This window comes from Schistocerca cancellata, chromosome 7 (genome assembly GCF_023864275.1).
Source record: "Schistocerca cancellata isolate TAMUIC-IGC-003103 chromosome 7, iqSchCanc2.1, whole genome shotgun sequence".
Classification (NCBI taxonomy): Eukaryota; Metazoa; Arthropoda; class Insecta; order Orthoptera; family Acrididae; genus Schistocerca; species Schistocerca cancellata.
In genome coordinates this window covers 75073801-75217979 of record NC_064632.1, presented here as the reverse complement: position 1 = coordinate 75217979, position 144179 = coordinate 75073801, and the positions used below count along the sequence as shown (strand labels likewise).

The following is a 144179-nucleotide window of genomic DNA, read 5'->3' as shown; positions in this document are numbered from 1 at the left end:
GCAGGATGAAGCGTTGGATGCAATCACACTGTGCCTTTTGCGTGTCTTCATTTTGGCTCAGTCTGTGGGGAAATGTATCACGAACAGCTCATTGCCACCTGTAACAATGCACTCTTTGCGTGACCCATAATCATGCTCTGACACGCAGTATTAGCCGGATCAGATTCTCTGTCGTCTGCACCATGTATTAACGTCAAATGTATTATGTTCACACAGGAACTGAAGTTTCTGTGCTCCCCCTTCTTCAATAAAGTCATCTCAAATTTTACTTTGTCATGATAATAACAACTGCAATTTACACAGTTTAATTTGATATGACACTCCTGGAAATGGAAAACAGAACACATTGACACCGGTGTGTCAGACCCACCATACTTGCTCCGGACACTGCGAGAGGGCTGTACAAGCAATGATCACACGCACGGCACAGCGGACACACCAGGAACCGCGGTGTTGGCCGTCGAATGGCGCTAGCTGCGCAGCATTTGTGCACCGCCGCCGTCAGTGTCAGCCAGTTTGCCGTGGCATACGGAGCTCCATCGCAGTCTTTAACACTGGTAGCATGCCGCGACAGCGTGGACGTGAACCGTATGTGCAGTTGACGGACTTTGAGCGAGGGCGTATAGTGGGCATGCGGGAGGCCGGGTGGACGTACCACCGAATTGCTCAACACGTGGGGCGTGAGGTCTCCACAGTACATCGATGTTGTCGCCAGTGGTCGGCGGAAGGTGCACGTGCCCGTCGACCTGGGACCGGAGCGCAGCGACGCACGGATGCACGCCAAGACCGTAGGATCCTACGCAGTGCCGTAGGGGACCGCACCGCCACTTCCCAGCAAATTAGGGACACTGTTGCTCCTGGGGTATCGGCGAGGACCATTCGCAACCGTCTCCATGAAGCTGGGCTACGGTCCCGCACACCGTTAGGCCGTCTTCCCTACATCGTGCAGCCCGCCTCCAGTGGTGTCGCGACAGGCGTGAATGGAGGGACGAATGGAGACGTGTCGTCTTCAGCGATGAGAGTCGCTTCTGCCTTGGTGCCAATGATGGTCGTATGCGTGTTTGGCGCCGTGCAGGTGAGCGCCACAATCAGGACTGCATACGACCGAGGCACACACGACCAACACCCGGCATCATGGTGTGGGGAGCGATCTCCTACACTGGCCGTACACCATTGGTGATCGTCGAGGGGACACTGAATAGTGCACGGTACATCCAAACCGTCATCGAACCCATCGTTCTACCATTCGTAGACCGGCAAGGGAACTTGCTGTTCCAACAGGACAATGAACGTACGCATGTATCCCGTGCCACCCAACGTGCTCTAGAAGGTGTAAGTCAACTACCCTGGCCAGCAAGAACTCCGGATCTGTCCCCCATTGAGCATGTTTGGGACTGGATGAAGCGTCGTCTCACGCGGTCTGCACGTCCAGCACGAACGCTGGTCTAACTGAGGCGCCAGGTGGAAATGGCATGGCAAGCCGTTCCACAGGACTACATCTAGCATCTCTACGATCGTCTCCATGGGAGAATAGCAGCCTGCATTGCTGCGAAAGGTGGATATACACTGTACTAGTGCCGACATTGTGCATGCTCTGTTGCCTGTGTCTATGTGCCTGTGGTTCTGTCAGTGTGATCATGTGATGTATCTGACCCCAGGAATGTGTCAATAAAGTTTCCCCTTCCTGGGACAATGAATTCACGGTGTCCTTATTTCAATTTCCAGGAGTGTAGTTTATACAATCCCAGTTAATATCTCCCTAGGGTGAGTTACCTCACTTGTTCTCTCTTAAATCTAAGTTTAACTCTCTAATACGGTCGAGAGCTTTCTCTTTATACTTGTTATAATTTAATTACAGGTGTAGTTACATTTGGTTCCAGTTTGTACTTCTTAGTTATGGTGTCAAGGCATTTTACGGGAATGTAGTACAAAGGCAGGATCGGCACAGGTAGAGTATACAAGTTACTCTAAGTAGCACCGCTATGCCAGTAGTGGGACCACTTATAGTGATAAGCGTCTGATGCTGTTTCTGCCAGAAATGTCAGATATATACGAGCACCTGTTCTCTGGTAATACGCCCATTTTCTGATGCAGCTGTGTCGTCTATTGAGTGCAGGAAATCCGAATTGAAAGTGTCGTTAAGAGAGGTTAGATTTTGGATTGGTAGGACATTCAAATGCTTTTCTGGCCAGTGCAGCCTTGGTGTCGATATCCTGATCATGATCGTACTGGTGACGGATGTGTGTGATGAATAGTTGGCACCAGCCCTATCACAAGTCGTACCATTGCTTGAGATACGACTGCTCTGAAGTTCCATCCTTTCCATGACACTTGGTTTCTCATTTTTGTAACAGTTTACGGTTATGATCTGTCTCTTAAAGATTGAGTAAATCTAATGTGTATTGACTTTCTGAAAATCTGGTTGAAGTTCCAGCACTTCCCCTTGGCACTTGTATAACGTCAAATTCTTCTCTTAATACCTGAGCTTCGCACGTCCTTTTCTACATCATCTCAATTCCTCTAATGTCGTAGGAGCATATGCATCCCGTCGTGCGTCACCAACAATTCCTTGTGTCCACTGGTGGTCTGTCAACGGGATGTCCGATTGCTTGGAAAACAACAATCCGGAATTCGATGGCTGGTTCAGGACTGTAGCTCCTACACCTCCATTAATGTTGGGCAGTCGCCCTAGGAATACAACTATTCTTTGAGGTGTCTATGGCGTTATGGCGTTATGCCAGCTGAGAGAGAGAGAGAGAAAAAAAAATTCCAAAATTCCATCAACACTCTCCCTTCTACAAAAAAAAAAAAAAAGAGTGCTACGTCCTACGCAGTAACGCGAATGAGTGAATGACTTTCATGAATGACATGCTAACCCCTAACACAAAGTGTACATGTAGTAGTATGCAAGAAAGGGAAGAAAAATTAATACAGTATGGAAAATAGACTGCAGTAAAGTGTTAATTGAGACTGCTAGCGTTTAATATTACTCTGTTGCTAATATGTAGGGGTAGGATGGGATATTACAACGTTGTCTAGTCGTTTTTTCCCGAAGCTGCCGTGCATTCAGTTGTTGGTAGCCACTTCAACGAAATGTGGACTGGTGCTATTACCATGTCTTTCGTGCTAGCGGTCTCCGAGACCACCCCCGGGACTTTGCGCTATGGATTCAGTAACCATGTCTTCGTCTACAGTTAGAGTCACAGAGTCTCACTTCGAATATTATGTTTTAAAATGGTTTGAGAAAAATTTAGTAAGCGATGTTTGATTATATACAGACAACCAAATTCAAAGTTAACGCGATTTAGAATCAGAACAGTGTGATAGTGAAGACGAATTTGTTTTGCCACCTACGATTTTCTTGAATGAAACAGGTCACCAAAGTGATGAGGACAGAAGTGTGGAGACTGAATTCTTAGCTAAATGTTTTGCTAGAAATATACACTCCTGGACATTGAAATAAGAACACCGTGAATTCATTGTCCCAGGAAGGGGAAACTTTATTGACACATTCCTGGGGTCAGATACATCACATGATCACACTGACAGAACCACAGGCACATAGACACAGGCAACAGAGCATGCACAATGTCGGCACTAGTAAAGTGTATATCCACCTTTCGCAGCAATGCAGGCTGCTATTCTCCCATGGAGACGATCGTAGAGATGCTGGATGTAGTCCTGTGGAACGGCTTGCCATTCCATTTCCACCTGGCGCCTCAGTTGGACCAGCGTTCGTGCTGGACGTGCAGACCGCGTGAGACGACGCTTCATCCAGTCCCAAACATGCTCAATGGGGGACAGATCCGGAGATCTTGCTGGCCAGGGTAGTTGACGTACACCTTCTAGAGCACGTTGGGTGGCACGGGATACATGCGGACGTGCATTGTCCTGTTGGAACAGCAAGTTCCCTTGCCGGTCTAGGAATGGTAGAACGATGGGTTCGATGACGGTTTGGATGTACCGTGCACTATTCAGTGTCCCCTCGACGATCACCAGTGGTGTACGGCCAGTGTAGGAGATCGCTCCCCACACCATGATGCCGGGTGTTGGTCCTGTGTGCCTCGGTCGTATGCAGTCCTGATTGTGGCGCTCACCTGCACGGCGCCAGACACGCATACGACCATCATTGGCACCAAGGCAGAAGCGGCTCTCACCGCTGAAGACGACACGTCTCCATTCGTCCCTCCATTCACACCTGTCGCGACACCACTGGAGGCGGGCTGCACGATGTTGGGGCGTGAGCGGAAGACGGCCTAACGGTGTGCGGGCCCGTAGCCCAGCTTCATGGGGACGGTTGCGAATGGTCCTTGCCGATACCCCAGGAGCAACAGAGTCCCAAATTTGCTGGGAAGTGGCGGTGCGGTCCCCTACGGCACTGCGTAGGATCCTACGGTCTTGGCGTGCATCCGTGCGTCGCTGCGGTCCGGTCCCAGGTCGACGGGCACGTGCACCTTCCGCCGACCACTGGCGACAACATCAATATACTGTGGAGACCTCACGCCCCACGTGTTGAGCAATTCGGCGGTACGTCCACCCGGCCTCCCGCATGCCCACTATACGCCCTCGCTCAAAGTCCGTCAACTGCACATACGGTTCACGTCCACGCTGTCGCGGTATGCTACCAGTGTTAAAGACTGCGATGGAGCTCCGTATGCCACGGCAAACTGGCTGACACTGACGGCGGCAAGTATGGTGGGTCTGACACACCGGTGTCAATGTGTTCTTTTTTCCTTTTCCAGGAGTGTATTTGATTGAAACGCATATCGCGTCTCTTCTAAGCCTCTTCTCAAGGGATCTCATCTTCTACAGCATAACATAATTCGCTTGCCAACAGTGCCGGTTTTGTTACCGGCCGTTGTGGCCGAGTGGTTCTAGGCGCTTCAGTCTGTAACCGCGCGACCGCTACGGTCGCAGGTTCTAATCCTGTCTCGGGCATGGATATGTGTGTGATGTGCTCAGGTTAGTTAGGTTTAAGTAGTTCTAAGTTCTAAGGGACTGATGACCTCCTTTGTTAAGTCCCATAGTACTCAGAGCAATTTGAACCATTTTGCACCTGTTTTGAAGAAAAGCGAATCTTTAGCTCCAGTGTCAGAAATTTTTACAAAGTTTGTAGACAACTGTCAAATGTTATACAGTATTGGAGAATGTGTGCGTATCGATGAAACGTTGGTATCACTTGGTGGTAAACGGAGATTCAAAATGCACATCCCACATAAAACTCTAAGAATGGCTTAAAAATCATTTGCTTTACTGATGCTCGCACTGGTTATTTGTTTAATGCACATATTTACACAGCAAGGGATTTAGATGGACAAATTCTAAGTTCATTAGAAAGAAAGCAAAAACCAACGTAGGCTGTGATTAGACTAGCTAAATGAACAGACTAACCGCTGTATCACAGCAGATAACTGGTTCAGCTCAGTCAAGTTAGCAACATGCCTCAGATTAGGAGGAATAACTTGAGTGAGAATGATGGAAGAAAAAGAGAAATACCAGGATAATTCTCCCTGTGAGATGCAAGCAAGTTGGTACTGCAATGTATGCATTCACACATGGACTAAGTCTAGTTTCATTTGTGCCAAAAAAGGGGAGCGTCGAAATTCTAATTTTGTTTACGTACGATTACTGGAAGCATACTGATACAGGTGAATCAGTAATAAATTCACACTATAATCGCACTGAACGTGGTGTTCATGCTCTAGATGAGTAGTGTGCCAAGTACTCAACAGAGCAAAGTACGCAACACATCGATAGACAATGACAATGTTTTCCCATGTTGGACATAAGTAGAGTGAATTCCTTTGTCTTTCACAACTCCAAGAAAGACAATACTCAAGTCAGCCACTTTAATTTTTTAATGAATCTTGCTGTCTGATTAGTGAGACCGCAAATGGAAAGACGAGTCAACAACCTCTTGCATATCTCCTGAACTTCGTGCATCTATTCTCCGTTTTTTGGTTGTAGAGGAACGAAGAGCGGAATTCATTATAAAACAATTGGAAAAACGCACAATGTGCTCCACCTGTGATCAAAAACTTAAGATGAAGGCGGTCTATGTTTGCCATTGTTGCCAAAAGCCAATCTGCTTTAATGCTATACAAAAATTTGTAGCAAATTGCAAAGAAAACTTCTCAGAAGAAAACTACAAGACTAAAAACTACGAGTGCAATTTTTACTTTTTGAATGTTTTATGGTACTTTTCTTACAGATTTATTGCTACATGTGCAATGAACAATAAAAATGCAACAAAAACAAAATTTAAAGGCCACGGTATTTGAATTTTTATAGCATTAATTTTAATATGGAATTTTATGTTCTCTTTGTGCAATTTCCTGTTTTAATTCGTTGTTTTATAAAACCTAAAAAATTTATTTCAATATATATTTTTGTGGTGTATTAATGCAACATTATGCACAAAAAACTGAAATGCTCCACTGAAATTTTTATGGCGATTGAAATATACCAGTCTGTCAGATCGCACCTGGGACAGAGTGCGACAAAAAAATGACCAGGGAAGCTAAGGGGTGGAAAACCTTCTTTTGTCTCGATCTGTATGTTGGCTGCTAACATAATGACTCATCATCTTAGAGACTGTTGTATGATCATCTTCCGTTTGCCCATTTACTTGTGGATAAAAAGATCTGTTCATAACTTGCGAACGCAACGTATGCGACAGAGCAGTTATATCAAATCAGAGAAGAGCTTCGTTCAGTGATCAAAGAGTAAATAGTTGTTCCAGTTATTCACTATAGCTAAAGCAACTGTAGCAGCCAGCTCGTCAGGACTTGCTGTCATAGATATAAACCACGAAAAAACATCAGTAATCTTATAAATGTACTGATAGCCAGCTGGGATTCTGTTAAATGGACCCAGACTAGCATGTCCTATTATTTAAATTGATTTGATGTATCCGCCAGCCTCTGAAGAAGAATTTTTGTATAGCTAGGAACGTCCCGTTGTGCACATGGTTTACAGTTTCTTATACACTGATCCACGTCACTTCGCTCATCCACCACCAAAATTTGTCGGCCACTCTTCTGCCCATCGCTCTCCAACCACCATGATCTGACAATACAATGACTTGGGCCTACTGCAATACTTCTTTCCTCAGCAGCTGTGGAATTACTATGAAAAGTCTGCATTTTGTTAATGTGCATAGATAGCCCTTGGGTGTTGTGAACTGAAGCTGCGACCTAAATTCCTGACAGTCTGCGTCATCTGCCTCTGCTCTCTGCCTGTCACTCTAGCGGCTGTATGTATCAATGTATGTGTGTTTCCTCACAGGTTTATGAATGGCTCACTCAGCTTAAGAGCCCGCCTTGTAAATCTGCTAGAGGTATGTTTCAACCCCAACAGCCATTTCAGTTAAGCATGATCCTGTCGCAGCTTTGACTTTCTGCCCACACAGGTAACATGAAAAGTAACTTCGCCGAGAGATCACTGTCAACTTTTTCTTCTCTGTGGTAGGGTAACTGCATACTGCTCAGTTCATCTCTTGAGATTCGTACACTACAGGATTCTCTTTACCATCTATATTCTGACTGAGAATGCAATCAAGAGAACTTTGCTCGCAGTGCAGGGAATAATGAACGTTTTGTCAAAATCAGGAAAAACTTGTAACTGGTCTTCGGTTAATACTTTTTTCAGTGCCTAAAATGCTGACTCACAGTCCAGCGACTGTTCAAATTTAAGACGTTTCTTCGGCAAATTATTTGATCGTTGAGAAATTTGTGCGAAGTTTTTGACAAATTTTCAGCAGACAAACTTCCAGTAACGTTTACAGAGGCCCAGAAGACACTACAACCATTTAGTTGTTTGAGGTGTTTGAAATCCAGATGCTGCTGACACTAAACGTGAATCGGTTTCTGCACCTTCTCACTAACTACTTGAGTCTGAACAAGATTACAATTTCAATTCGTAGTGTAAGATGCACTGTCCGTAGGCTACTTAATACTTCCTCCTTCCGAAGAAAACTACAATATCACAGAGATTCCTAGGTTTTATGGCACGAAAACTCAATCTACCATTCTTTCGAATGTGGCTGCTGCATTTTTAGGCCCCTGTGACATTGCAAATGCTCCCAACAGATCATGAAAACTGTCATAGCTTTGTCCTCCTGCATTAGTTCCATTTGGTGGTAACCATCACACAAATCGTTTACGAAGTAGTATTTTCATCTCCCTAACTAATTAAGCGTTTCCAAGATACTAAGTAGCAGGTGGGTGTCGGCTGCGTTTCTAGAATTCAAGTATCTATAGCCGCAAAAAAAGCGATATTTCGTGATGCCATCCTTAAATTTTTACAGGACGAGGTTGCCTCCAGGTACGATCCCTGTGGTCTATGATGCCTTCTAACAGCTGTCGGTCGATGAAATCTACCATGAGTGCCAGCAATTATTTTGGTACGCGGTATAGTTTCCTACAAACCTAAAGAGTATTCTCTGTCTGTATGTGGTACTCAGTAACAAGGATCATGGCTAATAGACACTGTGCATAAATTGTGACAGTAGTGCTTTTATAGTTCACTGGTCACTGCACAGCAGAGGACCCACTTTGTGTTGTAATGTAGAGTCATTGACGGTATGTTCGTTGCTATGGTCAGCACACAATCCATCTATATCCTCTTTATCCAAAATAGAGAACTTAGTAATCATTAAGCACCTTCCTAGACCCGCATTAACCATACCAAAATTGTCCAGGCTAACCGGAACCATACATTCACAATCGACTTTGGAACTTTGTAATGATTCCTCCTGCTGATTTCATGTGAGTCTTCCACCTCCAACCTGTCCATTAGTACATGGGTCTTTACCGTCCTCTTTTATGTGAAGTGGTTTCTTCATGTTTCCACATCGCCAACAGCTGACTTGGGCAGCATTAGAAGTGTTGAAATGTCTATGATGAATTGACTACTCAGGTGACAGCCAACAACTAGTCCATGTTCGAAGTCAATGAGATCCACTAACGTAGCCATTGCAGTTACTGCTTCTCTCCTGGCAAAAAAAAAAAAAAAAAAAAAAAAAACATCTCCCCAAATATTTTACTCTAAGGCTCACCTCCTTTGACATGCAGTTATCAGTTCCAGATTACATACGAATGTGTCGATACTTCAGGTCAACAAACATCTGTCCACATTAAACGAAATCTGTAATAAATTAGCATGCGGTACAGCAAAATTCCAACAATTTCCCTCCATGTTACAGCAGATTGTAATTAATTGCCCCCTGCTACAGAGAAACTATAACGACTTGCCCTCTGTGTTAAGGCAAAACTATAACAAGTTCGTCCATATTTCAGCAGTATGGTTACTCTTTATCCTCCACACTGAGTAAAATGTAAGAAGTTGCCCTATGTTATAGCAAAAGGGTAACATGTTGCTCTGCACATTGCAGAAAGATATTAAAAAATAGCCTTTTATGTAATAGTTAAACAGTAACAAACCGACCTTCACTGACGTATAAAATTCTGGAAAATACTCCATTCGAAGGCAGATGATTTCATCCTGTACACTGGGAAAAGAATCTGGCATTTTGTTAGATAATGGATCTTGTAGAATACAGATATTTCGACTAATAGCTTTTTCACTATACTACTATGTACTAATGATTAAAGGGCATTAGGATAAGCCCTTATTTGTACTGCATAGTTGTAAACTAACCGTTAATGGAACAACGTTAACCATTTTCGTATATTCTTTATCTTTCATCGTTAGAAAATATATAAGGAAAACAAATAAAGACAAATGGACTGAGAAGTTTTGCAAAAAGGAAATAAGCTGTTGGTGACGATTTTTCCATCAGAAAGGCTGCTGAAAATTTTGAAATATCTTTTAGCACATTGCAAATCAGATTAAATAGTGGGAATGGTTTCGACCTGAGCTTGGGAAAGAACCGTGGTTTTCCTCCTGTACAAAAAGTAGCTTTAGCTGATTATATTAACTCACCTAAAACTACAGTGTGTTGGGAAATGCGTTCACGAAAGAAATGCAGTCCAGTATCAGTTTTATTTGATGACGGCAGACATATGTTACAACTTGAATAGCTACTGGAGATGTTATAACTATCTAGTGTTTACAATAGATGATACTCTGAAAAGTGTAGAAGAGGAACAAGAATATATAGTATATTTATACGTTTCCATATTGTGACAAGCGATTTACGTTGCAAGACAAAGTTAAGTGCGTTGTATTTGAACAGTTTAACAAACGATTTTTGTATGAAGACAAAGATAACTGTGATTTTAGTGTATCTGTGAAAATGTAAAAGAATAAATAAATTTAATGAAGAAAAACTTTAAATTTAACTAGTAAGTTATTTATTATTGGAAATTTAAAAGAGCAATAAATTCAGTTTTATAGTATTTTGGTTGGTTATTATCCATCTGAAATACATTATTTTGTTGGTGTTTCATTCAAGTAATCGTTACAGAGAAAGAGTTTTAATTTGACATAATGTTAGATTAGTTGTCAAGCACCACCTGTCAACAGACATCTGGACGTGCTAATAAACATCAAGCAACTTATGTAACGAATTCTATCTCCCTCCTTCTCTTTCCCTCCCGCCCACTCTCTACCCCTCCCTCCCCCCTCTCTCCCTCTCTCCACCTCTCTTTCCCTCTCTCTCTCTTTCCCTCTCTCTTCAGCATTCCAATTACATTATGCATAATATGTTTATCAGAGGTATGTGTGTGTGTGTGTGTGTGTGTGTGTGTGTGTGTGTGTGTGTGTACATCCGGCCGCTGTGGCGTAGCGGTTCTAGGCGCTTCACCTATTTCGTTTGTACAAAATAGATGAAAATAAAGGCTATCGACAAATACCTTTGAACATGACGCCATTTTATTCAGTTCACTTGGAAATATCTTTGCATATGGTACAATTTTCGTGCAATTCAAGCAAACATTACATAGTTTCTTATCGGTAATACACTAGAGTCCCCTTAATCCGGCCATTCCTGGCACATATGGGTGCCGGATTAGCGGAAGTACCGGGTTATTGAGTGCCTGAAATTTATTTTATTCATTTATTTTCTTTTCTATTTACTTTGAAAACAGAGGGGAATAGTGTACTGTACTTTATTAAACCCAAGAATATAACTTTTGAAACACAGAGGACATACTTTATTAATTTCAAACATACAGTAATTTTAACAGAAAACTTAGTCATTGGTTGTACAATATACTGTACATAATTATCAGTCGTATCACTCACTATGAAACATGTTCCTAATTTTTAACGGTCACATTGACGGTATGCAACGGTGACATGGTTTATCACGCAACCGAGTAACAAGCATTAAATCGGTACTGCATGTATCTGGTCGTTGCATGATGCACTCCAGGAAGACCTCGGCTGCTTCAGCACTAGCAGTGTGAGATATCTTCATGCTCTCTCCTCCTGTGTCCTCTTCTTCATCACTTTCATCATTACTTTTCTTGCACGCTTTTGACCATTACTCCGTCTGTTAAAGTTTGGTCCGTATCACGGTTTTCATCATTCAGTCACATAGTACCATCTTCATAATCAATTTCTTCACCCTCTGGAAGGTTGTGGAACATGTGAAAGTAATTGATAATCCCGAAATGACTGGCTCATCGCTGTCACTCACTACTAGATCCAGCTCGGCATCAATAGATGACCACAATTTTTTCCAGCTCTCCACTTTATCCCATGCTTCGGCTGCTTGGAAAACAATATCACGCATGCTAATTACTCTCCATGCCTTCCGCATAGACTAGACATAGTCGTTTTCACTTTCGTTCAGCAAGGAGACGAGAACTTAACGTCGATAATGACGTTTAATTGATTCCAAAATTCTCTGGTAAATGGGCTGAATTAGGGCTGTCACATTGTGTGGGAGAAAGAGAGAATGTATACCATCGGACTTTAGAGAAACATCTAAAGGATGTCTGGGAGCATTTCAATTATAGGGATACCTTCAGTGGAAACTTTTTCTTCTTTAACTCTTTTCTTACTGCTGGTATAAACGTTTCATGCAACCACCGAGAGAATATTTGTCTGTCCAGCCACGCTTTCTTCTGAGCGCAATACTGCACTGGTAGAGTATTTATGTCGGTGTGGTGGAAACAACGTGGATGCTGGGATTGTCCAATCACCATAGGTGGTAGTTTATGACTCCCATTTGCATTACAACGTGCCATTGATGTTAAGCGCTGTTTCTGTTGCCTGTAACCACAAGCTTCCTTCTCGTTATTGGCAGCCTATGGTTTTGAAGGAAGCATATTGTGAAAGAGTCCTGTTTAGTAAGCATTACACAAGGCATCAGCAGTTAAATCTGCTTCCGTTTCTTGCTTACAAACTCAGCAGCATCCTTATCGTTAGCTGAGTGACTTTCGCCGGTGATCGTCAGCTGGCGAATGCCATGTCGTTTTTTCCAGTTTGATAGCCAACCTTCGCTCACTGAAAACAATTTACTACCGCTAAGTTGTTTGTTAAATGCAGCTGCTTTTTCCTTTATGATCGGGCCACTAAAGGGAATTCCTTCACGGCGTTGTTGTGCGAACCATCTATAAACAGCTACGTTCAGTTCTTAATTCTCACTCTTCCGCATAACCTTTCGTTGTCCCAACTCACTATCCATTTGTGGTGAGTACTATCGAATAACATCTTCTTTCTTTTTGATGTCATAAATAGTTTCTGGTCCAACACTGAACTCAGCAGCAATGGCTTTCTGCGAAGAACATCGATTTAACTTATATAAAATTTTGAGTTTCTGCTTCAGGTCTAGCGTAACGTGTTTCCTCTTAGAAGACATGATTCCGAACTGTAAACAAAGCTACAGTTTCAAATACAGTATATAGAGCATTGTTTAACTAAGCATTGTTGCGCACAATAATTCATTGTGAACGTGTTTTTGGATGTGCGTCGGAATACCGAGAGGCCAGACTACTGAGGCTGGATCAGCGACAGTCTATTGTCCTACGGATTTTCGAACTTGAGATCAATATACTCAATTCATTTGAATATTTGTGATCTGATCTTTATAGTATGTTGTCTGCTTCAGTTTAATGTCCACTAAAATACTGTACTGTGATCATATGCTTCATTTTAATGACTGCTGGTGATTAGCTTTAGTGGGAGGGTGGGAAGGGGGAGGGCGAGCGGCATGATGACATCATTCAAAGAGTGCAGAGCGTGTCACGTGATTCTGAAGACAATGAGAAGGATCCTTGTTATGATAATGAATTCGTTGATAAGATGGTATGGCATGTGACGTCGTATTCGCAAACAAAACTTTTTGACACTGTGCGCTGGAGTTGGCACACTGATACTACTCTTTTTCGATATGTTCGATGTATACTTCTTCATTGTATACATTGTTCACAGGAATCAGTAGAGAACTATTATCTCTAATATCCTTCTACAAATTTCCGTCTTTGATACTCGTCTTAACGTCTGTAAATATTATTCCTTTGCAGAAAAGGGACGTTGAGTAGAACGTTTTCATTGCAATTTTACATAATTTTACTTTTATTTGTTCACATATCTAGACTGATACAGCTTAAGTACACAGTTGAGAGTCAAGAAAAAATCATGACCTAATACGTCAGAGAGCACAGAGCTTATGTTGTATGAACAGTATTGGCATCGTACATTTTGAGAGGCAATAGAAAGTAATTGGTTCAAATGGCTCTGAGCACTATGGGACTCAACATCTGTGGTCATTAGTCCCCTGGAACTTAGAACTACTTAGACCTAACTAACCTAAGGAGATCACACACATCCATGCCCGAGGCAGGATTCGAACCTGCGACCGTAGCGGGCGCACGGTTCCGGACTGAGCGCGTAGAACCGCTAGACCACCGCGGCCGGCAGAAAGTAATTTCAAAAGCCTGTAATTGGAAGATGGTTGTCAATATAAAATATGAATAATAAAGTATTGGCTTTACACAGGAACAGAAAACTGTTTCATAAGGTCTTTTCCAACCTCTCAAATCACAGCGACAAAACGGCAAAAGTAATAGAAAGAAAACGGTTCGAGATGAACTTCTCTGCTTGCGGAAGATGTTAGGTAATACAAGCTCTCCACACACCATGACATGATTCATCTGGCGCCTTCAACGCGGGTCTTAAATATTCATCAGTTTGCACGTTCGCTGACAGGTAACCGGAATGAGCCCCCCACAATGATCAAAGAGAAATGCCGGGACCACCTCGTATGTCATTGTGAAGTGCCTATGGCATGACGATGATTGTCTGGCGGCATGCTGAAACGCAGCTTATCTCCCTTTACAGGTTGACTGCCTTGATGTGGGTCGAAAATTACTTTTACCTGGAGTTTAGAAAGTGATTTAAAATTATCTGCTTATTCGTAGCTAGATAATTTGATGAAAACTGTCCAGTAACAGCTGTGTCCAAAAATCTCTGCACAGAATCTTTTTACTAGTCATGTTTGTCAGGAAAATCACTGCAGTAGGCACTACTTCAAAAATACCTCAATACGTCAGTTACTGACCATATAATGCTTCACTTAATACACATTTCTCCTTTATTAATAGGAAACGTTTTATTTCCACATGTAGGTCTGACTGTATTACCCATATTTTCTGTCCCAATTAAATGTAAAATCTAACCAGTATCTTCCAACAGTGTCGCACGAAAAATTACCGTCCTAGCCGTTGACATCACACTGGAGCACTTTAAAAGCTTCTACACAGAACTGTGTGGGAGGCACTTGCAAAAGATTCGGATGCATTTCGATTACACTGGTCGGCAGTCATTGTGTTAACAGCACATGCGATTAACGTCCGACACTCTACTCCCATTGACTGGAACTACCCGTGGGATCAATACCGTATTACCTTACAAGCTGAGAACGTTAAGCTCTATCCATTCATTAACATCGGGAAAGAGCCCTTATATTTTACCACACCCTCTGTATTTGTGAGTTCTCACAATACCTGAGGTGCCTAGTATCAAAATGTCACTAAATGAATGAAAATGAGTTGAAGTTATCAATGTGAATCAGAAGTACATCACTATCACGTGAAAAAAGAATCTGCAACCAAAGCAGCTTCGTGATACAGTGCATTGAATTCTTGGTCGTGCAACAGAGTGAGCGAAGTCATGCCGGAAGTGAATTAATAACTGGCCATGAGAACGAACGAGCAACAATCTTCTGTCGCTGCGTTTTTGTCAGGAGTCTTCTGTTGCTAGATTCCACAACAATGTGATACTAGTAGGCAAGATAGTTCCTTATAATTTACATTCTTTGAATTCATATTATTTCATTTGTACGATGGTAACACTACGTTATTGCACTGATTTCCAAAATCGCGGGCTTCTAACCGTATTTAATACTAAAGCAGTCCTGTTTCCTGTATGCTAGTATTTTGTCCATATTGTGTAGTGTAACGTATATATTGTTCCTCACACAGTAATGATAGGCATTATTCTTTCTGTATCTAAAATGATAGACACAAAAAACCTCCTGCCGAAATAATTTGATCCGAAGTGGGAAGAAAATGGCTCTGAGCACTATTTGACTTAATATCTGTGGTCATCAGTCACCTAGAACTTCGAACTACTTAAACCTAACTAACCTAAGGACATCAAATTCACCCATACCCGAGGCAGGATTCGAACCTGCGACCATAGCGGTCACGCGGTTCCAGACAGAAGCGCCTAGAACCGCACGCCCACACCAGCCGGAGAAGTGGTAAGATCTTCCGTCATTGCAGTTATACAAAACATTAACACTATGACCAGTGAAACAGCTTGCACTGGTGATGAGGGTTCCAACACAATCCCCGAAGCCTGCATTAGTGGTTTACATGAAATTCCTGATATTGTAATAAAAATGAGAGCAGACTGAAAACTTAAAACAACAGTGTTGAACAGTATGTGTGAATAGTGTCTATCATAATAACGATTCTATTAACATCCTTGACAGCTTGAAGATAATTTCCTTTATATTGTCTTCAAGATCTAAGCGAAATACAAAGATTTAGTGACAGGAATCCTGTTTTGTGTTCTCCTAAGTATTCTGATGTTCTTCTTGATTGGTTATTATTCTATTAAAGTTGAATGCGTTTGTTATTGCTGTAAAGAAAGGTAATTACAGTGTCACTGCTTTCCATTCAATTGCAATTTTCACAAGATTTTGTACTTTGTAAGGGATCATGTTCTATAACAAATCGTAAATTTATACAAAATTGAAATAGAAATGGCCCAGTTAAAACTTAATTTAACAAAAAGCGGGATAGTTGTGAATCCGATTTCATAAAACTTTAGAACCATTAAGGACGTAATTTTGAAAGAAAAATGTTTGTGGCCATCATTGTTTTGTCTCTAGAGGTTTTTTATAGATATAAAAAAAAATTCGCTCAGTGACTTGGTCAGTTTTGATGCTAGACGCCTCATATCTAACGTTGCTAATTCCCCTTTTATACAATGAAATAATATCTAGCGATTTTGAGACGAGTATTAAGGATGGATATTCCTAGGATTATAAAGATACCAGTTCCTCAATTATTTGCTTGCACAACATATCTTTCAATGCGGTCAGTTTTGTGACAGACTGAAATACTCGTTAGTGGAACTACGTCGCAAAATAGGTCAAAGAGATGATATAGACACTTTCCGACTAATACCTGCATTACCAGCGCTTTCAAAAGATTCTCAAAAATTCGCAGAAGAGTACTCGCTTATTTCACTACATCTCTTGACGCCATGTTCCATACACTAGGACAATCCCTCTTCTGCCATTCTGCAAAATAGTTTCTCTGGGCGTTACTATGGATCAGCTGGGGCAGATCATGTTCTTTGTCTAGCCAATCAGATTATTTTGCAACTATTCTCTTATTACATGACACCCACAATCCCCAGCGTAGACCATTCACACCTGGAACGGACGTGTTTCCTAGATATCATTCCTTTGCTTGGAAAATCGCACATTCTCCGTTAAGTATTACCGTCCTGTATTTTGTGGACTGTATTTTTGGTCATAACCGTTTTCGAAGAACGCCATTACATCAGTAGGTATTTGCTCTTACTCCAGCCTAATATTGTGCCTTAAGACCACGATTGATCCAGTTTCAGTTCGGACGTACCATAGAGCGTGGGGTAGAGCTCAGTGGCGTCCACTGGGCTCTGGTTCCAAGGTGTACAAGGGCCATAGCTATGGTGTCTGGCGGTTGTTGTATCTGGGTGACTGGCTGAGTGTTGACTCTGGCAGACTTACTAGAAGTCACCTTAAGATTTCAATTCGCAGAAACAGTACAGAATTTCAGAGTTCACTCACACACACACACACACACACACACACACACACATATATATATATATATATATATATATATATATATATATATATATATATATATATATATATATATATATATATATGGTATATGAAGAAAAAATAAAAATACACAATAAACACCTAGTAAGTTCTGCAGCACCCTTTGGAGACAACTGAACAAGAAACAATTAAACAATTGTAGTGGACCAAAGAGGTTTGTGGTGCAATTTGTTACTGCAGGTTGCCTACATCAGAGACATGTATGCACCTAGAGGCAAATATATTGTTCCCCTTTGTTTGATGTGTACTTTTGTTCTTCTTTGTTTGAATGGTACTTAACCTATTGTTCTCCTTTGACTGACAGGTACTTAACCTATCGTTCAGCTAAAAGGATCATTCCTTTAGATTGACCTGTTTACCATCCCCTCCCACACCCCTCCCACCTCAGGAAACCTCCAACCCTCCTGCTCTCTCTCGCTGCTACAGGTGCACATTCAGGTCTGAGTTATTGGAATAGCCCCTCTCACCCTTATGAGTTTGATTGACTACTTAATTCAATTGATCAATTAATTAGTCTCTCCCCCTCTGGTCAACCCGCTCCCCTCCCACCTCTCTCCCAGAAATTGGCGGTACGAAGTCTCAGTTGACAATGTATAGAATACTGTTTAGTTATTTATGGCAGTATGTAGAATAGAGTATATTTATTTAGTAAAGGAATTTGTCTGGAAATCGATTCTGTGAATGGAATATTGTTTTTTAAAACAATTTATGGAATTCGTGTTTGGAGTTGGGTCCACCAGTGGAAGGACCTGGTCCTGGCAGACGTGCATCACACATGCACACACACAGACATACAGAAAACGGAGCAGATGCTCTGCAAATGTGGAATATTTGGGGTGGAGGTGACTGGAAATACAGTGCTATACTATGCCTCTTGATCAGTGCATCTGCGCTAAGTGTTGGCAGCTGTACTAAATTTACAAGAAATTTTAGAAAACGGAAAGAGAGGTTATTTGAAGTTTGCATGGTTAAAACTGACATAAAGAAATCAATTGAATTGTCAAAAATATGTATAAATTGAGGGAATATACACCGAAATGTGGGGAAATTGAGGAAGTACTAGCATATCTTCTGGTTGGCGCAGAACAGTTTGTACATGGGAATACATATGTGACAGTAATATGAATCCGAGGAAATGTCGACATGGAAGAAAGGGAATCAGTCTCTTTATTTCCGTCAAGGCAGCATTCTACTATATGTCTATTGAGGTAACGGTGATACATGTGGGTTGACTACTGTATTTGACACTTTTCAGGAAGACAGAGAGCCATCTGTCTCTAAACTTACTTGCAACATTAAAGGATGATGTAGAGTGGATGGAGTGGTCAGCGGAAACTGGTGATGCATTCTAGAGAGAGAGAGAGGGAGAAGCTGCTGCAGGTCATGTATTCATTTTTTCCTGATGTTCTGTCAGGATGCATCAGTTGTGTGAAATAGCCAGTGTTAGACTTGTATATAACCGTGTTTTCTGTGTGGCTCCTAGAGCAGTGTCTGCTTGCGGTCGTTAACAGTAAACATCTTGGCATCAGAGGAGTTCCATCTCAAGTGTGGTGAACTGTGACACATTCCTCTAAACAAACGAAGAGTTATTCGATGTACTCCATTCCCCTGTCGTATCTTGGGTGTAAAATCGATACTTCAGTTTCATGACTGAGTTAGCGATAGGTGCTTGTGAGACACTGCAGTCCCCATGTATTCATCTGCTTCACAGATGTGCTGTGTACACAGTTAGTGGTAACATGACTTGTTGTTTCACATGTCAAACACTGCTGCTATGCGTTTGTCTGTTTCCTTGTAACAGTTATTCTTCATTACTAACGATCATTTTATATAGGACTGATGTGGGCATAGTATAATTTCTGAAAGCCATATTGCGCATGTATTACACAGAGGCACTGTTCTAAGGAAGTAGTTCTTTCTCATTTCACAGTTTGTTACCGTAGTTTATCATAGAGAAACCTGCAAGAAAGATGAATGTCATGCGCTGGAAATATATTTCTCACATTGGAATATTGATAGCGCTGCATTCCTCATAACTGATAGGTCGGAAACTCAAGTGGTCTAACATTAAAGCCATTTTTAAGTGCAGATCCGTGTAGCCATACGAGTATATGTGTTTATGCTCTCTCTTACCAATACCCTCCCAGTACTGGTCCCAGACACTAGAACATACTTTAAAATTGTTATCGTAGTTGATTTATGTAAAATGCATCATACTCCATCTGTTGGAGCTCCATCATGCATAAAAATCAGCGGTTTCTTGTTCTCCTTAACCGTTTGCTATTACATCACATCACTTTCAAATCTGTTACTATACACCCATAAGGAGTACTAACCTCCTGGAAATGGGCACATCTGGAGAAATCTTGTGCACTTGGATGGGCGAGGAGTCGGCAAGTTCCATTCATTCAAGAGATGTGGAATGGAGCGCTGTACTTCTGGTCGGCTGCAGATTTGATAGGTAATGGTGCTGCTGGGTGAGTTGGTCAAAGACAGTGCGAGGGGGTCTTTTAGTCTCTAATTTTATCCTAATACTGCGAGAATCCTCTGTGACTCCCATCCACTTAGAGATAGATAGTAAATTAAACACTATGCTCGAGGTGCCAGAAATATGTAGAGCTGTGTGGTATACTTTGATTATGTATGTGTTCGAGAGTTAACAATGAATGGGCGTACTGCACAGTCATGTATCTACTTTGGCAGTGATACTACCAAACGAGAGAAGGGACGGTTTAGCTATGATACTGAAATTGGGAAACATGCTGTCGTGTCATTGGTCAGTGTTGAAATTACTGCAAAGTTGCTAAAATTGTTCACACTATCAACTGTGATGCTAATTACTTCAGTACATCGACAGTGTCTTTTTCATCCCATCCGTCCACTGGTAAGCTGTTGGTTACTACATAATGACTGACTGACATCGATTGTTTGAGTTGGAGAAAGAGTTTTGGTGGAGAGGCAACACATTCTGGGGATGGCTAGCACTAAAACAGTGATTGCGTACGTGACTGCAATATGAGGAATCAGTTGAAATGGAACACAGAGCGATCAGCTATTCAGTCACTATGACAGATGAGTTTAAATGCAGTGGTCGTCAGCCTTTTATTTAAAATCATAGAGTAGGTGTGTAGTGTTATGGTAGCAGCAGTGACAACATGACTTACACCGTGTGACGTCTAGTTTTCTGTGAGAAACAATGGATCAGAAAGCGTTAATGTCAGTTTAGAACCTGACACAGACCTTGAAGTCATGGCAGAAAAAAACTAAATGTATGACAGTGCACAAAGCGTGTTACAGCAGGATAAAACAATGTTTCAAACAAATTACACAGGGGTCACCGGGAGAGTCTCTTTGACTTATAGTACAATTTGTGGGATATGGCGTTTTCTTACAGTACAAGCGAGGCACCTTTACACTAGTCCAATGCAATGGATCAACAGCTTTATATTTAATAGGATCGCCACATGTGCTCTATGCTGACAAGCAGATGATATTTATTTTAGATATATGGGTAGAGAGGGATTCAATAAAAATCTTATCAACTTCTCCACCGAATGAAGTTTAGTGGAGCTATTATAGTTCGTAAGTTTTCTCTGTTGGATGGTCCGTTATAACGGAGATAGCCTGTTGGGGTGATAGACAAGAATGGGCCATGAGGGATGTGGATCGCTTCAGACAGCAGTAGTTGTATGTATTTTGGGGACACGCACCACAATGCAGTAGTAAAATCTTCCTCCTTCTCCCAGTTCCCGTACTGTCTTTTATACTACTTCGTGTTGCAGGAGCGTGCTTCATTTGGCAGACCTTACACATCGTGCATAGTTGACTGAGCTATGACAGTATGTTCCCGTTATCATCTAATGGTCAAAACACAGTCCTACAACACTAACTCAGCTTAGCCCGTTTCTACATGGGATGCAGAAGGTGACAGATATAGCTTTCTCCGATTTCTACTCAGTTCCGACTTAAATTGGAATGATAACGTGCATAAAGCTGCAGAAATTGCAGCAGTTCCAAGATGCTGAGGGACTACTTAAAACGATGTTGGAATTTTACTATAGCAGATAGGTTTGAGAAAGGTGACTCATTTCGAGATATGAGAGTTCCAGAAATATGATTTACTAGTGGTTGTAATCATTAAAGGACTTCTCCATAGGATCCAATACAGGTATGTGGCTGACTGGAGAGACTTGTTTCCAAATCCCAGACAGCATTTCTAGCGGACAGCGTTACACTAGAGATATGAGAAACTAGTGTACATTTCTTACGACATCAATCAGCACACCATCCACTGTTTGTGATCCTTCTTAATCAACTATCGCCTATAACCCAGTCGATATATCAATAAACCTCTGACATGGCATCGAGACGGAATGCGTTACAAATACTGGATAAATATCGAGCAGCGATGGCGTGAGGGAGTTCTTTAGCCGAATCACTTTCAAAATTCGGTAATTTTATTACGAGGTTGTACCATCAGCGACGGCTAACCACCCTGTTGATCCGATACTATACACTCCGGCGATCACCATCTATAGTCAGTGTCACGGTATTTGTCTGGAAAATCCACTTCATTCAAAGGTCATGCTGTGCCTTGATTTATATAGCCAGTATGACTTTTCACATGGATACATGTGTGCGCCTGTAGAACCTGGACCATTTCTGACAATAACACACAGTAGTTGTTGAGATCGGATTTTTTAACATGTGGTGGTTTGTAATACGATTACACTTCTCTTTTGAAGACAAAGTGGGACCACTCGCAGGAAAACTTATGAGGCATCGTTGTTTTACGGTCAGTATTATGCCATATCGCCAGCAATCAGCTATTGACGAAGTATTATACTTAGTAGTAGGGTATGGGTGGGTCCTAGGACGATTCTGTTTAGGAGTGCGCGGCTCGCCGGTGGTGGACTTTGGCTGGAATGCTTCACATTTCCCATTAACGGCAAGAGCCGTCTGAATGGAAAGGCTTGTTGGAATGCAGGAATGTAGCTGACTTGACCGTGTCGTCCTCTAGACGGCTGAATAGCGAACTATTACTTAGTGTATGTTAAACAGCTTTCGTAATCATGTGGAAATCTGAGAACATTCAATATTGACATGTGTTTGCTCTGGACCATTATTCCCTCCCATATAAATTGTCTAATTGATTGCTTCTTCACATTTCCCATCTTTATTTGGTTGAGAGAACATCAAAATGGTTCAAATGGCTCTGAGCACTATGGGACTCAACATCTTAGGTCATAAGTCCCCTAGAACTTAGAACTACTTAACCCTAACTAACCTAAGGACATCACACACACCCATGCCCGAGGCAGGATTCGAACCTGCGACCGTAGCAGTCCCGCGGTTCCGGACTGCAGCGCCAGAACCGCTAGACCACCGCGGCGGGCTGAGAGAACATCGATTGTAGTGGGTGTTGAGTGCATCTAGCAGGTGAAAGACAGATGGAAGTCACCTTTTCTGGTTCTCGAGACATGAGATACATCTTTCTTGACTCTGTAAATTATAAGGATGGTATGGAATCTGTTATATCACTAACATCGCTATTCGCGAGTGGAAATATCGGTTTCCTCTATTATTATTATTTTTTTTTTTTAGTTTCCATGTAAAGGCCTTAGATGGCAGCGTAAGTTTCTAATTACTCAATGGCATATAGCTACTCCGCCTCGTTAAAGCTTTAGGTTTGTAGAGAAATAATTTCCAGTATATATCTTCAGAATTATGTTGTGCATGCGATCGGTGCTAGATATCGAGAAGCATCGCGCAAATGGTACACTGTTCTGGCAAACCATGTAAAAATACATGTGTTCTTGTAATTCCAGAGTGTGGAGGTGTGCGTAGAAAGCAAGCAAATAGGTCGGGGCCAGAAGCAGTGAGGCCTTTGTGCCGTGGGGAACTGACTCAGCCTTTGTACAACGTCTTCGTAATATATGTACTAGTGTCTGGTGGTCGCTACTGCGTGTCCTATCGTGAGGGATTTATAGGTTAAGCACATCGATAGCCGTAAGGGGAATGAAAAAAAATTTTTTTACATGGATAATTATGGGCGGTGTACATACAGAGATTCGTTCCAGAATTATGGTCGTAAAGAGGAGACGTATCCTGTACGTTGCTCCTTGTCAGACTATGGCAGCAATCCTAATATATGATTGCAGTTACACTCTGAGTCTGGGGATGGCTGTAGAAATTGTAGCAGCAAGCAAGCATGCCATCCTTTGTACACCAGATCAGAGAGTCTGAGGAAGCTTTCGACTTATGCTGATTTGGCTTGCGGTTCCCCCTGGACGGGTAAATAGTGAAATAATTTCCAGTTTGCACTCAGTAGCCTTCAGAACCACGTGTGTTGCATGTATACTCTGTGGAAATTTGAGATGAGTCAATACGATGAGTGTTCGAGCTGGGATTATTGACAGCACTCAAACTCCTACTACTCAGATCCTCCATGGCTAAGGGGTCATCCACAGCCAGCTGGCCTCTCTCTGACTGACATGTACTTTTTGTGGCTGCGGTCATGGACCATGTTTACGTCAGCACTTTCCTCCGTCTATATTGCACTGCAACACGGTGATTATGTGGGATGTATTTGATGATGTGTAGGCCACTTTTCAGGGTTATCTGTCAGTACAATATGGCGATATGTACAAAATAGTTTTGGTGCTGAAAGACTCTTGTGCAGAAAGAAAAAGGCAGGCAGTGCTTCCACATCGGCAGCATTAGCAATTTGGCGGGTAAATTCAGTAAGAGCAAATCAAAATGCTCCATTCATTCACAAGACATCCTTTGTGTCGGCGTGCAGTGGCCTCTATATAGTGGGAAGAACGTTTGCATTTCAGGGATGTCCATTGAAAGCAGGACTTAACGATTTCTAGGAAGGGTAACACATGATGGACAGGGAGTGCTACATTTGGATCATCAGGAAGAAAGCATTTGGTGCTATTCGAGGTTATTTTCGTAAACAGGTCCTGTTAGTACAGGAATTTCCATGCGGACCAGCTGGTACATCACGAAAGCTCCTACAAAAGAGGCCGTTAAAAATTTCTGAGACACTTATGGAGTTCTGAGATGAGACTGATAAGTAATGGGCGTGCTGTCTCGTTAGGATCGCTACGGAGGATGCACCCTGTATTATTCTGGGAAGCATTGCATCAGATTCCTATAGTGCATTAAGAGGGCCACTTGGCTGTTATTTACATAGCCATGTGATGTCAGTATAACATTGAGAACATTTCGCAGCAATGTGTCAGCTGTGCTTTGGAGGTAAGAGTGTGCACAGCTAGATGCAGCTCGCATGTCCTGTTAGGATCGCTACGAACAGTGCACCCTGTGCTATTCTGGGAAGCATTGGAACAGATTTCTATAGTGTGACCTGTTACATCATTATTCACAGGTAGAGATGTATGGTGCCAGCAACGGTGTCTAGGTGAACACGTATTTCGACAGGTATTTCGCAGGTGTCATGAAGAAAGCGATGCCGCCGTCTCATCCCTGCAGGACCCAAAGTGACACAAAGACGTGGTTCAGCAGCTGAACGGCACATCGTCACTTTGCAGGTGTCCAGTGGTGCATCCTGACTTTTGGGAGCATGTGTGGTAGCGTCCTGTGCGGTCCAGTGGACAAGGGATGGCAGGTGGTGCGTTCTTCGAGATCGAAAGATTTTGAACTGTGTAATTATGTGTGATGTGTGTTTAATGGTATTCCATGCGCAATAGGAATAAAAAAAGAAATGTGATCGATGTAGTTACTTCTCACAAGGCCTGCATCTTTCCAAATGGTAGAGAATGATGAGCAAGAGAAATCCAAGCCCAGAAAAACTTATTATTTTGTATAAAAGGAATATTCCCAGAATTTCCCCTTTGAGAGATTTTTCTTCTCCACCTCAGAGCCCCCTAATTTTCAGGTAAAGGTGGGGTGGCGAAGGGGGAGGGGGGTAGGATGGGGTGGCGGTGGTAGTGATAGATTTGCTGAAAAATTCTTTGAATAAATAAATAAACGATATTTCATACACAGCCTTGAATCCCACAAATTGTTTCAATAAACTATATTCCAAATACTGTCTAAATTGTTTTAACAATATTCCATACATAGCAATCGATTTCCAGATAAATTGTCTAACTACATAAATAAACTATATTTGATACAGTGCCATAAATAACTAAACAATATGCTAAACATTTTATAAATTGTTTTAACAATAATCCATACACTGCAATCGAATTCCCTTCAAATAACCAATCAACTAGTCTTTTTCCTGTCAATTTCTGGGAGGGGGAGTGCGAGGTGAGGATTGTTCACCAGAGGGGAGAGATTAATTAATTAATCAATTTAATTAAGCAGTCAATCAAACTGATAAGAGTGAGAGAGGCTATTCCAATAACTCAGACCTGATAGCGCTCCTGTAGCGAAGAGGGGAGAGGGTGGGTTGGTGATTTCCTGAGGGGGAACTGGAGTGGGAGGAGGTGGGGAACAACAGGTTAAGGACCTGTCAATGAAATGGAAGGATCCTTTTAGCAGAACAATATGTTAAGTACCTGTCAATCAAAGAGGAACAATCGGTTTACCCCTGAGTGTATACCTGCCCCTGATGTAGAAAACCAAAACTAACGAATTGCACCACAAATGGCTTTGGTCCACTACTGACAATATTATATACCTTTGCATCATGGACATTTCTGAACAATTTTCGTTCGTTTTGCAGTAACCACTGAAGTATTGAAGTGGAATTATGATCGGCAGCGCTAAATAAGCTATTTACTGCTCATATGCAAGATATTTTACTATCTTCCTTATTCTTTAAAAAAGAAAAAAATTAGTTAAGCAACATTCCATACAGAAAAATGATACTGCTCATACACTTGGCGCTGCCAATAGCATACACAGTTTAAAGACACCAACATTTTAACTTACTGTTATTGTTGTGATCTTCAGTTTTGAGATTGGTTTAAAACAGCTCTCCATGCAAATCTATTGTGTGAAAACCTGCTCTTCTTTGCACAACTACTGCAAGTTACATCCGTTTGATCTTGCTTAAGGCAGTGAAAATGAATTGCAGCGTCTGCTGCATGAAATTAATAATTTTAATAAGTAGAGAATGCGGACTGGAAGTAACACGAAGGAAGACGAAAGTAATGAGCAGTAGCAGAAATCAGAAGAGCGGCATCAAAACTGGTGCATTTGGCAGCAAGTAGTGGCCCAAGGTACTGGTCTACATGTTTACTGCTAATTGCCTCTCATGGTCACATATAACTTAATGTGCGTGTGTCTTTATCCGGCTGGACATATGAGTTATAATGACTGCCGAATCCTTCCCAACTAAATTCAGTCTCGTCCGTAAACAGTGCACCGTCAAGAAATTCTGGGTCTTTTCCTGTCCTTTGCACAATATAGCATATAAAGCAGAGTCTGCGACCGAACCGCCGAATCATTCCATCAGTAAATGGGGTATGTTCTCAACTGACTCGGTTGTTTTAACCCCCTCCACTGACGGAATGACCTGCTTCCTAATTCTGTACGTATAAATCAATTACGGACTTGTAGCTGTCACACCTTTGCGCATACTGCTACGTATTTTAACTGTAAATAGCTCAGTCCTAATGGTAAGAGGTAGTAGTGAATTCAAGTTGTTAATATTTGAATACAGCACAGCTGCCACAAGCTCAGCTCACTTTTACTCCACTCCTACCCTCGCCATTGCACCACATTAACTAGGTGCTATGTGGACCTTGCTAAATTCACTTGCGTATACATTTTTGACCGTTACTCGCCAGTATTTACCTAATGATTAGTACACTCCTAACCGGACTATTTCCCTAAGAGCTGTGATGATTGAACGGGTTCGATCCACGGCCTACAGTGCCCTACAGTTCACACGGTAACACTGCCTACCTGACCCACTTAACTTGGTAGTGAACTTATGTATCCAATCACCACTGCTAGCAGCAGTGGATAAACCTATCAGCACGACGAGAGCAGCAGACTTACCGTCGAATCCTCCTGAAAATACTTGTAACTATGGTCGCCAGCTCTGAAGGATCAATAGAATAAATCAATTTTCGGCTCGTTTCAAAGTGAAATGGCTAGAGTGGAATTTAAACTTAATTCTGAATATTACTATTTCTGATCATTCTAGATGATTCTACAAGCAAATACTCTCTCAATTTCTGTGAGTTCGCTTGGTAATTACTACCAAGACAGTTTATGAAACTTGGGTTAACAAAATTCTATCCGTCAACTTATTTAATGATTTTGGATATTACTCTTTGGACAATTGATACAGAATTAGTTAAGTGACTTTACTTGAAAGGTTACTCAGAAAAATTTCAGTAACTGTAAATAGGCGACTCATTCGGGTGTGACCATTGCTCTTTTCAAGATTCTTATACGCTAAAGTATTCTACAACCAAAAGAATTGTAAATGAAAGAGGCGATGGTGGCCTCAGTCTGATTTCACTATACTATGTTTGAGGTTACTACACTTTACAATGAACAACATGCGTCGTAATTTTACTCATTACTATATTCTGTCCTCTGCACTTGCATAAAAGAAAACTGGTATTCTCCTTTTACATGTATACAAAGTTCGACTTAACAATTGCAAGCAGTCTTGCCTTGGGTAGACGTGTCGGTGCTGGTGGTGAGATGCACGTGGCTAACGCAGCTCTTCACGCCTCATGCCCTTAATGGCGGCTGGAACTACGAGCTGTAGCACTCGTATAAGCTACTGCACGTCCGCCATAAATTCTGGGCGCAGGAACTCTTACAATCAGCCCCAGTGGCATAGAGGCGGCTTCGACAACCATTCGTCGCGTTCTACTCCACAAACGGCGACGATATTCGCCTCTTCGCTGTTGCACAATCACTTTTGCGTGAGCACAGTTAAGCACGTCCGATCACGTCAACACTCCCCAGGCCATTTCATTGTTCAGTCCCTGTGTCTCCAGCTACCCCTAGCTACACTCGTATCACCAAGAGTGGGGGCGTTCCCCTACCACCTTTTTACCGAAATCATTTAGTATTTAAGAACATTTATATTTATTACCCTGGAGTTCATACCAGTCATAATGATTTACTACTAGCGCTTTACAACATTAAATTATACAGTAATAACTTATAATTACCAAGAAAAAGAATACATTTGACTCCGAGAGCTTAGTGCATTGTCTGACAGTTAGCGCTAATTCCCAGTTTCGCCAATAGATGGCATCAGGGTGCACTCCCTGGCAGTCTCACACAAGCGCGCCCGTTTCCGACGCGTGGGCTCCGTATTACTGTCAGCTTACCATCATTTCAGTTCCGTTACACATACCCCACTTCTTATTGAAGTATCTTACAGTGATAATTCAATAATAAGTCTCTCCTATAATAAATCTGAAATGTTCGTTTTTTACCAAGGGTTTTCCCTTTCTTACTGATACACCTCGATACTTATATTACATATTTAAAATTAAACACCAATTCTTTCTCTCTTTCCTGCTAAACATTACATAAATGATTTAGAAATATTCTTTCCAATTTTCTTACTTCTAAACACAGTACACTTTAAACATCTTTTTTACAAAGTTTTAAATACACTTCTTTTATCCCAGGCAAGTAAAACACACGTTATGCGATTATTACTTTGTAGCCCGTCCTTTTCACTTTACCTCCTCACTTTTCTACCTCTTCCACAACACTTATTTTCACATCTATTAAGGCTTTCTTAGAAGCTCAGTCTTTCCCAGTCTGTTTAATCTCTACTTAAACTAGAATTTTCATTAGAATACTGCAATATATTTTAGTGAGCATTTACCTTTCACATAGAACAAAAGAAACAAAACTATTTACATATTGGTTTACTTTAATATTTATTTATATATTTATTTTCAATCTGGTAGAATTCGTGGTTCATACCTTTTGAGATCCACTATGTTTCTTACTCCCAGGCGTTTGCCTGTTAATGGGTACTCTAAATAATAAGCATTCACATTGGGTATGGACACTATTTTAAATGGTCCATTATATATATATTTAAATTTGCTGATCTCGTTATTAATTTCACTTGACTTTTCATGTGTTTTTACAAGAACGAGATCACCTATTTTGAATTTAGGATTCCTTACTTTTTCGTCGTGACGACGAACTCTCGCATCTGCTTGTTTTCTCATCTTGTCTTTTACTAAGTTCTTTTTACTATCATAATCTAATTCAACTCTATCTGGAAATTCTAGTAGGTCTTCTACTAGACGTTTACTTCTTGTCTTTTTCAGGATTTCTTCTGGAGTAAATCCAGTGCTCTCGTTTGTTAATGAATTCATGATTTCTTCGAATTCACTCACATACATGCCCCACTTCTTGTGGTTTCTATGGCAGTACGTCCTAAATAACCGACCTATCTCACGCATATATCTTTCTGCCGGATTGCTTGATGGGTGATAAGCTGAGATATGTACCACTTCTACCTGTTTCTCAGTTATCCCATCCTTCCACATTTTTGAGCAAAACTGAACACCATTATCTGATAGTGTTCTCTTTGGCTTCCCTACTTTCACAAAATAATCACACACCATTTTATCATACACAACTCTGGCAGTAGCTTTTCTCAAGGGATAAAGCTTTATATACTTTGAGAAAAGTTCAACTGCTACAAATATGTACACAAAACCCCCATGGTTTTCGGTAATGGTCCAAAGATATCCACTGCTTCTATTTCTAATACTTCATCAGGTTTTATTGATTGCATGGGCCCTTGATTAGTTGCATTTGTTACTTTCGCCTTTTGGCATAGATCACAAGATCTTATCCTCTGTGCTACCCTTTGTGCCATGTTGTTAAAGGTAATGCATTCATCTAACTTATCGGTACACTTCTGTGCACCACAAAGGCCATATGCCAAGTGAACATAATCTATCAGCACTTCAGTGTGTTGTTCCGGCCAACATACTCTCCACTTCCCTGGATTATTTAATCTTTGAAGACACAGTACACCTTTATGTATTTTATATGAAGCCCTTATGTTAGTTGCGTCTGGATTGTCAAACTTGACATTGCGGCTTGAGTGCATCATCATCACTCTGATATCTTCGCATATTCCGACATATTTCCCTAATTTTTTCTCTTCCTTCCGCCTTTTTGAAGTAATTCACCTCAAAAACATCTTCCCTATTCTTTACACTTCCTAGTGTCTCACATCCTTCCGGTAATCTCGACAAAGCATCCGGTACTGCATGTTCTTTCCCTTTAACATACTTGATCTCTATATCAAATTGTTGTAAAAACAGCGCCCATCTGGTCAACCTGTTATGTAACAATCTGCAGTCCTTCAAAAATATTAAAGCTTTGTGGTCTGTATGGACCACAGTCTTATGTCCCCATAAGAAAAGTTGAAATTTCCTAAAACCCCATACTATAGCTAAAGCCTCCTTCTCTGAAACTGTATAGTTTCTTTCATACTTAGACATTGTTCTACTCGCAAATGCTATTTGTCTATGAGTTTTTTCCCCATCTATCATTACCTCCTGAAATATGGATACTCCCAATCCATAATCTGAACTATCTGTTGCCATGTGGAATGGTTCACACAGATCAGGGTGCCATAACTTTATGTTTTTAGCCAAATTGTCTTTTAGCCGGTTGAATGCTGTTTCACATTCCTCAGTCCATATATACACACTGTTCTTCTTAAGTAGGTTGTTCAGATGTGGGCTATTGAACACCTGATCATCCACATACTTACGATAAAAGGAACAAAGTCCTATAAACGACTAGTTGTTTTTTATTCTTTTCAGCCGGACTATTTCTTATTGCTTTGACTTTATTGGGATCCTTTTCAAGTCCCTCTGGTGTTACTATGTGACCTAAAAACTTTATTTCTTTCTTCACAAACTCGCATTTTTTCAGGTTCAGGGTCATTCCTCCTTTAATTAAAGCTTTGAACACCCTGTCGCATAACTCCATGTGCTCTTCCCATGTCCTTGTAGCAATTAACAGATCATCTACATAAACCGTGATTAGCGAACTAAGTTCACTCCCTAAAATTTTGTCTAAAGCCCGAATGAACACTGAAACAGAAGTATTTAGGCCAAATGGTACCACTGTGTAATGGTAGCATTTGCCATTGAATAAAAATGCCGTGTACTTCCTAGACTCCTCACTTAATGGGATTTGCCAGTATCCTGCAGTTAGGTCTAAACTAGTCATGTACTTTACACCATTAAACTTCTGCAATAAATCATCTATGTTCTCCGGACGATCCAACTCCCTTTCACTACTTTATTCAGAGTACGAGCATCTATCACTATCTGTACACTTCCATCCTTCTTACCTACTATCACCAATGGGTTATTACATGGGCTAGAACTCCGTTCAATGACCCCACATGAAACCATTTTATCTATTTCTTTTTGAACTGCTTCTTTCTTAGACAAGGGTACATTATATGGTTGTTTAAAGAAAGGTTCATGCTCCTCTACCTCCATGCAGTACTCATAACTTATCACTCATCCCGGTTTGTCCGAAAATACCTCCTGATTTTCTTTTATAATTTGCCATAGATCCTCCCTTTGGGCATCAGATAGTCCTTCCGTTTTATCCACTACATTTCGAAGGAGTGTCTCCTTATTTCCATCTTCAACTATCTGCCTCACCAGAAACCAATCGAATTTTTGACCTATTCCTGAATCATGATCATCTCTAAATTCTACCCATCTCAGCTGGTTCTCTTCCATTACTCTAGATGATTCAAATGGTATTTCTAATACCGCACTATCAACTTTACAAACTATTATCCCTTTGTCACAATCTATAATTACTTTCTGTTTTATTAACCAGTCAATGCCTAAAATGATCTCGGCACTGAGCTCTGGAACTACTAAAAATGCACTCGAAAATAGCTTGTTTTTTATCTTAAATTCCATCATCACTTGATGTTTAACAGGTTTACTACATTTCCCTGTCGCCCCTATCACTTTAACACCGGTTACTGGCATCATGACTACTCCTCGTTGCTCTTTGATCATCTCAAAAATTGCGTGCGAAATAGCACTTATTTGAGCACCCGTATCCAACAATACATATAAATCGTACCCACATACATTAATGGGTAGGACTGTTTGCATCCTATTGTCCTCCTTCATACTTTCTTTATCTTCCCATAATAAATCCTTTTCCACCGCCAAGTCTTGCCATATTATTTTTCCGGTTTTTATACTGATCATTCCATCTGGAGGTTTCTTTCTCCTTTTCATCCTAAATTCTTTCACCACTTTTTCCAATAGTCCTTCGTCTCGGCTCTTTAATGCCATCTCGTTCTCATTCGAATCTGTCATGCCTGAACTCTCGGTTGCGGAATCGGAAACTTCCTCTACTTCTTTTTCTCCCTGGATGCTTTCTGATTATTCTGATGGTAATTCCTCCTCCTTAGAAATATGACCTTCTTCGGGTTCAAATAATTCTCGCAAATAATAATCCATTTCTCTACTATCCCTTTGTTGGATAGTGCATTCGCCACTCTTACTTTCATTATTTTCCCCAACTAATGGAATTCCAGTCTCACTCAACTCATTTGCTTCAGTACTACAGGGATCACAACACTCTTTCTCTTGGTTAGATACACTTTCTCTAATTTCTTTAAAAGAATCTTCATCACAGTCATGTACTCTTGCTATCACTAGGTACACATCATAATCGGTATGGCTCTCTAACACTGTCATATTCGGGTCCAAATTAATCACTTGAGTGGAAGATCTTTCTAATTGTGCTGGCTGGCTTTTGAGCTGATGTACATATTCTGCATACAAGGTAATTTCTGAATCGGCATGCGTCTCTGCACTATGCCCCTTTTTCTTATCCACCCTTTCCTCTTTAATTACTTCTCGATGCGATTCGTCGACTATTCGTACGAACCTTTTACCATAAGTCACATCACTCCTCCCTTGCCCCTGCCTCTCTGCACAGTTTCCATCCCTACCGACAAACAACGCCTTCTCTGACTCTTCCTTCATCAGTTCGTCACTCTGACCTCGAATTTCATTCACGTGAGCCTTCACATCCGACCGATATTCTTTTCCTACTTCATTTCCCTTAATAATTCCTCCCTGCTCTCTCTCCTCTGTTTGTATCCCTGCATTATACTTCGCAAAGTTTCGTTTATGTAACTGCTCTTCAGGCGAACGACGCACTATCCTACTATAGTACTGACTACTCCGATCTTCCCTATATTTGGGCCATTTCTTTCTTTCCGCGCGCGTTAGGCCCTTGACCTGCGCGGTATTTAGTTTTCCTGATTTTGATCATGCTTCCTGTTTCCCTGATAGTGTCCTCTCCCTCGCTGAGAGTTACCTCCTTGACCTCTTCCTCTCATCATGTTAATTTGTGGTTCATTCCTACCACCTTTTACTATTCCATTCTGATTTCTGAAACCTCGAAACTCTCTAGTTTCACGCCACCTATCTTCATTCTCGATTTTTTCTAAAAATTCATCGAATGTTCGATGAGTGCCTCCTACATAACGTTTTGAATCGTCAGGTAGCTTTTTCCACAACTCCCACACTATCTACAATTCTGATCTACGATCTTTAAGATACTCCAAACGCTTGAACCATCCTTCACAGTGTTCTTTCATGAGCCCACACCCATGTTCTGGCATTCTGGCGACAACGAATTCTCTCCACAACCTATCTCTCTGTTGTGTGCTCCAGAATTCCTCAAGGAACTTTTCTTTGAAGTCCGTAAACTTCAAATTGTCGATATCAAAATTCAATCCCCAACGTTTAGCATGACCTGCTAAAGCGTCTATTACTAAATTAATTTTTTCTTTATCCGACATGTCTGTTGGTAAGACACGTTCACAATTTTTTATAAAATCCATTGGATGGCATCCACCTTGTTTCTTTTGAGGATCGTATTTTTCCTCCCTACTCAGTATTTCAGATTTTTGCATTACCAATTGGATACCACTACAGTTAAGAAACGTCTGATTCAGAACTTGCTGACTTAACAAGTTTATCTCATTACGCAGTGTATTTTCCTGCTCCTGCACACATGCATCAAAACTCAACATGGTATTGCGCAGTGTTTCAATATCAGCTGCCGTTTCTTTAACAATCTCTTTCTTTACAACTGGTACTAACACCTGTAATTTACTTTCAATTATCGGTTCTAATTTTTCACTAACCAAAGGTTCCACTGATTTCTCTATTCTCTGAATTTCGGTATCAAATCTTTTCTCTATTTCTGTGACTTTTCTCTGAACATTTGTTATTTCAGCCCTAATGCTATTTACTGATTTGTTTACCTCTGTGATACGTTGGCTTTGCATATTCAAAATATCTAAACTGGCTTTTATTTTAGCAGATATGTTTCCATCCAATTGGGATATATGACTAGCCATTTCTGCTTTCAAACTAGCATTCCCTTCTCGAATTTGCGTCATCATCCTATTTAACAAACTTGTTAATTCCATATCCTCTCCCTTGTGACTTGTATCCACAGATACATTGGGTTCACTTTTCACTACCTTTGGTTTCACTTCCCGTTCCTCCTGTCTTATGGGTGTGGATTCATCTATAAGATTTTCCAACCCTACAACAGTATCTATGGTCCCTAATTCTGGGTCTGACCTTGTAATGTTTTCGTCTTGCTTGTTACTATTCGACTCCATCTTATGCTGCTGTATTTTGTGCCTAATAGAAATGTTTACTAAAACAAGTATTACTTGTTTAACTCCTACTATTGGACTTTTTTTGCTGCTTTGCAGGTTGTCGTCTTGAACTTACCAATTGTGGTATATTTGTCTACAACAGAATTTTAAATTTAAAATTTTCTTGAAACTACAAGTTTATATAAAACACTTTTATTGCAGCCATTATTCTACAAACTTGGTAAGTCCTGTCATGGTCGCCACATGCGACCGAACCGCCGAATCTTTCCATCAGTAAATGGGGTATGTTCTCAACTGACTCGGTTGTTTTAACCCCCTCCACTGACGGAATGACCCGCTTCCTAATTCCGTATGTATAAAACCAATACGGAATTGTAGCTGTCACGCCTTTGCGCTTACTGCTACGTATTTTAACTGTAAATAGCTCAGTCCTAATGGTAAGAGGTAGTAGTGAATTCACGTTGTTAATATTTGAATACAGCACAGCTGCCACAAGCTCAGCTCACTTTTACTCCACTCCTACCCTCGCCATTGCACCACATTAACTAGGTGCTACGTGGACCTTGCTAAATTCACTTGCGTATACATTTTTGACCGTTACTCGCCAGTATTTACCTAATGATTAGTACACTCCTAACCGGACTATTTCCCTAAGAGCTGTGATGATTGAACGGGTTCGATCCACAGCCTACAGTGCCCTACAGTTCACACGGTAACACTGCCTACCTGACCCACTTAACTTGGTAGTGAGCTTATGTATCCATTCACCACTGCTAGCAGCAGTGGATAAACCTATCAGCACGACGAGAGCAGCAGACTTACCGTCGAATCCTCCTGAAAATACTTGTAACTACGGTCGCCAGCTCTGAAGGATCAATAGAATAAATCAATTTTCGGCTCGTTTCAAAGTGAAATGGCTAGAGTGGAATTTAAACTTAATTCTGAATATTACTATTTCTGATCATTCTAGATGATTCTACAAAGCAAATACTCTCTCAATTTCTGTGAGTTCGCTTGGTAATTACTAACAAGACAGTTTATGAAACTTGGGTTAACAAAATTCTATCCGTCAACTTATTTAATGATTTTGGATATTACTCTTTGGACAATTGATACAGAATTAGTTAAGTGACTTTACTTGAAAGGTTACTCAGAAAAATTTAAGTAACTGTAAATAGGCGACTCATTCGGGTGTGACCATTGCTCTTTTCAAGATTCTTATACGCTAAAGTATTCTACAACCAAAAGAATTGTAAATGAAAGAGGCGATGGTGGCTTCAGTCTGATTTCACTATACTATGTTTGAGGTTACTACACTTTACAATGAACAACATGCGTCGTAATTTTACTCATTACTATATTCTGTCCTCTGCACTTGCATAAAAGAAAACTGGTATTCTCCTTTTACATGTATACAAAGTTCGACTTAACAATTGCAAGCAGTCTTGCCTTGGGTAGACGTGTCGGTGCTGGTGGTGAGATGCACGTGGCTAACGCAGCTCTTCACGCCTCATGCCCTTAATGGCGGCTGGAACTACGAGCTGTAGCACTCGTATAAGCTACTGCACGTCCGCCATAAATTCTGGGCGCAGGAACTCTTACAATCAGCCCCAGTGGCATAGAGGCGACTTCGACAACCATTCGTCGCGTTCTACTCCACAAACGGCGACGATATTCGCCTCTTCGCTGTTGCACAATCACTTTTGCGTGAGCGCAGTTACGCACGTCCGATCACATCAACACTCCCCAGGCCATTTCATTGTTCAGTCCCTGTGTCTCCAGCTACCCCTAGCTACACTCGTATCACCAAGAGTGGGGGCGTTCCCCTACCACCTTTTTACCGAAATCATTTAGTATTTAAGAATATTTATATTTATTACCCTGGAGTTCATACCAGTCATAATGATTTACTACTAGCGCTTTACAACATTAAATTATACAGTAATAACTTATAATTACCAGGAAAAAGAATACATTTGACTCCGAGAGCTTAGTGCATTGTCTGACAGTTAGCGCTAATTCCCAGTTTCGCCAATAGATGGCATCAGGATGCAGTCCCTGGCAGTCTCACACAAGCGCGCCCGTTTCCGACGCGCGGGCTCCAAATTACTGTCAGCCCACCATCATTTCAGTTCCGTTACAAGTCTCTGAATCAGATGGTCCCAAGGCCTGTACTCAGGACGAACGGTACGAAGCATCTCGTCACGCAATATGTGGTGAACGCTAAATTAAGACCCAAATGCTTCTGTATTTGGTTCAGGTAGGTTTTCAAGTGGAAACAGCACAGCTACTGCGTAGGTGGCTGGCTGTACACACCGTCCGTGGTCTGCCGCCATTAAATCTCCATTGAACCGCCTTACCAAAAAATGGAGCAGTATTGTCTTCTCGATCGTAGACTGTACTTCTTCGTTGGTAATAGGGGATCAGTATGTAGCCGGACTCATCACCGAAGACAATTGTACTCCATTTAATCAGATTCTGGGTCCTAATAACCAGGAGATGCTGTGCACAGCGGTGGGATACCAACCTGATTGTCTCCCGCCATATGACCAGACAATCAGGAGTGATTGTTTGGGGTGCCATTTCATCTCACATCGGGACCTCTTTGATTGTTATTCGCGCTGCCTTCCAGCACAGTGTACGACGGCGATATTATACTCTCCATTTGGCGGCCTTTACGGAAAGACACCCTTTGCCTACATTTCAGCAAGATAATGGCCGCCTGCACACTGCGAGAGTTTCTACTGCTTGTCTTCGTACTTGGCCATCCCCATCTTGGACAGCAAGTACACAAAATCTCTCCCTAATTGAGAATTTTTGGAACACTATGGGTGGGACCGTCCAACCAGCTCCGGATTTTTACGATCTAAAGCGCCAATTGGACAGGATTTGGCACGATGTCTTCAGGAGGACATCCAACAAGTCTATCAGTCAATGCCAACGCAAGTAACTGCTTGCATAGGATTAGAAGTCAACCAGGGCGTTATTGATTTGCTCCATTTTTGAAGGTTTTACTCTCGAATAAATCACCCAATTTATTATGAAATTGCAATCATTTGTTTGTTTGTACATAAGTTATACATCAAATCTGATGATTTCCATTACATTTGGTTAATTATTTTTTTGTATTAAAGTGTTTACAGGCTGAAGATTAATATAACTGACAAACTGCAGGGACGGATTTCTAACTGGAAATGAGGAGAGAAGGTCCTTGGAACATGTGTCCAGAAATGGATGGCGTGCGTGCAACGACAGCAAATTGTCCCAGAACTCAGTACAGAGCTTCATCGCATCCCACTTACGACAGTCGTTCAAAGTGGCCTACATGGGAAGCAATGCATGCGTTCACACGTCGCATTATGGCTTTCCTCACTCTTTCGCTCGTTCCGGCCTCTCCCTGAATAGTTACAGGAGTCGTGAGCACACTGTTGAAGATTCTGCTCATTAGGAACTGTTTCAGCGTACACAACGTTTTTCTGCGTTGTATTCAACGTCCGGGGATAATGTTATTATGGTGTCGATGCATTGTAATGAAGAAGTGAGGTGGTGCTCCGTCATATATAATCCACATTGCCTGTCGTACTGCCAAAGGCACGTTGTCCAGCAGGGCAGGCAGGGTATTCCACAGGAAGTGCAGGTGAATTCTCCCGTCGAGACGTTCTCGAATAATAACCGGTTCAAGTATGTGGTCACCAAGAATCGCTGATGCTGGACCAGTGCTGATGAGACTCCTCAACCATTGCGCAAAGATTGTAGCCCACAGATGAAAATTACACAGACTGTAAATGGTAGTTCTGGTAAGGGTTGCTTCGTCAGTAAAGAGCACTGATGACAGTAATCTAATAATTGTGATAGTCAGGCGCAAAAACTATCGACAACAACCTTCCAGTAAAGGGATATCCACTGTTAATAATCCTTGCATTCGTTGCAGGTGATAGAGATAGTGACGTCGGCCGGCTACTTGCCTGGAACTTGTCCTAAGGTTCGTCTCAGTATCCTGCAGAGCCCAGTCCTCGAAGTGTGGCGTACGCACAGCGTGCCGCCTCCCCGCACATTCACCTGTGCCAAAGGACCGATGATCACACAAACGCCCCAAAAAGGGGCTTCAAATGTTTTGTGATTTGGTTGGTGTCTGTGATGGTACTGTAGTGGTACTGCGTCTTGGCTACTTTCATCACATTCGCAGCACACAAACACCATCTCTGCTTGTTCTCGACATGAATTCCGGACCATTCTGCTGCATACAGTACGCTGCTTCAACGCACAACCTGCAACACACGAGGAGTACGCGGAACATGGTCAGAGGAAATTTCATTCGGCAGCACCATCTACCATGGCAACGAGTCATTTCCGGACACATGTTGCTAGGACCTTTTGTCCTCAATTTCCAGTAAGGACACCGTCCCTGCAGTTTGTCGTACATAATAAAGAGGGACTTAAAGGTCTCAGGGAAACATTTAATTATAAGATCTATTACATCACCAAATGGTACAAGGACGTCCCATTACGTCCAATGCTGGGGTGCTTGCCAATATCGGAGAGCCCTTGCAGTAGTGACAATATGTAAGAGAAAAATGCAGTTTGTGTTGGGTAGAGCACTCAGCTTAGATACTTCGTGCAATAATGTTAACCATCGTCCTATGGTGGTGTAATGGTTAGCATTTCTGTCTAACGCGCCGCACTAGCTTCGGTGGTACATATATTACAATTGGAACGATACAGAAAAGATTAGCATGGCCCCTGCGCAAGGATGACACGCAAAATCGTGAAGCATTCCACATTTTTGTTCAGCTGGCAGTGTAACGGTAAGGGTGTGCACTGTCGACAAAACGTAGCGAGTTCAAATACATTCATTGCTACATTTTTAAAACAAATAGTAGGTTTTGTTTCCATGCGTTAGCACGAGGACTTTGTGGTGTGACATTGTATGACGAGCGTTACGTACGTAGAGAGGATAATGCAAGAGTGAAAAAAAAGACGTAGAAAATAAATACACAATGGTACGAATGGAATATGTGCAAACTTTACTTGGTAATCAAGGACGGGTATGGAATGTTAGCTAGCATCCCCAAGGATCATTTCTGGCAAGTTCTGGAGAAGATAAAACAGTTCTAATCAGGGGTAGATAAGGCGAAAAATGGATTACTAAAGTAGTTTTACTGACAGTCTTCAAAGGACTATCCGTCAAGTAGCATGGTCTCCTTGCGGAAACTACCTAGCGTCAGCAAATTTCGACGCTACTGTGGCTATATAAAAAATCAGGAGAGTTTGAATGTACTGCAACGTTAGAAGGTCATGAAAACGAAGTAAAAAGTGTTTCCTCGTCAAAATCGGGACAGTTGCTTGTAACGTGCAGCAGAGATAAAAGCGTTTGGGTGTGGTAAGTTGCACAAGATGATGAGTATGAATGCGCAGCTGTCTTGAATGCACGTACGCAAGCTGTTAAGAAAGTGTTATGGCATCCACATCTTGATATATTGGCTTCCCCGAGTTACAGTAACACTGTGAAAATTTTTAGGGAAGACCCCTATGACAATGCTTGGATTTGTGCAGCTACTTTGAGTTCTCATGAGTCAACTGTTTGGAGTTTGGCTTTTAATCACACAGGCTCACGACTTGCAACATGTAGTGCTGATGTAACGGTAAAAATTTGGAATTAATACCTCTCAGGTAATTCTGAGGGAATTGTGACACCAGGAACGGATGCTGTGTGGAAATGCGTGTGCACATTGTCAGGTTATCGTACAATTTATGATATTGTCTGGTCTGGGGCGACAGACCTCATTGTAACAGCATGTGGTGACTGCAGCATCAGAATTTGTTAAGTATCTCCTGGTTCTGATAGAAATGTCCCGACCTTCTCTTTATTGCACACATGATATGGAGCCCACACACAAGATGTCAACAGTGTTTCATGGAATCCTACGGTCTCTGGTTTATTAGCAATTGCAAATGATGATGGAGAAAAAAAAATTTGGAACTGCAGTGATTATTAAACAGATGAACAGTTCTGGTAACTCTTGACCTAGACATTCCGTTGCTGCTAATGCACAGTGAGAGACAGATAAAACAGTTTCAAGCCCATGCATAAGTTTCATCATTTCTGTGAAGACAGTGAAACGTCCCCTTTGAACAATTACACACGACTGTGCTTAAACTGACACACAATATTTTTTTTTAGCGCAACGCAATCTGACTTTCAAAAATCCCTACAAAAGAATGGCCCTGACTAACATTAACCTATACCTTTCACAAATCACTTACCTCACCAAAAATCTTCGTTACTCGAATTACTGCAATACAGCGAGCGCCACTACTGCCAGCTAAATAAAAGATTCAAACTACTGAAGGCACTAACTACTGATAGGCATAGTTAGCAAATGAAAGATTTTAATAGAGATCAAACAATGTATTTACCTTAATAGTCATCAAAAGTCATATATACAGCAGCTCATGACACCCATTTTTACAAATTTCAAAACTCTGCCAATTCTCTCCCCACATCCACCACTGCTGGCGGCTCACCTCCAACTGCGCAACGCTACGCGCTGTTCACATCCAGCTGCCGCTGCCCAACACTACAATGGCAGACAACAATGCAAACTAGCCACAGACTGCACACAGCACAGCCAGTGATTTTCATATAGAGCGCTACGTAACGTTGCCAATAAGAAAACATAAACAGCCTACTTACATAAAGAAAACATAAACAGCCTACTTACAACAGTAACTGCTAGTACACATGTTGTCTCTGTTTCCTTTTTTATGTATACATAATAAAGATTTTAATTTCTGTTTAGAGTACAAAAAAAAAAAAAAAAACGCGCCAGCAGACCCAGATTCGAGTCCTGGCCGCCGCCTAAATTTTAATTCATTTCGTCTGCTTCGATCATTATCGTAGGTTCTATTAACGCCCACCCCGCGTTTGTCCTCACTGAACTTTTTGCGTCAACAATTTTTCACAACAACGGGAACGTTTCCAACGTTAAATGGTGTTTATCTGAAACGTTTGCCCCGAGGACGTGCTGACAGCTGTGACACGTAGACGGGGAGGTGACGCCCGTCGGCGGCGCCGTGGCGCGCTGCCCTGCGCGGTATCGGTGGCGGCGTGTGGACTCGGCTCGGTCAGCAGTCTCAGCGCGGCGGCCAGCAATCAATCAGCTGGCGGCGCCGGCCCCGCCCGACACACAAGACTATCTCGGCCGCCAGCCACGGTCACAGCCGCAGATAAGCCCCGCGCGTAATCCGTCATTAGCTGGTCCGGCGTCCCCGCTGCGCTGCGCGGGGTTTGCCTCCCTATCTGCCACCTGCGCTTCCCAGCCTACGCCCCGGTCACAAAGGCAATACTCGCCGCCCTGCCCCGAGGTCGGGCCGGCGGCGATCGCTAAACAGGGCGGATCACCTGAATCTGCCACAGTGAGTAATTCCGAAATGAGATGTGCAACTGCCGTTTTGCAAACCGTGGAACGGAAACACATGTGAGGTTTGTGTCTGGTTTTACGAAAGGTAAAGGCACCAGAGAGGCAATTCTGACGTTGCGGTTGATAATGGAAGCAAGACCTGTACTTGAGTATTGCTCACCAGTGTGGGATCCGTACCAGGTCGGGTAGACGGAGGAGATAGAGAAGATCCAAAGAAGAGCGGCACGTTTCGTCTCAGGGTTATTTGGCAAGAGTGATAACGTTACTGAGATGTTTAGCAAACTCTAGTGGCAGACTCTGCAAGAGAGGCGCTCTGCATCGCGGTGTAACATGCTGTCCAGGATTCGAGAGGCTGCGTTTCTGGATGGGGTATCGAATATATTGCTTCCCAGTACTTATACCTTCCGAGGAGATCACGAATGTAAAATTAGAGAGATTCGAGCGCGCATGGAAGTTTTCCGGCAGCCGTTCTTCCCGCAAACCATACGCGACTGGAACAGGGAGGGAGGTAATGACAGTGGCACGTAAAGTGCCCTCCGCCACACACCGTTCGGTGGCTTGCGGAGTATACATGTACTGTAGAATGTAGATGTAGAAGAGTGAAGAGAAATAAAAACATGTTCACAGCTTATTGCCTGCGGAACAGGAAAGGGAGGTAATGACAGTGGCACGTAAAGTGCCCTCCGCCACACACCGTTCGGTGGCTTGCGGAGTATAGATGTACTGTAGAATGTAGATGTAGAAGAGTGAAGAGAAATCAAAACATGTTCACAGCTTATTGTCTGCACACTATGTTGCTAATAAGGTCAGTACTAAGGTAATACATCAAACCTGTGAAATTAATAGCAAGGTGGTTAACATTAAAAACGCATTAGGAAGTCCATTGTTCACAAGAAAGAGCGGATAGGTGGAAATAGTACAGCTAAGACCTCTGTGAGGAGGGGTCCGATCTCACGTCTATATTGACTCGGATTCGTTGGTCTGAGGCCAACAATGACTTAGTGCCGGCAGTGCTGGTTCTCTTGCCTTGCTGGGTTGGAATACCCTGTCTGTATTAATCAAGTCGTTATTTATACACTACTGGACATTAAAATTGTTACACCAAGAAGAAATGCAGGTGATAAACGGGTAATCCTTGGACAAATATGTTATACTAGAACTGACATGTGATTACATATTCACGCAATTTGGGTGCATAGATCCTGAGAAATCAGTACCCAGAACAACCACCTTTGGCTGTAATAACGGCCTTGATGCGCCTGGGCATTGAGTCAAACAGAGATTGGATGGCGTGTACAGGTACAGCTGCCCATGCAGCTTCAACACGATACCACAGTTCATCAACAGTAGTGACTGGCGTATTGTGACGAGCCACTTGCTCGGCCACCATTGACCAGACGTTATCACTTGCTAAGATCTGGAGATTGTGATGGCCAGGGCAGCAGTCGAACATTTTCTGTATCCAGAAAACCCCGTACAGGACCTCCAACAGGCTGTCGAGCATTATCCTGCTGAAATGTGGGGCTTCGCAGGGATCGAATGAAGGGTAGTGCCACGAGTCGTAACACATCTGAAATGTAACGTCCACTGTTCAATGTGGCGTCAATGCGAACAAAAAGTGATCGAGACGTGTAACCAATGGCACCCCATACAATCACGCCGGTTGATTCGCCAGTATGGCGATGAAGAATACACGATTCCAATGTGCGTTCACCGCGATGTCGCCAAACACGGATGCGACCATCATGATGCTGTAAACAGAACCTGGATTCATCCGAAAAAATGACGATTTGCCACTCGTGCACCCAGGTTAGTCGTTGAGTACACCATCGCAGGCGCTCCTGTCTGTGATGCAGCGTTAAGGGTAACCGCAGCCATGGTCTCCGAGCTGATAGTCCATGCTGCTGCAAACGTCGTCGAACTGTTTGTGCAGATGGTTGCTGTCTTGTAAACGTCTCCATCTGTTGACTGAGGGATCGAGACATGGCTGCACGATCCGTTACAGCCATGCGGATAACTTGTCTGTCTTCTCGACTGCTAGTGATACGAGGCCGTTGGGATCCAGCACGGCGATCCGTATTACCCACCTGAACCCACCGATTCCACATTCTGCTAACAGTCATTGGTTCTCGACCATCGCGAGCAGCAATGTCGCGATACGATAAACCTCAACCTCGAAGGGCCACAATCCAACCTTTATCAAAGTCGGAAACGTGATGGTACGCATTTGTCCTCCTTACACGAGGCATCACAACAACGTTTCACCAGGCAACGCCGGTCAACTGCTGGTTGTGTATGAAACATCGCAGTACGTTGTAGGTATCGCCACCGGCACCAACCTTGTGTGAATACTCTGAAAAGCTAATCATTAGCATATCACAGCATCTTCTTCCTGTCGGTTAAATTTCCCGTCTGTAGCACGTCATCTTCGTGGTGTATCAACTTTGATGGCCAGTAGTGTACGTATTTCGCCCGCTTCTTAGTGATGGACTCACAGCAATTGGGGTTCGACGAAAAGACCTTTGTGTCTGCATCTACATCTACATGGTTACTCTGCAATTCACACATAAGTGCCTGGCAGAGGGTTCGACGAACCATTTTCATACTACTTCTCTACCATTCCATTCTCAAATGTCGCGTTGGGAAAAAGAACACCTAAATCTTTCCGTTCGAGCTCTGATTTCTCTTATTTTATTATGATGACCATTTCTCCCTACGTGGATTGGTGTCAACAAAATATTTTCGCATTCGGGAGAGAAAGTTGGTGATTGAAATTTCGTAAATAGATCTCGCCGCAAAGAAAACCGCCTTTGTTTCAGAGACTGCCACGCCTACTAGCGTATCATATCAGTGACACTCTCACCCCTATCGCACGATGACACGATGCGAGCTGCCATTCTTTGAACATTTTCGATGTCCTCCGTCAATCATATTTGGTAAGGATCTCATACCGCGCAGCAATATTCCAGCAGAGGACGGACAAGTGTAATGTAGGCTGTCTCTTTAGTGGGTTTGTCGCATGTTCTAAGTGTTCTCCCAACAAAGCGCAGTCTCTGTTTCGCCTTCCCCACAATATTTTCTATGTGGTCTTTCCAATTTAAGTTGCTCGTATTTGTAATTCCTAGGTATTTAGTCGAACTGACAGCCCTTAGATTTGTGCGATTTATTGTATACCCAAAATTTATTGGATTTCTTTTAGTACCCATGTGGATGACCCCGCACTTTTCTTTGTTTAGTGCCAGTTGCCACTTTTCGCACTATACAGAAATTCTGTTTAGATCATTTTGTAATTAGAATTAATCGTCTGATGATTTTACCAGACGGTAAATTACAGCGTCATCTGCAAACAATCTGAGGGGGCTACTCCGATTATCACCTAGATCATTTATATAAATCAGGAACAGCAGAGGGCCTTGCGGTACGCTAGATAGAACATCTGTTCTATTCGATGATTTACCGGCTACCACTACGAACTGTGACCTCTCAGAGAGGAAACCACGAATCCAGTCACACAACTGAGACGATACTCCACATGCACGCAATTAGATAAATAGACACTTGTGAGGAACGGTATCAAAAGCCTTCTGGAAATTTAGGAATGTGGAATCGTTCTGAGTTCCCTTGTCGACAGCACTCATTTCTTCATGGGAATGAAGAACGATATTTTCTGAATCCGTGTTGGTTATGTATCAATAAGTCATTTTCTTCAAGGTGATTCATAATGTTTGAGTACAATATATGCTCCAAAATCCTACTTCAAACTGAGGTCAGTGATGTGGGTCTGGAATTCAATTGGTTACTCCTATTTTCTTTCTTGAATACTGGTGTGACCTGTGCTACTTTCCAGTCTTTAGGAACAGACCTTTCGTCAAGTGAGCGGTTGTACATGATTTCTAAGAAAGGCGCTATTGTGTCTGCACACTCTGAAAGGAACCATCTGGACCGGAAGACTTGCCTTTCTTAAGTGATTTTTAGTTGTTTCGCTACTTTTATGTCACTGATGCTAATAGCTGTTCAGGTTTCGAATTCTGGAATATTTACTTCGTCTTCTTTCGTGAAGGAATTACGGAAACTCTAAATTCCACAGTTAAGGCTACGTCCTCTGTCAAGACAGTGTTGAGCACAATAGACTTTCCTGACTGACTCCATCTAGTGTGACGTCTTTGTTCAGAACATCTATCTTTAACACAGCGACTTGTCTAGCCAATGTACGATTTCGCACCCTGATACAGGAATTTATATATCCCTGGTCTCCTTAGACCTAGACTGATTTTAACGGGAACCAGCACCGCCTACACTCGCACTGGAGGGTAGAAGACACCTTTTATGTAATGTTTCTTGAACATCTTGCCATCTTGAAAGGCAGGCGCTTCGTTATACCTCTTAGGCAACACAAAGATTCATGGTGGAACTCGCGCTTGTACTCTCAAGACACAGAAGGGAGGAGTTCCGGTTCGCACCATTGCGAGCAATGTAGTAGGTCCTACATATTACATAAAAAAACGTTTGGCTTCTATTCTGAACCCTTTGGTGGCAAATGTGAACATCACATTCGAAACTCAGAAGATTTTATTCAGCCACTGAAGACTTTGCGTCTCGAGTCAGCTGACGTGTTAGTGAGTTTCTATGAAGTCTTTTTGTTCACACGAGTACCTCCGGTGGCTCACTGCCACTCATAGGATCTACGTTGTAGGATGACATCTTAAATCTGTCCAAACATGTACTAACTTCGCCTTACTTTTAATTTAATGAAGGATAATTTGAGTAAACTGACGGTATTGCTATGAATAGTCCTTTGGCTCCCATAGTAGATAACCGTTTTACGGAAGACTTCGAGGAAAAAGCACTTCCGTCGGCGGTGTTGAAACCTAAATGTTTCTAGAAACACATGGATGACACGTTTGGGGTAGCAACGCAGCAACGCTTCTTGCATTTCTGGTTCTTAACACACTCCATCTGAGCATTTGTTTCACCATGGTTCAAATGGCTCTGAGCACTATGGGACTTAACATCTTAGGTCATCAGTCCCCTATAACTTAGAACTACTTAAACCTAACTAACCTAAGGACATCATCCACATCCATGCCCGAGGCAGGATTCGAACCTGCGACCGTAGCAGTCCCGCTGTTCTGGACTGTAGCGCCTAGAACCGCACGGCCACCGCGGCCGGTGTTTCACCATGGAAGAGGAGAAAAATGGAGATTCTCCGTTCTAAGACGTTTTGGTCCGCAGAAAAGAAGACGGTTCCTTGGGTCACAGTGTGTTCTGTAAACCAACCCTCACTGATCTATACCTGCGACTTAGGAGCTGCCATCTCTACTCATTGGCGTATTATGGACTCTCGTTCGTAGGGCTAGAGTTATCCCAGATTGAGCGAGCTTATCAGCAGAGTTAAGCCATCTTCGCTTTGGTTTTGTACAAAACTGATACTAAGATAAACAGATTCTTAATGCATTTCAACCTGCATGCATTAAACCTCACGAAAAAGGAGAAGCAACGGAGAATTTTAGGAGGATGGTTTTTCTACTATATGTTGTTGTCGTGTCCTCTAAGATCGACAGGCTGTTCGAGGAACATCAAAGAAAATGGGTCTTCCGCCGTCCAACGAGAGTACAAATGATGCTTGGTTCTGTTAAAGACAGTCTAGGTCTAAGGAGAATAGGGATATATAAATTCCTTACCCTTGTAGGAAATCATACATTGGCCAGACGTGCCGCACTGTTAACGATACATGTGCTTATCACAGACGTTACCCTAGACTGGGTCAGCCAGAAACGTCTGGTGTTACTGAACACTGGCTCGATGCGGGACGTAGCATGAACTTTTCTTTTTTGTGTCACCAGTCCTCTGACTGGTTTGATACGGCCCGCCACGAATTCCCCTTTCTGTCGCAATCTCTTCATCTCAGAGTAGCACTTGCAACCTACATCCTCGATTAGTTTCTAGATGTATTCCAAAATCTGTCTTCCTCTACAAGTTTTGCCCTCTACAGCTCCCTCTAGTACCATAGAAGTTATTTCCTGATGCCTTAACAGATGTCCTATCATCCTGCCCTTCACCTTGTCACTGTTTTCCCCATATTCGTTTACTCTCCGATTCTGTGCAGAACCTCCGCAGTCTTTATCTTATTAGTTCACCTAATTTTCAGCACTCGTCTACAGCACATTTCAAATGCTTCGATTCTCATCTGTTCCGGTTTTCACAAAGTCGGAGTTTCACTACCATACGATGCTGTGCTCCTAACGAACATTCTCAGAAATTTCTTCCTCAAATTAAGGCCTATGTTTGACACTAGTAGACGTCCCCTGGCTAGGAATGCCCTTTTTGCTACTGTTAGTTAGCTTTTGATCTCCTCCTAGCTGTGGCTGTCTGTATTTTGCTACCTAGATAGTCGAATTCTTCATCTTCTTTTTCTTTGTCAGTGCCAATTCCGATGTTAAGTTTCTCTACGTTTTCATTTCTCCTGCTACTCATTACTTTCGTCTTTCTTGGATTTACTCTCAAAACATACTCTGTACGTGTTAGACTGTTCATTCCATTCAGCAGGTCCTGTAAATCTTCTTCACAGTCACTCTAATTAGCAGCGTCATCAGTGAATCGTATCATTGATATCCTTTCACCTTGAATTTTAATTCCACTCCTGATTCTTTCTCTTATTTCCATCATTGCATTTTCGATATGCAGATTGAATAGTAAGGTCGAAAGACTACATCCCTATTTTACGCCCTATTTAATACGAGCATTTCCTTCTTGGTTGTCCACCCTTATTATTTCCTTTTGGTTCTTGTACATATTGTATATTACCCGTTCCTTCCTATGGCTTACCCTTATTTTCCTCAAAACCTTGAACCATTTTACATTGTCGAACGCTTTTTCCAGGTCGACAAATTCATGAACATGTCGTGATTTTTTTTTTTGCCTTGCTTCCATTACCAATCGCAAAGTCAGAATTCTCTCTCTGCTGCCTTTACTTTTCCTAAAGCCAAACTGATCGTCCTTTAACACATCCTCATTTTTCTTTTCCATTCTTCTGTATATTATTCTTGTAAACTGATTCTCACATTTTTTCAGCTCTTTCAGTCTTCGGAATTATGTGGATAATATTTTTCCGAAAGTCAGATGGTATGTCGCCAGACTCTACATACTAACGTGAATAGTCGTGTTGTTTACACTTACCCCAATGATTTTAAGTTCTGATGGAATGTTATCTACTTTTCTGCCTTATTCAATATTAAACCCTCCAAAGCTTTGATAAATTCTGATTGTAATACTAGATCGCCTACCTCTTCTAAATCGACTCCCGTTCCTTCTTCTGTCACATCTGACATCACATCTTCATTACACTCTTTCCACCTCAACCACAGAGAGAATCCTTTCGTCCACCTCTACGTACAGGAACTCCATCATTAAAGAAGCAGTCGAAATACGTGTAAGTAACGACCTGATTAACAGGGACTCGGGATTTCTACTCAGCAAGGCATGGGAAACAGCACTGCCGGTACTAAGTCATCGTCGGCCGCAGACGAATGAATCCGAGTCAACACAGATGGGGAATCGGACTCCGGACACTTAAATGGCCGCCAACAATCTTCCGGCGCTCACTCTTGGTGATCATTTGCAGGCACGCTTTTCCCGCGTCGCACATGCGAAGACCGTGCTCCGTTTCTCCGATAGGGGCACTTGAGATCGCCGTGCTCTGTGATCAGTCTACGACGACATTACAGCCCCTCTCTTGGGGAAATGCGCTTTCCTAGCAGGCTAGCTCATGTATTCGCTAACCACTGTAGCAACACGTCAGTTCAGTAAGGTTGGAGCCCTGACAATGTTTACTTGCGAGTACCTGCGCGTCTTTCGTTATGGATACGAGTTCCACTCAGCTTTGCTATACGTAGTGTATGAGTCGACACTGATCTGTCGTTTTCCTTCTAAGGCGCTGTTGCAATCGTAAGTGTCCCGATCTTCCCGGGATTTATAGGCGACAGGAGTTAGGATGCTTGTCAGCCAGGGACCTGGCTACGTCAGTGGGGCCGGAGTAAAACATGAAAGGGGCCAAGAACAGGAACCCGTGCTAGGCGAATCTTCCGCCTCCGCTTCATCCAGCAATGTGACGTCATAGACGTCCATCATGGCATGCTGCCTGAGGCACCGACACTGACACCACCCACTGGGCTAATGACCGAGTGCACCGTGCCTCCCACCACAAGTCAATGACATACACTAACAGTGATACCGATTCACGAGAACCTTGTCCACAGCCCGTAGTGAGCGACCACTCTTCCACGTCATTATGCGGCAACTCTCGTGGCCGTCTGGTGATATGCCCTCTAACCCACTGAAGGTCACGCCACATCGGCACAGAACACTCATAAAACCGACCACCACGTGTACGCGCCATCGCTGTTTCGTCTACACTAGCTCGTCGGCCGCTCCTGTTGGTCCCCTCTGTGACCGAAAATCTAAATGGTCATCTACTCGCACCCACCCCAACTGATGCCATCCTACCAGGGGAAACCACACCTGTAGGTGCCGTGAACAACGAATTGGGGTCCCCCTTCCGACCGCAGTTCCAAGAATTACATTACACTGAACACTGGACTGCGCCGCCTAATTAGATCCGAACAGCTGGCAGTTTATCAGAAAGACCATGTGCAGTATCTGCCTGACACAAAGGACGACTACCTCTTAGAACTCAACTTTGTGAAGTCGAGGGCAATGAATTACTACATTAGTCAGGCTTCTGGCGACAAAGGCCAAAAATCATCATCATAGAACTTCCCACCAAAGTTATAGAAATAGATGTCAGGGATGATCTACTACTTCACCAGTTCCTGGACACTTTGGTCAACCAATACAACAAAAGGGACCCTGAGACCCAGAAGTTAACCCCTCTACCAACTCATATTAGGAGAGAAGCTGTCAAACGTATTTCTCATATCAGGTATCTCCTGTGCACCAAGATGTGTACTGAATCACATGCGCAATCTAACAGCCCATCCTCTGCCGTTATTTTCAAAGTTTGCAACACACCAATAATTACTATTTACAGCGTTTCCAGTGTGTCAAGTGTGCTGGCCCACATGTGTGGCAGAACTGCAAACTCACCACCTCAGAAAAATCCACCTGTGCTTGTTGTTTGGCCACCTCTCATGGCGCCCACCATCTGGTCTCCTGGAAGGGTTGTCCTATACATCAGAAGTCTTCCGCCTTCCAAGAAGGAAGCCAAAAACAAATCAGCCACCCACCCTCCATCATAGGACTGCACCAGTTTTTCAATCTTAAGGGGCAATCTGGATGACCATCAAACCGCAGGTGCCCAGTCATTTGACACATGTACAAGACAGGGCCCCCCTCTAGCTCTGTCGCCTATGATCACCTTTGCCACTGCAGCTCAGTCCTTCTCCTGCTCATCGATCTCCTGTGACGAATACCCATGCCCAACGAACTGAAAGACCATCTGCCGCCTCTTCATGCCCACTTGTTGATGCGCCACAACCGTCTATTGCAGCACCTTCTCAACCTTTCACTACTTCCTCCCTGCGTGCCACAGAGTCAATCAGCCCACCTGGGATGTTCCCGCAGTGATGAATACAACTGCCTTGTTTCAGGATGACATGTGAGAGGTCCTCCAAGTCATCTCTCTGTTCACACGGCCCCACATCTGCCCTACATGAGGGCTGTCACTCGTGAAACAGCTCAAAAGATTCGTCGATCACAGACAGGGCTCAGAAAGGCCATTGCTTTGGTTGAAGGGCTCAGTCTAATTTTATTTTAATAGCAGATCACCCTCACACAACCACCATCTCCTCAAGGTAGAGCTGTCTATATTTTTAGTGCTAATGGCGTTGAGCAGATGATAATTGAAATGAACACCTTCCTCTACGACCACTAAGTGGACATTGTACTGGTCTCAGAAACCCATTTCAAAATGCTCGACGATTTTCGTCTGTGCAACAAGGTTTGCTATCACACAGACCAACTTCATCACTGGAGACAGGGCACAGCAGTGTTCCTCTACAAGACGCTCGCCCATAAACAAGAGGCTATCCAACCATTGGAATGCATAGAGGCCACTTGGGTAACTGTCTTTACCTAGCTTTGAGCTATCACATTTTCTGTGCGGTATTCGAGCCCTTGCCTGCCATTTCTTGAAGCTGGCCTCTGCACTTTGACATTGTTTGATAGACTCATCATTGGGGGAGACCTCAGTGTCAAGCATCCAGCTTCCCATTCTCGCATCACTGTTACGAAGGGCAGATTCCTCCTTGACTTGGAGGAAACTCTGTCTGTGTCGGTCTATGGCCCCCCACATTCCCACACATACAACAATCCACTCCAACTGCCTACTTCAGATTCTGAATTTGGCCGTTTTCAAGAATACTTTGATGCAATTTTTGTTGGAAACACACCACGAACAGACATATGACCATCACCCATGGTCCTGCATCTTACTGGCGCAGCTCTGTTTTTAGATGGTCTTATACATTGACTGTCATGGATTGGGACAAATTTGCCTGGGTTTTCAACAACACCACACAGCAAAACGTCGACCTGACAAAGCATACCAATCTGCTTAGTGCAGTTGGTTATCTAACCACGAAAATCCAAGGCTTTAACCCCGCTGGATGCCTTCCCTGCCTTACTGCAAGAACTGAAAACCTAGAAGAACCCCAACTGCAGGCAGTGGAAGCAATTTTTTGACAGTCAGGATAAGCATCACGTGAAGCGCCTCCAACGTGAATTCTGTCACCGCCTCTCTGATGGAATATGGAGCTATGGGAGAACCATATGTCTGCCTTTCTACTACAATGTAGTCAGGAAGGGCTGTTGTCCAAGCCCTAAGGTGATCTGCAGTGAGGACCTATCATCCTATCCGCATGTTGCACTGCTTATGATGTCCTCCATACGGTGGACACTATGGCCCATGCATTTGTGGCCCAGAAACCACTGCTCGTCCAGGACGTTAAGCCTGAGGAACTCCAGACAATGACCAATAATTACTGCCGCTCTCATTACGTCCCTGACAGAAGTCCAAAGGATCCTCCAACGAAAGCGTGGCCCTTGGTTTGAACGGCATCTTGAACGAATATTTTCGTCGCCTCCCGTTCAAATCAGTGGTCGTATTCGCTGACATTCTGAACTGCTGTCTCGCAACCGGTCTTCTCTATCCCCCTCCCCAACACACAAAGAGAAAGTAGGCGAAAACTATTGCCATCCCCAAGTCCTCAGAGGATCCTACAGTCCCTATCAACGGTAGACCCATTAGCCTTTTGAATACCGTGGTGAAGGTCTAACACTACTGGCCATTAAAATTGCTACACAACGAAGATGACGTGCTACAGGCGCGAAATTTAACCGACTGGAAGAAGATTCTGTGATATCCAAATGATTAGCTTTTCAGAGCATTCACACAAGGCTGACGCCGGTGGCAACACCTATAACGTGCTGACATGAGGAAAGTTTCCAATCGATTTCTCATACACAAACACCAGTTCACCGGCGTTGCCTAGTGAAACGTTGTTGTGATGCCTCGTCTAAGGAGGTGAAATGCGTGCCATCACGTTTCAAACTTTGATAAATCTCGGATTGTAGCCTCCCGTGTTTGCGGTTTATCGTATCGCGAGATTGATGCTCGCGTTGGTCGAGATCCAATGACTGTTAGCTGAATATGGAATCGGTGGGTTCAGGAGGGTAACACGGAACGCCGTCCTGGATCCCAACGACCTCGTATCACTAGCAGTCGAGATGACAGGCATCTTATACGCGTGGCTGTAACGGATCGTGCAGCTACGTCTTGATCCCCGAGTCAACAGATGGGGACGTTTGCAAGACAACAACCATCTGCACGTACAGTTCGACGACTTTTGCAACAGCGTGGACTATCAGCTCGGAGACCATGGCTGCGGTTATCCTTGTCGCTGCATCACAGACAGGAGCGCCTGCGATGGTGTACTCACCTACCTAGGTACGCAAATGGCAAAACGTCATTTTTTCAGAAGAATCCAGGTTCTGTTTACAGCATCATGACTGTCGCATTCGTGTTAGGCGACATCGCGATTAACGCACATTGGACGCGTGTATTCGTCATCGCCATACTAGCGTATCACCCGGCGAGATGGTATGGGGTGCCACTGAGTACACGTCTCGGTCACCTCTTGTTCGCATTGACGGCACCTTGAAGAGTGGACGTTACATTTCAGATGTGTTACGAACTGTGGCTCCACCCTTCATTCGATCCTTGCAAAACCCTACATTTCAGCAGGATAATGCACGACCGCATGTTGCAGGTCCTGTACGGGCTTTTCTGGATACAGAAAATGTTCGACTGCTGCCCTGACCAGCACATTCTCCATGTCTCTCACCAATTGGAAACTTCTGGTCAATGGTGGCCAAGCAACTGGCTCGTCACAATACGCCTGTCACTGCCCTTGATGAACTGTGTCATCGTTTTGAAGCTACGTGGGCAGCTGTAGCTGTACACGCCATCCAAGCTCTGTTTGACTCAGTGCCAGGCGTATCAAGGCCGTTATTACGGCCAGAGGTTGTTGTTCTGAATACTGACTTCTCAGTATCTATGCACCCAAATTGCGCGAAAATGTAATCACATGTCAGTTCTAGTATAACATATTTGTCCAATGAATACCCGTTTATCATCTGCACCTCTTCTTGGTGTAGCAATTTTAATGGCCAGTAGTGTAGAATCTTTGATCCTGCCCCAAATTTTCCAGCCGCTGGCGGTGGCTGGGACGATGTATCCGGAACAGTTCAGTTTTGCTTGTGACTTGTTGGCAGAACTATAAGTTTTTCGGATAAAAGAACAAATCAGCAAGGGCTTTAACTCCAAAACGTCGACACAACCTGTTTCATGGACCCAGAAAACGCTTATGACTAGATTTGGCAGGACGATCTAGTGTAAGAAATGCTGACACAGACGTCCATCCTGGACATCTATTTCAAAATCGTGAATGGTTTCCTGTGTGATTGTTCCTTCTTGGTTACTCAGCAAGGAAACCGCTCAAGCCTGCCCCACATCTCGATGGGTACTCCTCAAGGCTCTATGTTGTCACCAATAGTCTTTTTAACATTAATGTTAATGATATGACATTTATCCCTCACTGCAAAATGGTTAAAATGGCTCTGAGCACTATGGGACTTAACTTTTGAGGTCATCAGTCCCCTAGAACTTAGAACTACTTAAACCTAACCAACCTAAGGACATCACACACATCCATGCCCGAGGCAGGATTGGAATCAGTGACCGTAGCGGCCACACGGTTCCAGACTGTAGCACCTAGAACCGCACCGCCACTCGGCCCGGCTATCTCTGACTGCAGCCTAGCACAATACATGGGGACATTATGCTCCATATGACTGGCCGCAACACCGACCAGCTCATTGCTAGTCTCCAGAAACAGGTGGATGCTACAGTCACCTGCTGTCGTTCAAACAAGATGCTCTCAATGACGCCAAAACTAAGGCCGTGTACTGCACCAGACGGCGCCCTATTGTCAGTCTCAACATCACTATTGCAAGTTTCCAGGTCTCATGGTACCCAGATGCGGAATATCTAGGTGTCCAGATGGATAAAAACACTGCTCTTCCACCGGCATGCGGAATACGTCACGCAAAAGGGGGAGAAGCAGATAAAGGCATTGTGCCCGCTCTTCAACGCCAGGGAACTGACCTTAGACACTAAGCTCAGACTGTACTGGACAGTTGTCCACCTTCCCCTCGCCTATAGCTCCTCCTTGTGGGCCACGATTAGTACCTCCCGGATGTAAACCCCCCAGCGCTTGCAGAATAAGGTGCTTCGATGGACCCTGCGTGGCCCTCCATTCACGAGTATTTTTACTCTACAGAGGGAGACCAACATGGTCCCTCCAAAGACGTACATTCGAGAGAAGGCAAAGCGCCTCTACGACAAAGAGGACGCCCTGCGCAACACAGTCAGTTGTTTGCAGCACATTGGCACCACGACAACCTGGCAATGGCACCGCCGCCCTCTTCCTCTTACAGCCCTGGAGGACTCGGATTCGGAACATGGCTGATGATAGCCCCAGTAAAGCCACTAATAACGTGTGTTTTAATACGGCCACTCATTCCGCGCAGTCTTTGGTGCGACCGCCACTCTGACTATCTCTGCAGTTGTGTCACATCTTGTCAGCAACGTTGAATTTCCGCTGTCAGGGGATGGTATGGGACTTGAACTCCAACCGGCACACCTTCAACGTGCAGTGCAGTGATGTCATTATGACGCCGTCATTGTAAGGTAGATAAACATCGCCGCCCGTTGTGGCCGAGCGGTTCTAGGCGCTTCAGTCCGGAAACTCGCTGCTGCTGCGTCCGTAGGTTCGAATCCTGCCTCGGGCATGGGTGTGTGTGATGTCCTTAGGAGAGTTAGGTTTAAATACTTCTAAGTCTAGGGGACTGATGACCTCCGAAATTAATCCCATAATGCTTAGAGCCATGTTTTTAGCAAAACATTACTCTGCCCCTAAGACAGACTGTTTTACGCCGGTGGCGTTGAACCGCAACCAGCCACAAAAAAAAGGAAAGAAAAATGCAACACATTAATAAGCAAGTGAATATGACGAACAGCTGTCTCGTTGAAATACCGCGCAGATTTAACAACATTATCCGAAGCGGCGCCCGTGAACCAATAAAACAAGGTAACACCAGTTGGCATCAAAATAAGAGGTAGTAAGCATTATCCTTTTAAAATATTAACTAATCCAAAAATTTGCAAAGTCTGTGTCTGGACAGTAAAGTAGGAAGTTACGGTGGCAAAATTAATAAATGAGAGAAATCTAAGGCAGTTAATACTGAAGCACTACTGGTATTCTTTCACTCACTTTTTCGCTAGCAGTTGTCTAGCGGTGTGATTTGCATTCACTTTGCGACGTCTTCTCAGTACTGCGTTTGGCCAGTCGAATGCAGCAGATTATTCTGAAAAGAATGGAATCGCAGATTTCAGCATTTGCCGGAAAATACTGCCGTTATGGACTGTGCGGCTGATTCCGGCCGAGATTCGAGTCCTCCCTCGGGCATGGGTGTGTGTGTTAGTCCTTAGGATAATTTAGGTTAAGTAGTGTGTAAGGTTAGGGACTGATGACCTTAGCAGTTAAGTCCCATAAGATTTCACACACATTTGAACTTTTTTTTTAAATACTGCCGCTAATTCCATAATTTAGTGTAGAATCAACTATATCCTGTATACATAGTAAGATACTGACGTGGAACTATAACAGCTAGGAGCATATCAATAAGCCCTCCTGAAGTTAACCTTTTCTCCTAAGTTTTTAAAAAGTATAAAATTGATGTATATTATTAAAAAGTATGTACGTTCATATGTATGCATACATGAACGTATGTTCCACATGTCCTCCTAAGCCACAGGACCGAATCAAACCACTTTTTGTACGCATATCACTTACTGTCTGGAAATCATCGTTGTGAGGTTAGTAACACATACGTATCAAAAAGGGTGAGGGTTATAAAACAGTGTAGCCCATGATGCACGAGTACTTATACATCAGTTATTCAGTATCTCAGGACGATAGCGATTAGAGATTTGGCAAAAAAATTAACACCTAATTTCAGACCCTTACGGGAATTTTTCTCTTGACGATCCCGAGGAAATAATGAGAGGAAAAAGTTTATCGTTTACTACGTTTCGGGTGTCAATGCAGCAAAGCTATGCATGAAGCATGACGCTTTAATTCATTACTTCTTTAGCACGAACAATATCCGCTACACATTTTGCAGACAGTATTCACACATACCACTGAAAGCACTAGAAAAATTATGTCATTGCACCATACATAGTTCAGGAGATATGACGTCATCACAACCACTGTAATGCGTAATGAAATTCCGCATCATGTAAATCTTTGAAATGTGTTATTTAGTTGTTACTAACCCTATTTCCAACACATTTCTCAGGTATACGTCGATGAAAGTGTCTATAGACACACAGTTTACTGAGATGCGTGGGAACGGTGTTGCCCATTATCTATGACGATTTCAGTTATTACTTCTTTACTACTAACTCTGTTCGCAACACACTTGGCAGCCAGTAAACGCATTTTCTGGTCGACGTCACTGCAAAATTATATTATTGGACAGCACACAGTTAAGGAGACATGACGTCATAAACATTGAGATCGAGGCCCAGAGAGAGACAGGCCGCGGTGCGTACGTCACGGAGGTAGGCCGAACTCGCTCAACGCAGAAGACTAACTGCGTTTCTACACCTTTTAACTCGTAATTAGACGTATACGTACAAACGAGAATTGCATCTTCTAGTGGAAGCCACTACCATGGAGTCTTCCTGTCATTAGTGCTACAATCATAGGAAGTCCCCAAGCCTACTGATAAATTATTGCGGCTGTATTGGATATAATAAAATTAAAATCATGCCAAAATGGCTATCTGTTGCATAAGTCACAACATTTTGTGTGACAGGAGGACTCCTAATCAGAAGAGACTAAAATGCTACAAAGAAGCCGTTATAACATTTATGCGAGAACTAAAAATGGTTCAAATGGCTCTGAGCACTATGGGACTTAACAGCTGTGGTCATCAGTCCCCTAGAACTTAGAACTACTTAAATCTAACTAACCTAAGGACATCACACACATCCATGCCGAGGCAGGATTCGAACCTGCGACCGTAGCAGTCGCGCGGTTCCGGACTGCGCGCCTAGAACCGCGAGACCACCGCGGCCGGCCTATGCGAGAACTGAACATACATTTTGTTGCATGACTAGTAATCAGTAAGACCTCATAGTAGCAGATTCCAGTAGATGCAATTCTCGTTAGTACATACACACCCAGTTGCGAATTAACAGGTTTAAAAGCGCATTTTGTCTGCTGAGCTCAGCGAGTTAGCTCAGGCCGACATTAACAAGGCATGCGCCGCCGTCTGTCTTTCTCGTGGGCCTCGCAGTGGGATGTGTGAAAATGAAACTGCATGCGAAATTCCCTGGAGATACGAGTGGAATATTTTTCTAATACTTGCGAAATATGTTAAATATATGTGAAATGAAACGAAATGTGCATGTGGACAAAACCACAGGTAAAAAGCTCAACATAAACCCCAGGAACCATTTCAAACAAATTTGGTACACCACAGTCTGGAAAGGTATACTTTGGGGGTAAGAACTACCTGCCTCCCGTTGGAGTGAGCGTGATAATGCGGAGAGACAAGGGGGAATAGGAGGTGGACAGACAGCGAGAGGGGAGGACGAGATGGGCAGAGACAGGGGAGAGGACAAGGTGGACTGAGAGAGGGGGTGTGGAAATGGACATGGAGAAGGGAGAGGAGGAGTAGACAGCGAAAGGAAAGAGGATCGACATAGACAGGGGGAGGAACAAGTAGGCATGGAGATTGGAGGAGGAAATGAACAGAGGGAAAGGACGGATGAAGAGGAGATGGACGGAGGCAAAGCCGGATACTCAAATACTAATGAATTAAATGTTGAAACATACGAACTGCAAAATAAAGTTAATACCTGTTGTTTTCATGTCACACATGTGAAGAGGCCTCGTTAAGTTGATATGACGTACGCTGAAGTCAGCTGTGTTGTCACTGTGAACAGCGGCCGCAGTGTGAACTCTGTTTTTGACGTGAATAATCCAGGTGGAACTATGTGCATAAGTAAGTGGATTTAATGTTTTAACTTACATTTACTGGTATCTATTTTATGACTGACTTACAATAAAAGCTTATATAACTTTACAGTCAATAAGGCATGCATGTTACCGTATCACAAAAGATCCCTTATATGTCATTTAGCACAGGAGATGGCCACACAGTGATCAAAATCTGAATATTCAATAAAAATTATTTCCGACTGCTCGCTGTACCCTTTACTACTTGAAATAAATACAAGCGATGGGCACAACTGTCTCCGCATGAAATCAAGATTTATTTCTGCTAAGTCGGAAGGATTAAGAACGATGGTGTCATTCTTTTCCTGCGCAGCTGTGGCAAACGGCACCCATCGTTCCTCCCAAGACTAACATCTGTCTGATCGTTACGAGTTGTACATACTTCCAGTTCCAGCTGGAGTCTCGTAAAAGACAGCCTCGTGTGGCAGTGCAAGCTGAGGCTTCATCGGCTGCTCAATGCGGGTGGCGTCGTCCCGGAACATTCGGCACAATACTCACTGGTAGTATTCCGGTTTCTGGAGAAGATGTCATCTGCCACGTTGGTTCCACCACTTCGCACCCTCTAAAAATTGTTCTGGTTTATTTCTCTAATAAATTAACCCCCGCGCGTGGTTGTTATTCTCATAGAAAAATTTAATACTCTACTTCTTAACGAAAAGGAGCTACTCATATTCATCAATAATTTAAATGTTTTGCACAAGAAGGGATGTTCAGCAACTTAAATTTTCTCATAGCGCTTCAACTAACGGTGTGTTTCTTCTTGGTTTGAGTAGATCTCACCCTTTCATATCTGCGTATGAGATCTGAACACGTGCGTTTCATTATCTCTTAACGAAATTTGTAATTAATAAGAAAAGAAAACTAAACAGGTTTGACATCGCTATCATCAGAAAAACAACAACGCCATCGTGTTGGTTGATACAACGTTTCCCAGTGAGGTGGAAGACACCTATAAAGGCATCATTTACGTTGCGTTTTATTTGTGTATGCAAACCCACTGCCAGCACCTTCTTTGTGGCACATAAATAGGAAAGCATCCACTAATAAGCCAAAGCATTGTGGCTGCTTGCTTAATAGCACATTTGCCCACATTCTAAACGCACTAGTGTCGTGATTTTGCATGATATGGATTCGATAACTCATTCACAGGTTCCCTTAGGTATGTGGCACCAGGTGTCTACGGACAGATCACACTATTCCAGTATCTGTTATTGGTTGGGTGGGGAACTGTGCCATTGTAGTCGATGGTTCACTGAAACGCTATCTGTCGTTTGGATAAAAGGCTTACACAACGGGAATTTTCAAATAAATATTTCTTTCGAGTACAAGTGAGACTGACAGCGCTAGTTAATCTGCAATCAAGGAGCGACAGAGGTCACTAACTACCGATAACATAGGAAAAGAAATTGAGTAACTGCACATTTATTTATTTTACAGGAAACTACACAAGTGGGGAAAATTTAAACATAAAGAACGCCTTCATTCAAAATTAACAAAATGCACTTAATACGTTAACGTCTGTGTTGTACATAACATATTGTTGGCATCCAAGTTAGTGGCGAGCATAGTGTAAGAGAGGTGTTGCATCCAGACATCTCGGCTGAATCGACTTTAAATGATGAGACTAAAATAACTGCTTTAGCCACGTTGTAAGGAATGGTGGTATTCGGACTTGCACAGGAACTAACACGTGCACTTGGAAAGTTACTGAGGAAGACATGGAAACACAAGATTCACTGCACGGTAAGCATCCACTGTCGAATAAGTAATTAAGTGAAATAAGAATTATAAATGCGACTTGAGGTGTACATCTAATGTACATCTAACCTTGTCCCTGCGTCCATAGAAATCACACGGCGCCAGTATCGGTTAAATTCATACAAAGACAGAAGAACACTCACCAGTCTTCACCGCACAAAACTCGCAACCCCATTTCTATACAGGTGCAGCCTCGGACCTGCAGTGTTCTCTGCACCATCATCGAAACTAAAATATACAGGGTGGTAAATTGATCGTGAACGGGCCAAATATCTCACGAAATAAGCGTCAAACGAAAAAACTACAAAGAACGAAACTTGTCTAGCTTGAAGGGGGAAACCAGATGGGGCTTTAGCTGGCCCGCAAGATGGCGCTGCCATAGGTCAAACAGATATCAACTGCGTTTTTTAAAATAGGAACACCCATTTTTATTACATATTCTTGTAGTACGTAAAGAAATATGACTGTTTTAGGTGGGCCACTTTTTTCGCTTTGTTAGTAATAGCTGTAATAGTCACAAACATATGGCTCACAATTTTAGACGAACAGTTGGTAACAGGTAGATTTTTTAAATTAAAATACAGAACGTAGGTACGTTTGAACATTTTATTTCGGTTGTTCCAATGTGATACATGTACCTTCGTGAACGTATTATTTCTGAGAACGCATGTTGTTACAGCGTCATTACCTGTAAATACCACATTAATGCAATAAATGCTCAAAATTATGTCCGTCAGCCTCAATGCATTGGACAATACGCGTAACGACATTTCTCTCAACAGCGAGTAGTGCGCCTCCCGTAGTGTTTGCACATGCATTGACAATGCGCTGACGCATGTTGTCATGCGTTGTCGGAGGATCACGATAGAAAATATCCTTCAACTTTCCTCACAGAAAGAAATCCGGGGACGTCATATCTGGTAAATATGCTATTCATATCCGCTTCATCCACACGCGAACTACGTGCCGGACATCCATCATGTTGGAAGTACATCGCCATGCAGTGAAACATCTTGCAGTAACATCGGATGAACATTACGTAGGAAATCAGCATACATTGCACCATTTAGATTCCCATAGATAAAATGGGGGCAATTCCTCTCGTAACACCGCACCGTACATTAAAACACCAAGGTCGTTGATGTTCCACTTGTCGCAGCCATCGTGGATTTTCCGTTGCCCAATAGTGTATATTATGCCAGTTTACTTTACCGCTGTTGGTGAATGGCGCTTCGTCGCTAAATAGAACGCGTGCAATAAAGCTGGTATCGTTCCGTAATTTCTCTTGTGCCCAGTGGCAGAACTGTACACGACGTTCAATGTCGTCGCCATGCAATTTCTGGTGCATAGAAATATGGTACGGGTGCAGTCAATGTTTATGTAGCATTCTCAACACAGACTGTTTTTAGGTTCTCGATTCTCGAGCAATTAGTCTGCTACTGATGTGCAGGTTAGCCGTGACAGCAGCTAAAACACCTACTTGGGCATCAGCATTTGTTGCAGGTTGTGGTTGACGTTTCAGATGTGGCTGAACACTTCCTGTTTCCTTAAATAACGTAACTATCCGGCGAACGGTCCGGACACTTGGATGACGTCGTCCAGGATACCGATCAGCATACATAGCACACCCCCGTTGTGCATTTTGATCACAATAGCCATACATCAACACGATATCGACCTTTTCCGCAATTGGTAGCCGGCCGGAGTGGCCGAGCGGTTCTAGGCGCTACAGTCTGGAACCGCGCGACCGCTACGGTCGTAGGTTCGAATCCTTCCTCGGTCATGGATGTGTGTGATGTCCTTAGGTTAGTTAGGTTTAAAGTTCTAAGTTCTAGGGGACTGGTGACCTCAGATGTTAAGTCCCATAGTGCTCAGAGCCATTTGAACCATTTGAACGCAATTGGTAAACGGTCCATTTTAACACGGGTAACGTATCACAAAGCAAATACTGTCCGCACTGGTGGAATGTTACGTGATACCACGTACTTACACGTTTGTCACTATTACAGCGCCATCTATCACAAACCGAAAAAGATGGTACAACTAAAACATTCATATTTGTTTACGTACTACACGAATATGTAATAAAAATGGGGGTTCCTATTTTAAAAAAAAGAAGTTGATATCCTTTTGATTATTCTGTCAGTCAGCAGACGAGGTCGGCCTGTACGCTTTTGTGCTGTACGCTGTAAATTTTCCTTTACGTTTCCACTTCACTATCACATCGGAAACAGTGGGCCTAGGGATGTTTAGGAGAGTGTAAATCTCGCTTACAGACATATGACAGAAGTGACACTCAGTCATTTGACTACGTTCGAAGTACTTCTGTTTCGCGCGGCGCCCCATTCTGCTCTCTCACGTCTAATGACTACTGAGGTCGCTGATATGGAGTATCTGGCGGTAGGGGGCAGCACAATGCCACTAATATGAAAAACGTATGTTTTTTGGGGTGTCCGGATTCTTTTGATCAGATAGTGTAAATAAATCATCTGGCGATCAATATTGGCCGAAATCTGCAGTTGTTTGTTCAAATGGTTCAAATGGCTCTGAGTACTATGGGAATTAATATCTCAGGTCATCAGTCCCCTAGAACTTAAACCTAACTAAACTAAGGACACCACATACATTGAAACGTCCCTTTAGAAAATTTATGAATTACTGTGCTGGTAGGCTTCTTAGGTTACTTGATTTTCAAACAGCTGAGCAGAACTGAACGTACTCAGACATTTCTCTCTTTACTTATTCTGATCAACACTAAACTGACAAACAATATTTTTAGCGTAACGCAGTCTGACTTTCAATAATCCCTACAAAAGGATGGCCCTGACCAACAACAACCTATACCTTTCATGAATCACTTACCTCACAAAAATCTTCGTTACTCGAACTACTGCAATACAGCGAGCGCCAATACTGCCAGCTAGATAAAAGATTCTAGCTACTGAAGGCACTAACTACTGATAGGCATATAGTTAGCAAATGAATGATTTTGATAGCGAACAAACAATGTATTTACCTTAATAGTGTTCAAAAGTCGAAATATATTTGTATAATTTGTGACATCCGGTTTGGCAAATTTCCTTTTTCTGACGGAGACGCGTCCAGCTCATCCGCTCATATTAACATCTGAAAACTCTGGCTTCCCTCTCCCCACATCCACTACTGCTGGCGGCTCACCAACTGCACAACGCTACGCGCTGTTCACATCCAACTGCCCAACACTGCAATAGCGAATATTCCAACGATGCCAACCAGCCACAGACTGCACCCAGCACAGTCAGTGATTTTCATACAGAGTGCTACGTGGCGTTACCAACATAAAAACCCGAACAGCCCACTTACAACATCCATACCCGAGGCGGATTGGAACCTGCAACGGTAGCGGTTGCTCGGTTCCAGACTGAAACACCTAGAACCGTTCGGCCACAGTGGCCGCCATTTGTTTGTTGATGATGCTGTGTGGTACCGGTAGGTGTTGCCGTTGAATGACTGTAAGTGGATACAAGATGACTTCGGTAAAATTCCCAGTTGGTGTGATGAATGGCAGTTAGCTCTAAATGCAGATCAATGTAAGTTGATGTGGATGAGCAGAAGAAACATACCCGTAATGTGTGGATACAGAATTAGTATGGTACAGCTTGATATAGCCACTTAGACTAACTGTTTGGGCGTAATGTTTCAACGCAGTAATAAATGGAACGGGTACGTGAGAACTGTGCTAAGGAAGGGGAATAGTTGATTTCTTTTTATTTTTTTTTGGGGAGAATTTTGGGAAAATGTGATTTATCAGGACTGGACACCGCAAGACGACGCTAGTGTAACCTACTCTTGCCTGCCGCTCGAGTGTCAGAGATCCGTAAGTGGTCGGACTAAAGACATACATCGAACAGTACGGAGACCGGCTGTTTGGATTTTTACCAGCAGGTTCGAACAACGCGCATGTGGTACGGAGATGCTTCGAAAAATAAAATGAGAATCCCTGGATTTAAGGCGACGATCTTTCCGGAGAAAACTACTGAGAAAATGGAGGGAACCGGCATTTGAGAATTACTACAAAACGATTCTACTGCCGCTAACATACATTTTGAATAAAGGCTACAAAGATAACATAAAAGAAATCAGGGCTCATGCAGAGGCACATGTACTGATCAGTCAGTACATTATGACCGTCGATCTACTATCGATATAAACCCGTCCAGTCGATAGCAGCGTCACCTGTAGAGGAATGAGTGACAGTGAGACACACGCACGGTTCATATAGTAGGCCTATCAGTGAGCGAGCTTTTCGTGTGTAGGATGGAGAAGGCGCGCAGTGTATCTGAGTTTGACCGAAAGCAGATTGTGATGCCCGCAGGCTCGTCACGAGAATTTCGGATACTGCACATCTTGACGGGTGTTCGAGGAGGTGCCTTCAACACGTGGCGAAACAAAGGTGAAACGAAGACCGGGCGTCGTGGGATTGGGCTACAACCCCTCATTACCGCTGTCGGACGTCGTAGACTAAGTAGACTGGAAAAACAGGACACGCGGCGAACAGTGGCCGAACTACACTACTGGCCATTAAAATTTGTACACCTAGAAGAAATGCAGTGATAAACGAGTATTCATTAGACAAATATGTTATACTAGAACTGACATGTCATTACATTTTCACGCAATTTGGGTGTATAGATACTGAGAAATCAGTACCCAGGACAACCACCTCTGGCCGAAATGACGGCCTTGATAAGCCTGGGCATTGAGTCAAACAGCGCTTGAATGGCGTGTACAGGTACAGCTGCCCATGCAGCTTCAACAAGATACCACAGTTCATCAAGAGTAGTGACTGGTGTATTGTGACGAATCAGTTGCTCGGCCACCATTCACCAGACGTTTTCAAATGGCGAGAGATGTGGAGAATGTGCTGGCCAGGGCAGCAGTTGAACATTTCCTGTATCCAGAATTGCCCGTACAGGACCTGCAACATGCGGTCGTGCATTATCCTGCTGAAATGTAGCTTTCGCAGGGATCGAATGAGGGGTCGAGCCACGGGTCGTAACAGATCTCAAATGTAACGTCCACTTTTCAAATGCCATCAATGCGAACAAGAGGTGACCGACACGAATAACCAATGGTACCCCATACCATCATGCCAGGTGATACGCCAGTATGGCGATGACAAATACACGCCTCCAATGTGCGTTCACCGCGAGGTCGCCAAACACTGATACGACCATCATGACGCTGTAAACAGAAGCTGACTTCAACCGAAAAAAAGACTTTTTGCCATTCGTGCACCCTGGTTCGTCGATGAGTACACCATCGCAGGCGCTCCTGTCTGTGATCCAGCGTCACGGGTAACCGCAGCCATGGTATCCGTGCTGATAGTCCATGCTGCTGCAAACGTCGTCGAACTGTTCGTGCAGATTTTTGTTGTCTTGCAAACGTCCCCATCTGTTGACTGAGGGATCGAGACGTGGCTGCACGATCCGTTGCAGCCGTGCGGGGCTCTAAGGCGCTGCAGTCAAGGACTGTGCGGCTGCTCCCGGCGGAGGTTCGAGTCCTCCCTCGGGCATGGGTGTGTGTGTTTGTCCTTAGGATAATTTAGGTTAAGTAGTGTGTAAGCTTAGGGACTGGTGACCTTAGCAGTTAAGTCCCATAAGATTTCACACACACACACACACACACACACACACACACACACACACAGCCATGCGGATAAGATGCCTGTCATCTCGATTGCTAGTGATACGAGGCCGTTGGGATCCAGCACGGCGTTCCGTATTACCCTCCTGAACCCATCGATTCCATAGTCTGGTAACAGTCATTCGATCTCTACCAACGCGACCAGCAATGTCGCGATACGATAAACCGCAATCGCGATAGGCTACAATCCGACCTTTATCAAAGTCGGAAACGCGATGGTACGCATTTTCCACCTTACGTGAGGCATCACAACAACGTTTCACCAGGCAACGCCCGTAAACTGCTGTTTGTGTATGAGAAATCGGTTGGAAAATTTCGTCATGTCAGCACATTGTAGCTGTCGCCACCGGCGCCAGCCTTGTGTGAATGCTCTGAAAAGCTAATCATTTGCATATCACAGCATCTTGTTCCTGTCGGTTGAATTTCGAGTGTGTAGCACGTCATCTTCGTGGTGTATCAGTTTTAATGGCCACTAATGTAACATCAGACTTTTATAATGGGCACAGTTCAACTGTATCTGAACACACAATGCGTCGAACGCTCCTAACGATGGGCCTGCACAGCCGATGACCCATGCATGTGCCAATGTTAACACCACGACATCGGCAAATACGAATGAAATGGGCACGTGGCCATCGGCGCTGGACGTTGACGCTGTAACAGAGCGTTGCGTGGTCTGATGAATCACGATTCCTACTTCACCATTACGGCTGGAGGGCGCGAATCCGTCGTCTTCAAGGGGAACAACTCCGTGGTACCTATAATGCGGGGCAGAGATGAGCTTGTGGCGGCTCCATTATGCACTAGGGAACATTCATGTGAGAATCCATGGGAGCAGAGGAGCTCGTATAAGGTACCATGATGGCCTAGGAATGTCGTATACTGGTTGCAGACCGCGTACGCCATTTCATGACGATCGTGTTTCCCGACGGCAGTAGCATTTTTCAAGAAGATAATGCGCGATGTCACAAGGCCAGGAGTGTGATGGAGTGTTATGAGGAACACAGTGGCAAGTACCAACTGATGTGCTTCGCTCCCACCTTACCAGATCTGAATCCAGTCGAACACATCTGGGGTGTGATCGAATATGAAATCTTCCCCCTCCCCGAAATTTTCTAGAGTTAAGTGACTTGTGTGTGGGTAGTTGTGCCAACTCCTTCCGGTGACCTACCGTTATCCGTGCCAAAGATTAACATACCGCCTATTAGGTAGGTAGTCATAATGTTCTGGCTTATTAGGGTAGAGAGTCATTTTTCCCTAGCTCTCTTTGCGAGTGAAACAGGAAAGGAAAGGGCTAGTAGCGGTTAGTGCTACAGGGTACCGTCCAGCATGCACCGTATGTTGTTTTCCGCAGTGAGGATATGGGCAGGTGTAGATGTTGGTGTGGGTGTCAGCGGGACAGACGTCTCTCTACGTTGAATAGTGTGCTGCGAAATACTTGTGCCTGCACCAGCGTTGTAAGTGACCAACGATACACAACAGACTGGGTAAGTATACTGTTGCACAGATATTTTCAATACAATACAGAAACGTGGATAAAGGTACATATGAAATCAAACCAAATGCATTTACTCTGTAAATAGCCACCGGAGACCACGGGCTCCCATACCAAGGTACTCAGAAAATAACTCTCAAAAAACTAGAGATGGGCAAAACTGTTCTTTTCAGAGATTGGATCAGAACTGTTCATTCCCTGACATGAATTAGCTCTTTTTCATGACTCACCACTCATTTACAATAGAAAATAAATGTAAGGCACATTGCCCTTTAAACTTGGTTTATTCCAGTACTATACCTGTATTTTGATCTTATTTGATCCTATCTTGAAGTAACACAAATAATGAGTAAGAAATTTGTATTGTTTATTGAAATTTCCACGATATGACAAAGTTTTTGATTATTGATTTTATTTGCACTATCGTGGTTTTTTGGGTGATCGGAAAATATTGTAACTTGAGATTTACATTAACAATATATTTGGCTATAATGTATTAAAATTTCATTAACCTCATACAAATACATCGCAAGCCATATATTTTTAAAGTGAACGTTTCCTTCCGAAGACGCCTAAAATCGCAAAATCCGTACAGGAATAAGAAAAAAAATATAAATTTGACTGGAAAACGAAAGTGCTGCATATAGCCTTACGCAGAATAAAACAAGGAAAATATTGGTGTATCACATTTTGCGATACGTTTATCGGTTCGCTCGTAATTAAAGCGTAAATTCGAGTGTCCATAATAAAAATCCTATAGTAAGAGGAGTCATCAGGAACCTAATCTAATCAGTTTAAACAAATAAAAATAAAATAAAAACAATTGATGTATACATAACATAATAATGTAATATACATAGTGGTATTACTACGAAGAACAATATCCAGTAGGGACGAACTCCGATGCAGAGGCGCTGAGTCGAGCAGGTCGAGCCGCGAGCTGTATTACTGTGTGAGCTGAGACCGCAGAGACCAGAGTGACACCTGAGTCGCTTTGCTCAATGCTCTGGCTACAGTCGAGACGGTGGGGTGAGCGTTGAGCGGGCGAGTTCCGAGGGTGGGGGGAGCGGTGAACTCGCCCGCTCCAAGACAAATCGTCCGTTCCCTTGCGAGCAGGTTGTTGCAAGTAGTTCCTATGTTATCCGCTAGGTGGCTCTCTGTCCTGTTGCTCGCATCAACTGCCCAGAGGGCAGGACGTGCGACTGAAACGATCGCCGACAGAGTGCGATGCGAAGTTAAGCTGCGCCAAGGCCCTGCACGCGGCAGTCGACGCACAGAGACAGCACGGCATATGTGAAACACAAAATCCAATGGGGCACTGCACAATGCAGGCAGCCAAGGTAGAAGCAGGGCAGAGGCCGGCGCTGGCTGTGTTGTGTGGCGTGCACTGTGCTCTGACCAGCAGAGGCGCTGCTCATATGCTCCGTCTCTCTCTCTCTCTCTCTCTCTCTCTCTCTCTCTCTGCCATGGGAAACGTTTGGAGCTACCGTTCTTTTTTCCTGAATCACTGATTGTTCACTCCTTTGAAAGATTCAACTCTATGAATTAGTTCAAGAGCGGATCCCCCATCTCTACAAAAAACCTCCTACATTTGGAGGGGGGGGGGAGTTCTGATTCATGTAGAACATTCATGACCGCTGTCAAACGCATTTTGTCTGGCTACTTTCAGCCAGACGTTTTTATTCCCTTTCACCTACTTCGTTTACCGCATTTTAAAATTTTCTCCTTTCATCAATCACCACATGTAATACGTATGTATCACTGGAAGTTTAAGTGGTAGCAGTTTCTCCACATGAGAAAACGAAAACACGACCACTAAGCTGCATGCCGAACGCCTTGCTATTGTTTTCACTGTAGTAAGCATATACATAACAGAATAAGAGGAAACGAGCTTATTACTACAGAAGGAAAAAAATTAAATGAGCGTGTTGTATTGTTGGCCGAGAGGCCTCATCCGGGGAAGTACGGCCGCTAAGTGCGAGTCTAATTTCAGTCGACACCACACTGTGCGACTTGTGTGCCGGAGATGAGAATGAAATAAAGAGGAGGACAACACAACACTCGACCACAAGTAGAGAAAATCTCCAAACCGGCCGGGAATCGAACCCAGGATCGCTACATGGTAGGCAAGCACGTTACCACTCAGTTACGCAGGCGGATGCTAGACAAGAAAGAAACATCGTCAATCATACGAAGTGAAGTAACGGAAGGACACCGAAGATCGAAGAGGATAATGAGTCGAATCCTTTTGGCATATTTCTGTTTGTTAATTCTGTTTTATTTAGTGTTCATTTGACATATATAATACATCGACCGAATTTGTAATAGCTACACATCAAAAGAATGTAACTGTCAACGTCAGAAAAAATTTGTTTTAATGGTAGCAAGGCCGCGCGGGATTAGCCGAGCGGTCTCATGCGCTGCAGTCATGGATTGTGCGGCTGATGCCGGCGGAGGTTCGAGTCCTCCCTCGGGCATGGGTGTGTGTGTGTGTGTGTTGGTCCTTAGGATGATTTAGGTTAAGCAGTGTGTAACCTTAGGGACTGATGAACTTTGCTGTTAAGTCCCATAAGATTTCACAAACATTTGAACACTTTGAGTGCTAGCAAGGAAGAGAGGAACACACACACACACACACATACAGAGATTCACGCGATTGCTTTGTGTTTCGATATATAGATAAAACACTGAGTGAGTTTAACATGTCACTATGAAATAGTTTTCATATTATGGCGAAGCAATCAACGCCAATAAAAACTAAGTGTTGATAGGGCGGAATATTTTTAATATGACTCTTACCAGGAAACAAAAACAGTTTCGTAATGATCAACACCTAAATCCGCTGTGAACTGTTCAATGTAAGATGTCATTCTCATAATTAACTTAGATCATCCGTCAAATTATTAACTGATATAGTGTACTAAACAGGAAACTGACAATTTTGAGGAGTATATTTATTTTTACAGGCTGTTTCAAGTTAAATTTGATGGTGGTACAAACATTACTGTTGTTTTTGATTTTCAGTAACTGCGTTATTTGTGTTGTGGCACGACAAACGGAAAGCCCGGTTTTGCTCAATAATTGTTTCGCAAATTACGTGGTAGATAATCACAGTTTAATTGCGGTGTTATTTGTCCGGACTGCATATCAGAGATGAATCGCTAGTGACAGATAGCTGGCAGGAAAAATCAGTAGATTAAAAAGAAATTTGTATAGCGATCTACTGATATCCTCTGCATAGAACAATGTCATAAACACTGAGCCATCCAGTTTTTGTGCGTTCTGATGCAATGAGAAAACGGAGAACGAATTTGGCATAGGACAGCAAATTAATTTAGCAGCCATACACACTTGTTTCCTGACGATAACAATCTAAATTAAGTAAAACTTTGAACATAGCTGCTATGGTTCAGTGACCGTGTCAGAATTATATTAGAACAAATAAGACCTCGGTCACAAATATTAAGTCAAAACAGACCAGGTTTCGACCCTACTATGAGCGTCGTCTTCAGAATTAAACTAACTGTTCTAAAACATATTAGGTATATAATACATTAATAAAAATAAAGTTTGTACTGACTAGAAAGAGATGCAGTACTTACAAGTCACATTTAAATATAATATGTAAGCCGGAAAGGCGACGTCATGCGTAGTTGTAAATAAGATGGCGAGCCGCTAAGGGCTGCTCGTACTTGAGTGGACAATGGTTGCAACAAGACTGAGGTGTCCACTTTAGAAAGTGTGGGCAAGTAAATATGGTGTTGCTACGAGCGCCATCTAGTAGCCGCAGAAACATCTAGGATACTGTACATTCAAAATTAGACACATGAAATTATGATGCAGCTGATCCAAGCATAACGTAAGCATTAATAATAACAGGATGAAGTAACATATTTACCTGTTTTAAATAGAGATACATTTTGTAACGTAAGAACGTTAGTTATGACATACAAGAAAATAGCAAAGATGTGACAGGAAAACAACATTTCGGTAAAGTGCATGAGGGAATCTGAATCAAAAATCAAGCAATGGCTTTATGCAGTCGAAAAAGTTTTTATTTCACAGCTGCAGCTATTCGTTGAGAATGAGGTCATCATGACGAGAGAGATGTTTGAAAATTTCCAGTTCCTCAGAAACATCTAACCTACGCTCATTCTGAGGGCCGCGGTGGTCTCGCGGTTAAGGCGCTCAGTCCGGAACCGCGCGACTGCTACGGTCGCAGGTTCGAATCCTGCCTCGGGCATGGATGTGTGTGATGTCCTTAGGTTAGTTAGGTTTAAGTAGCTCTAAGTTCTAGGGGACTGATGACCGCAGTAGTTAAGTCCCATAGTGCTCAGAGCCATTTCAACCATTTGAGCGCCCTTTCTTTTCGGTACGCAGAATATTGCTGTCGCCTATAGCGATATAGGCGATATGGCGATAGCAATATTCTGCATACCGAAAAGAAGGGGCATAGGTTAAATGTTTTAGAGGAATTGGAGATTTTCAAACATCTCTCTCGTTATGATGACCTCATTCTCAACGAACAGCTGCAGCTGTGAAATAAAAACATTTTCGACTGTATAAAGCCATTGCTTGATGTTTGATTCAGATTTCCTCATGCCGTTTACCGAAATGTTGTTTTCTTGTTACATCTTTGCTGTTTTCTCGCATGTCATAACTGACGTTATTTTACGTTACAAAATGTATCTATGTTTAAAGCAGATAAATATGTAATTTCATCCTATTATTATTAGTGCTTAAGTTATGCCTGAATCAGCTGCATCACAATTTCATGTGTCTAATTTTGAATGAGCAGTAGCCTAGTTGTTTCTGCGGCTACTAGATGGCGCTCGTAGCAACACCATGTTTACTTGCCCACACTTTCTAAAGTGGGCACCTCAGTCTTGTTGCAACCCTTGTCGACAATACTAGCAGCCCTTAGCGGCTGGCCATCTGACAAGTGTTCATGACGTCGCCTTTCCGGCTTATATATTTATATTAAATGTGACTTGTAACTACTGCATCTCTTTCTAGTCAGTAAAAAATTTATTTTTATTAATGTATTATATACCTAATATGTTTTAGAACATGTAGTTTAATTCTGAAGACGGCGCTCATAGTAACGTCTAAACCTGGTCAATTCTGACTTAATATTTGTGACCGAGGGCTTATTTGTTCTAATATAATCTAAATTAAATTGCTCTCTATAAATAAGACAGTGGGTAAGGAAATAAATTCCAATTCTGGTAATCCGAGGATAGTATAGTACATACAAATGAAAATCCCTTTATTTGGACGTTAATAAAGGATGGTTGTATTTAATTAATAGTATGAACGAAGATAATACTAAATACTGTTTTGTAATTACTGGTACTCGCTCTAAGCTGACATTTTTCGAGGAGCAAAACTTACATTTACCTCCACCACATTTTGCGGCAACTCTATGCATTACGCAAGAACATTCTTATGCTAGAAAATGGCGGTCAGAAATGACCTTCATGCAGACCTTTGACCATTCTTATCGCAATTTTGATTCTGCCATCTCTCATGGGAATGTGGTTATTTATAAGGACTATTCTAAATGTATAAAATGCATGTTTGACCATCACCTGCTTTTATCTTAAACGCAAATATCGACAGGTTTTAGTCAAAGACCATCTTCACGGATAACGGTTAAAGTGGTTTAAGCCGTAACATTACATTTGTCATTACTTAAGTAATGTGTAGAGTATGCCATGAATATAAATATACGACACAGGGCTTTTAGGAGCAAACCTACTGATCCCAAGTGTACACAGACTGGTACATTCTAAATGATACACTCTGTGACCGCTGGTCAGGAGAAGGATTTCCCCCAGGATGACACTTCGTCACTGACTTTACGGACAGGTGGAACACTCCATTCCTTCTGTACAGAAATTCATCGCAGCAGTTTAGTACCTGGCTCTGCGACGTATTATTTATGTACTATTGTCGATATTACTTTTTTGTTTATGTTTAAATTTTAGTAGTTTTCATTTTCGGTTTTAAATTATCCCTTCAGTTTTATATAAATTATACAGGTTGAACCTGAACTTAACCAAAAAATTTCTGGAGTTGCTAAGGATACTTTACGAATATCCTCATGTAAGGAACCCACGATTTCCAGTGGTCTCTGCCCAGGAAGAAGGTTGCAGCTCATTTATTGCTTTTAATTATACGCGTATGAATTAGGCAGCGGTGAAAAAAAAACTATTTTCCATTTCTCGAGCACTAGTTCAAGACAGTAGTTTCAGTGCCACTAAATTAGAAGTTGTTTATGAAATGAATATAACGAAAGACTGGATGAGAAAAGATAATCCACTGATTCGCCGTCTGTAAACGCCTTTCCACTTCAAGAGAGGAAAACTTTTGGAGATTCTACCACTTGTGTTCCATGCTGTGGATTTTGAAGTGTCCTCGATATAGTCCAGAAAGTGATGGTTTACTGATGTAATTACATTTAGGTTTTACTGGTGAACACTCTACATTTGATACAGTAATACATAGTTTAATAAATATTTTTGTGTTGCTGTTTACACTGCCATTATGTGTCTGTAGTTTTGTGTTTTATATATTATCATGTAAAAGTAGAGGCTCAATGCATGCCTCTTTATTTACACTGCCGATCATGATATTATTATGGGTACATTTCAGTGATTGCCTCATATTCTAGGTCTAACCATATTATAGAGTAACAGTGCTTCACCTTGACTTGGCGGCTTGAGAACTTCTTCCTTTTTAACTTGTTTTAAAAAAAGTGGTACAGACCTGCTATTATTTATCAAAATATTCAGCTTTATACACTTGAGCATGAGCTATTACAGATCCTAGAAACATTTTCCCCGTATATGTTGATGCCAAAAGTACACGGTTTTGGAGAGGTTCAACAAGTTCTTCAAGTGGTAAAAATCACTGTTGATGTATTTTTTTGTTTCACATAACGGGAGGCGCAAATCAGGTGAATATACACGACTAGTCGTTCTTTTTATGCGTTCTGCGTCAAATATTCAATAGTGTGACCGAGTGTTCGACAGCTGGCATAGTCTATGACTACATCTCTACCGAACGTACCACCTCTTGGTGTATGGCGGAGGGTACATTTTGTAACACCGTCACTGCAGCCAGTTTCTGTTCCCGTCAAAATGGTCTGCGGGAAGAACAATTGTTGATGAGCTACCGTGTGAGCTCGAATGCCTCAAACGTAACCTTCATGGCTCTTTGGTAGGATGTACGTATGATGAATCGATATTGTGGTAGACTCTTCCAGGGCCGTGCACTCTCGGGGGTTTCTAAAGTATGATCCACAGGAGTTGCATGAGAGTCTCTCTGACGCTTTGACTCTTGCGTAACTCATCTACAACTACATGGATACTCTGCAAACCAAATTCAGGTGCCTGGCAGAGGGTTCATCGAAGCACCTTCACAATTCTCTGTTATTCCAATCTCGTATAGCGCGCGGAAAGAATGAACACCTGTATCTTACCGTACGAGCTCTGATTTCCCTTATTTTATAGTGATGATCTTTCTGCCCTATGTATGTCGGTGTCAACAAAATATTTTCGCATTCGGAGGAGAAATCTGCTGATTGGAATTTTGTGAGAGGGTTCCGTCGCAACGAAAAACGCCTTTCTTTTAATGATTTCCAGCCCAAATCCTGTATCATTTCTGTGACACTCTCTCCCATATTTCGCGATAGTACAAAACGTGCTGCCATTCTTTGAACTTTTTCTATGTACTCCGTCAGTACTACCTGGTACGGATCCCACACCGAGCAGTATTGTAAAAGAGGACGGACAAGTGTAGTGTAGGCAGTCTCCTTCGTAGGTCTGTTACGTTTTCCAAGGGTTCTGCCAATAAAACGCAGCCTTTGGTTAGCCTTCCCCACAACCTTTTCTATGTGTTCTTTCCAATTTAGGTTGTTCGTAATTGTAATACCTAGGTATTTAGTTGAATTTACGGCTTTTATATTAGACTGATTCATCGTGTAACCGAAGTTTGAGTTCCTTTTAGCACTCATGTGGATGACCTCACACTTTTCGTTATCTGGGGACAACTGCCACTTTTCGCACCATTCAGATATTTTCCAAAATCGTTTGTTTTGATCTTCTGATGACTTTATTAGTCGCTAAACGGCTGCGTCATCTGCAAACAACCGAAGTTGGCTGCTCATATTGCCTCTCAAATCGTTTATATAGATAAGGGACGGAAAAGGGCCTACACCACTACCTTGGGGAACGCCTGAAATCACTTCTGTTTTACTCAATGACATTCCGTCAATTGCAACGAACTGTGACCTCTCTGACAGTAAATCGCAAATCCAGTCACACAGCTCAGACGATATTCCGTAAGCACGTAATTTTACTACGAGCCGCTTGTGTGGTACAGTGTCAAAAGCCTTCTGGGAATCCAGGAATACGGAATCGATGTAAATCACTTGTCAGTAGCACTGAGCACTTCATGTGAATAAAGAGCTAGTTGTGTTTCACATGAACGATGTTTTCTAAACCCATGTTGACTATCAATAGACAGTTTTCTTCGAGGTAATTCATAATGTTCGAACACAATATACGTTCTAAAATGCTGCTGCATATCGACGTTAACGATATGAGCCTGTAGTTTAGTGGATAACTGCTACTACCTTTCTTGATTATTGGTGTGACCTGTGCAACTTTCCAATCTTTGGGTACGGATCTTTCGTCGAGCGAGCGGTTGTATACCGATTGCATCAGCATACTCCGAAAGGTACCTAATTGGTATACAGCCTGGACCAGAAAACTTGCTTTTATTAAGTGATTTGAGTTGCTTCACTAATCCGAGGATATTTGCTTTTACGTTACTCATCTTGGCAGCTTTTCTCGATTCAAATTCTGGAATATTTACTTCATCTTCTTCTGTGAAGGCATTTCGAAAGGCTGTGCTTAGTAAATCTGCTTTCTCAGCACTGTCTTCGATAGTACCTTCATTGTTATCGCGCAGAGAAGGCACTGATTGTTTCTTGCCGCTAATATATTTCACATACGACAAGAATCTCCTTGGATTTTCTGCCAGGTTTCGAGACAAAGTTTCGTTATGGAAACTGTTATAGGCATCTTGCACTGAACTCCACGCTAAGTTTCGAGCTCCTGTAAAGGATCGCCAATCTTGGGGATTTTGCGTCTGTTTAAATTTGGTATGTTTGTTTCGTTGTTTCCGCAACAGTGTTCTAACCCGTTTTGTGTACCAAGGAGGATCAGCTCCGCCGTTTCTTGGTTTATTTGTTATAAACCTCTTAATTGCAGCCGATACTATTTCTTTGAACTTTAGCCACATCTGGTCTACACTTATATTATTAGTTTGGAATGAGTGGAGATTGTCTCTCAGGAAGGCGTGAAGTGAATTTTTATCTGCTTTTTTGAATAGGTATATTTTTCGCTTATTTTTCGAGGCTTTGGGGATTCTCGCTGTTGTTCTCTCGAGCTCTCGTCCCTCTATCATTCATATCTCGTATAGATCTAAGACTAGCGAGGAATAATCTAGTACTGGCCGTGCGAGGGCTTTGTAATCAGTGTTCATCGGCGGAATGCATTTCCTGAAGATTCTTCCGATCAGCTTGATATCTGCCATAGCTCAAATTTTTTTCTGTATTCTTTTAATTTTAAATTGCTCAGAAAGTATATTGCTATTGGACATGTCAGCGTAAAGATATTTTTGTGTAATTTTGTAACCGTACAGCAGTAAGTCTTTCTGCTATTCATGTGTAGTACTTTACAATTATTCATGATGAAAGTCAACTGCCATTTTCTGTACTAATGTCGATCCTCTACAGGACTTCCTAGATTTTGCTATAATATTGTAGGGTTGCGACTTCTCTGTACACAACAGCATCATTCGTTAAAAACATAGTGCTACTTCCGGCATTACCCACTAAATTATTTACATACGTTGTGGAAAACATTCGTTCCGCAATACTCCTTCGGATATGTTTCTTGTACGTCTAAAGATTTCTTTCCGTTAATAATAACATGCTGCGTTCCGGTTGATACGAACGCTTCAAACTTGTGCCAAAGTAGGTCTGGTATTCCTTATGATTGTAATTTGTTCATTAGACAACTTACCGGAATTTTATCGAATGACTTCTGAAATCAAGGAAAGCGGCACCAACCTCGGCTCCGGTATCTGCTGTTTTCTGTGTCCCCTGGTCGAAAAGAACGAGTTGGGTTTCACACGATAGTTAATTGCGGAAGCGATGTTGTTTCCTACGGAAGAGATTTTCGGTCACCACCTGTGTTGTAATACGCGATCCTAGAAAGTCTTCCAAAATTTTATAACACATTAAAGTCAGCGATAGAGGCTTCTAGTTTGGCATGTGTATTCGACAATTCTTCTAGAAAACTGGAATTACACGAGCATTTTTACGGTGACTGGGAACGCTTTGCTTTATTATAGTAACCTTTGGTAGACTGCTACTACAACAGGAACAATGCCTTTTAGCATATTCTCTGTAGGATCACACAAGTAACACGTCAGATCTAATCGCCTCTTTTGAGTCTGAATTGATGGCGCTAATTCATTAACCGATCTAACACATGACCCAAACATTTTAGGAATTTCTGTCAGATCGATAAATACATTACTTTTCAAATGTTCACTAATGGTTCTCCTTACGCTAATTTTACATTCGTTGAGTATTTGTTTGTGTATGAGGTTTTGCTTGCATTTAAATCTGCGTTAGTGTTCTCTTTTCTCCGAGAGTGGCATTCTAATATGGCCATGGAATCACGGCTGGTCTTCTTCATCCCTAACAAATTTCCTTGGGTTGTTCCTACCTAATTGCGAATTTTACTCTTATGATCATCGATTCGTTTTCTATGTTAACTGAGTTATACATTTCGGCCCTCTTTATAAACTCACAAGTTTGTTCTGCGACTAATTACTGAACGACTGAAGTGGTCTCCAAAACCATTGTGTGTTAAGCCCTTTCCTATATACCTACCTCACTGTTAGATGTCAAAGAAACAGACAGGCACAAACCTAGCAATGTCTAAAGACCATTTTGACTTTATACTCTGACACAACCGCAGTTAGCAAAGGAGGCACACCCACCTGTCTTCAACCAGAAAGTTGATAGAACGTTGTTTAGGCCTGCATATTCTTGTATTTGCTACGAGCTTGCCTTCCACCAAACTTTTAACTGAGATACTCTTTCAGCAGACAGCAGTAGAGGTGGTACGTTAAATAGCACTAATCCATCTCGGTACGTCAAAAGTCATTGATGTCGCTATCCCGTGTTACACACGGTGAAAGGAACATATTGTGTCGTAACACCTTCGGCCAGATGGTGGCCAGAGCATGTTTTTCCGCACAATTGGCACGCGTGTAAAGCCACCGTCAGTTCTCACGCGCTTGGGCGTGTCATAACGTGCCATTTCTACCGTGAATCTGTAAATTCATAATTACAGACTAAAAAAAGGATTAAGTACGGACATTATATTAATTAGTACCATACTGTTGATGTTAGTATAAGAAATTTATGTGCATTATTAATAAAAGTTACAGAATAATAACTCGCGCTCATTGCTCTTTTCAGACCTCGTATTGCCTAAAATATCCAACTACGACTCTTGGGTCCTTACGTGACAATACTCAGTTTACAGTCTAGTTTCCAAAACATGTGGCACATTTTATTTCTGAAACTGGTATTGTCATACTCAAGCAGGATTATGTAATATGTTTCTTATGAACTATGTTGCATAACCATACTCATATTGTGAATTTTACTATCAGACTGGTTCATATAGGCCTACATGCAAAATAAAACTGCCGTACCGAAGCATATGAGTCCTGTGAACTTTTGTGCCATTAAAACGGACAAAAATATTTGCATAAGCACAAGAAGAAAGATGAAAGTTATCTTAAGTTGTAGAGATTGCTTGTCGAGTAGTAAAGTAGAGTTTTAAAAGCCTTTATCACGATTTCCCGCTTCGTGTTATTGATTTTCCCTACTAAAAACGTTCTTTCGAGGCAAACAATAGATGTGTGTTCAAACATCATAACGTACCCGGCACACAAGGTACTTTAGAAGTAAGCAGCAGATATTGTGAGTCCCAACATGGCGACTTACCCACGAAAGATTAACCTTTCCCTTGAGAATAGTAAGCAGGATTTCCGAAAATACCGATCTTAGAAAATGTACCTCACGTACTTGACACACTTTCACGCCTTTCTGCAAAGCTCTTCATTCATTATCATATCGATGCTTTCCGAACAAAATTCGTTCATGTGGGATATGGAAGCAGTTTTGTGAATCTACTGATAATTAATTGACCGCAGAGTGTTATCATGCATGAGGAGCCATGTACAGACACTGGAAATATATTCCGCCTATCCCAGGAGACTACTGTAGGACTCCTAATCACGCTGTACAATAATAAGGATGAGCATCAGAAGAAATAGCAGATTTCACACGGATGCTACAATTATCAGCTTTCTATAAAATGTTTTCTATGTAAGAGACACCTTAGTACATTTATTTGGAAAGCTTTCTCCTCAGGCAAGATGTACTTTAAGTAACGTATACAATTGTTGACCAGCTATGGGTGTTATTTGCCCCTGTGTTGCGTATGTGAACTGTGTCGTAAAGTAAAACGTTAAACTTAATGAAATACAAAATTTTAAATAACGAAAATGAATCTAAGTAAATGTCAAAAAAACTTATTGTGTGTTCAATGAAAACAAAATTACCAAAGCACATTTTGAACGATGCGTAATATTAAGTGGAGTGTTAGATTAAGAATGTCCACAAAAATAAATTACTGCTCCACTCGGAAGAAAGTTATTGAAATTATCGACAGTGTTCACTGAAAATGACTGTCCGTTATAGCACACCACCTGACAATCTTGACTACACACAGTTTGCACACGAATGCAAGGTGAGATCTGTCCTGAAATGAAAGCCACTTACCCCTTGCTCAGCACGCTGCTTTTGCGTCTGTGTTACTGACGTTCTCGAAAGCAAATACGAATCAACAGATGCAGCTGCTAAAGATAAACAATCTACTCTAAATTCTTTTTGTCAGAAACGGTCTGTAGCTTCGTGTGGCATAAGGTGAAATGCAACAACGATAAAAATTCAAAATTTTACTATGGTTCGTGGAGATGGTTTTAATTTAAAGAAACTCATTTTTGAGAAATTAGACTTTGATACTGATAAAAAGACTGCACAACATAAGAAGACTCTAAGAATTACAAAATTCTCCCATATCACATACCTTTACACTGATACGATAAGGGAGGCAGAACGTATGGCATTCAGGGATTTGGAGGGCTTTTTAGAATTTAGGAGGGGCGGAGACCCAGGCGACACTCGTAACAATGGATGGGACAGATCAACGATTGTTAGGTATAAAGGATGGTCGAAGGATGCAATCCCCATGTACAGCCAGACTGTAGTTTGGAGAGACGGAGTCTTTGTGTTGGATGGTAAGGAGGTGAGGAGTCCAGGTGAAGTTATGGTCAAAGGGTGAGGCCAAGTTATTTCAAGGTGGCGGTAAGTTGCATAGGGCAGTCATAGACACTGAGATGGGAGTCCTGGAGCCGAACGGAGGGGGTGACACATCCTATAGTGATTGCCTGGGTTTTGAAAGGATTAATTCGAAGGAGCCACTGGTTGCACCAGGGGTAAACTGGTTTAGGTGGGATCGGAGTGAGCGCTGGGACTTTTGAAGGGTAGCATAGAGGGCAAGGAAGGCGGGGTCTTCAACATATTGGAGGAGATGGACGGGTGGAGCAGGTTTTGGCATATCAGCGGTGTACAAGAGATGTAGGTGAGGAGAAAGGATGGAGCCCTGGAGACACCTGCATTATGGGTGAGGATACAGGAATTGATATGATGAATGGTGAAATAGGAAAGCCGGAAGGAGAAGAAGGAGGCCACGAGACAGATGAAGTTGACAGGAAGGGCGTAGGTCTGGAGCTTGAAAAGGAGCCGAGAATTCCATACAGGTTTATAGGCGTTCTGCAGGTCCACGTAAACTGAAATAGTAGAGTGACGGGAATTAAGTTGGAGGGAGAGGAGATGGGTAAGGTTAAGGAGCTGGTCGTCAGCGGAAAAGGAGAGCTGGAAATCACATTGGGTAAGAGAGAGCAAGTTGTGTTGAGTTAGTTGGTGGTGAATACGGAGGGAGAGGATGGACTGGAAAACCTTACCGTTGTGTTTGGAGAGTGAAGAACCCTTTTGTATCGTACCATAAAAAGTACTCTCTTCGAGCACTTCGCAGTGATAGTCAAAGTGTATATGGAGAAATACTTTAATGGTAAATCAAACTGGTGAAATTCGTTCTTCGGATTCTGTGTTATAGGGTAATCTCGGGTGAATCGTGACAGTGGCTGAATTAGGACAATTTTAGGATATTGATTCGTCAGTAGAAATTCACTCTATGTAAGAAGACGCAGCCATCTCCAGATTATTGTCTGTATGAGAAAACCGTGTAAAAGACTACCAGTCTAGTGTCGCGTTCTGAATTCCTGGTTACAAACACCAGTTGTTGAAGGCAAGAGGAACACAAAAAAGTTAATTTCTATAATTTTGTTCCTTTTAATTCAGTATAATTACTTAATCGTTACTCTCATTATGTACTCATCTGTCGTAGATTTTAAATCTGAGATCTGAAATGATGTTATGGCATGAGTGGGACAGTGCACAAATAGTTTAATTCGTACCTAACTGGAAGAGTGCAGAAAGTTGAAATAAGCAGTTCTCATAATATGCAAAGATCAGCACATTCCTCAAACTGGGGAACTATCAAGAATGGGGATCCACAAGGGTTGGTCTTGGGCGCTTTATTGTTCTTAATTATATTAATGACTTGCCATTCTATACTCATGAAGAGGCAAAGTTAGTTCTCTTTGCTAATGACACAAGTATAGTAATCACACCTGACAAACAAGACTTAACTGATGGAATTGTCAATAATGTCTTTCAGAAAATTAATAAGTGGTTCCTTGTAGATGGCCTCTCACTGAATTTTGATAAGACACAGTACATACAGTTTCGTACAGTAAATGGTATGACACCATTAATAAATATAGACCTTAATCAGAAGCATATAGCTAAGGTAGAATATTCATAATTTTTAGGTGTGTATATTGATGAGAGATTACATTGGAGGAAACATATTGATGATCTGCTGAAACGTTTGAGTTCAGCTACTTGTGCAATAAGGGTCATTGCAAATTTTGGTGATAAACATCTTAGTAAATTAGCTAACTACGCCTATTTTCACTCATTGCTTGCACATGGAATCATATTTTGGGGTAATTCATCACTGAGGAATAAAGTATTTATTGCACAAAAGCGTGTAATCAGAATAATAGCTGGAGTCCACCCAAGATCATCCTGCAGACATTTATTTAAGGATCTAGGGATATTCACAGTAGCTTCTCAGTATATATACTCTAATATGAAATTTGTTGTTAACAACCAAACCCAATTCAAAAGTAATAGCAGTGTGCATAACTACAATACTAGGAGAAGGGATGGTCTTCACTATTCAAGATTAAATCTAACTTTGGCACAGAAAGGGGTGAATTATACAGCCACTAAAGTCTTTGGTCACTTACCAAATAGTATCAAAAGTCTGACAGATAACCAACAAGTATTTAAGAAGAAATTAAAAGAATTTCTGAATGACAACTCCTTCTACTCCACAGAGGAATTTTTAGATAAAAAAACAAACAAAAAAATTTCAAAAAAATTAAAAACCAAAAAGTTAAAAAGTTGTTATATTAACTTAATTATGTTGTTAAATTAACTTAATTATGTAATGTATTGGAAAATTTGACTCGTTCCAAATCATTACGAAATATCGTGTTCATGATCCATGGAACTAGTGTTAATCTAATCTAATTTCCTGCTCATAGAAAATGAATTCAATAACACCAACCGCTGTCTAATAAAAAGCTACTTTTTGGGTGAATATGGGCACTAAATTAGAGCTAAATAGTAACAATATATTTTGCTTCTTTATTACTTAATATTCTCCCGTGGATGAGTAATGACGTACGTGCTTGGACTGAAGATGGTGTGTGCAAAGCTATTACTGCATTCCTCCAAGAGAGAAGCATATCGCAGTGTAGAACTATTTTGGGTGACCCGTTCAAGTCTTCACCGTCGTCTATAAATGGTAATGTCAATCAGCTGAAGGAGGAGGATGGACAAACTACCTTAACGGTTGAACAATAAAGGCAGGTAGTATCGATTGAATTATGACGCTTTAAGGAAAGCTCTTTGTTTTCGGAGTAATATTGAATCGAACATGGGTTTTCGGAACAACAACAAGTGGCAAGCGTTGATTGGCATAATGTTTTTCGTAAGCACAATCCTGAAATACGTTCAGAAAGGATGAATGTCGTTCACAACTTTGCAAGGGCCTTAATAAGCATGACGTTGAGCAATATTTTACTTTAACGGGTAACAACATGGAAGAATTTAAGAGTTTATTTTGTTTAATAACCCAAAATTGGTCTATAACACCATGAATTATGCTGCCAGATGAATAACAATCCAAACCAAAAAAAGTGTTAGTAGTGAAAGGTTGCAAAGCAGTCTATTGTAACAGGGCGTGGGGGTTGAATTTGTTACCATTCTTTCTTTGATGAATGCTGACAGTTTCAGGAATGGTTGATACATGAAGATGCCTTTTTGAAATGTATACACCATTACTAACCTCATAGCGTTCCCGGAAGCTGTCTCTTGCTTGTGGATGAACATACGTTCCATAAAAGCTTACAAAAAATAGTTCAAATGGCTCTGGGTTCTATGGGACTTAACGTCAGAGGTCATCAGTCCCCTAGAACTTAGAACTATTTAAACAGGGTGTATACGTGGACGAGGAAAAAAAATTCCCCCATTTTTCCCGGATTTCCCGGTTAAAAACACACATTGTCCCGGATGAAATTACACTTTTTCCGTCTTAAGTAACAGTATATTTTTTCTCAGGACTATAAAACTTATCAATCATTTCAATGGTTGTGGTTTAATACACCGGCGTAGAATTTCCTGGCACTTTCGGAAACGAAACTCAGGAGAAGAAACACGTTTTGGAAAGATATTTTCGTATTACGAAGGTATAAATTCGAATTCCACCAAACACTGCATGTTACTTTCTGAAGGATTGAAATCGAGATTGCGATGCGCTTTTGTAAGCCAGTCATAACTCATGTCAAGTAGACTTGGCCACTATTTCTGTGTTTCGATACAGTGTATCGATACGTGGAACTGTTTCAGTGTTTTGAAACGGCTATGTTTCACTGTTTCGAGAAAGTGGTGTTTCATTTCGCTCTGTGTCGAATAATGGGATCAGATTCGATCTAGAGCCAGGCACACAAACTGTATCGTTGTTTCAAAATAACGCTGTTTCAGTCCACTTGTGCTTGAAACGGACTAATTGTATCGAAACAGTGACGTTCAGTTACGTTTTGTCTCGGACGAGATTCGGGCACCACACAGATACTGAAATATGCTTAATATACTATTTCATAAAACAGTTTCAAGAGTGTTGAAATCTTTTTGACACACAACAGCATTAAGTTTAAGATTTCTTACAATAAAACTTCGTTTCTAATTGACTGCTCTATTCCGAAATGGTGTAATATATGCTTTATAAACACTAACACACAATAAAATAAAGCACACTATTCGCATTCAAAATATTAAAAGTGTGAAAAACGTTCAGTTAAATTATACATTTCCTATAACATACGCTTCTCTATTCATCTACAGTAATCATATTAAAAAAAAGCAAGTTAAGCTACAACATTTTGAATTAAAAAAGGCGTAGAGTGGTAGTTTTTAGACATATATGTAAATTGGATGTACTTTCAAGCAAAGTGATTGACGGATCATTGATGATGTAATGGTGAACGCGAAGGGTTGGGAAGCATTGTGGATTTATAGTAAAGGTTCGCAACACCTTGAGGGACAGAAATTGTTTTCGCCTGTATTTTGTTATTTATTCGAATTATGTGGCTTTATTTGTGAGTCTATAGTCCACGTGCCTATTTTCCTCGTTGATTTATTTTGTGTGCATGGAAATTAGCAGGACGGGTATATATTATGCATACTATCGAAATGTGGGAATCGCAGTAGCGCATCCGTTGTTTCTGCAGTTTGCTCCCGCCTCCAGTTCCGTTCGTGTTGGTTCTTCTGTCTTCAGCTATGGCGTTACGAAGCCCAGTGTTTTTATGAAGATAAATCATGAGAAAATTAAGTGTAAATTGTGCTTGGCAGTGTTGTAGTTTAAAAGTAGTTCAACTTTTTGCTTAAACAGACACTTGCAACATAAGCATCCAACACTTAATTTAAGTGAAACTCGTTCGAAATCAGTTTTTTAAATCTGGGCAGTGACGACGCCAGTTCAGTTTCCACAGCAACTGTTCAGTAATCTGCCATTTCAATGGCTGTGTGTCAAGATGAACAATCTGTGTAAGAAATACCCAGCACTTCCACCGGTTCATTTCTGGGTAGGTGTGGCAGACAAACAAAGATTACTGGATTTGCAACATGACCAGTGACTTCATCAAAACGAGCCAAAATAGACGAACCGATTTTAAGACTTGTTGTTGAAGAATACTTTCCATTTAATGTAGTTGAGAGTGTAGACTTTAGAAAAATGACCAATCTATTAAATGAAAACTATGTACCTCCTGGTAGAAAAACACTCTCCCACAGTTTACTCTCACAAGTGTTGGACACCACACTAGTGCGAGTAAGATCTGCAGTGCAAGCTACATCCTACGTCTGCATTACAACTGATGGATGGACATCTGTGAATAACGAGAATTATATTGCAGTGACAGCTCACTTCATTAATGAAAACTGAAATCTGAAGTCACATTTGTTATCTAATTTTAAATTCCTTTACAAGCATACAGCCGAAAAGATTTCCAGTGAATTACAATATGTGACTTCGACTTGTATTACCAATAAAATTGTAACTTGCGCTACAGATAATGCACCTAATATGGTGAAGGCAGTGATTATGTGCAAATGGTGGTATGTATCCTGTTTTGCACAAACAAAGAATTTAATTATGCAAGCAAGCCTTGAACCAATTACACAGACACGAGGGAAAAAGTTAAGTCAATAGCGGAATTTTTCAAAAGAAGTCCTCAAGCACTTGAAAAATTACACAATATTCAGAACCAAATGGGCTTCCCTATTTTATCACTGAAACAAGATTGCCCTACGAGATGGAATCCTACGTATGAAATGTTTGACAGGCTGTTGAAAATCAAAGAGCCTTTGCAAAGCATCTTCGCCATCCTCAGAGTGGATTCATAAACAAAACTGTCCAATGAAGACTGGCCACTTATTGAAAAATCTTGTGACATATTATCTCATTTTGAGCAAGTCTCAACAGAAATTAGCAGTGAAAGAAATGTAACCTTGTCAAAAGTTGTCATATTAAAAGAGATTTACAAAGTCACTGTCTGAGACTGAAAAACTCAGATCACAGCAATGAAGCTACTAATACGGTAATTGCTAAACTTAAGGGACGGAATCTCTACCCGCCTCGTTCAAAAGTTTGCAGATAAAGCAGTTGCTTGTGAAGCAACTTTATTTGATCCTCGCTTCAGGGAGCATGGATTTCCAAACACTGGGCATCGATTAAAAGAAACAAAAGATGCCATAATTAACAAATGTTTTGCAATACGACAGAAACTCACTCGGTGTTCTACAGAAAATCTACCACCAGCCAAACCAGTTGTGGTGTGCACATTCACCTTCAGCAGTGGCAACACTTGGCAAGATTTTGACCAAGCTGTAGGTGGCTTGATCCAAAGTGTAGACAATCCACGTGCTGCAAGTATAGTCGAGCTTGATAAACATATGAAGATGCCACTGATACACAGATAACAAGATCCATTGCAGTGGTGAAAAGAAAATCATGTGTTGTTTCCCACACTGTTTGAAATAGCGAAACGACGTCTTTGTATTGTGGCCACCTCTGTTCCATGTGAGCACATATTTTCAAAGCAGGGGCAAACAATAACAGACAGACGATCCTGTCTTTCAAGCGAAAATGTACCGAAAATGATATGTGTAAGCTGCAACTTAGAATAGGTACAGCAGATCGACTCAGAAATGAAACAGTAAAATTTAAATTGATTTTGTTCTTCTCTGGACAGTGTGCACTCAATTTATATTTGATTGTATTTTGTTTAGCCCACTAAATCGTGCATGTAGCTATCTTACAAGAACATTTTTCTCAAATTTGTTACACGCAGAAGACACGTTTTAGCTGACCATTCAGTGAGTTTACTTTTTGAGAATGTTATTTATTCATTTATGTGTTTGAGAATAATTGTCTGATTTGTGTATGAATGTTTGTGTTTTTATTTTTGTAAATGTGCTATGTTCGGTTATTACACTATAGGAATATTGATACTTGTGTGTCATAAATAATTCTAGGGCAAATCAACAATGGTACTACGATACTTTTGATTTTGGCGTTCAGATACTGTGATAAAAATTGCATTTCAACAATTACGTAACTTCACCTCTGATTTCCTGGGGAAGTTTATAATAAAATGGTAATACATCTGCTTCCTGCGAATACTTAAGGGAACTCCATGTACCTGTACCTCAAACTAACTTCTTTAGCAAGAACTATAAGTGGTGTAGAGGCAGATCTGCCATGATATATGTATCACAAAGGCATTACACTGTATGAATTATTTTAAATTTTATTCTGGATTTTATACTTCAAAGAAATATACCTACCTCTGCATTTTAGTTACCCTGAAATGGTTTCCAGTACTATCAAGTGCAAGTGTACTTATTATGAGATGTATCCAGCTAACTTGTGAATGTTTGATGAGAAACTGCTATACTTGACCATTGTGTTTTATGCTCCAGTCTGTTATGGTAATTTTTTGATCTGTACGCATCAGTCACTTTGAATCCTGCTCTGTGTGTCAAACAATGGAAAATTTAACTGTGAGTAGTAAAGTGTGAGTGGCACACTCATAAATGTTAATTCAGTGCCAAGCTTCCCAGAATGTTATCTCAATAAATTATATCTCATGATAAACCTTTTCAAGAACACATACAGATTATCACTCATTAAACCTATCAAAATTATGCTCTAAAATACAGGGAAACGAGTTTGGCAAACCCTGTTATGTCAAACATATTTAGTTTGACGTCGGCCAATTGGAAAGTATGAAAGTCACATTACACGAAAGCAATGCATTTGCTACAGGAAATGCGGAACTGCAAAGACGTCTAAGTGAAAGTTTCATAACTTCTGCGATATGACTGGCGCTCTCGCACCTCATTTGTGTTTTTATGACAATATTTTACAGTAGGCACTCAAGATGATATAATATGAAGGCCTATACTATTACAAAACATAAACTGTTTCACTGTTTCGAAACAGCGTTTCGAGACATTACACTGTACAGTTTCATTTGTTTCGAAACAGTTATGTGCTTCAGGTTGCCCATCTCTGTCACGTGATCTCGCCAGCCGATTACAGCAGATATTCAGAGCATAGGACACGTGATGTAGTCAGCCAATAGCAACATCACTGTTAAGTAGCACGAATAAATAAATAAGAAAAGGTAATGGTTTAAATTAATATACATAGTGTTGTTACAAGAAAAGAAATGCTTTCACGTAATATTGGTCTCTAAGATTAATAAGCTGCAAGAGAAGCTAAGCTTTCACACACAATGTTGATCTCTTTTGCGCGTGTTACGCTTTAAGATACATCACACAAATGTACCAGTAAAATTTTTAACAACGACTTTAATGTCTGATCTTCTGGGCTCGAAAATATTCTAACTGGTGGTTCTCGAAGACTTGATTTTTGAATGAGAGTCAAACGCTTTGTAATTTAAGTAATTCATCGCATATTCGTGCACAGATTTTATCTTGTGCAAAAGGAAATTTACTTTGATAGTAAAACTTTTGAAACAATCATTCGGAATATTTTCCCGCGACCTGTTAGAAATACATTCGTTTCATGAATTGAAGAGAGCGCCAGATAACAGGCGTCGCCGCACTTGCGCAGCTATACGATGGCGCAGGAAGCCCGTATATTCGTAAGTGTAAAAAAAAATTAAAAGATCTTACATTATTCCATAAAAGAAACAAGACATTAGAGGATACTCCAAGAGCATGGGAATTTTGTGGAGGATACTAAAATGCATAATTCGGCTTAAAGTGCACATTCGTATGTCCAGATTCAGATGTAACTTTTCTTGAAGTACCAGTACTGTATTATCTCATGTTTGGTTCTTTATTATGGCATAATGCCATACGTGGCAGAAGATGAAAACGTGAACTTGAAATAAAGCGAACAGTAGAAACTAGCCAATAGTGTGGAATTAAACACTTAGTTTCAAATAAATTGACTGCCTCAGCAGAAAAGATTAATTAAAGTCAAACTTCTTTAAAAACACCGACAAAAATAGCCTCATTGTTCTGCAAGGCGATTAACGCATGACTGTCAGAAAAGTGGAAGCAAAATAAAATCTGAAACTAATAACGTATTTTGATGATGATGAGGTCCCATACTCCGAGGAGCGTAGGGGACGATGCGGGAGACCATTCCGTAATTGTGTGAATGTATTTTAATTCACTTGATTCATGCCGGCCACAGAAATCCGTTTTGTTTTCATTTGACGTGAGAGCAACAAACGAAGAGGAAACAGAAGAATCACTTAACGTGAACACGGGTCACAACTCAGACAGCCCTATGCATCAGGTCCGGGTCTACAATATTTCCGAACCGCAGCAATGTTAGATAGTGGTGCTCCCCCTCCCTCGAGAATTTGATGTAGGAAGCCAAAAAAGTTAAAAAACCGACTTTTCAAAAATATCTTCATTATGTAGCGCACATCTTTCTGAAGAGTCTGATACACAAAACATATATGTTCGAGGAAACGTAAGACATGTTATATGGTCTTAAGTGTGGCGAAGTGCAGTGCCACGCCTCTTTACATAGCATTCTTCAATCACACGTCTCTGTATTTCGCTCTGTGGAATTCAAACATATTGTTGTAATGGGTGCCATCAAACTATATTCAGGCCAGTGGAATTTAAATTCTCCTGTGGTGCCCCTCCTGCTCCCAATCGGCCGGTTTGACATACTGCCCCTCTTTAAAAAAAATCTCGTAATTAATACTGGATGAGATTATTTGTAACCGGCAGAACAAGAACTCTTCAGAAAATTTACAGTTTTTACTGCCTACTAGCTAATAACTTGCTGTTTTGTGTCACATAAAATTAAATATAGGATACATAAAACGAGTAAAGACAAGAGACAAGCAAGGCAGTACACATTTCCTCAGTCCTCAAGTCCTAGCTTTTTTCTCCTCTCTAATCTTGCCACAGCTTTATATGGCGTACTTTCCTTTCTGGGAAATAACCTATTATCTCATCAAAGTTCATCAGCGTTTTGCTACATGGAAAAACGAAATGTCGTTGTCTAATACTAGAAAAGCTGTTAATACAAGTAGTACCCAAGACTGGTGTGGTTTCCCGATCTGCTTACGTGTATTTTTTCACTGTCTGCTAGTTAAAACGAAATAGGTCTGCCTAATATTGCAGCAGTTGTTACACACACCAAATAAACGAGACTGTTTTGGCACAAATGGTCATTTTTATAACACGACAGAATATAATTCACGATGTACCAATATCAAATGCCTATTAGGCCTACTACAAGCAATAAGTTTTATGCTAGGACATGGTTTCAAGTTTCATTCATACGCTCTAGCTTCTGAAGTATGAGATTGAAAAGCAGTAGCACGAAATTTTTATATAAATTTGGAATCGTCATAATCTTCCGTAATTTGTGGGGGTCCCCGTTTCTTCTCCTTCCTCGTTCTAACTAACAATCTTGTCATCACTAACTGTGTAACTATTCCTGCCAGTGACAAAAAGTATTCTCTGGTTAACTTAAATATCCCTGCCACAATCACCGGTTTAGTTATCCCACATTTATTCTCCGGTTAGGCGTTATTACATGTTCGTACAACGCGTTTTCCGCTCTACTCCCAGAATAGAACTTGAGCGGCTGCTAACCGGGGGCTGTATAACTGGCCCTTAGTAGTGTAGCGTTCTGGCCAAAAATTTTCTGTCAAAATTTCATTTTCTTGCATACACGGAGAAGCCAATACCTAATCTTTGTTGCCTGTTATTCCTCTTAGTATTTTATTTCCACTCTGGTTGTCTGAATCTATGGAATTCGCTAGCAATTATAACAACGCTGATAATTTGCAAACCCAGTCAACCACATAAACAGCGATTGTCATTCACCCGGTCGATATTATTCGGCTCAGCTCGTTTAGCCATCTGCCCTTTTGTCTGTGGAAAACTTTTTTTATTTCTAGATGCGACGGGGATTCCCCTGGCGAAGACATCACATATACTATGCAAGCATTCAAAAATCAACTTATGATTCACTCAGAAATAAACTTAGAATTTGTTCAATGTTGTTTGTTGTGGTCTTCAGTCCTGAGACTGGTTTGATACAGCTCTCCATGCTACTCTATCCTGTGCAAGCTTCTTCATCTCCCAGTATCTACTGCAACCTACATCCTTCTGAATCTACTTAGTGTATTCATCTCTTGGTCTCCCTCTACGATTTTTACCCTCCACACTGCCCTCCAATGCTAAATTTGTGATTCCTTGATGCCTCAAAACATGTCCTCCCAACCGATCCCTTCTTCTAGTCAAGTTGTGCCACAAACTTCTCTTCTCCCCAATCCTATTCAATACCTCCTCATTAGTTACGTGATCTACCCACCTTATCTTCAACATTCTTCTGTAGCACCACATTTCGAAAGCTTCTATTCTCTTCTTGTCCAAACTAGTTATCGTCCATGTTTCACTTCCATACATGGCTACACTCCATACAAATACTTTCAGAAACGACTTCCTGACACGTAAATCTATACTCGATGTTAACAAATTCCTCTTCTTGAGAAACGCTTTCCTTGCCATTGCCAGTCTACATTTTATATCCTCTCTACTTCGACCATCATCGGTTATTTTACTCCCTAAATAGCAAAACTCCTTTACTACTTTAAGTGTCTCATTTCCTAATCCAATTCCCTCAGCATCACCCGACTTAATTCGACTACATTCCATTATCCTTGTTTTACTTTTGTTGATGTTCATCTTATATCCTTCTTTCAAGACACTGTCCATTCCATTCAACTGTTCTTCCAAGTCCTTTGCTGTCTCTGACAGAATTACAATGTCATCGGCGAACCTCAAAGTTTTTACTTCTTCTCCATGAATTTTAATACCTACTCCGAATTTTTCTTTTGTTTCCTTTACTGCTTGCTCAATATACAGATTGAATAACATCGGGGAGAGGCTACAACCCTGTCTTACTCCCTTCCCAACCACTGCTTCCCTTTCATGTCCCTCGACTCTTATAACTGCCATCTGGTTTCTGTACAAACTGTAAATAGCCTTTCGCTCCCTGTATTTTACCCCTGCCACCTTCAGAATTTGAAAGAGAGTATTCCAGTTAACATTGTCAAAAGCTTTCTCTAAGTCTACAAATGCTAGAAACGTAGGTTTGCCTTTTCTTAATCTTTCTTCTAAGATAAGTCGTAAGGTCAGTATTGCCTCACGTGTTCCAACATTTCTACGGAATCCAAACTGATCTTCCCCGAGGTCGGCTTCTACCAGTTTTTCCATTCGTTCCATTTGTTCAAACATGTTCAAAAACTAACAGGGATGCGTTCAAAATCATATGAGTAATCGATAGACCAACGTGCGATGGATGCTATGCGCTTTGTGAAACAAGGTCTTCTTCCTCAATAATATGAATCTGGCGCCCCCCCCCCCCACCCCCTGCCCCCTGAAACCGCCGCCGCCCGGAGCAGATACCCCGGTTTATCCCCACCCCCTAGTTCCGGGCCTGTTGCGCTTACGTGAATCTGGCAGCTTAGGCGCACCAGTAAAATTTATCCGGATAGCATATGGCTGGTTGCTGCTTTTGCTTATACAGCTATCTGCCACACTTCTGTAGCCAGAAGCGGGAGGAAGTACTACTCATACGCTACTCAACTGCACATGTGCACGAACTCACTCGCAACCGCTCAAACGAATATAATGTAAACAGTTGTGACGTCACGCTCACCTGAGGCAATTTGTTGTTATGAAACATTGCAAAGTCTTCCTAAACCCTTTGACACATTTTGCTGCTGGCAGACGCTTGTATGTGCACTGTGTTTTGTTGTTGTATATGGTGCATTATCTTTGCAACTTAAGTTTCATTTTCGTTTTTTTCTCTCGCTCGTGATTTGCTGCTGCAATATTAGTCTGCAGTATCGAGATATAGTAATATTCTTTGTTAGAGCATTGGTTCTTACCAGTCAGTTACAAAAATTTAACTGAAAACTAAAACAATCAAAAATTCCCGGAATTCTAAAAAATTCCCGGGTTTTTCCCAGTTTTCTCCCGGATGAACAAATTCCCGAGTTTTTCCCGGATCTCCCGGTTGTCCCGGGTCGTATACACCCTGTTAAACCTAAATAACCTAAGGACATCACACAAATCCATGCCCGAGGCAGGATTCGAACCTGCGACCGTAGCGGTCGAGCGGTGATAGCTTACAGGAACTTTAGTTTTGAGAGTAAAACGACGTACACATGATTTGTTTAGCCCACCTAGCCATACAACTCATCGACTTCAGCCATTAGTTGGGTCATTTTTCAAGCCGCTGAAGTCATATTATGATGATGAGTGTAATACTTTTGTTGGAAACAACAACAAGGAGGGGGGGGGGGGGGTGAGGGGAAGGAAAATTAACAAATTGTCTTTTGGAAGGGTATTCAAAGCAGCCTGATTCAAACAGCGACGGCTGCTATTGCTGATAGTGTATTCTGATCAGTTGGAGTTCATGCATTAAGTGCAAATATATTCTGTGAAGATGATTTTCTTCTTGGTTGCATGACACCAAACGAAACTACTAAATATGTTGCTGTGCCGAGTCAAGACCCGTTAGTGTATCATCAGAAACGGACGCTGGAAAAAAGGGGGCAAAGGCTGCTTCCAGAATCATCATCCTCAGAATCTGAGGAAGAAGATCCAATGTGTAGATTTTGTTGCGTGGAGTAGAGTGACCTCGAAGCGTCAAACATGGGAAGCTGGAGTCAGTACCAAGGAACGGAAAAGCAGTACGAAAGCTGTCCTGAAGGACTCAGTATACCTCATTAATAAGCAGATTCACTACAAAGCCATAAAAAGAACACTGCCACGAATCACCTCAATGACTTTCTCTGTTAATCCTAAGTGACAAAGATACGTAGGAACCTGTAGTGCTTAATTTTTATCTTTAATGAATTCTCTACGTGTTTGATTACAAAAGCAGCGTACCCCGATTTTGATCCTTAAATATTATAGTAAAGAATGAATTCGAAACTTTACAATTGCTACTAACAATGCCCTAAATTTTCAAATTTTAGTCCCGATTCATCCAACATGTCACATACTTTGTATCTTAGATGTTGTAGTAAGATTATGTCCACTCAGACGGGAGAGACAAAGATGAAGTTCGTACGTTTCCCGTTGCGGCGTTTCCCGCGCAACTTTGTAGCCGCGCTGTCGGCCCCTTGACAATTAGCTAACTGTCAAGAAGGGCTGTCTTCAAACACTACGAGACAAGTACTCGTCAAGAATCCTCCCCTCGCTCGAGCTAATGCACTTGGCTCCCTTTCGAGATGACAGCTAGTAATGGAAGTCTGTCTGTGTGGCCCCGTGTTTGCCTTAAGCGCGGCTAATAAATCATTCTCAGCGAGTGGGACCTTTTAGGGAAGTCCCGCCGCGGAAAAGTCTTTAAAGAAGATGAACCCACGCTGTCTGCGGAGGGTAGGATGACAAGCCGCCTCTGGTTGTTCACGATCAATGTAATCAACTGTAACAAGTGAAACACAGCTCCCGTTATCGTCATTTGTGACGATAGTAGATTCTGTGAGCAATCCGAGACTGAAGTTTCCAGGTCCTGTACAAAAACATGTGTTCCTAAAATACTAAGTATAGCAAAAAACAGTAAAATACTATTCATAAAAAAAATTGATGAATGGAGGAAACTTAAAAATGCAGCAAATGAAGTAGGCGAAACTGAATACAAACGTTTCAAAAGTGAGATTGATAACAAATGCAATACGGATAGGCAGGAATGCATAGAAGACAGATGCCAAGATATAGAAGCATATTTCACTATGGGAAAGATAGATACCGCCTACAGGAAAATTAAAGAGGCCTTTGGGAAAAAGAGAAACAGCTGTATGGATATCAAGAGGTCAGATGGGAAACCAGTCAGACGCAAAGAAGGGAAAGCTGAAGGGTGGAAGGAGTATATAGAGAATCACTACAAGGGAGATGAAATAGTAAAAATACTATAGAAAGGGAAGTGGCAGTAGATGAGATGGGAGGTATGAGGCTGCAAGAATAATTTGACAGAGCTCTGATGGATCTAAATCGAAACAACAACTCCCCAAAGGTAGACGACACTCCTTCAGAACTACTGATAGCCTTGGGAGAGCCAGCTATGACAAAACTCCTCCATCTGGCGTGCAAGCTGTATGAGACAGGTGAAATATCCTCAGACATTAAGAACAATGCACTAATTCCATTTCCAAGAAGAGATGCTTCTGACAAGTGTGAAAATAAACGAAGTGTTAGTTTAATAAGTTATAACTGCCAAGAAGGACACGAATTCTTTACGGTAGAATGGACAAAAACTATAGTGGCCGACCTCGGGGAAGACCAGTTTGGACTACCAGAAATGGGAACAAACGAGGCGATACTGACTCTATGTCTAATCTTAGGAGATAGGTCAAGGAAAGACAAACATACGTTTATAGCATTTGTAGACTTAGAGAAAGTTATTGAAAATCTTGACTGGAATACTGTCTTTAAAATTCTGAAAGTAGCAAGGGTCAGATGCAGGGAGCGAAAGGCTATTTACAACTTATACAGAAATCAGTTGTAAGCATCGAGGGACCTGAAAGGGAAGCAACGGTTGAGAAGACAGTGGGATACGGTTGTAGCCTATTCCGGATGTTATTCAGTCTGTATACCGAACAAGCTGTAAAGGGAACCAAAGGAAAGTTTGGAAAAGGAATTAAAATTCTGCAAGAATAAACAAAAACTTCAACGTTTGCCGATTACATTGTAACTCTGTCAGAGACAGCAAAGGATTTGAAAGAGTAGTTGAAGGGAATGGACGGCGTATTGAAAGGTGGATATAATATGAACATCAACAAAAGCAAAACGAGGACATGGAATGTTACCAAATTGAGTCAGGTGATGGTAAGGGAAATACCAACGGCCTTGCTGCAGTGGTGACGCCCGTTCCCGTCAGACCACCGAAGTTCTGCGCTGTCGGGCTGGGCTAGCACTTGGATGGGTGACCATCCGGTGTACAGAGCGCTACCGGTAGGGACGCACTCAGCCCTTGTGAGGCTGCTTCATTGAGAAGTAACGGCTCCAGTCTCGTAAACTGACATACAGCCGGAAGAGCTGTGCGCTGACCACATATCTCTCCATATCCGCATCCAACAACGCCTGTTGGCTGAGGATGACGCGGCGGCCGGTCGGTGCTGTTGGGCCTAACAAGGCCCGTTCGCACGGAGTACATATTTAGTTTTAGATGGTAAGGGAATTAGATCACGAAATCAGACACGTATTGTAGAAGATGAGTTTTGCTATTGAGCAAAATAACTGATGATGGTCGAAGCAGAGAGGAAAAATGAAAATTGCCAATGGCAAGAAAAGCGTTTCTGAAGAAGAAAAATTTCTTAACATCGAATATAGATTTGAATGTTTGGAAGTCTTTTCCGATGGTATATGTATATAGCCATGTTTGTAAGTGCCACATGGACGCTATACAGTTTACACAAAAAGAGAACAGAAGCTTTCGAAATGTTGTACTGCAGCAGAAAGTTAAACATTAGATGGGTCAACCACGTAGCAAATGAAGAGATACTGATTAGAATTCGAGAGACAAGAGAAAGCATCGGTCGACAGGACGCATTCTGAGACATCAAGGGATCACCAGTTTAGTAGTGGAGGGATGCGTGGGACTAGAAGTCGTAGACGGAGAGAAGGAGATGAATTCAGTAAGTAGATGCACAAGGATATCGATTGCAGTAGTAATTCGGAGATGAAGAGACTCGTACAGGTTAGAGTAGCCTGGAGAGCTGCATCAAACCAGTCTCTGGAGTGAACACCACCACAACAACAACAATAACAACAAAAGTAGGTTTTGTTATACGCATAAGGGTACAGCCACCTTTGGACTGCAGTTGCCTCTTGTGAAAAACGTAATACGTGGAAGAGTTATATGAGCTACCTTCTTACAAGGTACTTGGAAATCTACGAACTCTCTCGGTAACATCTGCTACAGCGTTCAATACGCACCAGGCATAAAATCGAGTATGATAAGACCGCAGTTTTGGCTATTGTCAATTCCTTTTATGGCCGTCACAATTAGAGGGTCCATGGAGGTACGCACAGTGCAAAACATGAGCAACATACACCATAGCTATCGATTGAGAAACTCATGGAATTCATTTATTTCCACTGTTAGCAGTCAGTTTAGACGTCAGACCACTTCGAGAGATATGGCGGGCGCCAAACAACATGACATCTGAGTTTCGGATTTCCATCATCGAAATCCCATCTTGACCGGTTCACCGCTTAGTGCAACCAGTGGTTGTTGAAGGTCAATCCCTCGAAAACCCAGGTGATCGTTGTAGGCAAAACCACCCCTTCCTTCCGCCTTCGATTCCTATCTCACCATCTATGAATGTCCTATCGCCCTCACTCCCACCTTTAAGTATCTTGGCGTCACCCTCGACCGTCACCTCTCCTGGTCTCCCCATCTCCGGACAATCCAAGCCAAGGCACACTCTCGACTCCATCCCCTCAAGCTCCTTTCCGGCTGTACGTGGGGTCTGGACCCCTCCACCATACTCCACCTATAAATCCCTCATCCGCCCTATCCTTTGTTACACCCATCCAGCCTGGATCTCCGCCCCCCTACCTTTTATAAATCCCTCCAAATCCATGAACGCCATGCTCTCCGCCTCGCCTATCGCATCCGTCTCCCCTCCCCCACGCGGATCCTGTACGAGCTCATCCCCTTCCCCCATCTCCTCCTTTTCCTTGAAAGGATACGGATCCTGTACACCTCCCGCAAACTCGATCCTCCTCATCCGCTTATCTCACTCATCCTCTCCCAACCCTGCCCGCTGCCGCACCTGTATTCCCACGTTCCACCCGGTCTCCATCTCTCCATCCTCCTTACCCTCTCCCAAGGTGGCTTCCGCCAGCTCCCCCTCCCTGATGATTTCCTCCTCCCCTCCATCTACCCCTCCTATCAACTTTGATCCTCCCCCACTTCGTGTCCTTTCCTTTAGGCACCCTCCCTCCCTTCTCTTTCCTTTTCCCCCTTCCCCTCCCTCCACCCCCGGACTTATCCTCTCCCTTCCTCCCTTCCCCCTATCTTCCCTGCCAGTGGCATCTGCTCTCCCTTCTCCCTCTCCCTCTCCCACCCCCCCTCCTCCTCTCTTGGCAGGTCCCCGGACTCGTACACGGTTAGTAAACATTCGCGCGCCGGAGATCAACGCCTCGTGTTCTGTGTGCCGTCGTTCTGTGCTTAAGTGGTTCAGTGTTCTTCGTTTTGTGCACCTACGTTCACGTGTGACAATTCTCGTCTATGTCTGTGTCGAAGTGTCTGAACAAATTTTATCTTGGACTCTATGCCCGTGAACGGCTCCATGTATTTTAAGTAGTGTTTTCTCCGTTTATATGTCCACCGTATTTTTTTCTCTAAATGGTTTCATTTGTATCTTTTGTGTTTCTCTGAGGCCCAAGAGTGGCATAGTATGCTGCTGCTGGCCTGCCTGTACACAGGTTTCAAAATAACAAAGAAAAAAAAGCAGTGATTAGGATAAAACATTGTCAAATAAAGCAAAGTAGGGCTTGGGGAACAAAATCATTTTGCCATTTGAGCAGATTATCTGGCTCTTCATTTTCTGCTTTATAAATTTCAAGCTCGTCTAACAAACGAAGAGCACGGCCCTCTTCCACCCTGTGAAGAATACGCAAACAATTATCAATGCTCCCTATGGTATGACCAGTATTAGACAAATGCGGTTGTAAATCCGATTTTGTTTCGTGGCGGTGAGTGTTCTGTAAACCTTAATTTAAAAGAGCAGCCTGTTTGAGCTATATAATACACTCCTGGAAATGGAAAAAAGAACACATTGACACCGATGTGTCAGACCCACCATACTTGCTCCGGACACTGCGAGAGGGCTGTACAAGCAATGATCGCACGCATGGCACAGCGGACACACCAGGAACCGCGGTGTTGGCCGTCGAATGGCGCTAGCTGCGCAGCATTTGTGCACCGCCGCCGTCAGTGTCAGCCAGTTTGCCGTGGCATACGGAGCTCCATCGCAGTCTTTAACACTGGTAGCATGCCGCGACCGTATGTGCAGTTGACGGACTTTGAGCGAGGGCGTATAGTGGGCATGCGGGAGGCCGGGTGGACGTACCGCCAAATTGCTCAACACGTGGGGCGTGAGGTCTCCACAGTACATCGATGTTGTCGCCAGTGGTCGGCGGAAGGTGTACGTGCCCGTCGACCTGGGACCGGACCGCAGCGACGCACGGATGCACGCCAAGACCGTAGGATCCTACGTAGTGCCGTAGGGGACCTCACCGCCACTTCCCAGCAAATTAGGGACACTGTTGCTCCTGGGGTATCGGCGAGGACCATTCGCAACCGTCTCCATGAAGCTGGGCTACGGTCCCGCACACCGTTAGGCCTTCTTCCGCTCACGCCCCAACATCGTGCAGCCCGCCTCCAGTGGTGTCGCGACAGGCGGGAATGGAGGGACGAATGGAGACGTGTCGTCTTCAGCGATGAGAGTCGCTTCTGCCTTGGTGCCAATGATGGTCGTATGCGTGTGTGGCGCCGTGCAGGTGAGCGCCACAATCGGGACAGCATACGACCGAGGCACACAGGGCCAACACCCGGCATCATGGTGTGGGGAGCGATCTACTACACTGGCCGTACACCACTGGTGATCATCGTGGGGACACTGAATAGTGCACGGTACATCCAAACCGTCATCGAACCCGTCGTTCTACCATTCCTAGACCGGCAAGGGAACTTGCTGTTCCAACAGGACAATGCACGTCCGCATGTATCCCGTGCCACCCAACGTGCTCTAGAAGGCGTAAGTCAACTACCCTGGCCAGCAAGATCTCCGGATCTGTCCCCCATTGAGCATGTTTGGGACTGGATGAAGCGTCGTCTCACGCGGTCTGCACGTCCAGCACGAACGCTGGTCCAACTGAGGCGCCAGGTGGAAATGGCATGGCAAGCCGTTCCACAGGACTACATCCAGCATCTCTACGATCGTCTCCATGGGAGAATAGCAGCCTGCATTGCTGCGAAAGGTGGATATACACTGTACTTTTGCCGACATTGTGCATGCTCTGTTGCCTGTGTCTATGTGCCTGTGGTTCTGTCAGTGTGATCATGTGATGTATCTGACCCCAGGAATGTGTCAATAAAGTTTCCCCTTCCTGGGACAATGAATTCACGGTGTTCTTATTTCAATTTCCAGGAGTGTATTTGTCACAGTTACTGCAGTCAATCCTGTATACTCCAGATCCATCAAATTTATCATAGTTTCCCTTCAATTTATGTTTTATTCGTAGTTTTACGGTGTTATTGACCTGAAATCCACATCTGACATCAGACTTTTTAAAACATTTTTCTATTTGCAGGGACATTTTGCCGTTAAATGTCATAGGATTAGATTTTATTCTATCTTTGTCGGTTCTCTTCTCTCTCTCTCTCTCTCTCTCTCTCTCTCTCTGTGTGTGTGTGTGTGTGTGTGTGTGTGTGTGTGTGCCTGCTGTTTGTTAAACGTTTCTTTAGCCTATTGTAGGGGCGCGTGACGTCGTTAGTGTGGCGGAAGTGTTTAGATTTCTCCACGAACAATACGAGACTGGAATAGAAGGGAGAACCGATAGAGGTATTCAAAGTACCCTCCGCCACACACCGTCAGGTTGCTTGCGGAGTATGGATGTAGACGTAGACGTAGATTTTCTAGCGTTCACAGCTCCACTCGCTTTCTCCAAATGACAGAAAGCCTACATGTAAACTCAAATAGCAACAGTGAACTACTACTCGTGATTAGCCGAGGGGTCTAAGGCGCTGCAGCCATGGACTATGCGGCTGGTCCCGGCGCAAGTTAGAGTCCTCCCTCGGGCATGGGTGTGTATGTGTTTGACCTTAGGATAATTTAGGTTAAGTAGTGTGTAAGGTTAGGGACTGATGACCTTAGCAGTTAAGTCCCATAAAAAGTCACACACATTTGAAGAATTTTTTGACAATCGATAAATAAACCCATAGCAACCAGAATAACGATATGCAGAACAAACACGCTAATAACTTACGTACTAACCTAATATACAGGGTGTTACAAAAACGTAAAGCCAAACTTTCAGGAAACATTCCTCACACACAAATAAAGAAAAGATGTTATGTGGACACGTGTCCGGAAACGCTTAATTTCCATGTTAGAGCTCATTTTAGTTTCGTCAGTATGTACTGTACTTCCTCGATTCACCGCTAGTTGGCCCAATTGAAGGAAGGTAATGTTGACTTCGGTGCTTGTGTTGACATGCGACTCATTGCTCTACAGTACTAGCATAAAGCACATCAGTATGTAGCATCAACAGGTTAGTATTCATCACGAACGTGGTTTTGCAGTCAGTGCAATGTTTACAAATGCAGAGTTTCCCCCCGGGGGTCCACAACTCTTTTGTGGATACGTGCGTAGCGAGCACGGGACCCCGAGCTAATGTGGCCTTCCTTCCTTTCCGGGCTGCATACCTTCCCTTTCCGCATCCTTCCCCATCCCCCATCTTCGCCCCTCCTCCCCTCACCTCTGGCTCTTTCCTTCCCTTTCTCCCCATCTGGGAGTATGGTTTGTGCATACGTCCGGAGACGGACGCTCGAAAATGTAACGCTTTCTTCGCCTCCTTTGCTTGTATGTCTTCTTCCTTCCTTTGTCCTTCTCTTTTCCTTACCTCTTCTGTTTACCCTTTTCTCCGCTGCGGCGTTTGAGACTTCTCTTCTTTCCTTTCCTTTCTCTTTCTTCCTCCCTGTGCGTGTCTGAAGGCCGACCCACGCGTTTTTGTGCGTAGCCGGTGACGGGGTAACGCGTAATTCCCCGCCCCGGGTAGACAGGTAGGACACGTACGTACCCCCTGGTAACGTCCAGGCCCAGGGAGGGGTGATTACCCGAGCTGATACCTTCCGAAAGTGCCGATTGGTCCCTCCGTCCGTTTGTCAGGAGGTGTGACCTGAGGTGTGAACAATCACCTAAGGCGGGAGTGCCCTCAGAGAGGGCCCCCACAAGGGAGGAGCGTGCCATCGGAGACGCCGGTAATCATGGGGGATTCTTCCGCAATGGTTTCCTCACCTTCCACTATGTCTGCTCACAAGCGTAAGTATACTGAGTCTCAGCCACAGACGGTTCTTCCATCGTTGCCACAGTTCCTTGTTGTTTCTCGGTCTGACGAAGGTCACGACTCCTCCACGGTCAACCCTTTCATTATTCAGAAAGGTGTCGACGCAATTGCAGGTCCTGTAAAGTCTTGTTCCAGATTACAGAATGGCACCTTGTTGTTAGAAACAATCAGTGCCCTCCAGGCACAAAAACTGCTGCGTGCTTCACTGCTCCACACCTTCCCTGTCCAGGTTGAAGGGCACCGCACTTTAATCTCCTCACGTGGAGTCGTTTATACACGCTCCCTCGATGGATTGTCTGACGAAGAAATTCAGCACTACCTGTCTGTCCAGGGCGTAACGGCTGTTCATAGAGTTATGAAAAGGGTTGACACTCACCTGCACTGTCTTCTTGACATTTGACAAAGTTCAACTCCCATCGAAAATCAAAGCAGGCTATGAGATAATTTCCGTTCGCCCTTACGTCCCAAACCCTACGCGTTGTTATCGGTGTCAGCGGTTCAATCACACCAGCCAGTCCTGTTCCAATCCGGCCAAATGTGTTACGTGTGGCAAGGATGCCCATGAGGGTGCTTGTCCACCTCCATCCCCTCGCTGCATCAACTGTATGGGTGACCACGCTGCTTCCTGTCGAGATTGCCCTGTTTTTAAGGACGAAAAGCTCATCCAGGAAATCAGAGTGAAGGAAAAGGTGTCTACCTTTGCTGCTCGAAAATTATTCGCCAGTCGACAGCCCACCGTGCCTCAGACAGGAAAATACAGCACTGTCCTTGCTTCTCCTCGGCCAACAAAGGAGGCGGCCACGCAGACTTGCGACCTCACCTTTAGTGCCACGGTCGTCAGATCGGCCAGCGCAAAGATCGCCCATTCAACCTCACCACTTTCGCCTGCCCACTCTATGGCTCACCCTTCATCGGGTTCTGCTAAATCTCGAGCCCAAAAGTCCGACACCAAGACTTTGAAAAAAGAGCATACTCGTGAAGATTTTTTATGTACCCCAACTTCACAACCATCGGATCCTCCTTCATCTAAACATCATAATTCCAAGAATGCTACAAAGAAACCCAGTTCATCTTCTTCTCCGCCAAGGCGTGTTCCATCTACAGCACCACCTGGCGGAAATCGCCCTCGGCCATCTTCTGTGTCGCCAAGGCGCACTGCTGGCGGCCGATCAACCGGCCGATCGCTGGTGGCAGGAGCCGCTCCTGAACAACCTATGGATCAAGATCTTCTGCCTTCGGCTGAATGCCATTCCATGCTGTCGGTCGCAAGCTCTGAGCAGTCGTTGAGTTGACAGCAACCTTGGTCACATTCCTCCATTTTCTGTTCATCCCATGTCCATTATCCACTGGAATATCCGCGGCATTCGAGCCAATCGGGATGAATTGTCGATCCTCTTACGATCCTACTCGCCGGTCATCTTCTGTCTTCAGGAAACAAAGCTGCATCCCCATGACCGCTTTGTTCTCCCTCATTTTCAGTCCGTCCGATATGATCTCACCTCTGTTGAAGGCACTCCAGCCCATGGAGGACTCATGATTCTTCTCCATGATACTCTCCATTATCACCCAATTCACTTAAACACTTCCTTCCAAGCTGTCACCGTCCGTCTTTCTCTTTCTGGATACACGTTCTCTCTTTGTACTGTATACATTCCATCGTCCACACCAATGACCCGAGCTGATCTCCTTCATCTTCTTGGTCAGCTTCCACCCCCCTATTTGCTGGTTGGGGACTTCAATGCCCACCACCTGCTTTGGGGATCTCCACATCCTTGTCCACGTGGCTCACTATTGCTAGACGTCTTCCACCAAGTGGATCTAGTTTGCCTCAACACTGGGGTCCTTACATTTTTGTCTGCCTCCACCACCAATTTATCTCATTTGGACCTTGCGGTCGGTACTGTTCCGCTAGCTCGGCGCTTCGAATGGTTCGCCCTTGATGACACACACTCGAGTGACCACTTTCCATGTGTCCTCAGACTGCAGCCTCAACTGCCTTGTATGCGCCCGCGACGCTGGAAGTTTGCCCAAGCCGATTGGACACTTTTTTCGTCTCTAGCGACATTCGATGACCGTCACTTTCCCAGCGTCGATGATAAGGTCACACATATTACCGACGTTATTCTTATAGCTGCTGAACGTTCAATACCACGCACCTCCGAATTGCCCCGGCGCCCCCCAGTTCCTTGGTGGAACGAGGCATGCCGTGACGCAATACGTGAGCGGCGACGTGCTCTTCGCGTTTTCCGCCACCATCCTACTTTGGCCAACTGTATCCGCTATAAGCAGTTCCGTGCGCGATGCCGTCGTGTCATCTGCGATAGCAAGAAGGCAAGCTGGAAATTCTTTATTATCTCATTTAACACCTTCACTCCCTCCTCGGAAGTTTGGAGTCGGCTTCGACGGTTCTCAGGCGCGCCTAGTTTCTCCCCGGTCTCTGGGCTCACTGTCGCGCATGATACCTTAGTGGACCCCGTCGCAATTTCTAACTCACTGAGTCAGCACTTTGCTGAGATTTTGAGCTCTTCCAATTACCCGCCAGCGTTTCTCCCGAAGAAACGTGCAGCGGAAGTGCGACCTCTTGCTTTCTCCTCTCCAAATCGCTAAAGCTACAATACTGTTTTCTCCATGCGGGAACTCCAACATGCACTCTCTTCTTCTCGCTCCTCCGCCCCAGGACCGGATGGTATCCACGTCCAAATAATGCTGCATTTATCAACACATAGTCTGCGTTACCTCCTTCGCCTTTATAATCGAATTTGGAACGACAGTACTTTTCCCAGACGATGGCGGGAAGCTATCGTCGTTCCTGTTCCGAAACCTGGAAAGGACAAACATCTCCCCTCTAGCTATCGCCCCATTTCTCTCACGAGTAGTGTCTGTAAGGTTTTGGAGCGTATGGTGAATTACCGTTTAGCTTGGTGGCTGGAATCCCGCAGTCTTTTAACACCTGCCCAATGCGGATTCCGAAAGCATCGTTCTGCAGTTGACCATCTTGTTGCTCTCTCCACTTACATCATGAACAATTTTCTTCGGAAACGCCAAACAGTAGCAATATTTTTTGATCTGGAGAGAGCATACGGTACCTGTTGGAGGACAGGCATCCTCCTCTTGGGGCTTTCGAGGTCGGCTGCCCCTTTTTCTTCGCGAATTTATGGCAGAGCGCATATTTAGGGTGCGGGTGAACACTACTCTCTCCCGTACTTTCTCCCAAGAAAACGGGGTACCCCAGAGCTCAGTGCTGAGTGTTGTACCGTTTGCCATTGCCATAAATCCAATTATGGATTGTCTCCTTCCTGATGTCTCGGGCTCCCTCTTTGTGGACGATTTTGCGATCTACTATAGCTCTCAGCGGACCAGCCTTCTTGAAAGACGTCTTAAAGGATGTCTCGATCGCCTCCACTCTTGGAGCGTCGAAACCGGCTTCCGTTTTTCTCCCAGTAAGACCGTTTGTGTTAATTTTTGGCGACGTAAGGAGTTTCTTCCACCCTCCTTACATCTAGGACCTATCAACCTTCCGTTTTCAGACGTCGCTAAATTCTTGGGTCTTATGTTTGACAGAAAACTATGCTGGCCCTCCCACATTTTGTATCTTTCGGCTCGCTGTCTGCGATCCCTCAACACCCTCCGTGTCCTGAATGGTACCTCTTAGGGAGCGGACCGAGTGGTCCTTCTCCGCCTCTATCGCGCCTTAGTGCGCTTGAAATTGGACTATGGAAGCATAGTCTACTCCTCTGCTCGGCCGTCTATTCTTCGGCGTCTCGACTCTATCCACCACCGTGGATTACGTTTAGTGCCTGGAGTTTTTTACACCAGCCCTGTGGAAAGCCTTTATGCTGAGACTGCTGAACCTCCGCTGTCCAATAGGCGAGCAGTCCTTCTGAGTCGTTATGCTAGCCATCTGTCTTCCATGCCTGCTAATCCAGCCCATGACATTTTTTTCGACGCCTCCTTTGATGTAGGGTATGCAGGCCGCTCGTCCTCCCTACTACCACCGGGAGTCCGCTTCCGTCAACTGCTCCGTTCTCTTTCCTTCCGCTTTCCTAAAACCTTCTTGACAACTTGGGGTACAGCACCGCCTTGGCTCCGTCCCCGGATCTTCCTGCTCAGTGACCTTTGTCGATTTCCCAAGGATGGTACCCCTTCACTTGTTTATCGTCGGGCATTTGCTGCTCTATGTGCACAAATGACGGAAGCCACATTTATTTACACCGATGGCTCGAAAACATCGTTAGGTGTAGGGAGTGCCTATGTTGTTGGCGACACCCTAAATCACTTTCGGCTTCCCGACCAGTGTTCGGTCTATACTGCGGAGCTTTACGCTGTTCTCCAGGCTGTCCACTACATCCACCGCCATCAGCGGATACAGTACGTTATCTGCTCAGATTCTCTCAGCTCTCTCCTCAGTCTCCAAGCTCTTTACCCTGTGCACCCTCTGGTCCACCGGATCCACGACTGTCTGCGCTTGCTCCGCCTGGGGGGCGTCTCGGTGGCGTTCCTCTGGCTCCCGGGACACGTTGGTATCTGCGGAAATGAGGCGGCCGATATTGCGGCCAAGGCAGCAGTCTCTCTTCTCCGGCCAGCTATTCAATCGATTCCCGTCGCCGATCTACGGAGCGTTTTATGTCGTCGTGTTACTCTTTTATGACACGCGCATTGGTCGACACTTCCCCAAAATAAATTGCGGGACGTGAAAACTCTTCCTTGTGCTTGGACCTCTTCCTCCGGAACGCGTCGTCGGGAGGAGGTAATTTTAACTAGACTCCGGATAGGGCACTGTCTTTTTAGCCATCGACATCTTTTAAGCCGCGATCCTCCCCCACTCTGTCCCCACTGCTCTCAGCTGTGGACGGTAAGACACCTATTAATTGAGTGCCCCTATTTTAATCCGTTACGCGCCCGTCTACAGCTGTCGCCTGATTTATCGTCAATTTTAGCACATGTCACGCGCTCGGCCGATCGCGTTCTAGAGTTCATTCGTGCCAGTGAAATGACGTCAGTCATTTGAAGCTTTTTTTGGGACAGCCAACCCCTTTCTGTAGTGGATTTTTCAGCCTTCCTTCTGCTTTTAGTTTCTCCAATTTTATGACTTTCGTTCCCATTGCTGCTGGTTTCCGTTTTCGGTTTTTTCCTGCTTCATAAGTCACAGACCGGGCGCTAATAACCATAACAGTTTTGCGCCCTAAAACAAAAAAAAATGCAGAGTTGGAAGATGCCCATTTGATGTATGGATTAGCACGGAGCAATAGCCGTGGCGTGGTACGTTTGTATCGAGACAAGTTTCCATAACGAAGGTGTCCCGACAGGAAGACGGTCGAAGCAATTGATCGGCGTCTTATGGAGCACGGAACATTCCAGCCTATGACTCGCGACGGGGGAAGACCTAGGACGACGAGGACACCTGCAATGGACGAGGCAATTCTTCGTGCAGTTAACGATAACCCTAATGTCAGCGTCAGAGAAGTTGCTGCTGTACAAGGTAACGTTGACCACGTGACTGTGTGGAGAGTGCTACGGGAGAACCAGTTGTTTCCGTACCATGTACAGCGTGTGCAGGCACTATCAGCAGCTGATTGGCCTACACGGGTACACTTCTGCGAATGGTTCATCCAACAATGTATCAATCCTCATTTCAGTGCAAATGTTGTCTTTACAGATGAGGCTTCATTCCAACGTGATCAAATTGTAAATTTTCACAATCAACATGTGTGGGTTGAGGAGAATCCGCACGCAATTATGCAATCACGTTATCAACACAGATTTTCTGTGAACGTTTGGCAGGATTTGTTGGTAATGTCTTGATTGGGCCCCATGTCCTTCCACCTACGCTCAATGGAGCACGTTATCATGATTTCATACGGGATACTCTACCTGTGATGCTAGAACATGTGCCTTTGCAAGTACGACACAACATGCACGATGGAGCTCCTGCACATTTCAGTCGAAGTGTTCGTACGCTTCTCAACAACAGATTCGGTGACCGATGGATTGGTAGAGGCGGAAAAAATTCCATGGCGTCCACGCTCTCCTGACCTCAACCCTCTTGACTTCCATTTATTGCGGCACTTGAAAGCTCTTGTCTACGCAACCCCGGTACCAAATGTAGAGACTCTTCGTGCTCGTATTGTGGACGGCTGTGATACAATACACCATTCTCCAGGGCTGCATCAGCTCATCTGGGATTCCATGCGATGGAGGGTGGATGCATGTATCCTCGCTAAAGGAGGACATCTTGAAAATTTCCTGTAACAAAGTGAAGTCACGCTGGTACGTTCTGTTGCTGTGTGTTTCCATTCCATGATTAATGTGATTGGAAGAGAAGTAATAAAATGAGCTCTGACACGGAAAGTAAGCGTTTCCGGACACATGTCCACATAACATATTTTCTTTCTCTGTGTGTGAGGAATGTTTCCTGAAAGTTTGGCCGTACCTTTTTGTAACACCCTGTAGAAGAGCGACAGAGACGAAATGGGAATCATTGTAGCGAATGGGGAAATCCTGTGAAATAAGCGAGTTTGACAAATCTCAAATGTTGCTTGGCTCCTGCCATCGAACATCTCGAAGCAGTGAAGCTGGTCGACTCGTTGCCTGCTGCTGTCACGATCATCTACGCAAAGTCGTTGAAGAACTGTTAAACGACGCTGCAGTCTGGAACCGCAAGACCGCTACGGTCGCAGGTTCGAATCCTGCCTCGGGCATGGATGTTTGTGATGCCCTTAGGTTAGTTAGGTTTAACTAGTTCTAAGTTCTAGGGGACTAATGACCTCAGCAGTTGAGCCCCATAGTGCTCAGAGCCATTTGAACCATTTGTTAAACGACGAGTTCCTGACAATGTGTTGGACGCCTACGCATCGCCACGTGCTTGCTAGCTTGCTAGCTAAGTAAAGCAGTACAGGCGGAGATCTGTGATAGATCCGACAATGTTGCTTGTTCAGGCAGCCACAGATGTTTCAGGAGCATGTTGTTCAACGCACATAGTGGTACTCAAGTTTCTTGTTGCGCCAGGTGTATGATCGAATGCCAACACGCCGTCGTCCAGGCGACGACCTCTCCAAACATGCAACGCGCAGTGGACGCAGACTGGTGGAAGTAGTATAATGCAGTGGCAGAGATTCCACTGGGCGCGTGGTAGTAGTCGAAGGAGCCGAGACAGATCTGGACTACGTAAAAATTATGTGGGCCACCTGCATCCTATCCCGCTTGATGTCTTTCCCGATGAAGATGTCGTTTCTCACGAGTCAATGTGACAAGGGCAGGTACAATGCGTGGTAGTAAACGATGACCGACTGCGTCCTCTAACCAGAAAGTCCTTCCAGCTGATCGGATCTAGATAATCCGCGGTAATTGAATTAAGTGATATGCTTGACAACGATGGAAGAAAAGAACTTTTGCTGTTACTAAAACGCTAAAAATGCTTTTCTTGTATTATTTAGTAAGTTTACACTATTCATCTTCACTATTTCGCACGTACTTTTCGCGTCTGACTTAGAAATTCGTTACTTAACATCAAATCTTTTCGTGACAGGAGTATGTATTTCATCTCATTCAAGAGAACAAATACAGCATGTTTTAAGACGAATTACACCTGAATATGGACCCACAAGGTCCGAAATGCATCGAGTACTGAATGAAGCACGAAGAATTGTGACTCAAGGCGTTCTTTCATTCATACCTCGAGTTTATTGAGTACAGTCACGTTTGGAGCTGGAAAATATGGATAAAATTAAACATGATAATTGTGTTTATAGCTGCCGTCCGTACGAGCTGCATATATGCGAAACTGAGCAGGGGCGCCTGGCAGAGTTTTCGCTCTCTTTAAACCAGTTAGCCAAACAGAAGTGTCTGCTACACAGAAGATGGTACGAGTGGTTTGCACAGAGCCAGGTGGCGCATTGGCTAGCACACTGGACTCGCATTCGGGAGGACGACGGTTCAATCCCGATTCCGGCCATCCTGATTTAGGTTTTCCGTGATTTCCCAAAATCGCTCCAGGAAAATGCCGGGATGGTTCCTTTGAAAGGGCACTGCCGGTTTCCTTCCCCGTCCTTCCCTAATCCGATGAGACCGATGACCTCGCTGTCTGGTCTCCTCCCCCACACAATCCAATCCAACTAGTGGTTTGCTCGGACAGCTTAACGCAGAATTGAGGCGAGCATCGCAGAGATGTCTTGTTGCTGTGGCGTATGGCCAGCAAGATGAGTCAGCAGCAACGGACAGTGCCGCAGCGTGAACGAGATGGCCGAAGACCGGCAGGTGTTTGTCCAGATCAGTGTGCTGGGGAAAGCCCAATGCTTGCGCACGTGGCGGAAGAGGTCCCGAGGGAGATGGATGAATGCCAAGACGACCTGGCGAATGACAGTGCTATACTGAAATGTGTGTGTTGGGGTTTATGGGAGCTCAACATCGAGGTAATCAGCGCCCTATACTGAAATCATCATGTATTCACTAAACCAGTAAAATCTGCAAACCGCTGAACTACAGAAAATATATAAACATCATTGAAATAGGTGAAAACCTTAAAACACAATAACATTTTCATGATCTTTGTATGATGTAGTGTTTATAAGTGATTATAGTTTAAATGTTTATTTGTTTGTAACAAAGTAATTGTAATTTGCTGACATATTATTAATATATATGACACACGCCAAATGGTAGCTCGTAACTTAAGCTACAGCATGAGCAAACAGTTTTGCGACATGCACTAAACTACATTGTTAGTGGAAGTATTAATAATATTTATTTCAGATGCTGAAAAACGATGAACTCCCACATATAAACTATCAGTTAGCTTCATCATGTAGACAAGTCAGTAACAACTTACATAAGTAGTAGATGCTAAGTTTTGTAAATATTAAGGAATGTGGTTTAAATTACCTCCTGCCGCGATGGCAGAGTAGAATAGCGAATGGCACTTAGCTGAGTTCTGTAACTTCCTCTCAGAAAATATTCAAACTAATACACTAAAATTATAAGCTGTAGATATGTGACAAGATGCAGATATGCACGTATTTATGAGTATGTTCGTTAAATATGTGTAATGTACACAAATCAATGTAAATGAAAGTTATTTTGATAAGGTGGCCAGACTGAAGTGGTTGGTTATGCGACCCATTTCTGGATGAGCAGAACACAGCATGCCTCGTGATCTTTGCATCCATCTCCCGTGGGACCTCCCCCGCCATGTGCGCTGCGCTGGTATTGGGCTTTTCCCAGCACCATGATCTGGCCATACACCTGCCGGCCTTTGGCCTTCTCGTTCACGCTGCGGCACCATCCATTCCTGCTGACTCATCTTGCCTGCCATGCGCCACAGCAACAAGACAGCTCTGCACTGCTCGCCTCGATTCTGCGTTAAGCTGTCGGAGCAAACCGCTCGTACCATCTTGTGTGTAGCAGACACTTCTGTTTGGCTAACTGCATTAAAGAGAGCGGAATCTCTGCCAGGCGCCCTTAGTCTGTTTCACGCTTATGCAGGTCGCACGGACGGCAGGTATAAACATAATTATCACGGATTATTTGGTCGTCTAGTAAAGTGTACTGAAACTTCGCGGTATAGCCGTACTACGGGCTTAACGCGATTCCTAAGTGACCGCTTGGAAATACTGCACGAGTGAGGAACAGTACTGATAGGAGCTAGTGAATTATGCTAGTCCTTTAGTGAGTTTATCAAAACTACTGCGATTATTGCAAATTATTATCACTACACTACTGGCCATTAAAATTGATACACCAAGGCGGAATGCAGATGATGAACCGGTATTCATTGGACAAATATATTATACTATAACTAACATGTTATTACACTGTCACGCAATTTCGGTGTATAGATCCTGAGAAATCAGTGCGCACAACAACCACCTCTGGCCCTAATGACGACCTTGATACGCCTGGGCATTGAGTCAAACAGAGCTTGGATGGCGTGTACAGGTACAGCTGCCCATGCAGCTTCAAAACGATACCACAGATCATCAAGAGTAGTCACTGGTATATTGTGACGAGCCAGTTGCTCGGCCACCATTGACCAGACGTTTTCAATTGGTAAGAGATCTGGAGAATATGCTGGCCAGGGCAGAGCAATCGAACATTTTATGTATCCAGAATGGCCAGTACAGGACCTGCAACATGCGGTCGTGCATTATCCTGCTGAAATGTAGGGTTTCGCAGGGATCGAATGAACGGTAGAACCAGGAGTCGTAACACATATGTAAAGTAACGCCCACTGTTCGAAGTGCCGTCAGTGCGAATAAGAGGTGATCGAGACGTGTAACCAATGGCTCCCCATACCATCACGCCGGGTGATACGCCAGCATGGCTTCCAATGTGCGTTCACCGCAATTTCGCACAAAAACGGATGCGACCATCATGATGCTGTAAACACAACCAGGATTCATTCGAAAAAATGACGTTTTGCCATTCGTGCACCCAGGTTCGTCCTTGAGTACACCATCGCAGGCGCTCTTGTCTGTGATGCAGCGCCAAGGGTAACCGCAGCCATGGTCTCAGAGCTGATAGTCCATGCTGCTGCAAACGTCGTCAAACTGTTCGTGCACATGGTTGTCGTCTTGCAAACATCCCTGTCTGTTGACTCAGGGATCGAGACGTGGCTGCACGATCCGTTACAGCCATGCGGATAAGATGCGTGTCATCTCGAGTGCTAGTGATACGAGGCCGTTGGGTTCCAGCAGGGTGTTCCGTATTACTCTCCTGAACCCACGGATTCCTTATTCTGCTAACAGTCATTGGATCTCGATCAACGCGAGTGGCAATGTCGCGATACGGTAATCGCAACAGCGATAGGCTACAATCCGACCTTTATCAAAGTCGGAAACGTGATGGTACACATTTCTCCTCCTTACGCGTAGCATCACCACAACGTTTCACCAGGCAACGCCGGTCAACTGCTGTTTGTGTATGAGAAATCGGTAGGAAACTTTCCTCATGACAGCACGCTGTAGGTGTCACCATCTTGTGTGAATGCTGTGAAAAGCTAATCATTTGCATATCACAGCATCTTGTTCCTGTCAGTTAAATTTAGCGTCTGTGGCACGTCATCTTTGTGGTGTAGCAATTTTAATGGCCAGTAGTGTATGTTTCATGTGCTACCAGTTGTGAGACTAGTTAGCGTTTGGAATTATCGTAAGTTCTTTTTGCCTGCCTGATTTGTTCGGCTCCGTCTATAGATTTTTTAAAGTAGTTGCTGTAAATTCATGTACAATCATATGGTCACCTTTTCTTATTTCTTCCGTAGTCTTTCATTGGTAATAAATTACAAACTGAATTTGCATCATTAATCTTCGAGATCGAGAACCTCATTTAATTTTATCTGTTTTATTTCAAATGTATTTTGATAAACCTACACTTAATCATATTAATATTTCCCTAACTAATAAGCTAAACCGCATCACTGTTCAATCGTTAATCGGTCAGACGGCAGCAGTACATAGACGGACTCGTGGTTACCCTCGAGCCAGAATTAATGTACCTGCTTGTCCAAGCAATGCATATTGCTGTTGATCGGACCTCAGTGATGATGCAGCGGTTTATTCATCCGAAAAAACAGCGGAGTGATGTGGCACCTAGGTTTCCAATCAGAGACTGGTCTTTGGCGATCATAAACTATTCCGTGTGACACCTTAATTGTTCTTCTAAAGCACTGATTGAAACGCCCGTTTAATCCGCTGGGCAGAACAGGCAATAGGATTGGGGAAAGGGCCAAGGGTTGAGGTCATTTTCTGCTTCTAATTGTCATTTATTGCAAATTAGTAACTCTTTCACTGCTGAAGACCTCCAACAAGAATCTTAAAAAGTTAAAAATCCAATTAAGATAGCAATAAAATAATTCGAAAACAACATACGCAAGGTCACAATTAATTTCCAAAATTTTAGAATATATTCCCATAGACCTTTAAAGACAGAAGGCCAGCATGATTAACAACAAAAAATCTTAAAAGTCGACAAGATAAAATTCCTGTTAAGATAGCAATAAAGTAATTTAAAGAAACGACATATGCAAGTTGCAATACCAATGGCTGAGGGCCACAATCAAACTCCAAAATTTCAAAATATATTACCATAATTATTAAAGGCAGAAGGCAGCAGTGTTTAAGCTTGAAAGATAAATTTAAAAATTAATTTGCAAAATTTTAAGAAACAAACAATAACCATAAGCCTAAAATTTAAAATAGCTGACAACAGATAATTAAACACCGGCGGCACTCACAAGGCCTCCAGGGAGGTCGGTCTGCCCTCGTTCACGTTGGTGAGACAGGTGGTGAGCTCAACTATACTTGACCCGTCGGAACCCAACCAGGGGGCAGCCACGGACAAACCGACACAACAACTTGCTTCCAGTCAATCAGTACATGAGAACCCCAACCGGCAATGTTACAATCGTGATAATCCACAATGGAGTACATATTAGCTGTCAAAATTACACACCACGTTGGACAGCGACAACAGGTGAGCAAAGGACGCTGCCTGAAATTACGTTAGTGGCCAGAGCAGGTAACCGGAACACTAATGGCCACGAGGCAGAAAATTCCGCTGCTACGCTTGAATCTGTAACACGGTAATAGTTAACTTCACTCAAAAGAACACTACCTGAATTTTGTTAATTTCACCGCATGGCGGCTAATTCTCAGCAGTAGAACCACTCGGTGTTGCTCACCGGAAAACCTCCCCAACAGCAAACCACCGGAGTGAACCACTAAAACATGAATAGACGTGGCTTGGGTAGTGGAAACCACTACTCAACTTTAACGTCCTGAGTCGGTGGACCACGAAGCTCGTAGCGATCGGACAGCTCAACACACGCTCCGACACCGTGCAGGGGGTGCCAGCGGCCCCAGACGACTGCACCATGCGGAGAACTTCCCTCGTCCTTAACAACCGACACTCACTCCAGACCCCCTTACCGGAAACTATATGCACAAACCAAAGATGGTACACGGCGCAAATATCGATACACATCACTCCTGCCACACGTAGAAGGAAGAAGAACCACGACGTAACCGCGACAAGGGCGGGAAACAAAACACAGATATGCAGCGAATTTCACGAAAACGCATAGTTGGAAAAGAGCACGGCTAACTGATCGTGAAACGTTTTGCTCACGAGCCGATATGGAGCGGAACCTGTAACCTCCCCCACACTTACCGACCTTAATGACAGTGAAAAATTAAACCGCGTGTTCCTAATGGAAATTTGGAGAAAGCAATCGTCACCGAGGTTAATTTGTCGGTAAAGAGGGAGGAAAGGGTTACATCTAAATGGAAAGAAAAATGCTAATGAAACTGGTGGAAATTAATTTTGAATAAGGGGTAAAGTTAATAAAGAAAGTAAATGTGCGGCCGTTACGTTAACGATCAACTAGCGGTAATTAGATATTTGAGATTTGGGGGGAATTACGGTCGCCAGTCCTAAGGACAATTACTATAGTAACTGAAAAAGAAAGATTATTACACATATTATTAGCACTAGAAGCGTGGCAGCTGAAGGTTGACAAGTGTAGTGTGAAAACTGAAAGCTTGTCAGAAGTAATAAATTTCGCTACACTCTGACTTAATTTAGCAAAAGAATTAACAAAACCGGAAAATCGAAGTTAATTTAGTGACTGAAGTTAATAGTGAGCTTTCTTTCTGAAGCACATCGAAATTCAGTAAAATACGGTTGGTCTTGGACTATCTCAACAATCATTTCAAAAGCTACTTGAATCTACGCAATTTAGAAATAAGGGATTTAATTTGAACTTGAATTAAATGATTCTGAACAATTAACAGTAGTAAAATTTAGTACGTACCAAGCTGAGCTGCAGTCACAGGTAAGCTAAAATACGGTAACAAAAGTCGCACTCTTGATTTGTGCTTGTGTAATCTGAATATTGTAGCCAGCTATGAATACCTTAACTGACTTTGAAATTAAAGCAGTGAAATAGAATAATCTTGCTTTAATGCTGGCATTTGAATTTCAACGACACTCGGGTTCATCCCAAAAAAAGGAAGGGACCCTGCTTGGTAATGCAATTGGGACAATGAGCAACAAAGGTTCATGCTAAGTTGCTGTAATTTTGATGCAACGATTTTAAAAGTTTGAAAAGCTGAGGTCTGCCATACAGTTCTAAAACTTTACGTGCCTCCAGTCTTCCTTGTTGGTTGATTGAAGGTTTGAAGCCGTCGATCGAGGAGGTGGCGACAGTCACTCATTGTCGGCCGTCGCTGTTGCAGAAGCTGGATGTTGGCGCGCCTTCTTCTCGACACGGTCACCAGACGAAACGGGCTCTTGATGTGCGCCAGCTAATGCTTCCCGTCTGCGACACCATGTCAGAAACTATCATCGTAAGTCGAGCGCAATTACATGCTGCCAAACCCCGAAAGCGCAGCAACTCATGTGAGCTTCACACAACACACCTGCTCCACTCGCTACTCCAGCCAGACTTACTCTGCCCGCGCTCCACGCGACAGAGCTAACACTACCAAAGATCCTAAACACTCTGGTTCTCCACATGACCTACCGACGTATTCGTTCGATAACATAGTTTTCCCTAGGCAAGACCCAGCGTAAAAATACAAATAATAATTACAAAACAACCAATTATACATCGACATAAGTGCATAAATATATATATATACAAACAGTAAAACAATTACAATATATAAAGAGACAGAAATGTCATATCTTGAGGTAACAAAACAAGGTAAAACAATTATAGTACAATAGATGGAAATAGAAGGATATGCATTTCCGGCGTTACACGTGCCCCACATTGTCTGAGGATGTTCGTGTAACCTAAACACTCAGAAAATGTCCCAAAAAAGAAACAGCGGAAATGCATATGCTCAAAACATCAACAAAATTTAGCATTCGTCTAATTAACCGTAAACCAATTTTTAGACGATAATAAATGAGTGGAGACACTCCTAATCTTATTCCACTCTGTCATCTTGCACAAAATAAAACAGGTTGACAACATATTAAAATTCATAGAAAATATAGAAAATGGTTTAGCTATTCCAAAATCGTCAAAATCCATAACACTATCAAGAAATGGAATACTATTTACAAAAGTAATCAGAGTACATGGTCATAAAAACAGGTAGTTCAAAATACGCAAATTAATTATTAATTACATAGAATACACATTTTATATAACCTTTTCATATTTATTACTCTCGCCATGAGAGTCCACTTGACACTAAACAAGAAAAAAATATTCAGCAGATAAAAGAAAACATAAATATTGACAGCAGAATTCTTTCACATCAGCAGTCCGGAAGAAAAACAACTCCGCCTTCCGTACTCGCAAGTACAAAGAATGCCGACAGCGGCACAAGAGCCGACAGCGGCTCCGCCTCGCCACTTTCGTTGCGCCCGTCTGTGCGGCACGCTTGATCTTACTCGCCTGTGTAACGGCATTTGCAGAACGTCCGTTTCACTGAATTCTTTAGGAAAAACTCACTCCCGAGTAATCTCAAGGAGTCCCTTAATACTATCACAGTGGATAACTCAACACTGTCCATCATCACACGCATGTACTAGCCTGAAACTTAAAACAGCGTCTAAGTACATCGGCAATGACTAATAAAAACACACATTCATGAAATATTACAGAAAGTTACAAAATCATATTTACATTCCTTAATCTACTGTGACTCAGCTGAAAACTTAAACTAGCAGCTTGGATTTTTCAGATGATTACTAATGAGTTACTCTTAAATCATTTAGTCAAAAGCATCGTAACATGGCACATCCTTAAATCTTACACTCTATATTTACATAACTGTACAAATTACCCATTGTGTGGTATTAATCGATCCTAGTTTGGTACAATTTAAAGTCTACAATATTCCGTATACCTAATCGTTTTCCAGAGCTTGGATACTCTAAGCAATAAGCATTTGTGTGAGGTATACCAATGACTTTATATGGTCCATTATAAACAAACTTAAATTTAGAGATTTCATTGTCTATCTCGCTCGATTTCTCATGAGCTTTTACAAGTACTAAGTCTCCGATTGGAAACTTAGCAAAACGCACTTTAGCGTCATGACGACGTATGCGATCATCGGCTTTTAGCTTCATTACTTCTCGCAAACGATCTTTTTTCACACCAATACTAATGTCAATCCGTGGAGGGAATTTGATTATCTCTTCCAATTCACTTTCTACACTTTTGTCAAAGCCGAGATTCTTCACATTACAGTAGTTCAGATTCATACCTACGTCAATACCATCCGGCCAGTTAACAATGTGTATAGGCTGGTATTGCCTATGCACACCGTCTCCTGCCTCGTCAAAACTAACTACTATTGTTTTATCTTGTGACGTACATGTCAAAGTTTTGCTTTCGCAATTAATCACTGCACGGTACTTTAATAGCCAATCTAACCCGATAATTACTTCCGTAGTTAAGTCTGGCACGACGAAAAACTCTTGTTCAAATCGTGCCCCACATATCTCGAAGTTGACAAAAATCTGTTTTGTGACCGGTTTACTGGCCTTCCCAGTAGCACCGATAATTTTCACTCCTGTTACTGGCATAACTACGATGCCAGGTCTGTCTTTCAGTAACTCAAATATTTTCCCAGATACAGCACTCAATTCTGCACCGGTGTCAATCAACACGTTTAGTTGTAGGTCGTGCATATTAACAGACACTACTATCTGTCTACACTTGTCTTCGACTGTTTCTTTATTTTCCCACAGTAAATCCTCGTCTATATCCAGGTCATTCCAGAAAAAACCATCCGGCTTTGATCCTAAAGCCGGCTTATCTGGCAGCCTTTTCAGCCTCTGTTCACATACCGTTTTAATTTCAACACGTTTATCCTGAGCCTTAGTCTGTAGCTTCGCCTCCAGTACCGAAACCTTTTCCTGTAACTCGTCAACTAGTGAGTGTTGCTTTGCTATCAATTCACTAATTGTCACCTTCGTTGATTCCTCTTTAGTCAGATTGATCTCATCTGCCAATCTACCGGGATAAATGTGCCCAGTAGTATCTGCAATTACTTCCTCTAGATCTGCGCAACCCACACTGTTATCGTCTGACCGTATAATGTCAGCTCTAACCTCATACACGCTGTAATCTATGTGCTTTTCTACCAATCGTGTCCGCCTATCACTAAAATTTTCGTAATCTTTCTCCTTAATACTCTCGCAATGTTTAAACTGGAGTTTTGCGTCAGATGGGTCGGACACTTCTAACACTATAACTTTCGGTAAAGTCTGCCGGTCAGGGCCAGAACTTTCCGTTACTGCTTCAACATCCAACTCCTGCGGGTTCGACACGACGAATCTTGGTCGTGCTCCCCATTAACATCAACTATTTCTGGTAAAGTCTGCCGGTTAGGGCCAGATCTTTCTATCACTTCACAAACACTATCTTCCTGCGGGACGAGACGCGGCAAATCCTGCACGCGCTCCCCATAAACACTTCTCCCATGCAGACCCCTATAATCTCTTAGTTCGTCGTATAAGCGACCGAACTGCCTTAACCAGACCTCATACCTCTCTGCATCCCCTCGCTCGATGACGGACGTTTTATCCGACATCTGATCTTCTATCAACACTTGCGAATCATTCTTAAACTCAATCTCCACTTCCGCTGTGGGTGTTACAGCTGCCACTTTATAATCGATTTCCGGAATACTATCTAAATTGTTCTCACTGACAGTGAATGTATTTTCTACTGCCGTGTATACAGCTGATCTACTACTTGTGGGCGCACTCCTTTCTCTTAACACTGGCACACTCTCCCGCCGTTGATTATTCCATACGGAATTTTCATAACGGCGACACCTGGGTTTTCTCTTGTTATTGGGCCTCCAAAATTTCTCCACGCCCGGTCGGCCCCTCACCGGCGCGGCTAATGGTTTCCCAGTCTCGTCCCAGCAGATACGCTCCCCAGATGCTGCTGAGGCGGCTGATCACACCCTCTGGCGTTATTACTATTCTGTGAAGCCCGTATCACGTTAGTATGATACTGGTTTCCGTCATTCCTGTTATTATTTGCATTGTACCGATTGTTATTACGGTCCGAACCATTATTGTTATTGCTGCCATGGTTGCGGTATGCATTATTCCCATGGTTATCGTTGTTGTGATTGCTGTGGTACCCGTTGTTGTTACCACAGCCTCTACCACTGTCGCGATTATTGCGCCAATTGTCCTCGTCCTCCACTCTTTCCAGGAAATCATTTATTGTCCTGTAATTGCTCCCTACGTAGCGTTTTGTATCATCTGGAAGCTTCTTGTAGAGTTCCCAGGCTATTTCGGATTCCGTGCGGCGATCACGCAAATATTCCAACTTGCGGATCCAGCCCTCACAAAACTCCTTCATCGAACCGCGCGAATTCGCATCGAAAGGCCTCGATACGACAAATTCGTTGCTCTGACCAGTATTCAGCCAGAAACAAATTTTTAAATTCGTCAAAAGTCAGGTTCGTAATGTTGAGGTTTAAGCCCCAACGCTTGGCATCACCAGCCAACACATCAATAATCGCATTAATTTTTCTCTCATTAGTCCATGATCTGGGTAAAACTCTTTCACAATTCTTAATGAAATCCGTCGTGTATATACCGCCTTTTTTCAAGGGGTCGAACCGCTCCTCTTTCGTCAACAATTCCGAACTATGTGCATAGATTGGCACATAGCTCTGTTTTTCGTCAAGTTTCTTTTCTAATTCCGACACTCTCGTAATTACTTGGCAAGTGGTTGTCGCAAGCGTTTCTACTTCCCTTTTTTTCTCTTCGCAGGTATTAGCCTGCTTCGTCACTTTGGTATCTACTTCGGATACTAAACCCTTTAAAGTTTCCACCTTCTTTTGATCCTCTTTTTTTACTGATTGAATTTGTTCCGTCACCTTATTCTCGATGATCGGAGCAACTGATTCTCCTACACTTTTCTCGATTCTGCTAATTTCGGAATAAAAACGAGTATTTATGCTCGCAATTTCCGCCTGAACGCCTACCATTTCCTGTTTAAGATTACCGATTTCGGTATTAATTACAATATCTTCTTTGATTTTATCAACTTTTGTGTTAACAACTCCAACATTGTTGTTAACAACGTTAATAACTTTGTTCTGATTGTCTAGCATCCGTTCAATTTTTTCGGACTGAGCTTCTTGCTTGACAGCCTGAGCTTCTTGCTTGGCAGCCTGAGCTTCTTGCTTGGCAGCCTGAGCTTCTTGCTTGGCCGATTGACTCTTGATCTCGTTAATCAAATCATTCAATAAATCAGTTAAATTCCCGGAAACTACCGGTTTTACTTCCGTAGCGGCTTCCTCTTTAATTGTCCCCCCATATTCGTCATCAAGGGATTTAGATTTGATTTTCACTTCCAATTCCGAAACATTTTCTATGGTTTGGAATTCCTTTTCTGCTCTTTGTTGCGTTTCGGCGGTCGCGTCTTTCATGCTAGCCGCCTGCCCCTGAACAATGGGTACCGCGGTGCGCGTTTCCCACTGTTCGACCGATTGTTCCGTATCCAAGTCTACAAAATTTTGGCAATTGTTGCCTTCACTCATTTTAATAATTTTCAATATAAATGCCAAATCTCAAATATAATTAGGATTACTCCCACTACTTATTCTCGCTGACGTAACGGCTTGTACGTAACCAGTACTTTGTTACGAGATTTGCACAATGAAGAATTCGTGTCCAGAACAACCTCAAATCCGAAGATGGTCCTGTCACCAGGTCGCCACTTGTAACCTCCCCCTCACTTACCGAACTTAATGACAGTGAAAAATTAAACTGCGTGTACCTAATGGAAATTTGGGAAAAGCAATCGTCACTGAGGTTAATTTGTCGGTAAAGAGGGAGGAAAGGGTTACATCTAAATGAAAGGAAAAATGCTAATGAAACTGGTGGAAATTAATTTTGAATAAGGGGTAAAGTTAATAAAGAAAAAAAACTGTGCGGCCATTACGTTAACAATTAACTAGCGGTAATTAGATATTTGAGATTTGGGGGAAATTACGGTCGCCAGTCCTAAGGACAATTCCTATAGTAACTGAAAAAGAAAGATTATTACACATATAATTAGCACTAGAAGCGTGGCAGCTGAAGGTTGACAAGTGTAGTGTGAAAACTGAAAGCTTGTCAGAAGTAATAAATTTCGCTACACTCTGACTTAATTTAGCAAAAGAATTAATAAAACCGGAAAATCGAAGTTAATTTTGTGACTGAAGTTAATAGTGAGCTTTCTTTCTGAAGCACATCGAAATTCAGTAAAATACGGTTAGTCTTGGACTATCTCAACAATCATTTCAAAAGCTACTTGAATCTACGCAATTTAGAAATAAGGGATTTAACTTTGAACTTGAATTAAATGATTCTGAACAATTAACAGTAGTAAAATTTAGTACGTACCAAGCTGAGCTGCAGTCACAGGTAAGCTAAAATACGGTAACAAAAGTCGCACTCTTGATTTGTGCTTGTGTAATCTGAATATTGTAGCCAGCTATGAATACCTTAACTGACTTTGAAATTAAAGCAGTGAAATAGAATAATCTTGCTTTAATGCTGGCATTTGAATTTCAACGACACTCGGGTTCATCCCAAAAAAAGGAAGGGACCCTGCTTGGTAATGCAATTGGGACAATGAGCAACAAAGGTTCATGCTAAGTTGCTGTAATTTTGATGCAACGATTTTAAAAGTTTGAAAAGCTGAGGTCTGCCATACAGTTCTAAAACTTTACGTGCCTCCGGTCTTCCTTGTTGGTTGACTGAAGGTTTGAAGCCGTCGATCGAGGAGGTGGCGACAGTCACTCATTGTCGGCCGTCGCTGTTGAAGAAGCTGGACGTTGGCGCGCCTTCTTCTCGACACGGTCACCAGACGAAACGGGCTATTGATGTGCGCCAGCTAATGCTTCCCGTCCGCGACACCATGTCAGAAACTATCATCGTAAGTCGAGCGCAATTACATGCTGCCAAACCCCGAAAGCGCGGCAACTCACGGGAGCTTCACACAACACACCTGCTCCACTCGCTACTCCAGCCAGACTCACTCTGCCCGCGCTCCACGCGACAGAGCTAACACTACCAAAGATCCTAAACACTCTGGTTCTCCACACGACCTATCGATGTATTCGTTCGATAACATAGTTTTCCTTAGGCAAGACCCAGCGTAAAAATACAAATAATATTTACAAAACAACCAATTATACATCGACATAAGTGCATAAATATATATATACAAACAGTAAAACAATTACAATATATAAAGAGTCAGAAATGTCATTTCTTGAGGTAACAAAACAAGGAAAAAAAAATTATAGTACAATAGATGGAAATAGGAGGATATGCATTTCCGACGTTACAAACCTCTGGTCGTATATGCTCCGATCTGAATGAAAATTGCTCACCTACATAAATTAGAATGTTGAGAGCCACCGACAGATTTGCTGTAGTAAACGCTGATAGTTAAAAGTCGGCAGTCTTTGTAACACATAGGGTCAACTGTTCTCTGTTTCAGATTGCCGAAAACCTCAAAGTTGTGACATTGCAGATACCTGAGAAAGTGTTGGCCGTGTGAGTGGATGATAAATTGATTTGATAACAGTAATTTTTATTATATTTAAATGGATTATGTGCTCTGAGTCACGATCACAAATGTTTGTAAAATGTGTGAATGTTACTTCCCAGAAGTCACTGCTTTGTATTACAACAGAGTCAACTTAGTTTCATATTGCTTGCTACAAATACACTGAAAGAACATAAATCATGAGGTACCTCCTAAGCAGTGTCGGACTTCTTTTCCCCGGTGTAGTTCAGCGACTCGACGTGGCATCGACTCAGTAAGCCGTTGGAAATCCCCTGCAGAAATATTAAGTCATGCTTCGTCTATAGCAGTCCATAATTGCCGAAGTGTTGCTGGTGCAGGATTTTGTGCACGGAGTGGCATTTCTACTTGTAACCTCCCTCCCACTTATCGACCTTAATGACACTAAAAATTAAACCGCGTGTACCTAATGGAAATTTGGGAAAAGCAATCGTCACCGAAGTTAATTTGTCGGTAAAGAGGGAGGAAAGGGTTACATCTAAATGAAAGGAAAAATGCAAATGAAACTGGTGGAAATTAATTTTGAAAAGGGGTAAAGTTAATAAAGAAAGTAAATGTGCGGCCGTTACGTTAACAATTAACTAGCGGTAATTAGATATTTGAGATTTGGGTGAAATTACGGTCGGCAGTCCTAAGGACAATTACTATAGTAACTGAAAAAGAAAGGTTATTACACATATAATTAGCACTAGAAGCGTGGCAACTGAAGGTTGACACGTGTAGTGTGAAAAGTGAAAGTTTGTCAGAAGTAATAAATTTCGCTAAACTCTGACTTAATGTAGCAAAAGAATTAATAAAACCGGAAAATCGAAAGTTAATTTAGTGACTGAAGTTAATAGCGAGCTATCTTTCTGAAGCACACCGAAATTCAGTAAAATACGGTTAGTCTTGGACTACCTCAACAATCATTTTAAAAGCTACTTGAATCTACGCAATTTAGAAAGAAGAGATTTAACTTTGAACTTGAATTAAATGATTCTGAACAATTAACAATAGTAAAATTTAGTACGTACCAAGCTGATCTGCAGTCACAGGTAAGCTAAAATACGGTAACAAAACTCGCACTCTTAATTTTTGACTGTGTAATCTAAATATTGTAGCCAGCTATGAATACCTTAACTGAACTTTGAATTTAAAGCAGTGAAATCGAATGATGATTTGAATTTCAACGACACTCGGGTTCATTCCGGAAAAGGAAGGGACCCTGCTTGGTAATGGAATTGGGACAATGAGCAACAAACGTTAATGCTATGTTGCTGTAATTTTGTGATGCAACAATTTTAAAAGTTTGAAAAGCTGAGGTCTGCCATACAGTTCTAAAACTTTACGTGCTTCCAGTCTTCCTTGTTAGCTGATTGAAGGTTTGAAGCCGTCGATCGAGGAGGTGGCGACGTTCACTCATTGTTGGCCGTCGCTGTTGCAGAAGCTGGATGTTGGCGCGCCTTCTTCTCGGCACGGTCACCAGGCGAAACGGGCTCTTGATGGGCGCCAGCTAATGCTTCCCGTCCGCGACACCGTGTCAGAAACTGCTCCACTGCGGCACCTCAGCCAGACTCCCTCTCTGCTCAGCCCGCGCTCCACGCGCCAGAGTTAACACTACCAAAGATCCTACACACTTTGATTCTTCACACGACCTATCGATGTAATCGTTCGATAGCAGTTTTCCCTAGGCAAGACCCAGCGTAAAAATACGAATAATATTTACGAAACAAACCAATTATACATCGACATAATGCATATATATATATATATATATATATATATATATATATATATATACATATATATATATATATATATATATATATATATAGTAAAACAATTACAATATACGAAGACACAGGAATGTTATATATTCAGGTAACAAAAATAGGAAAACAAATTTATAGTACAATAAATGGAAATAGGAGGATATGCATTTCCGGCGTTACAGACTTATAACACTCCTGTCTGCTACTGCTATACCATAACCTCAAAGTTGGAAGGAGGTCGTGAAATAAAACTATCTTGTTAAAGCAGTTACGGTATAAAGCAACAGAGCAGTGTTACCCTCTGAGAGGAATTTTGTTATGTTGACCGTGTAGTACCTAACGGAGGGGGCTTATCGGAAATCAAAGTCAGGATTACGTAAATATTCGAACAGTAACAAACAATATTTTTGCCTAGCTATACTGTTTAAAGACTAAGGAAAACGGTCGCCAGCCTGATCAGGCAAGAGAAAGATTAACGTTCTCGTTTAAGAAAGTAGGTATGCGTAACTTAAACGGACAAACACAACCTAGACTTGGCCACACGCGAGTGCAATGAACTCTGACACCTGCATATGTTAACGTTAAGGTTGGAACAAACAGCTAGAGCAGCACAAACTATTCGGAAAAATATAACAGATACAGAAACACTCTATTACTTTCAGGAATTGTTCAAACTGAATGGTGTTTGTAACATTACTATTAACATTCACTGCAGGATCATAAAATGGACATAGGTTAAGTCTCTCTCAGTTAAATACTTTACTATCTGAAATGGAAGTTAATTGGAATCCACTAACAGGTAGCTTCTCACTATCTTTTGAATAAAGAAATTATGATTTTCATAAATAGTGGTCTTCCCATTACTTGTTACCTAGCGTTACCATAATAGACAAACGGTGGATCCTGTTATACTATTAATATGCACTACCAATACACAAGAGAGAGACAAACACTTATCAAACGAGTATATAACCTTCCATAAATGGAATTCACGACTTTTACCACAGTGAGGCACAATGTTGACAAATTTGCAAGGTACTGACTCACCTTCTGCGATTTACAGCAAGCAGCGATGTGATCATTTACTAAGAAAAACTTTATAAGCCTCAGTCTTAAGAACTTTTAATTTTGAAGTTGGCAACAAGACTGTAATAAGCAGTTGTAATAGGAAAATTATTTTCAGTGAGCATCATTTACTTTAACTCACTTTCTTGCCACATTAACTTTAACTTTCTTTTTACTACGTTCAAGAGGCATTAATTAGCAAAACACTGGTTTTTAATGTTCTTTCAGTAGGGACACTCGGTAATCACTTTAGTTCAAACGGAGAGGAACCTGAGAGGTGTTATGATAAGGAAAAATTAAGGTAGGTACATAAATTCAGTTATAAGTTACCTTATATTTGTGCACACTAAATCACCCAATAAACTGATCCTTCACTGTAAATTATTATAGTATTCCTGTACAGTGATTGCGCAATGTGGTGGCAAGTGCACGTTGGTAGGCGGATTTGCTGACAGAATTGCTGGACTCTGGCCCTTCTTGGTGACGATGATGAATACCAATTCCAGAATCGTTCCAGCTATTTATCCATCCATCCGAGTCACTGGACAGTGGCAGAAAAAGCCTCTCTCGGAACCAGCACAATACGCAACATTTACATGGCAGTGCGCAGTTTGGTAGCTCGTCCCCGACTGACTCTTGGTTCCACCTTTTCTACCTAGGCCAACCACAATTTGCGCGCGCTACACAGTTCCGTTCCCGAGGGGAATCACACTATCCCTTACACACAAGATAACTAAGAATTCTAAGTGAAGGTCAGCAGTTTACATAACAGCAGTCAAACATTTTAAACAAAACATATCGTTTGCACATATAGGTAGTTCTGAACAAAATTATTTGAACTAATTCCAAATATATATACGGTAAGTTTTGTCTCCCTCCAATTGAGCCAAAGAATTTAAATGACAGATATACTACATTGCATAGAATCAAATCATGACATCAAAGTATTGACAAAGAAAAGAGTATACAATTTTATGTTATCGATTCAAACAAACAATATTTACAGAAGCTCAACGATGTAACATTAAATAAAACAAAAGCAAAATAAATCAGTAGAGTATTAGAGCTATGGTGTTACAACCATGTCGGTGTGGCCCTAGACGACTCCTATAAATGTTCTATAGGACTCATGCTAGGCGATCCGGGTGGTCAGATCATCGGCTCGAATTGTCCAACATGTTTCTCAAACCAGTCGTGAACAATTGCGGCCTGGTGAGAACGCAAATTCGTCCGTTGAATGGCTGCAGATGATCTCGAAGTAGCCGAACATAACCATTTTCAGTCAATGATTGGTTCAGTAGGATCAGAGGACCCAGTCCATTCTATGTGAACACAGCCCACACCATTATGGAGACGCCACGAGCTTCCACGGTGCCTTATTGAAAACATGGGTCCATAACCTCGGGGGTCTTCGCCAGACTCGAGCCTTAACCATCAGTTCTTACCAACCGGAATCGGGGCACATCTGAGTAGGCCACAGTTTTAGGGTCCAACCAATATGGTCACGAACACAGGAGGGGCGCTGTAGGGGATGTCGTGCTGTTAGAAAAAGCAGTTACGTCGGTCGTCTGCCGTCTGGTAGCATTGACACCTGAATCCAAACGCCGCTGGTCTCGTCATTAAATGAAGGCCGTCGGCCACTGTGTTGTCCGTGGTGAGAGGTAATGCCTGAAATTTGGTGTTGGGCCAGGTTGGGTTGTTTGGGGGAGGAGACCAGACAGAGAGGTCATCGATTTCACTGGATTAGGGCAGAATGGGGAAGGAAGCTGACCGTGGCCTTTCAAAGGAACCATCCCGGCATTTGCCTGGAGCGATTTAGGGAAATCACGGAAAACCGAAATCAGGATGACCGGACGCGGGATTGAACCGTCGTCCTCCCGAATGCGAGTCCAGTGTGGTAGCCACTGCGAAACCTCGCTCGGTAAATCTGGTGTCTTTGGCACACTTTAGACCTCGAAATATTGAGTTATCTAACGATTTCCGAAATGGAATGTCCCATTTGTCTAGCTCCAGCTATCTTTCAGCGTCCACAGTCTGTTGATTCCCGTCGCGCGGCCATAATCACTTCGGAAACCTTTTCACATCAATCACCTCAGATTAAATGTCCGCCCCCGGTAGCTGAATGTACAGCGTAACGGTTTGTCAGTCCTCTGGGCCCGGGTTCGGTTCCCGGCTGGATCGGAGAATTTTCTCCGCCCAGGGACCGGGTGTTGTCCTGTCATCATCATCATCCTATCATCCTCACATACTACAGGTCGCCGAAGTGGCGTCAAATTGAAAGACCGGCAAACGGCAAACGGTAAACAGTCTGACCGATGGGGGACCCTAGCCATACGATTAAATAAATGAAAACCTAAGAATAAATGATAGCTACGCCAATGCACTGCCCCATTACACCTCGTGAACAAGATCTATATGTTCATACCGGCATACCATGACTTTTTGTCACCTCAGTGTTCGTACCACACTTATAGATGATGGTCTGTATAATGCAGATTCACTAAACGTTACGAGCCGCGCACGCCCATGAGTTGTCAGTACTGGAAGACTAACATTAAGATATTCCCCCTCTCATATCCTCTAATCTTGCAGTGGCCGTGCTACTTACCGTCAAAGTAAACGGCCAACTATACTAAGCTCACGGCCGAGTTCACCAACGACAAGTAAAATTAAAACACGTATCACAATATTACTTAATGTATATTTTTCTGTTGTTCAGGTGCCTTGTCCAACGCGCGACAGCGGCTTGTGGTGGCGAAACGGGCTGCCTGCTCACTCAGGAATACGGCAGCGCGACAGAGTTTCGTCCGCTGTCGCCGCTGTTTCCCACGGGGCGGCCCAGATGCAGCTGCGGCGCCAGAGGCAGTGGGAAAATTTTGGAAATTTGTGGTAAAGTCTTATGGGACCAAACTACTGAGGTCATCGGTCCCTAAGCTTACACATTACTTAATCAAACTTAAACTAACTTACTCTAAGGACGGCACACACACACCCATGCCCGAGGGAGGATTCGAACCACCGACGGGGGCAGCCGCACGGACCGTGACAAGGCGCTTAGACCGCGTGGCTACCCCACGCGGCAGCACCAGTGGGATGGAGAGAAGCGCGGCCTAGTTGAATCTGCCTTTGAACTACTTAGATATTTCACTACAAGAAGAAAATGACACGATAATATCATCGTGGCTCCTCAGCTTGATGAATAAGAAGGAGGTTAATAGTACTTCTGCGTCACATGACAGTGAAGACTGTTTTAAGATTTTGATTAACAGGCATCTTGTAAACGCTGACACCAAGTTCAGACTTAATTTGAGGTTAGTTTGTGCATATTTTACACCTTACAGAAAAAAATGTGCAACCCGTTCAAGAAACCGATCAGATAGCTGAAGAACTGGCGTGTCACTTATTTTCTTCTGTAATACACAAGTGTTTGCTTCAAATTATTAAAATTATTTTCCTCTCTCTCACTGATCTACTAGTTTAACAACTTGTAGCGTTGTAACACATCGTGGAAAGTTAAGTAATTCCTTATTTATTATTCAGAGCGAATGTCTTCATATGCTAATTGTACCCGTTTCTGCTACATCTTGTCACCCTTCTCTTTAAGCTGAAAACAGTGAAATGCTTAGAAAATCTCTTTTTTTAACAGTCATGCGTTTCATTTAGGTAATAACTTTTGCATAGTACTGAATCACTGTGAGAGAAGCCCTTATTTACTCTCCCACAATCGACAGGTCCACAGTAACGAAGAGGGAGAGTGCTTAGTATAAACTGTGTTCTTTAAGATGGTAAGCTCCTATTAAGAAACTTACAAAAAGATAGTAAAAAATTAATTTCAAAAGGAAATGCATCACACCCCTAAAATCACCATTTCCAAATAATATCAGTCTGTTTTGACACTTTTATAATCATCTTTTTTTAGTGTTGTATCCTTTTTAATTTCTAAATTCCATATGCTTTTTCTTTGACTAGACTAAAATATTGGGGTGGGGTGTTCTTACAGCCATACCCATGTTCAGTAGAAATAAGTTTATAAATTCTTTCGTAGGCGCCTCTAATTTTTTTATTTTCAATTCTGTGGACGCTTTATGCCTTTCAGTCTGTCTCTTTCTTTCGAGAGGGAGGTTTATCTCGTCCTAAACATTTATTTTCTTCCTCTTGCGTAAACTTGTCAAATGGGACCAAGACCTTTGTTTCTCTGCAGGGGAGCTGAATGTTCATTCGAAACAGTTAATGGAGCTTGTATCCCTCTCTCTTCTCAGGCTCTCCCAGGTTAAGTAACATGGATACAACTTCTTTATTGTCTCTGGAACCAGTCACAATGTTTGAAACAATACTGCCCGTCTTTTCTTCCGCCTGAAAGAGTAAAATATTGGAGAAAACTCTGCAACAAAATATTTCCTGTTTTAGCTCGTCGAATGTATCAGTATGGCAGAAAGACAGAGGACACATCTACATTTCGTTGAATCCACATGTCACGTAAGTATCAATATTTCAGTCAGAGATTTGCATTATGATATTACAGATCTGAATTACGAATTTATAGTCAAAATTTCACTACTGTTATTCTAATGCTTTTGGAGATTTCACGTTCTTCTGTTTTGTAAACAGAGCTAAAGAAATCCTGTTTCTCCGACTAAAATGTTTACTTTCTCTAAAGTTGCTGGTTTTACTACTATTAAATTTTAAATGCTGCTTCATTACACCATAGCAATCGCAAGAATAATAATACAACATGGGAAAAAAGTTCCTATTGATCTGCTTACCTCTCAACCGAGATTATTTTTAATGTACGCTGTAGGAAATATTGCATCCAGCCCCAAGTTTTTGGAATGATTTTGTTATATCATTACTAGTTTTGGGCTTGAGATAATTTTCTGGTAAAGGATGGCTTTTCAGGATGACACAAATGTAAAACAAGTCAACGTTAACATCTGACGATGCCCTCTGGCCCTTAACTGGTAATGGTATAATAAAACCCTGTCAAGGAAACTTGTAGCTCGTCGCAGCATTCCCTACAGAATAATTTAAGAAAACATCTCCGGCGTTTTCCAACGAAAATGGATAAAATAATAAGACCATTCTCCCCCGGTGAATTCCGTGGCAACAGTTCGACCCACTTTGACTGATGATCCATTACGAACAAGACGCAGAGAATATGAATGCGCTGTCAGTACTTATTTACTGACTGATTCTGCCACTGAATTTATCAGGGAAAAATTTTGTTTGATAGGTGATGAAATGAGTAGTACATGATTTGTATGCTGTAATAAAGCAGGAAGAAAGATTCCATAGCTGTAACAGTAGCAGTTTTCGAGAACGGAAACATTTTAGTCAGAAAAGTAGGATTTTTAGCTCTGTTTACAAAACGGTAAAAGATATCATCATTAGAGCTACTGCAGCTAAATTTAACTGAAAACCCGTAATTAAGATGTCTAACATCATGTAAAATAATCATTGAAATGCTGTTACTTTAGGGAACACGTGCGGATTCGACGGAATTTCGATCTGTCCTTATACATCTTGCAAGTGCTTTAACAGCACAAACTATTTTTCCCAAAGGCAATGAAGCGGAAGCTACTGGCAGATGAAAGTATGCGCTTAAAATCAAGAAATTTGCTTACTGTATTCCATGTTGAACTGTACTCAGGAAGGCGTAGTTATCATACTGAATCCAGTTCTTTGGTTTCGCTCACTCATTTGATCCTGTTCCAAGCGTTCTTTCTCTATTTCTGCGACGTGAGTCCCTAACGTTTCTCCATATGTTCTCTAAAATATCATTAAATGTCATGAAATATAGACTTATTACTAGTAAAAGCGTACTACTTTAATTATCTTCTTTCAGGTTTTCAGCAACAGGAGAATCTTACCCATATCTAGTATTTTGCTTCAGAATCTCTACAGAATACATCAGTAGAATTGTGGAAGTCAGCATTTATCTATTTGTTTCCAGTTCCTTGAACGTAACAAGTTTTGCGACAAGGAAAGGTATTTTCGACCAAATGGCCGTTTTACAACTGTGAAGGTCCTGGAACAAAGCTCCCTTGTGCTTCTGATACGTTAAATCTGAAGTCCCTGACGCTGAAGGACTAATTGACAGATTATTGCTCTCTGCGAGTGACTCATTGTAGGTTACTTTTCATCGACATCATGCGACAATAACAGGTACAACACGTCAGTCGCAGCACTGGTCACTGGCGGAGCGCTGAGGCCTCGTCCGCTCCAGCCGCGCGTCGCATCCCAAACATGCGCATGCGTGAGCAGATGGACCCTTTTGTCGCAAGAGCTGCTGTCGCTGGCGCAAGCCGCTGTCGCACGTTGGACAACTGCACCTTCACTGAACAGGGAAACTAAACTCTTAATAAGCTCTGAACGTTAGTTGACTTTTAGGATTTGGCTGTTGCATATAACCAAAAAATACGGCTGAGAACCTCGGGCCGCAGAAGTACCTAACTGGAGCCGCAGTTCGACGATCACTGGTCTAAAGAAATAGATTGTACAACAGAAGTAAGGACGTTCCTCAGCAATGTCTCTGTGGTGTGTGTACTGTAAGACCTTCGGTACACACACCATCAGATTATTTGACTTGTCGCTCTAACGAAGTAGGCGAGTGTCAGCAATATGTCACGTGGTCTTATCGTGGCGTGTTTATCTTCTGCCGTTAGGTCAGACGATAGAAATGCCACATGAACGCTTAGAGTAGCAGATTGACGGTGACCACCTTTAAACTGAACTTGATTAATTTTCGCACACATTTATTAAAATAATAAAAAGCATAGACATTACGTAACTTGATTCTGGATGCTATTTACAATTGACAATCTGAAATTCCTTTGGTCTTGGTACGTTAATCTTATCCTCACATATCTCTGATACTTGACAAAGTGTCTATACATTTGTCTTCCTGGCTATGTACAAGAATATGATAATCTTATTAGGTGCAGACTGAAACTTGACTATAGACTGGTACAGACTAATGCAGACTGGTACAGACAAATGCAGACTGGTACAGACTGGTGCAGACAAATGCAGACTGACTAATCGGAGTCTTGTACACTCGTTATAATACCTCGCGCATTCAGGTATCACTGCACGAGTGTGATCCGCAAGGAGAAAAGGTTCTACGTTAGCAGCAATCTCATTGGCTGAGTTACATATTAATATGCGGATCGGCGGAAGCAGAATTTGGCCCGTCTCTAAGGCAGCGCCATCTCGTAGTGCAGAGACAGACGAGTGCTGTGCCTGCACTGTTGTGCTTAGCGGGGCGCGCTGCCGTGGGAAAGTTGTGTACGCACTGACTACGCAGAACTATGTACACAACTGTCTCCTATACGGATATGTGCTCCTAAAACAGTGCGTTTTTGCACTCGGATCTACGGTGCCGTTTTACATTCTTTACGTTAAACGACTGTGAAATACACAGCACTGGGAACGTCCCATTGTAGCATGTATTTGGCTTCCTCCTCGCTGTATTCGTGTATGGAGCCTCTCTGCACACTGCAATTGTTTTCACCATCCCTATTGGAGCAACATGTGGCAGTCTAGAGTATATTAATGGATTCACCAGTTAATACTGTCTATCACAATTTATAACAGGGGTGGTTGCCATTTGTCTTCCAATTGTTTCAACATTTCTGTGATACTCTTTCGAGTTTCAAGTAAAATTTGTGACCATACGTTCAATATACCCTGTCTCTTTTTGCACAGTATTCTGCCAATAAACTAAAATGTATCTCTTGCTTTACCTACCTACTTGTACATCTACAGTTGGGAAACCCAGTTCGTGGTGTGGTAGTGAAGTACACTGGTGCTGCATGATTGGCTGATATCCCCTCAGCACAGATGTTGAGCAACCTGCTTGCAAATTCTTTCAATTGGACGCGACTTCGCTACTTGGGGCCTGTTAACCTACCCGAGCAATCATAACATGGAAAGGGGACCTACAGTTTAATGTGGGATCCGAACCACGTGTCGCTCCTGGCATATGTGCACATCAATGAAAGGTGAAGGCTAGCGTAATGGCAGAATGAAAAATTACATCGTCTGAGGAGGATTCGATGATGCCACGTTAACAGTTTCGAGGCGTGCTAAAAAATAATGCCTCCCAATATTTTATCGAAAATTATGAAACCTTTTTTAAATAAAACAAACATCTTTATGCTTCGTGTCTACGTATTCATGTCTCTCTGATGCTAGGGTACTACGAATTGTAGCACGTAAGATGGCGGTGTGTGACGTAGCTACGTCGGAGTGTGAGAAACAACGTGTGGTAATCGAGTTTCAAATTCGAAGAGTTCGTTCACACATGGACTGTACTGTCCTTCAGCTTGACAATGCCAGACCCCACACAAGTGATGAAACATTTGCAGCAATCCGAAGCCTTGGGTTCACCGTCATCGATCTCTCTCATACAGGCCCTGCTTGGTCCTACTCGATTTTCATCTACGAGGGTTATTCGGAAAGTAAGGAAAGATCGGTCGAGAAATGGAAACCACAGTGAAAATCCGACGAAGGTTTTAGCACAGGTGTGTTGGGCAGTGTCTCTAGTATGCCATCGATCATGTTACGTCGTTCTTTTTAGTAATGACCACACAGGGAGCACATAAAGATATCTAGAAGAATAGCGTCTCCCACCCAATACGAGGGACTGGTGAGAAATATCGCCTGAAGCTATGCAGCCAACATTCCATAACTGTAGTGCGTTTTCTTCTTCACGCCTATTCTCAGCCGCATTTTGCATGGGCAATGAAAATGTTCCAGCATCGTTTTCAGTTGTAAAAGTTTGATTACCCACAATACAGCCCGTAATTGTCTCCCTCTGAGTTTCATCTCTGTTCACATGAACCGCTGGCTTTGAAGCCAACATTTTGGCACAGACAACGAGCTGTAGGCCAGCGTAGAGAATTGGCGCAAATCACTGGCTGCTACCTTCTATGACAAGGGTATTGGAAAGTTGGCACAACCCTACGACAAACGTCTAAGTCGTATCGGCGACTATGGTGATAAGTAGCTGGAAGTCGCAGCTAACTGTTGCAAGTAAAACAATTTCGATTTTCACTGTAGTTTCCATTTCACGACCTATCGCTCCTTACTTTCCGAATAGCCTTCGTATTTCCAAAACTTAAATAATACTTTCGGGAACAACACTTCGCTACTGATGAAGCGAGGCAAGCAAAGGTGAGGCTGTGCCTCCGTCAACAAAGTTAAACATTCTACAACGACGGTATGAACAAATAGGTCTCTCGATGCGATAAATATGTTCGTCACTAGTGAGACTACGTTGAAATATAAATATCTAGACTTGACGAATACAGATGTAGAAAGTTGATCACGCTTGCGTTACTTAAAAAGCTTCTACGGTTTTCACGTAACAAATTAGCTGGCATTACATTTCAGCATACCCTCGTACTTAGCGAACCGCCGTCAGAAATGAAGCACAGGAAGGATAATTTAATGTAAGCCACCTAAGACTTTGTTCGTCTCTAATTTGACATTCTTGAAGACCGTCAGTCACAACGCGTATTATAGCGTCTGCCAATGGAGCTAAATAAGCATCTACGTCATATTTTTGCGCTTATTAAACGAACCTGTAATGAAGTGCGCTGCTCCTTTTAGGACATTTCCTATTTCATCTCTCAGTGGGAAGCATTACCAGCTGACCAGCAGCGTTCACGTATGGGTGTAACGCGGGTGGATTATATATCCTGAGGATTCTCCCAATGACTCTCATAATGGCATCTGCCTTTCCCACGATTATTTTTAAGTAACTGTTCCTCTGTAAATCGCTCCATACTCTCATATATTTAATGGGAGTGACTGCTTATAGTCACTGTTTAACAATCCTGTAATCATACACTAACGGATTTTTCCGCAGATTTTTCGTCGATAGGCTACACTTGCTTGTGTTGTGGGGCAGCTGCTAATACCTGCAGCTCTTCCTGCATGTCGGCCGCTGTGGCCTAGCGGTTCTAGGAGCTTCAGTCTGGAACCGCGCTGCTGCTACGGTCGCAGGTTCGAATCCTGCCTCGGACGTAAATGTGTGTGATGTCTTTAGATTAGCTAGGTTTAAGTAGTTGTAAGTCTAGGAGACTGATGTCCTCAGATGTTAATTCCCATAGTACTTGGAGCCATTTGAATCTTCTTGCATTTTGCTAACATTTTCTAGTGTTGAGACTACTCTTCGTATCACAATTCTATTCGCGAATACCCTCGTGGAACTTCAGGCGATGTGTAGTTTATTTACTTGTAGTAAAAGGTAATGCACTTAGATCGCACCCTAGACGTACCCTGCAAGTTTCTTCTAAGTCTAAGGATTTCTCTCCGTTACCAATGTCATCCTGTGTTCCGGTTACTATAAAGTTTTCAATCCATTCACAGAGCTGGCCTGGTTTCCGTAGACTGGTATTTTTTTTTATTAGGTGGCAGTGCGGAATTGTATGAAACATCTTCAAGTCAAGGAGCACGGCGTCAATTTGGGTACCGCCATTTTTTGCCTTCTACGTGTCGTCGACGAATAGACTGAGCTGGGTTTTACGACATAGTATATTGCAGGATGCATGTTCACTTTTAGAGAGCGATCTACGCTGGACTGCTAGAAGAAGAGGAACAATTTCTTTCGCACACTCTTCTTAGAACCGTATCCCACAAACCTCCAGTAGCTTTTTCTCTTTTCAGCTATTTTAATTTATTTTATATTGTAGGCTGCTCTGCAATGTCACCGTGATGTAGTTTATTACGGTCATTGTTGTAGGCTGTAGATAAAGATTTTCGCGGTGTTTTGATGCTGTAAAATATTCCCCGTCGCGGCAGTTCGGAAGATGTGCGTGACGTTTCGAGAACAATTTATCTTCCCAGCTTCACCAGAAGGTGGGAAACGTCCTGGATACTTTGCGAACTTCCGTGATTGAAATGTGAGAAGCTCTCTGAAAAATATTTTTATTTCCCACTTTCACTCTCTGCGCTATGCAGCCTAGAAGATAAGTTCTGAATGAATGAGCGTTGTGTAACTGTTTGTTGTCGTTGGTGGTTGTACTTTAATCCACAGTGAGTCGTGTAAGAGTCAGTTTTGGACTCTTAAAAGAAGAATCAGTAGATATACTGAGTAAATAAACAATGAAACTGACGGAGGAAGTTTTAGATACGATAGAATTTAAAGGACCTATCCTGAATGCGGGAATAGATGGACTGTTGCACTAGCATTGCTCTCATGTCAGTGTTAGGGACGTATTACTCGTATTTCTGAGTACCAGATATTATTCTGAAGGCTTTGTTTGTAGTGTCTGCATTCTCGCGAGATACGTGTCCCATAGCACAATCCACCGGTGCCAGCCATAAAGAACGAGCAGCTGTAGGAGTTTACAGTTTTCAATTAGTGCTCGCGGTCTGAGCAGAGATTTTGGGTGGCATACATGCGCGCAGCCTTTCCTTAAAGCTTCAGTTGAGTGCCTATTATAAGCAAGACGTCTGTCATTTTCAAGACCTAAATCATGCCAAGACTAACCGAGACACCAATGTAAAGTTGTCAGACGGTATGTCGCCCGTGATAAGAGCAAATACGACGGCACCTAGCACGGGTTCGTTTTGTACTGATGACTGTGTCATTCGTACCTGGTTGAAATCAATACCATTTACTTCTAGGAAGTGCCACTTCGTGAGGAAGGAATTTATAATACACATAATTTACTCAGGGCACAAATGGTTCAAATGGCTCTCAGCACTATGGGACTTAACTTGTAAGGTCATCAGTCCCCTAGAACATGGAACTACTTAAACGTAACTAACCTAAGGACATCACACACATCCATGCCCGGGGCAGGATTCGAACCTGCGACCGTAGTGGTCGCGCAATTCCGGACTGTAGCGCCTAGAACCTATCGGCCACCCCGGCCGGCGCAGTAGGTGGTGTCACAAATGTTTTGCCTCATCACTGTCTGTCATGATCGTAATTCAGGACATACCATACTGTAGCAGACAACGCTTTCAATGATGGAAATCGGAATATCAGATGTCCTGTTGTTTGGCGCCCACCATATCTCTCGAAGTGGCCTGACGCCTTCGCTGACTGCTAACAGTGGAAATAAATGAATTCCAGCCAAAACTGTGGTCTCATTATACTCGATTTTATGCCTGGTGCCTATTGAACGCTGTAGCAAATGTTGCCGAGAGAGTTCGTAGATTTCCATGTACCTTGTAAGATGGTAGCTCATATACCTGTTCTACGTATTACGTTATTCACTGTAATCCGAAAGTGGCTGAACGCTTATGCATATAACTAAACCTATTTTTGTTGTTGTTGTTGTCTTCACTCCGAAGACTGGTTTGTAGCACCTCTGCATGCTACTCTATCCTGTACGAGCCTCTTTATCTTGTGCATCTACTTACTGAATTCATCTCTTTTTCTCCGTCTACGACTTCTACTCCCCACACTTCCCTCCACTACTAAATTGGTGATCCCGTAATATCTCGGAATGTGTCCTGTCGACCGTTCCTTTCTGTTTAGCAAGTTATGCCACAAATGACTTGTCTCTCGAATTCTAATCAGTATCTCTTCATTTGTTACTTGATGGACCAATCTAATTTTCCACTTTCTTCCGCAGTACAACATTTCGAAAGCTTCTGTTCTCTTTTTGTCTAAACTGTATAGCGTCCATGTGGCACTTACATACATGGCTACATACATATACCAAAGGAAAAGACTTCCCAACATTTAAATCTATATTCGATGTTAACAGATTTCTCTTCTTCAGAAACGCTTTTCTTGCCATTGGCAGTTTTCATTTTTCCTCTCTACTTCCGCCATCATCAGTTATTTTGCTCAATATCAAAACTCATCTTCTACTTTAAGTGTCTGGTTTCCTGATCTAATTCCCTTATCATCTAAAACTAAACTCCGCCCGAACTGGCCTTGGAAGGCCCAACGGTACTGATCGGCCGCCGTGTCATCCTATGGCAACAGGCGTTATTGGATGCGGATATGGAGGGATATGTGGTCAGCGCACCGCTCTCCCGGCCGTTTGTCAGTTTACGAGACTAGAGCCGCTACTTCTCAATCAAGTAGCTCCTCAGTTTGTCTCACAAGTGCTGAGTGCACCCCGCTTGCCGATAGCGCTCGACAGACCGGGTGGTCACCCATCCAAGTGCTTTCTAGAATTAGAATCTGCTACGGTAGCGCCGGCCGGAGTGGCCGTGCGGTTCTAGGCGCTACAGTCCGGAGCCGAGTGACCGCTACGGTCGCAGGTTCGAATCCTGCCTCCGGCACTTTTTCTTTTTTTTTTTTTTTTGCTACCGTAGCTGTCGCGCGGTTCTAGACTGTATGGTCAGAACCGCTCAGCGACTCCGGCTGGCTACTCAGGGCACACTACTTGGATAGCAGTTCGTTAGTTTACCTTTGGAAAGCAATATAGGGATAATTCTGCATGACAGGTATTGCACAAGTCCTTGATTGGTTCCTGGTGCTATGTGGCACCAAATATCTGTGTAAACATACGTGTTGCGCAAATTTCGTAAATTACGTGCCAATCTACTAGCTGCTACCAACCGACAAGGTCACAGAGCCGTTCCAACGGTTTGAGGTATGATGAATACGGTGGTCAGGACATTAACATGAATTCACAATCATTCTCCTCAAAGTGCTGTAGCACGATACTGGCTTTGTGAAACAGTTATCGTGCTGGAAAATGCCATCGCCATTGGCGACTTCATCAAACATGAAGGGATGCATATGGTCCCTGACAACGTTCACGTAGTACACGTGTGTTTAGATGTCTTCAATTAGTACCACAAGTCTCGGGAATGTCCTGTTGAAAATCCGTCACAGTATAATATTGCCTCCATCGCTCTGCATAAATCATGTGGTGCATCCTTCAAGCTGCCATTCGTCGATATTACATCATATCCGGACACGACAGTCGACCTGTTGCAGCAAGAAATGTGATTAATTCGAGCAGGTGACAAATCTGATGGTGTGAAAAACAGATCTAAAAGTTGATACACACAGAGTGGTCAACGAATCATCGCTGACCTCAGAGGAACTGCCTGCCCTTCGTCAAAGAAGGAATTTCACTGTCATCTGCAGAACTGTACCTATAGAGAATACGGATACCGTTGCTAACACCGAGGCGGCCGTCTGAGTCCCTACCATGTGAACAAACTGTGGAAATACATGTTGCAACCGCCACTACGATAAGAGGTTATCAGCTATCAAGAGCACACTGTTACCATGTCCCGACAGTGAAAATGCGACTGTTCTAATGAAGATTGAAGATTATGGGCAGAACTTGCAGCAGCCTACTTTATCCGATGTCGCACCAAAAAGTAAGTGCACATCGGCGTAGTAGATCACACGGAATACAAATTGGTTAATTAAGGTGTGGTCGTTCTCAACCGACGTATAGAATCAAATGTGAAAGGGCAGAAGCACATATGATACATAAAGATGATACACAGCTAAGACCAATAGTAAGAACCCCTGGCTCAGCGAGATATATACCGTTGTTATACTTTACCTCTCTGTTTCAGCCACAAGTGGAAAAGACCGACGTATATTTACAACACTCGGAATGGCCTTGGCAAATACTGACGCTGTTTCTTTGTTTGCTCAGGTACCAGTCAGTGATTTTCTGGAGCTTATTGGGTCTATTTTCCCACAGGTAACCATCTACCTCTTCGATGCATGTCTTACCAGCAGATACTTTATGCTATACATTAATATCTACTATCAGCTGGAAAGTGTCGCCATTGGTGGTGTGCTTAGTCCAGTGGTTGCCAATCCTTCATAGAGTATTCTTAAAAACATAGATTTGACTTTGCACGTCGTATCCTAATGTGTTATTTACGTACGATGGCGACACCTTCGTCACGTGGAGCCATGGAGAGGAACAGCTCACTGAATTTCTAAGAAATTTGAACAGAAACTATGCTAACATTAAATATATTATGGAGGACGAAAAGAACTGACAACTACCCTTACTACACGTACTGTTTACGAGAAATGGTGGGAATTTTAGCCACTGTGTGTATCGGAAACAGGCACACATGGGCCGATACACTTACATCCTGCAATAGCACCACCCCAGCAATAAAAGCGTAATGCTTAGTACACTCATAACGTGCACAAGACGAATATGTGAACCGCAGCACTTAGGACGCCAGATGCAACGCGGTTAACGCTATCTGGTGACCAGTAGATACTCAACCAGTTTCATGACAACTGTTATCAAACCTTGGCGAAGTGACATG

The 144179-nt window shown here is 42.8% G+C and overlaps 1 non-coding gene and 1 pseudogene across 1 annotated transcript; both read left to right on the top strand.

Moving 5' to 3' along the window:
* The first annotated feature begins 39636 nt into the window (after positions 1–39636).
* LOC126093515 (U6 spliceosomal RNA) lies at positions 39637–39743 on the top strand. Its single transcript, XR_007521660.1, has one exon. It is a non-coding gene; the product is annotated as a U6 spliceosomal RNA (small nuclear RNA).
* A 212-nt stretch (positions 39744–39955) lies between these two features.
* On the top strand, positions 39956–131838 carry LOC126092650 (probable cytosolic iron-sulfur protein assembly protein Ciao1; annotated as a pseudogene).
* Positions 131839–144179: the final 12341 nt, after the last annotated feature.